Here is a 144,179-nt window from a genome sequence, read left to right as displayed (position 1 = left end):
CCACTGTGATAAGCATGTCATTTGTGTCTTTATTCAAGCCACTAATAAAAATGATGAATGGAAAAAGACCAAAAATCTATCCTTGGCACTGACGCACTCCTCTGGTGCATTCCAAATTGACCTCAAACAATTCTGAATCCACTTAACTTTATCATTTCATATGCTTCCCTTAATTTTGTCTATAAAGACATGGTTTGCTGAAATCCATATCTACATAAATGGGATGCAAGCCCACTGCTTTGGACCTTTCAGTCATAAGACTAAACCATTAAAGGATCCAACCAGAAAATATGTTGAATTCTTCACCTGCATTAGGCAGGTTTTTCCATTTCCCCTATTTCTTTGTGTGTATGATTTGGAAGGGGAGGGGGAAGGGAGAGAGGGGGAAGAGTTATGGTACTGTACTATTCCATTATATTAATAAATCATGATTTGTTGAGCCATTCTCCAGTTATTAAAATATGGATTGTTTCTTATTCTTTGCTAATCAATTATCTTTTATAGCTAACATTTGCGGCCTCTTATCTGTTCTCATTCTCTTTCTCCTTTAAGCAGTACTGAACACTATAGACTAAAAACATAACTAAACCTAAAAAAGTATTTCCTAAACTCACACCAATCGCACACCCCAAACCCCCACTAACCCCCAAACTCAAACCACTGTACACAGGAGAAGGCTTAGAAGCAAACGCCACAAAACCAATAACCTACAAAAAAGAAAACAAATAAACTATCATCATCTCCATTATTTCAGTATGAATTCTAACCATAACCTATGGCATGAAAAACCACTGTTGTCCTTCAACTACAAAAACTAATGACCAACCTACGTAAAACACACCCCTTTTAGTGGTTCTAAAGGCCTTCGGAATAAAATGCAAAGTGCTTAGCCTGGCCCTTAAGGACCTCCCACAATCTCATTCCAACTCATCTTTATAGTTGCATTTCACAGTACTCCCTTTGTTGCACAATACATTTCAGCTAAATTTCACTTAGCTGTTCTTCAAATTCACTATGGTCATTTCCCACTTTGATGAACTTCTGCAAGATGGCTAGTATGTATTCCTTTCTCCTCTTTGCTTGTCAAAATACTTATTTTCCTTTAAGATTCAATCTGAATGCCACCTCCTCCATGAAGCCACCCACTAAAAGTGACTTCCCCAGATAAAAGTCACTGGAAATCAATCAGAGGAATTCTCTGTATTCTGTTAGCAAGGTGCCAGTGTACATGTGAGGTGCCTTTTAGATGCATAAAAACTAAGAATCATATTCTGTAATCTCATTAGATTCATTGCTAGGCAGTCAGTAAGCCTTCATTAAGCACCAACTATCTGCCAGTGCCTAACGTTTGACTGCACTGAGGATACAAAGGCTGGGGAACTTATTAAATTGATTAGAGTCACCCTTGATCAATTTCTCTTGCATATGAAAATCCTTAGCATTTATGACACTGAGTCATTCTTCTTTCCCTCTTAGTCATCTTCACTGCTTAATTGTCCTATTTCACACATCATATGTATACCATAATACCAGTTCATGATAGAGGAAGCAATAATTATTCAACTTAAAGCATATTAGGACATGAGAAGTCAGGTTATTTGACTTCTCAGCCCAGCTCAATCACAACAACAAAATGACCCCCTAAACAATGTAATGGGAAATTAGCCAATGAGCCCAGTTCTTATGTGCATGCATAGACTACCTGGCTCATGCAAACCCAAAATGGACTTTGGAGCTGGTGTGGATATTTTCTGTTTCTGGTCTGCTAATCACATTATGAGGAGTCAGACTGGTGATTGGCTGCATATCCAAACCGGAGGTGCATTCAAAGAAGCACTAGTTAGGTAGGGCCAATCTTTCGGTGAGGGCTCTTCCCAAACTTGCTGGCATTGGAGGAGGATGAGCTGCTTTGGACACTCAAGTGGGCATGTGCCTCAGGTCCTCTCTCACCCAGAGATGGAATAAAGCCAAAGTGCATATCTCTGCTGTTGCTTCTGTTTCTATTCTTTATAGCTATCCATTCTTTACAGCTTCCAGGTGAAGGAAATTGGAGATTGATATAACCCTGTGATATTCAAAAGGTCAATTGAGACAGCCATCAGGAGATTTGGGATTTAAGTCTATGAAAGCGGTTGGCCTGGAGTCAGGAAGGTCTGAATTCAAATTCTGCTTCAGACACTAACTGTATGACCCTGGGCAAGTCACTTAATCTGTTTGCCTCAGTTTTTTTTTCAATTATAAAATGGGGACCTACCTCACAGAGTTTTGGGGAACTTAATAAATACCTTTTTCTTTTCTTTCTTCCAGCCAGCCCAGGATTGAGACCCAAGGAAGAACCTTTAGGACCTATCCAGGCTGTAACTGAAACACAACTCATCCACCAGCTATCTTGGATTTGGATGTGAATTTGATGGGACTGATGTTAAGTCTGAGCCCACCCTCCCCTGGGTTATGGTGGTATAAGATAGAGCATATGCGGGGAAAATGTTTATATTTCTGTTCTTGCTATATTTTTGAAGTAAATATCCCTTTATAGAAGCTAATCAATGTTAACTGGCGAAATGAAAGTGAGGCCCTTATCACTGATGGCTAACAATCGTAAGGAACACACTGGAATGGAGGCTTGAGCCTATAGCATTAGAGAAAGAAGCCACTGACTATCGAGGGGTACCCACAAAAGCCCTAAGGGAGAAATGTAGCTGGTTCATGCTGGCATCACTACAAACAAAATGCCTGGTTCTCAATATATGTAAGAGATGTACTCCAATTGATGCATTTTAAATGATGAGAAGAAAAGTAACATCCAAATATCAGTGTTGCACAGAGAATCTACAAGTAGCTTGATTTAAGAGGCTGAAGCTATTTTTTTTCCCATAAGTTCAAGGACTCACATGCACATTCATAAGAAACATGGTCTCCAAAGCTCTTTGTTATTACATTTCCTTCAATATTTTCTTTATTCTAGACGGCATCTCTGCCTGTGATTCAAGGCCATTCCCCACAACAGCTTTTGTTCTTGTATCCTGGCAAACACTGCACATGGGTCTTCATGGTCATTGACCTATCTTCAGAAGACGAAAAAAGTAAGTATTTGAGATTTGTCATTCATTGTGCTGTGACTCTAATTTCCCCCTCTGTGTGATAAATACAAATTAAGCCTAGCTAAATGAATGCTGGGAAACAAGTAAAATGGAGATGACATTATCAAGAATACATGGGGAAGTATTAATAAGGTTAGCGCTTCCATAAAGAAAAGGCAAATTGTAAGCAAGCTGATCAAGACCATGGATCACCACTAGTCAGGATTATGGTAGAGGAAATTCACTGCCAAACACAGGTTGCAACTAGACGTTGCACCTATGAAGGTACCTTTCTACTCTAAGATTCTGGGACTGGTCTAGTCACCAGAAGAGCTGAGCAAGTGTCCACCTCTCCAAGGCTCAGTGACATTATCTAAAACAGAGTCTTAAGGAGGTCTATGGGGGCAACCAGGTGGCACAGTGGATAGACACCTAACACTCACTAGCTGTGTGACTCTGGGCAAAGTCACTTATCCCCAACTACCTTAGATATACAGAAAAAAAAGTCCTGTTCCTCATTCCTTGCACAGACCTCAGTAGATCACTGGATATAGTGCTCCATTTTGGCCACAAGGTGTCTCCTGCCAACCACCAGAATAGTCTACACTGCTGTACTTTATAGAAGTAACCCTTGGAAAGTAGCAGTGAAAATTACCCATTCAGTTCAACAAAATCAAACAAGAAACTGTGCTAGGCCTCAGGAATACAAAGACATCATCATCATCATCATCATCATCATCATAACAACAACAACAACAACAACAATAATAATAATAATAATAATAATGACAATAATAATAAGTAAATAATAAAAACAGTTACTGCCCTCAAGGAACTTACCTTCAAGTTTTACTTCTTTTTTGTGAGAATTTAGATGAGTTAAAGAATATGCCTCTAAAAACATTTATACAGAGGAATGAGTTTCTGCCTATGTGAGACCAATCAGGCAAAAGTCCTTATGCCTCTATCTGAACTGTTTATAACGTAAACCTCACAGAGCAGGAAACACACCTTCTTCTAGCTCTGTATTCTATCAAACGACCAAATAAATTTCTTTCCAAATTATGTCCAATTTGGAGGTTCATTCTTGTGACTAACAATTATGATGTCAGTGGTGGGGTTTTTTTGAGGGTTGTCCCAGAGACTTTCTGAGACCACAGAAGCTGAAAACAAAGTAGTTTTTCCACGGGATGATCCCTACAATTCTACCCAGCTATTCAACCTATATGGTACAGCTTCACTTAATAAAAGTAAAACTTTTTTTTCTTTCATTTCAAGATAGAATTATTTTACTACAGAAACAGTTTTCCAGCATGGTGATGGCACCAAAAACTAAAAAGTTTAAAGAATTGAGGGAATAATTAAAAAAAACAACTATTTAGGATGGAAAGTTAGGAATGGAAAAGCTTGATGATATTAAAACATGGATAATCTAGACTCTACAGACCACTACCAGACAGAATTTGGAATCACAGTATTTCATGGGTGGAAAGAGTTGTGAGAATCAAATGAAATAATACTTGTAAAGACCTCAGCATAGTGCCTAGCACGTGGTAGCTGCCTAATAAATGCTTGTTTCTTTCCTTCTTAGAAATCACCTCGATAGAATCCTTAAATAGCAAAGCTGTATAGGAAGTCTTTTTACAAGAAAGGAGATCACACTAAAAAAAAAAATCAGTTGCTCATGGGTAGGCCAAGCTAAAATAATAAAAATGACAATTCTATCTAAATTAATTTACTTGTTCAGTACCATACCAATTAAACTACCAAAATATTTTATAGAGCTAGAAAAAAATAACAAAATTCATTGGGAAGAACAAAAAGTCTAAAATATCAACGGAATTAGTGAAAAGAAATGCAAGGGAAGGTAGCCAAGCCATTCCAGATCTAAAACTGTATTATAAAGCAGCAATTATCAAAACTACTTGGTACTGGCTAAGAAATAGAGTGGTGGAATAGGTTAAGTACAGGAGACATAGTAGTCAATGGCTACAGTATACTATACTGTAGTAGTCTACTGTTTGATAAACCCGAAGATTCCAGCTTCTAGGATGAGAACTCACTAATTGACAAAAACTGCTGGGAAAACTGGTAAATAATATGGTAGAAACTAAGCATAGATCAACATCTTACACCATGTACCAAGATAAGGTCAGAATAGGTAGATGATTTAGACATAAAGGGTGATACCATAAGCAAATTGGGAGAGCAAGGAATAGTTTACCTGTCAGATCCATGGAGAAGGGAAGAATTTATGACCAAATAAGAGACAGAGAATATTATGAAATGTAAAATGGATAATTTTTATTACATTAGATTAAAAAAGTTTTGCACAGACAAAACCAATACAACCAAGATTAGAAGGGAAACAGAAAGCTGGGAAACAATTTTTACAGCCAGTGTCTCTGATAAAGGCCTCATTTCTAAAATGTATAGAGAACTGAGTCAAATTTATAAGAATACAAATTATTCCCCAATTGATAAATGGTCAAAGGATATGAACAGGCAGTTTTTAGATGAGGAAATTAAAGCTATCTATAGTCATATGAAAAATGCTCTAAATCACTATTGATTAGAGAAATGCTAGTTAAAACAACGCTGAGGTTCTACCCCACACCTATCAGATTGGCTATTACAAAAAAAAGGAAAATGATAAATGTTGGAGAAGATGTAGGAAAATTGGAACACTAATGTCTTGTTAGTGGAGTGTTGAACTGATTTAACCATTCTGGAGAGCAATTTGGAGCTATGCCTAAAAGACTATAAGACTGGGCATGCCCTTTGATCCAGCAATACCGCTACTAGGTCTGCATCCCAAATAAATCATAAAAAAAGGGGAAAAGATTCAAGTGTACAAAAATATCTGTAGCAGCTCTTTTTGTAGTGGCAAAGAATTGGAAATTGTGGGGATGTCCATCAGTTGGGGAATGGCTAAACAAGTTGTGGTATGTGAATGTAATGGAGTACTATTGTTCTATAAGAAATGTTAAACAGGCAGATTTCAGAAAAATCTAGAAAGATTTATATGAACTGATGTTGAATAAAGTGAGCAGAACCAGGAGAACATTGTACACAGTAACAGCAACGTAGTGTCATGACCGACTTTGCTAGACTTAGCTCTTCTCAGCAATACAATGATCGAAGACAGTTCCAAAAGATTCATGATGGAAAACACTATCCATATCCAGAAAAAGAACTATGGAGTCTGAATGCAAATCAAAGCATGCTATTTTCTTTTTTGTTTGTTTTGTCTTTTTCATGGTTTTTCCCTTTTGTTCTGATTCTTCTTTCACCACATGACTAACATGGAAATATGTTTAATATGTTTGTATGCTGTCTTGGGGATGGAGTAGGGGAAGGGGGAATTTTGGAACTCAAAATCTTATAAAAGTGAATGTTAAAAACTAAAAATGAATTAACTAATTTTTAAAAAGAAAGGAGATCATAGTAATAGGGAAGTTTGGAAGTGGGGAGGGTTTCAGAGTTCAGTTTTAGATATGGTGAGTTTAAAATGTCCGTGAAACATCTAACTTAAAATATCTAATAGGCAATTGTAGATGAAAATCTTGAGGTATGCAGAGAGGTTAAAGCTGAAAAGAAGATCTGAGAATCATAAGCATATAGATGATAATTGAATTCATCGGAATTGATAAGATCACCAGGTAAGATAGTATAGAGGGAGAAAAGAAGGGGGCCCAGGACAGAGCCTTGGGAGACACCCACTATCAGTGAGCATAACTTGGAAAAAGATCCAGCAAAGGAAACTGAGAAGGAGCAATCAGACAAGTAGGAGGAAAACCAGGATAGAGTAGTGCCACCGGAATGTAGAGAGAAGATGATATGAAGAAGAGAGTGATGGACAGTGTCAAAAGCTGCAGAGAGGTCAAGAAGAATGATGATTGAAAAAGAACACTAAATTTGACAAGAAATCATTGGTAACTTCAGAGAGACCAGTTCTGACTAAATGATGAATTTGGAAACCAGATTGTAGAGAATTTAAAAAAAAAAAGTAAGAGGAAAGGAAGTGGAGGTATATATTATAAATGCCCTTTTCAAGGAGTTTAGCCACAAAAGGGAGGAAAGACATAGAATTGTGGAGATATACGGGTCAAGCGAGGATGTTTTTGAGGATGGGGGTGCTATGGGTAGGTTTGTAGGCAGTAGAGAAGTAACCAATAAAAAAGGAGAGATTGTAGATAGGTAAAAGCATGGGGATGATAGAGGTGACAATCTGCTGGATAAGGAGAGATGGAATGAGATCACTTGTACACATAGACGGGTTTGCCTTAGTAAGGAAAAGGGTGAAGGAAAACAGTGGTAAAAGGCATCTGGACAATATGAGATGAGGAGAAAGGAAGAAGAGGGAGCTCTTGGTGGGTGGCCTCAATTTTTTCAGTAAAATTGAGTGCAAGGCACTCAACTGAGAGGGTGGGAGAAGGGGAAGCCATAGAAATTTTGAGGAGGGATTACAAGGTTTAGAAAAGCAACTGGGATGAGTGGGATAGTGAGTTAATTAGGGAGATGTAAAAGGATTGCCTTGCAGGAATGAGGGCCTAGTTGAGGATTATGTGATATAAATTTATAATGAATCCAGTCAACATGGTTAAATTTAACAATTGCAATGATAAATGATAAATTGCAATGATAAATTCTGGAAGTGGTCAGGAAAAAGACCTTCAAACATAAAAGAAAGAAAATTTGAATAGCATAAGACAATTATGTACCCATCAGAAACTGCACAAGGGAATGGAATAATATATTCCAAAGAGCAAAGGAGCTGAATATGTAACCCAAAATGGCATAGCTGTAGATGTTTTCTGGTGATGTCACCACACTGCCATCACTTGAATTCCAGCTATTTAGCCTCTTCAGTATCAACTGCTGTTTTCTACACCCTCGGACTGGATTGTAGTAGCTAGAAAGTCTCTCCCTGACTAGGAAAACAAAAAGCTCTTTATTGCACAGCCAAGGGCTATGAACTTTCATACCCAGAAACTATTGGAATGCTCCAGGCCAAAATTAAGTCTATTCTTTTAACTACCTTTATTTGATATTGTCAGAAATCTGTAGTCCCAGATTGTTACCTGACATAGGGTTAGGAAATTCCCTGTAATTCCTATTACATCTTGATTGTGAGCTTGAATCTCCAAAACCGGTGTAGACTGGAATGACCTTGAGAAAAGGTACAGTGTATTCAGTGATCCCAAACTGTTCCCCAAGACAATTGACCTTAAAAAAAAAATACCAGTGTTCTCCTAGTGATAATACATGATTGTAAATCATGAACTAACATAGTTTCTAAAGAATCAAGAAACACTGAAAATGAACTATTATGTTGCAAAATAACAAGCCACAAGCTCCCAAATACTTTTAAACATGCATAGCAACTATTTTCAAGTGTGCTTTGTGTTTTTGAAATCATCAAGTTCTAGAGGAGGAAAGGACAGATATTATTTTATCTAATCTTTACTTGAAACATTAATCCCTCTGCAACATTGTCAATGGCATGTAAAGGCAAAGACATAATCTATCTGCAATTCAATCAATATTTATTAAGTGCCTACTGTGTGCAAAGGTCTGTGCTAGGTATTCGCAATTCAAAGACAAAAATGAAATGTTCTGAGAATCTGGTAGTATAATTAGGAAAACCTGATTTCAAGTCCAGTTTCTGACAGATACTAACTATGTGAATCATTTAATCTCTCAGTAACTTCAAGCAAGGGGGCAGGTAGGTGGCACAACGGATAGAGCACAGAGCCTGAAGTCAGGAAGACTCCCCTTCCTGAGTTCATATCTGTCCTCAGACACTTACTAGCTGTGTGACCCTGGGCAAGTCACTGAACACTGCTTGCCTCAGTTTCCTCACCTGAAAAATGAGCTGGAGAAGGAAATGGCAAACCACTCCAGCATTTTTGTCAAGGAAACCCCAAATGGGCTCAAGAAGAGTTGGACACAACTGAATTACAATAACAACCCCATGCAATTCTCTAATGTCATGATAAAACTCTGCAATGAAGGGAATCCGAGGCACAAAGGTCCAAGCCTACTCTACTTATTAGCAAGGCTAGCAACTGCCAATAATATAGGTCAGTGGCCTTCAGTGACCAAAGATACACCTTACAATCAGAGCAACTTTTTATACAGTTTGGTGGTTCCATAAGGTCCGGCGATGTTAACTAAACTAAAACTGTGATTGGTCTATAAGAAAGGCAAAGCGTGGCTATACAGAACACTGGCCGGCAAGAGGGGTCTCTAGAATTCATAGCAATGGGGGAAAACACAGAGTTGAGTAGCGCCCTCTGCAAATTCCCTGACAAATACCACTTTGCACCAAAGAGACCCAGGGCTAGGTCAAACGTCTCCTGACTAGGTGGACTCATCTACTACTCATCTTCCTTATCTCCCTCAAGAGACAGGACCAGCTTGCAGCCTTAAGATTTGGGTACATAAGCTCTTACAAACTCTACTACTAAGGCCTACACTATTTAATTAAAATCTGATCTACAGATATTAGTTTCCGTGATTAACTAAAACTCAATAATCAATTTCACACTAAGACTACAAATTGTAGAGCTGTTATAGAAATATTGGAAGATAGAGATTCCTCATCAGGGAGTTCCTTACCAATAAAATCACAGGTCAAAAGAAACAAAAAAGAAACAGTACCTATCATCAAAGACTTTACATTCTACTGGGAGATATAACATGTGCACTGGCAGGTAAATATGAAGTAATTTCAGGAGAAAGAAGGCAATAACAATTAGCACCAGAAAAGGCATAATTTTTTTTAGCTTTGAAATCAGCTATAGAGTCTATGAGGCAGTGCTTTCAGAAGTGGTATGAAACTACTTATTACATTTGTATTTATTTGTATAATATGACTATCATAAATACCCAAATTAACTACAAAGGACATACGAAGGAAGATGCTATCTGCATCCAGAGAAGGTACTGATAAATAGAAGTTTGCATAGAATGATTTTACATATATACATGTATTTGTGTCACATAATAGCCATCTTGGAGGGGAAAAATTTACATGATAACTTAGTTATATATTTAAAAGAAATAGCAAGTTGTACGTAATAAATTTGCACTTTCATGTGCAATTATCTTTTTTATTATACTATGTTATGGAAATGCTTGTTTTATTCCATAAATTTAAAATAAAGTTAGAATGAAAAAAAAGTCATGTGGTGGGTGCAAAGGAAAGAATCCTGGTATTTTGAGTCAGACGACCTAAGTTTGAATCCCAGTTCTGCTGATGACAAGTTAATTGGGCAAGACACTTTGTCTGTGGGCTTCAGTTTCCTCATCTGTAAAAACGGTCGGGTTGTTGCTTCATTCCAGCCAGGATGTGCTGGTAAATGTTTAACAGACTCTCCAGCTAGTAATGAGCTGGCTGTAGCACACCCCTGCTTCCAGCTCTAAATCTATGAGTCTTTAGATAGGAAGGAAGTACATTCCAGGAATGAGGGAACATCCTGGACAAAGGTACAGAGATATGCCTTGTCATTCTCTCTTATAGTCACTGTCAAAAACTCCTGGTTTTTGGTCACTGTTGCTGAGCTATATGGTACAACTTTCTATATAGCAAAATTTTGGCCTTTTTTTTTTTTATTGATAATAAAGATTCCCCCCCAAAACAAAACAAAACAGAATAGTGTCTTGACATTAAATACTAAGGGACACTAGAGGGCACTATTGAGTTTTTAAAATTTTTCTTGTTAGCTGAATTGTAGCTAACAGGTTCCCAAACTTATTTGGCCTACCTCCTTCTTTTCAAAAAAAAAATTATTCAACACGACCCTGCCACCAGAAATCTCCTTTCTTTAACTCTCTGAAGGTTTTTTTTGAAATTTGTGTCACTTCAAAAAATATATAATTTTTTTAAGTGATACATCTTAAATTTAATAATTTATTGTAAATTTGGGGACGAGGGGCTCCTGCACTGAAATTTTGATGACATAATATTGCATCTTGTAACCATATAGTATCATACTGTAAACAAGTCATTACATGCACATGTTCCTGCTGATGCATAGTGGACATCCCAACAATGCCCAACACGCTCACCTGCCAACACTTGTTCCTTAAGACCTGTTGGCAGACTTGACCACTCATAGGTTATAACTTGCATTTTGTGTGTTTATTTGGAAAATAATGTAATCGCTACTAGAGGAGGAAAAGAAAAATGACAGTCTTTGTCTTCAAGGCTTTGCAATTTGTTGAGGGTATGTGTGACAGAAATGTGTGTGTATATATATGTATATTTATGTATATATGTGTGTATGTATATGTATATATGTATGTATAAAGACATACACAGGTGTATATGTATATGTGTGTGTAAATATATATAAAACAAATTCACATAAGAAAAGTGCTTTGAAGAGATCAGAGAGACATAAGACACTGGGAAAGAGGAAGGCATATAACATCTGGTCACCTTATAGAACATGAAACCTTAAAAACTTCAGCTTTCTCTGGCAATCTTTGATTAGAGGAATCAGAGGAGGCCTCATGAAAAAGATTGTAGCTGTCAAATTATGAGAAATTTACTCAAATATTACTCACAAATACAGACGTTTGTTTTTCTTTTATCATCAATTTCTTTTCACCGAATTCTGCCGAGATTTGCCACATCCTGGGCTTCTGGTCATTTAGCATCCATTTCCTTGAATCCTAACAAATTCTCCATTTTATGTGTATTAGTTCCTCACTCTGATACATATTGGCCATGTGACCCTGGGCAAGCCATTTAATGTTTAAGTTCTCACAGGCATCTCTAAGTCTATAAGTTATAGAACAGTTACTTATTGATAAAGGGAGTTTACCAAATCAGGAGTTTCCTTCACCAATGAAATAACAGATCTGGAGATATGCACACATATGTGTATATCTGTATGCACATACACATTTGCATTATCAGTCATAGTTTTTTTTTAACATATTCCTACTTTAGTACAATAAGTATTATAACAATTGGGGTATAGTGGATAAAGTGCTGGGCCTGGAGTCAGAAAGACCTAAGTTCAAATCAAGTCTCAGACTAATTATATAACCTTGGACAAGTCACTTAACCTATTTGCTTGCCTCAGTTTCCTCAACTGCAAAATGGGGATGATAATAGCACCTACCCCCCCCCAAGTTGTTGAGGTAATACTTATAAAGCACTTAGTACAATGCCTGGCCCAATAGTTAGCACTATATAAATGCTAGTTATTATTATTATTATTATTATTATTAATAAATACTTTCATGTGTGTGTTTTCCACTGCTATTCCCAAGTATCAGGAATAACATAAAGCTTCAGGATTCATAACCTAAAATCTGATCATCAGAGAAAGCTGAGGTTTTTAAGGCCTCACATTCTAAAAGGTGACCAGATGTTGTAAGGATCAGTCTATAACAGGAAGCTCCCCACCCACTCAAAATGTCAAGCTGAGTCCTGAGCAGGCTTCCCTTTCCCATTTCCTTTTTCCCCTCTCTCTAATTTTTTTCTTCAGAGTCTATTCAAAAAGCTGTGCCAAAACCATCTTCCTCTATTGTTGTGCTGATGACATCATCCTATTCAATATCGTGCCCCTCCCCCTTGCCTTCAAATTGGCCCTTATTTTTAGGGATTGTCATGGTTAGTGCCACTTCCACCACCACCACCACCACCACTACCCCAACTTCAATTGTTTCTCTTTTGTTTCCCATTTCTTTTCAATGCGTTCTACCATGATTTGACAAGTCCTGAGCTTCCACTCATTCAGCATCTATTTGCCTTAAATTCCAACTAACTAGGGAATCTTCCTATTGTGTTAATCAAGCTGATTCCATGGTCTCTGAAACCAATCTTGTTGCTTTACTAAATTTTTCATTCATTCCTTCAATGAGCATGCATTAAACAACTTCTTTATAAGCAATATAAAATTAAGTTAAATGAGCATTTATTAAAGGCCTCCTATATGTAAGGCACTAGACTGGACAATAATGATACAAAGATAATTCAAAAAACATTCATTCCCTTCAAGGAATTAAGGTCTTGTCCTGAAGGCACTTGATAAGAAAACATTCAAGGTTAATCCTTCAGAAGAAGGAAAAAAGTGGAAAACAATACAAAATAACCTTAGCATGATAATAACAATAGCTGACATTTATAAATCACTTCAAGGTTTACAAAGTACTTTACCTAGGATATCTTATGATGGGGGTACCACGTTTCAGATAGATTAGTTATAATTACAATTCTGTCCACTCACTCCTATGTGGGCTATAAACAATTAAAAGATTTCCATTTTCTATCTATTTTAACATTAATGGAGACAGACACAAAACTACTCTTATTTACCCATTTATTAACTGACACATTCCTTTTAACAAAACTAAAACTTTCAAAAGCAGCTTGGGGGTTCATAAGACTTCTAGTCTCTGAAAGTTGTTAGCACACAGAAAGTATGTGAAGGAAATACTGCCACACCAGAAAATACAGACAAAGGCTAGAGAAACACAGGAAAGACAGATAAGTTTATTTTTACAGAATTAAGCCAAACACTAAGATAATCCTTTAAAAAAAAAAAGAGGGAGAAAAAAAGATCACAGCTAGTAAGTGTCTGAGGACAGATTTGAATTCAGGAAAAGGAGTCTTCCTGATTCTGAGCCCAGGACTCTATCAACCACCTGACTATCTATTTTGCAGCTTGGTGGCCCAGAGGATAGAGTGCCTGGCCTGAAGTTAGGAAGACCAAAGTTCTAATTGGGCCTCAGACACTTACTAGCTATGTGACCCTGGCCAAGTCACTTAACCCTATTTACCTCAGTTTCCTCATCTGTAAATTGAGCTGGAGAAGGAAATGGCAAACCAATCCGGTATCTTTGCCAAGAAAACCCCAAATGGAGTCATAAAGAGTCAGACTCGACTGAAAGGACTGAACAATGACCCAGAGTTGCTGTGAGGATCAAATAAAATAATGTATGTAATATGATATGTAAACATAAAGTGATATATAAATGTCATGTTATTTTTAAAATAAATTTTACATTAATATTAGGAATATTCTCTCTTCTCATCTCTGTATCCTGGCTTTCCTGGGTTCCTTCAAATCTCAGCTAAAATCCTTGTCTTCTACAAGAAAACTTTCCTGATCCCTCTTAGTTCTAGTACCTTCTCTCTATTAATTATCTCCAATTTATCCTATTTTTTGCATGTTGTGTCCCCCACTAAGTTGTGAGCTCCTTAAGAGCAGAGGCTACCTTTTGCCTTTCTTTAGATTCCCAGCACTTAGCACAATACCTGACACACATATGTAAGTACTTAATAAATACTTTTAACTGAAGTCTGGCCAAAGAAAACCTAAGAATATCATTTTAAACACAAATTCCAGATATGGACTTATGGCATTGTATATCAGTAGTGGAAAAGGTTCTATTCAGAACTGAATTTGTGATTTCAACTATTATATTTTATAGATAGCCCTATGACCTGGGGAAAATTTCTTAACCTCTTTGATTGTCAGCTGTTAAGGAGGGTAATAATACTTCACAGGTTTATTGTGAAAATCAGATGAGATGACATGTGAAATTGTTCTTAAAATTGTAAACCACCTTATAAAGTATTATTATTATTATTATTCTAATTGCATATACAAGATAATTGTTAATAATACAAACAAGATAACTGTTAACTCTTAATACAAGATAATTGGAGAAAAGAAAGAGCACTAAGAATTTGGGAGCATCAGGAAAGACTTCCCACAGGAGGTGGCACCTGGAACAAGTCTTGAAGGAAGCTAAGAACTTAACTGAAGAATGAGAGCAGCATGGGGAAACAACCTGGTAAGAGATGGAATGCTGACTTCTGATAACAGTTTGACTGGAATGTTAAGTGTATGAAGGGGAGTAATATGAAATAAGTCTGCAAAGGCAGGTCAAGGCCAAGTTGTAGGGGACTGTAACTGATGGACTGAGGAGCTTCTACTTTATCTTAGATGCAACTAAAGATTTTTTCAACAGAGTCAGACCTATACTGTTCTGTGGAATATGGATTAGTGAAAGGAGAGACTGGAATTTAGAAGACCAATTAGGGAACTTATTACAATAATCCAGGTGAGAAGTATTAGGATAGTAGCCATATGAGTGAAAAAAAGTGATGGATGCCAGAGATGTTGTGATGATAGGATCCATAACACCTGGCAGCTCTTTGGATATGCACAGTGTGTTGGGCAGGCCTAATTCATGACAGCACCCTCCCTGATAGTTTGAGTTCCGTGTTGGAATGAAATAAGACACACATAGGTCGTTTGACAGTTAACAAAAGGATGTTGACTTAGAAAACACAGAAAGCATATTCAATAAAGACACATTAGCACTTAGCTTTGGTATTATTCTGAGGAGAAACACCCAGCCCCCTTATCTCCATATGGAAAAGCATCTGGTCATCAAGGCAAGGTGTGGTGACTCACTTGATCCTGGGATATCTGCCCAGGCCCAAGAGTCCACATGATTGGTCTTTTTATGCCCTTTGGTGACTAGGAAGCCAAATCAATGCAGATAGTGTGTGAAAAGGGAATTGGAAAGTTTTTGCAAATGGTTTTCTACAGCATGAGAAGCAAGATAGAATAGCAGATTGAGGACTCTCCTGGAAGTCAGAAACACCTGGTTTTAAATTTAGTTTCTAGTACATACTGGAAGTGTGACCCTAGATAAGTCCTTTCAATGCCCTACACAATTCTCTAAGACTATAAATTATCCACAAGTGACTGATATGGATTGATGGAGGTAGTTTTTACACAAGAAATCCTCTTTATAGTAATGAAATCACAGATCTTGGGTGGAGGGGAGAGAAAGTCTGTCCTAAACTGCATCTTTATAGATACACATTTGATTGAAAGATATAGAGAACGTAAGACCTCGCTGTGCTTGTTTGTTAATATAGATAAAGAAATTTGAGGGGCAGCTAGGTGGTGCAGTGAATAGAGCATTGGCCCTGGAGTCAGGAGGGCCTGAGTTCAAATCTGGCCTCAGACACTTGACACTTACTATCTGTGTGACCCTGGGCAAGTCACTTAACCCCACTGCCTAGCCAAAAAAAGAAAAAAAGAAATTCGATTCAATTCACCAAACCCTCCAACCCTCCCTTGAAGATTCTCTTCTAATGTGACTTCTCCCTTGCATAAGTCAAAATTATACAAGATTCCCTTGAAGATGTAACAACAAACAAATTTGTTTGATATCCCTTTAATTATGTATATGAAGCAAAGCCTGAAAAGAGAGAGGTGTGTTTGCCAAAGATATTTGCTGCTGTTATGGTGGAGCTCTAGTACAAAGTCCAAGTCCAAGCCAGATGGCAAGGTCTTTCAGATACTCCTCTTTGTGAACAGCATTGTGCTTCTTGGATCAAAAATGGGAACTTTGCAGAACTTCCTAAATGTAATCCAGAAGCATTCAAAGCTGTTTGGCCTAACTGCTCACACAGTAAAAAACAAGTGAATCAAGGGTGGTAGAGTAGAGTGCACACTGGTACTGGAGCCAAAGGATTTAAGTTCATATTCTGCCTCCAATATAACCTGTGTGAATTGGGCAAGTCACTTAACCTCTTTGGGCCTCAGTTTCCTCATCTGTAAAAAGAGAGGGTTGAACTAGATGACCCCCTGAGACCCCTTACAGCCCTAAAACCTATGATTCTATAAATGCCTATTGTCTGGACTACGATATGCTGTTAGATGGACAACCCAAAGGGTTGGCCCATGTGTTTGTGTGTGTGTGTGTGTGTGTGTGTGTGTGGTGTGTGTGTGTGTGAGAGAGAGAGAGACAGAGAGAGAGAGAGAGAGAGAGAGAGAGAGAGAGAGAGAGAGAGAGAGAGAGAGAGAGAAGTAGAACTGGACAGGGAGATGAGAGTCAATTGTTTTGTCTTTGGGAAAATGTCCAAGTTCCTTTCTGGGAAAAAAAAAGGCTCATCATTTTAATATAAATATTATTCTAATGATACATTATGACTGCAAGTCATGGAATGTCAGTCTCTGTAATATTAAAGCTGTGGATCACTCAAAGGACGATGGAGTAGTATATTGTGAACATGACTAAGCTGCAGCACATAACCAAGGAAGAATTACTTGAAAGAAGAGAGATAAAAAACATCATCAGAGAGATATATGATACTTAAAGAAGGTGGCCGGGGCAGTTAGGTGGTTCAGTGGATAGAGCACTGACCCTGGATTCAGGAAGACCTGAGTTCAAATCTGGCCTCAGACATTTGACACTTACTAGCTGTGTGACCCTGGGCAAGTCACTTCACCCCATTGCCTCACCAAAAAAAAAAAAGAAGGTGGGCCAGTCACAGCAAGAGTGAGGAAGAGGTGTTTGATGTCCATGTGTTCCATCTACTGATGGAATATACACCATGATCTATGCAACACTAAGAAATCTAATGAAAGGCTCTTGGCATGTTAGGTGGCTGTCCTGTGGAGGACTTATAGGAGTACAGGGACTAGTCACACTGGATGAGAAGGCAGGAGAAGGATTGTCTGTAGGAAACATTATTGTAGGATGTACCCACATCAGTGAGATCACAGATCAATTAAAATATCAAAGTAATGGTGGTGGACAATTAGTAGTGCTGAATTGGTAGTTGATTGAATATTTAAAATAGTGCTTACCTTCTTTATTATATGATTTTCAGACGTATAGCACTAAAAAGGAGAGAGGAAAATACAGATAACTTTTGGGTAGATAAGAAATCATTGAGTACTTTCTTTTTGATAAAGGTGAGGCAGTAAATTCAGTCACAGACTTGTGGTCTATTTACACTATATTCCAATTAACCCTGAAGTTCTCTACACACACAAAAATATATATCATAAAGTACAGTTTAGAAAAAAACCACATAATCTCATAAACTAAGCGTGTAGCACATAGTCTGAACTTACTCTTCCAACTCACCATGCAGTGGCAGATTGGGTAGGGGGTGAGGGAGCACGGAGAAAATTCTTTGATTAGGGTTTTAAGGGACCTTGAGAGGTTAGGATGTGTCTTTCTAATGCTATAGATCATGAGCCCCCATCAATGTGCTTCTCCAATTATTATCAGTTTTTATCAATTAGTCAACAAGATTCAATTAACTTTTAGAGAAGAATATTTTACTAAGGTTTTATAGTAATGCTCCCCCAAAAAAACCCACCAATAATAATTCCAGCACATATGGAATCCCAAGGGAACTGTTCTTTTCTCTAAGTTGCCACACACTCAAATACCTGGTTTCTGAACTTCCCTTTTATTTTACAGACAAGCCATGGGGTATGATCCAGTCTCCTCAGCTAATAACAATGTACCCACTGTGTAGCAGCATCTCACTTTGTCAGTTCATCAAGCAGTTCTTGCACCTGGCTTAAGACCTTCATTGATTAATTCAATAGTAGTGTTCTCACCTGCTCGATTCAAGTTAGCACTTTAAGTGGAAGTGGGATGACTGGATCAACAGAGAAGGTAAAGGCATTGTTAGTGCCTTTAAGTGGAGCGAGGGTGAATAGTTGATTCATTTGACACTCCATCTTTATAGGTGGCATTTCATAGACCAAAAGAATTCTCAAAAAAGTTTATTTTCCTTCACTGTTGTGCACTTGGAGCTTGGGGCTTTGAGTACTCAACATAACATATTTATGAGTCAAAAAGATAGAACACAGTGGATAGAGTGCTAGATCTGAATTTAGCCTGATTTCAAATCTGGCTTCAGATACCAGCTTTGTGACCCTGGACAAGTCACTTAACCTGTTTACCTCAGTTTCCTCATCAGTAAAATGAGGATAAGAACAGTATGTACCTCCCAAGGTTGTTGTGAGGATCAAATGAGATATTTGTACAGTATTTGCACGGTGCCTGGCACACAGTAAGCGCTATATAAATGTTAGCTATTATTATCATTATTATTACTACCTACTTCACAGAGTTGTTGTGAGGATCAAATGAAATAACATATAAAGCAAACTTTAAAGTACTACATAAATGCTAGCTATTTCACATCTCAAAATAAAACGCCAATGTACCATCAAAAACAGAATTTTCTGGCTTTAGAAATATTAAAGAATATAAAATACAAAATCTCTGGTAATACCACTGCACATACACACATACTCACACACAAAGTGTGCCCTAGGGAAACTACCTCTCTTCTCCATACTTAGTTCCAGCTCTGAATAACATGGGTTCTGCAGCTTCGTTGGTCTGAAAAATGGAGTTAAGAACATATGGTTTTAGTCGATATACTCATTTTATGTGTAGCACCCCTACAGATATCTGACATTGTTTGGATCTATAGTCTATTACTAATGAACCCCATTTTCTCTCTAAATCTAGACCAGCCAGAGTTACCCTCATGACTTCAGAGTAATGCAAAAGAACATTTACTTAAAATAGAAAGGCACGGTAAATAACTAGAAAATTGCAATCAACAGCAAACACTCACCACCCATTTCCCAAAACTACCTCCTCCCACCACACGCTGCAGGAGTTGCATACAAAAAGCCACTGACTACTGGGTGTTAAAAATAAGCCTCCGGAGCGATCTCTTTGCTTAGTCACTTCAGCACATCAGCCTAGAAAGCCTGGGATATGTTGGCTTCTCTGAATAGTATCAACATAAGTATCTGGGTTCTTGGCACAGCAGCAACCAGATCTCAGAAACACATGATGAGAGCGCTCCTTCTCACTGTCATCACAGTCCATACAAGATGCCAGATACACACCTGGAAGGGATCTCAGGGGCTATATAATCCAACCCCACAATATAAGCCATAATTTTAAAAACTGAGGCCCAGAGAACTTAACTGACTTGTTCAAAGTCAAAAAGGTCATAAGTATCAGAGGTAGAATTTGAACCCAGGTCATCTGACACCAAAGCCTGGTTTCCTTTTACTGTTCGAGTCTGGCTCCTTACCTTTTCTCCTTTCTTTCATTTCTTTCTGGCCCCAGTTTGAATGTCCCTGCCTCCCTTCTCTCTTAAAACATTCACCCAACCTCTCACTTGGCCTGTTATGATAGCTTCCCTCCAATTAGAGTTGGTGCTGGGCCATATTCATCACCTGCTACCTTTTGCACAAGCTTGTAGGGGATGAAGTCTCCCGTCTATCTGTAAAGACACTAAAGCCATTGTGAAACTGTGTTAACATCAGAAAGAAAAGGACAGACCAGAAGAAGGACTTTTGTCACTCTGGGCTCACTCCTTATTTCAAATTCCTTTTCACAATTCTTATATGTATTCAGGAAAATGACAAAATTCAGTGAAAACTATTAGGCTTTCTTTATCCAAATTCAGGTTCATCCGAGGTTGGATTCATAGATTAAGGACTGAAAGAGACTTAGAGATCTAGGATTTCCTAATTTTTCAGATAAGCAGCAGAGAGACAAAGTAATTTTCCCAAAGTCACAATACTGACTTTAAGGTAAAGAGCTGACACTTGAACCCATGTTCTTTCATTTCAGATTCTGTCCTCTACACCATGCTGCCTTAGAATAACCTTTAGTTGAACAACATGATTTATAGTAAGGTAATTGATGTTTCTAAGAAAAAAATAGTGGATGGATGACACTTTAATGCATGAGTTCCTATATTTTTTGGTTGTAAATTTAACCCAAACTCAAGCCTATTCACATAAGACTCTCCTCATTGGTGTAGATCAATTACTTTGATGTTCCTTACCTATGTTGGAGGAGTGGAGTTATTGAGAACTTGGAGGAGAACTGTTTCTTCTTTTAGCTTATGGCTTTAAGAGAACAGGTAAATGGCTCCAGATTCTCTTCAGGTAGATGCTAACATGTAGAGGAACTGGTGCCTTGATTATGACCTTATTCCCAGCTTATCACACAAGAGATTGCAGGGAATTTCCCCTTCAATGAGGGCTAGAACTCCAACTTTTAGTGAGTCCTACTCTTACTGAGATAGTTCATTCACTCCATGTATCTTCTGGTATACTCCAACCTGTATAATTTCTCTGGTTTTTATTTGCTATCAGATTGGAAAATTGGGTTTATTTGCTATTTGCTAAGCCCCAGGTTACATAAGGAATAGTTGCACCTCACCTGATCTTTGCAATCTAATACAGCAGTGGAGGAGAGGAGTGTGTTGTTTGTAATGTGTGACCCAGAAGAATGGAAGAAAAACCTTGTTGAGTACTACATTCTATGATTTGTCCCACCATATTGGTATTTACTCCTTTTCTGTTATTTACCACCAACAGATCCAATATCATGCTACAGCTAGAGCTGTCTTGACAATCCTGAAATCACAGTACAATATACTTAAGCATAGGCCCAGCTGTGAATGGGTCTAATTCTTTTGTAGGTTAGAAGAAGAGGCATCCTAGGGCTAATTAAAGATACTAGTACTTGTAGTGCAGTATTTCAATAGGTCTTTTCCTAGCCTGGAGAGAGATGACACATCACAAAACTTGGAGTATACTAGGTGGAGTTAAGTTGGCATGGAAAAATCTTTTTATTGGGCTGGTAAGAGAGATATGAAGAGATTGAGGAGAAGCAAAAGACATAGGAATGGACAGGTTTGTGGTACGTGTTCTGAGACAACGGACTGAACATAATAGGTTAGCTGGACTATGAGCAAGCCTCCAAGTCTAGGCAAGTAGAGAATCGTTTATTAAGCACTTACTATGTGCCAGGCTCTGTGCTAAGTAGTGGGGTTACAAAGGCCAAAATCCCTATCCTCAAGGAGCTCACATTCTAATGGGGGAGACACCATGTATATTGCATATGGTATTGTATATACATACAATAAAAATACAGGGTATACTTGAGGAAATCTCAGAGACGAGGCTCCAGTTTTAGGGGGAAGACCAAGAATGGCAGACTGGAGATTGGGTGGAAAGTGAAATGAGCAGTATGGCTATGGCACTAGGCCATTGCCAGTCTTCCTGACTTTTGTCCTGCCACTGGGCTTTGATGACTCTGGAGGATAGAGTGAGGCTGCTGACTTAGTGAAACTCTGCCTCACTTAAATCCAATTCACCAGCAAGTTGAGACATCACCTTCATGATGTCATTGGTCTACTTTGAGAAGGAAGGACAAACAACAACAATGGCTGTTGCTCGTCAATATTTGGCAATCCCAGGCAGGGATTCACCAATAGCAAGCAATCCTCAAGGCAGAGTCATCCTTAATGGGGCCGGGTAGCTGGTATAAAAATGGAGCAGAAGGTGGAACTGCTATGGTTTATTGAGTAGGGGAGGAGAGCGGTCACACCTGCATGTAAGGAAGATCATATTGGCAACTGAGTCGAAGATAGACTATTAGAGTGGGAAGATATTTGAGACAGGGAGACCAATCAGGAGATTATTGTAATAACCCAAGTTTGAAGTGATAAGGGCCTGCACCAGGGTGGCAGCAGTATCAAAGGAGCCAAAGGGACATATACAAGAGACGTTGGGAAGATAGAAAATGGTAGATTTTGACAACAGGTTGGATATGGGGGGGAAGGATCAGTGAAAGTGAGGAGTTATGATACTTAAGTGACTGGGAGGATGGTAGTATGCTTCACAGTAATAAGAAAGTTCAGAAGAAGCGAAGGACTGGGGGGGGGAGATATGTTCCATTTTGGATATGCTGAGTTTTAGACACTCACTGGAAATACAGTTCAAGATGTCCACTAAGCAGTTAGACTTATGAGACTGAATGCCAGGAGAGATGTTAGTGCTGAATAAATAGATTTGGGAATTACTTGCATGGAGATAGTAATCTAATCTATGAGAGCAGAGAAGATCATTAAGTGAAATAGTACGGAAGAATAAAAGAAGGCCCAGTGTAGAGCTGCACAGTTACTACAAAGGAGACGGAGGAAGAGCAGTCAGACTGGTAGGAGGGGAAGTAGGATAGGAAGCAATGTCATGAAAACCTAAAGGGGAGAATATTCAAAAGAAGGGAGTGATTGACAGTGTCAAAATCTGCAGAGAGGTCAAGAAAGGTGATGATTGAGGAAATCGGATTTGGCAATTAAATCAATGAGAACTTTGGAGAGGGCAATTTCAGATGAATGATGAGGTCAGAAGTCAGACTTCAGAGAGTTAAGAATAGATTAAGAGGAAAGGAAGTGCAGGTACAAATTGTGGTGACTTTTTCAAGGAGTCTAGCCACTAAAGGGAGAGAGATATAGGACAATAGCTAGCAGGGATGGACAGATCGAGTGAGGGTTTTTTGAAGATGGGGGGATACATGAGTCTGTTTGTGAGGAGGCAGCAAAGGAGGTTGCAAGTAGACAGGGAGAGAGTTCAGTTTGCCTTGGAAAGGAGAAGAGCTCTTTATGTGTGGCATGATGGCCTGGGAAAGAATTGAGGGTAAAAGGATTGAAGATTGTAGTCAGAATTAAGGAGTCTTAAGGCAGAAGAAAAGATAGAATGATAAAAGATTATGAACACAGAAGGGAACTTCAGAGTTCATGAACAAAGAGGTGGCATACTTTTGGGTTGTTAGCAAGATAAAGTATATGCCCATCTCTGTAAGTAGCTGAGTGGAGGAGTAGGTCACGGGAAATAAGAAAATTGAGGAACTGAGAAGTTAGGGTATTCAAAGAAGTATCAATATGTATGCTGGAGTTCAGAAGTTGAAAAGGACAAAAAGACTATGTTCTAGGCATTGAAGTCAGTGAAGAAGGAGAGTATTGCTTATGGTAAGTAGGTCACAGCTACTAGAATCTTGATTGGGTGCTAAATATGGGCTGAATGGACCTCAGAGGAAAATTTGTGAATGATGGTAGGAGAGAGAAATTCTGGAAGTGGCAGTAGGGAGCAAGGAGTATCCTAATTCCCCCATCGTAACCAGTGAGTTGGGATGCGGGGGGGGGGGAGGTGGAGGAAATAATAGAAGGAGATTATGAGTGAAAATTCAACTAGTACAGTGAAGGGTGGCCAGGGATGCTATGTCATCAGAAAGGAACCAAGTTTCAGAGAGTGCCAGAAGATGGAAGGAATAAGAAAGGAAAAGCTTTAAAATGAAAGCAATTTTGGTACCTATGGAGCAGGCATCCTAGAGAGCACAGGAAAAGGAGTGGGTAGATTTGGGAGTGGGACATTGGAGGGGTAAGAGGTGGGCTGAGAGGAATGGGAACAAGGGAGCAGGCAGTAAGATAGACAGGAAATAGACCTGTACAAGAATAACCAGGGGTTCTGAATCTCTAGGATAGGAAGGTGGCATGAAAGTATGCTACCTATTGAGGAATGAGATCAAGAAGATTATCAGTGACTGAAGAGAAGTCCACTGAGTGATGCAGATGATTAGATTATTCAAGGCCTTTCCTCAATGTCCAACCAGAAGCCTGGATCTGGGGCTAACACAGCGCATCCTGGAAGACAGGTGGGTTACCTAAATCTCTGACTGATGCAGGGCTCCCTGAGAAGTCCTGGCAGGAAGAGAGAGGCCGCTGGACAGTGGGCCAGATCTGGGGCAACACAAATGCTTCCTGAGAAATCCCAAGAGTGAAGACACTAGCCACAAGCATTTAAGAATTAAAGAAGCTCCAGAAAAAAATTTTCTTTTTCCAACTTCCCCATCCACATAACTGGCTGCTTACCTGGAATCCATTTATGATTTGTCCTCTTGCTATGTTTTCAATTGGTCCTTTATTTTGATTTTGCTCTCTATCACATAAAAAAAAACCTATGATGGACTACAAGAGTTATGTATTGTATTTTTGTACATTGGCAGAGTAATTCGCAAATTAATAGATACAATACCAACACCTACCTTGCAGGGTTGTTGTAAGAATCAAATGAGATAATAAATGTAAAGTGATTAGCACAGCAGTAGGTACTATATAAAAGCCTATTTCCTCCCCACTCCCTGAAATAGCTAAAGCTTATACAAGACTGAAAATAAGGCAGTGATCCCAGGCTCTAGCCAATCTTTAGGGAATCTCTCCCTAACTTGGGGGCTAAAGAGCTATGTTATTATTTACTAATAATTTGATAAACCTCCCATCTGGTAAAACTTTAAACTAAACCTGGGGCTCTTCTTTTCGTCCCTAGACTAATCAAGTCATTCATTGTTCATAATTAGAACAGTTCACATTGAAAATGGGGACCTAAAGCTAGCTAGGCAATTTAACTAAACAGGCTCAAGGAATGCCTTGTTTTTTAGATGAATAGCACACAGCACTTGGCATGTAGTAACTACCTAATTAGTATTTTTTTGACTCTTTGACTGACCGCTTCAAAAGAAGTAGTACAGAAAAATTTAATAGAACATTAGTCTTTAGAGTAACGTAAAGAAATTGGTTATTGTAGACAGTAAACAAAGGATTTTCTATTTCAAAGTTTTCAAATGAAATTTATATCCAAATAATAGCTCCTTGAGTTATAAAAAAACTTTTAACATTAATCAATCAATCAATATTAAGTACCTACTATGTGCAAGGCACTGTGCTAGGTTACTGAATATACAAATATATAAACCACATCTTGAAGTCCATGTATTTTTTTGCTAATTTTTTAAATTTTAAACTTAAATACAAAAATGAGAAAAGAAAGAAAAAAACATTGCCAGGTTTTTTGACACAGCAGACCATAGGAGAGGATTCAATATAAAACACTAAATTTCATTTCAAGAAAACCTATATAATAAACACCACACATTGTTTTCAAAGCTGCCCAGCTTTTCTTCACTTCCATGTTGGTTTTCTTTTGTTCTCCGCTTTCACTTTTCACTTGATTCTTTTCCCCCTCCCTCCCACTCCTAACTTAAAGAAGGCTATAATTAAGCATGGACATATACATATACATAGATATCTATAAACATACACATATATACACATACACATACACATATATGTAAGACCATACTATGCTTATTTCCTCCTATCATCTGTTTCTCTGAAGGTAGATAGCATCTTCCTTCATAAGTCCAAGTCTTTTCATGTTTTTCTAAATCAACCAGCTCACTATTTCCTATACCCAGCAATATTCCAACCCAATCATATCCCATCTGAGAGATTGTCTATGAAAGTTTTTTCCTCAATTTTCTGCATTACTTCTGTTCTATGTACTTCTGTACATAGGTTTTATTTATACAAGAAAATTTTAATTTAAAATAATCAAAATTATCCTTTTTATACTTCACCAATGTTCTCACCTTATAATATAGTTTAAGGTCTGATACTGCTGAATCTACTTCCTTTACAACCTTTTCCCCTGGTTTCTTTGAAATTCCTGACCTTTTATTCTTTCAAATGGCCTTTGTTACTATTTTTTCTAACTCAGTAAAATAAGTTTTACTAAGTCCACGTGTTTAAAAAAAAATCCATACCTGGTTTCCTCCTAGGTTTCTTCCATTCTCATTAATTATTCCCCTTTTGGATCAACTAAATTATAACAGGAGACTCCGCAGGTCATATAGTATGTGCCTTGATTGAGTCATATATCCTTGCATACAGGGTTTGTTCAGTCAACCAAGTATTAATCAAGGCTCACCATGTGCCTAGTTCTATGCTGGGTGCTAGAAATACAAAGACAGAACTGAAATGGTCCCCTAAACTCAAGGGGCTTACTTTGTGAGGTGTGTGTATGGGGGGGGACAGGGATTTATCAACATGTGTTTCTATATTACATATATATATATATATATATACATACACACACACAATGTATATAAAGTAAATGTAGGAAGGAGGGAGGCATTAGAGGGAGTGATTAGGAAAGACCTCAAGCGGAAGGCAGGCTTGAGCTGAGATTTGGATGAAGCTAGGGATGTTAAGGGTTGAAGATGGTCTGCATTTGAGGTGTGAGGGCAGCCTGAGCAAAGACATGGGGACAGGCCACTGAAGTTTGTGTATGGAGAACAGCACAAGCATGATGCTTGTCACATATTTCAGACACCTACCTATATAGAATATTTTAGAAAGCAAAGTTGATTAAAAACAAATATTCTTCTCCTTAAAGTCAACTAATATGAGAAAATAATGAATTACCAGCAGATACTTTTGTCTTTTTGTTGTGCGTATTGTTTCTAGAGAAAAAAATGAGATTCTAGGAAATCCATGCTCTTGAAAGTCCTATTTTAACCTCATTTTTCAGAAAACCCAGTTAGGCTGGACCATAGAATGTATGAAGGAGAGTTAGGTGTAAAAAGCCTGGACAGGGAGTATAGAACCAAGTTGTGAAGGTTGCCTCCTTTATTCAATAAACCAGGACAAAATGCTTTTCCAGATACATGAAAAAGATTTGGTGCTCAGATAAACCTGAAGCGGTGGCATGTCATGCAGCCTCTATAACAGGGGTCCTTAACTTTCTTTTTGTCATGGATCCCTTTGGCAGTTACTGAAGCCTATGGAACCTTTCTCAGAACAATGTTTTAATGCATAAAATAAAATACACAATATTACAAAAAGAACTAATTATATTGAAATATCGTTTTCAAAATATTTTTAAAAAAGCCAAATATACAGACTCATTGAAATCTATATCCAGGGGGTCCATGGATTCCAAGTTAAGAACTCCAGCTCTAGAATGAAATTAAAATAATTATGTTCATAAATTCCCCAAATAACAAAATAGTGACGTATTCTTTTTAGAAAAGTATTCAGTTTATTTAAATTATTTGGACAATTTTATTATAAAAGTTTAAAAGGAAAAAAATCCATTTTAATGTGACATTTGATGAGATTCAATATCTAATTAGTTTGAAATCTCCTCCTTAAAAAAATTAGCAAAACTAAAAAGTCCAAAAGTTTGGTATGTGCTGCTTGTTCCTAAGCATTAATGCCATTGAGAATCTATTTTACATTTACATTAACCTTAGGCTGGTGAAAAACAAATCCTGTTTCTCCATGTTAACATAAAAAAAAAACCATGGAGGCTGTGGAGTTTTTGTCGTTTTGGAGTTTAGAGTTGTTCTTTTTTCCAAATAGAATATGATACGGCTCTTGCTTGGTCATCACGAACCTTTTAAAAACTGTGGTTACCATGGCAGGCTCCACTATGAACTCTCTGACTTTTGAGGATTAAAATGTGAACCTTAACATTGAATTAACTTAGTTTGTTTTGTATTTCATAAGATGATTATTTATGCTGTGTGTGAGGCAATTTCTCAGACATCTCAGTTCTTTTGTGTAAAGATAATTTATGTAAGGGTGTATCAATGGGAGTCTGGATATACGGGAAAACTGAAATCTCCAGAAAGTTAGCTTTAATGTAAGCTAGCTGGTTTTCTCCATTGTGTTTTGTTTTGAGTGGGGGGGGGCAGTTATCTCACTTCTTTCTATAAATGTTTTTCACCCTTTTTTAAGAATATGAGACTGAGCTGAACAGCATGGAGAGTGTGAGTTGTGTAGAATTTCATATTACTGATTTATAAAACTTTAATGTAATTTCCCTATAAGGGTTATTCATCAGTCTAAACTGTTCTGGAATAAAAGAAACATAAGCTACATTTATGCATAGTGACTGAAAAAAAACCGTATTTTTTCCCTTCTATTTTAACAGCCATGCAACCATAGTATCATCTGAACTGTAATTCACTAGTTAACACAACCTAAAACATATCAAACTTAGTTTTTGACCCAGTGTTTTTTAATCATATCAATATGTCCAGAGTACAAATCTTACCATAGAATACTGTCACAGTATCAAGAATTTGCCAAAAATGTTTATTGACCATGGAACAAACAAATAAAGGTCATACTTATAGTTAAAATCAACTGACAGTTTATATACAAAGGAGACTGATTAAATACAAAGTGATGAAGATTAGATGGCAGTAATGTGACAGTCATGACATTATATAATCTGGTAGCTCTGATTTTAACAGAATGTGATACAATGTGAACAATAATGACCCATGGAGCTAAAAATGCAAGATAGTGGGTTTTCTGAAAAATGAGGTTAAAACAGGACTTTTAAGAACACCGATTTCCTAGAATCTCATTTTTTTTCTCTAGAAACAATATGCACTTTAAGAAATACAACAAAAAGGCAAAAATATCTTCTGGTAATTCATTATTTTCTGGTATTACTTGACTTTAAGAAGAAGAATATTTGTTTTTACCAACTTTGTTTTCTGAAGTATTCTATGTAGGTAGGTCTCTGAAATATGTGGCAAGAATCAATCTCCTATATAGGTAACTAAAGAAGAAAAATCAAAGACACTATGTTTTCATTTTTAAAAATTTATCTACAGTTAATTTGGGTCAGCTAGGTGATGCAGTGGATAAAGTGCCAGGCCTGAAGTCAGGAAGACTCATCTTCTTGAGTTCAGACACTTGCTAGCTATGTGACCCTGGGCAAGTCACTTAACCCTGCTTGCCGCAGTTTCCTCATCTGTAAAATGAATTGAAGAAGTTTGAAACGGCAAACTGTTCCAGTATCTTTACCAAGAAAACCCCAAATAGAGTCATGAGGTCATATGTGACTAAGAAAAATTACTCTGAACAAGTTAATTTTATGAAGAAGCCTAGACATTACATAAAAACGTTGGATACATTTCCTTTCGATGAAAAGGGGAGGCAGTGTGTTGCAGTAGAGAGGGAATTAAATCTGAAGTTGAAGGAGGATCTACATTCAAGTTCAGGCTTCACTCCTTTCTCCCTGTCTTTTGGGCAAGTCATTTAACCTCAACTGGCCTCACTTTCCTCATCTATAAAATAAGAGAATTAGATTAAAATGCTTCTAAGTTCCCTTTCAGTTCTAAAACTGTGAACTTATGAAAAGAAATGGAATTATATTGATCAATATACCTTCCTAAAATTAAATAAATCATTCTGTGTTGTATAGAGAAATGTCACTCAAAGTAAATCTCATAAATTCAAACTCAAAGATTTATTTTTCACCTAATGAAATATGATTGTCTTTTAAAAGTCATACAATTTATCACCAAGTAAGAATGCTGGTATTTGACACTTCAACTGATTTTTCTCCTCCTGAATTTTCCCCTCATCCGTTGTCTTTAACAGCTGTTTGATTTCACATTTCATCCACAGACATCATTAAATGTTTTGAATTGTCATAGTAAAAGAAACTTACTATTCACTAAATGATCAAAGCGATACTTCACTATTCTTTTCAGAAGTTTTAATATTGAATCTTGTGGAAATAGAGTACTTTATTGTCATCAAATCAAATAACATTCCTTATTTATACTCTTTACCGCTGAATAAATGAATTGCCTGTTATCTCCTCAAATTGGTGGTGTTATAGCTTGCCTTTTTATCCAAATTCCTTAAGTCGAGACTATGTTTAACCCTATGCCAGAACTAGGTAATCTATAAGTTGTAAACAGCATGATTCACCCACACTGTGACTTTTTCACCCCTCTTTCTTTTCTTCTTATCCAATCTTAATTTTCTCTTTCTTTTCCTCTCAGATTTTCCACTCCCTTCTGCCATGTGTGCCTTCAACATAAATAAGTGTGCACCAAGTTCCTCTCTGATGGCTCAGCACAACTAGAGGTTACACTCCATTTTAGAAGGTTGTGCAAGCAGAAATTAAGCTCCGGTAGATGCTAACCAACATGTTAAAATTTTGAGTCTGGATCCAGTGATGGATTATATATCTGTTGTATATCATGTATATCTAAGAGGACCAACCTACCTACCTTAAGCTTATCACCAGGACAAATTAAAGACACTTGATTTTTTGGTGAAAGGAACTCCGAAAGCCCATTTCTTTTTGCAAGCTTTAAAGTGCTATATAAATGCTATGATTATTACTACTAAGTTATGCTGTTGATCTTCAAGACCCCGTTTTGGTTTTCTTGGCAAAGAAACTACAGCAGTTTGCCATTTGCCTCTCCAGTTCATTTCACAGATGAAGAGCTGAGGCAAACAGGGTTAAGTGACTTGTCCAGGGTCACACAGTGTCTGAGGCCAAATTTGAACTCAGGTCTTCCTGATTCCAGGTCCAGTACTTTATACACTGAGCTATTTAGTTGTCTTCATTTACTAGGATAATCTTTATCAGTGAAGAAACAAGCAACCACAATGATGAAATCACAGATTCCTGAAAATGGACTTTCATCGTGCATAGTAAAAAGAATACTAGGTTTGAGTACTAACTTACACCACTAACTAGTTGGAAAAAATAACTTTATGAATCATATTCATCTTTAAAATAAAAATCATTACCACTCTTTTCATCTCTCATTTGAGAAACTTTAAATGAGAAAATAGAATATTCCCTTAGATTTATAAGGGATTTTGGAAGTCATCTGGTCTAACCTCTTCATTTTACAAATAAGGAACCTAAAGGAGAGTGGGCACTAGAATGCAGTTCATACAGGCTCTCCTGAACCTGTTAACATTTTAGTGGGAACATTCACACCTCAGAAATTGGCAAATGCAACAAATCACGTCTTGATATATTGTTTTGCTGATTGTCTAGACTTAAGAAAATGATGGAGAAAATATTAATAATGCAGATCAAACTTTAAAAGTGTATTCTATGTAAATTTCCCCCCCAGATTGCTGATTGTTATACATTTACCAGCCCAAGGTTGCTTAATTCTCAATCCAGTGTTCAAAGAAAGGTTGTATAAATGCAAGGTATTTGATCTGTTCAAATTGTTTAGCTCCCTAGTGATATTCATGGATAAGAATATTTAAATTTTTGTCCCAAATGGGATGTCTTATTTCAATTCCAATAAATGATGATGTGATAAATGATGATGATGATGATAATAACTTTTAATATTTCTTTCAATACTTCAGGGGAGCCATGGTCTTACTGATGTAGATCTCCCTCCAATAGCACAAATAACCACACAGCAATCCCTTTTTATGAAAGGAGAATTAACATTTATCACAAATAATAATGGTAACTTAGAGTAGTCATTCAAAAAGAGAAAACATGTTTTTAAAGGTAGAGAAGTTATAGGTGGCTGGTACTCATAATTATGAAGTACATGTGAGTAAGGAAAGCTATATACAGCGGTTTTATTAAGTGTCATATATTAAAATCAAGGAAAAGTCAATACCATGCTTTTTGAAGTTTGATTCTATGCTATATTTTTTAAAAGAAGCAGAAAAAGTAGAGAGAAAGCTGCTACCAAGGACCTACGATCCATCAGCTATATTCCTTATATTTGCATACCTTATACAGTACAGGTGATAAGAAGTAACAATTTGGTCCCCAAAGAATCAATAGCATAGATCTCAAAGGTGACATCAAACAAGAGAGAGGATGGAAGGAGGAAGGACTGTCTCCTGCAGTATTGTGAGGCAAATGAGAAGCCAGCATGGCAAGAAGGCCAGCCTGAGTGCTTGGTTCTGTCTTAATTTTAATCAGCTATTTTGACTTTGGACAGGTTACTTTACCTCTGAGTACACATTTATTCATCTGGAAATTTGATTGACCACATGATTTCGAATTCTTTCAGGCTCCAATATTCTGTTCTTTGGCTATCTTAAAAACCATTCTGCTGTGTGTGTTGTGATGTATACCTGTCATTGCTGTTACTGGGGAGGGTGAGGCTTGGTAGATTACTTGAGCTTGTGACTTATGAGCTACAGAGGGCTTAGACAATTAGATGTCTAGACAAGTCTGGCACCAACAAGGTGAGCTCTGGAGGGGAAGACCCACCTACATCAGAAATGGAGCAGGGTAAAGCTCCCAAGATGATCAGCAATGAGTTGGGTCCTGTCCGTGAATAGCTGCTACACTTGGAACAGGCATGTAGCCTGGGTAAAATGGGGACACCTAATCTCCAAAATACAAACAACAACAATAACAATAACAAAAAACAAACAAAAACCCACCACCATTCCATTCAAATATGATTACAGCAAGGGTGTGCTGATAGAAGTTTAAGTGGCTGGTAGAAGGGGAATATATATGCAGCACACACTTTTAAGTTTAATCTTAATTTAATTAACTTATTAATCTTAATATTAACATTTTCTCCACTACTTTCTTAACTCTAGACAATCAACAAAACAATAAATAAAGTCCTGATTTGTGGCATTTGCTCAGATGTGTAAATGCTCCCATAAAAAATATAACCATCAGCTCTAGAAAGACAGTCCAGCACACTCTGGGATCTTTTAAGTCGACTGTAGGGAACTGAAAGCTTGCTAGTCAAGTTTATAGATGAAAGTAAGCAATCATATGCAACATATTTCAAGGAAATTTATTAGAGGTACTTTTTGGAGCACAGCGGCCCCAACTAGAGAGGGAAATTTTTTTCTGATTGTGTAGATAGCACAGTAATTGAGAGTGTTGTTGGGTTTTTTTTTTGTTGTTGTTGTTTTCTGATGAACTGTTTGCAATCAACCAGAAGCAAAAGGAGCATGCTAAGGTGTGGAGTCGAGAGGGTTAGAGGGCAACCCAAGCTATGTAGAAGGATAGACTTTTCTCTTTGAGTAAAAGGGACACACAGTAGTAGAAAAGCCCAGTAAGAAACTCCCAGAGGAGAGGCTAAAGGAGCAATTAACACCTCTCCAGCTGAAACTGTAAACAAATAAGTGAAAGATTTAACACCCTATCCCTTGTAAGCAGGTGCGGCAGCTACTTGGAAGCAAAAAGATAGGGAACAAGTTTAAACTTTCCTGAAAGAAAAAAAAATGAAAGGAAAAAAATGAAAGTACGTAAGCACATATTATTAAGAGTTTACATTATGTTCCAGGCATTTGCCTGCTGTGAAGTTCACAGAGAATGTCCTTAGGGTTCTAGAATATAGGTGCTTGGTGAGCAAATGTTTAGAGATTAGCAGGAGCCAGGCCCTTTTAACTCTTATAATCAACAGAGCCTGGACACCACAGCTTGAGAGAGTAAGGGCAAAAACAAAGAATAAGCGATGAGTCTTCACCTGGAAGCACAATCTCAGTTTCTACTTAGTTGTTGATTTTACAGAAGGCAATTAGCCTAGATCTGTATTTACTACTGCTAACGGCTCCTCCCATCCTAATGGTGTGAGTAGCATCTTTTCTGTTTGCTGAGAGGTTATTGCAAAGTCACTACTCCAGGGGATTCCATAGCTGAGGATGCTCGTGTATGACTTTGTACTCTAAGGAGCTTCATCCTCTACAGTGTCTGAATCTAAGTGCCGGAAGGAGTTGAGTGCTGGATTTGAATTCAAGAAGCCTTGAGTTCAAATCCTGCCTCAGACACTGACCAGCTTTGTGACCCTGGGCAAATTACTTGACTTTCCTCAGCCTCAGTTTCCTCATCTATAAAATGGGGAGGGTAATAGTATATACTTCCTAGGACTGTTGTGAGGATCAAATGATATGATACATGTACAGTGCTTTGTAAACTTCAAAGGTCATGTAAATGCTGGCTATTATTTTTAACATTCCTTTTTTATTATTACAAATTTGTTGAATATCAATAAATATGAACATTTCCTTATACAAAGAAAAACAGAAAATGAAGACCATATGAAACCATGAATGTCCATTAAGTACAAGTCATTTTTAAAATATAATTCAAATTTAATATGGTGGTTCCAACACTGCCCTGCTTATCTGAGTCCCTTCTAAATTTCTTTCTACTTCCTGTTATTTGCTTAATAATTCCTTGACATTCTTTTATTTCTTTTCTTCCATTTTTTGTTTCACTCTCACTACTACTTGCCAACCCCAACTCTCCCCACTTAAAAAAGTACTCTTTCATAATTATACACACATTGGCAAATCCACATATTGACTGTTTCCGAAAATGGATGATTCATTCTACCCCTTTATTCTCTCATTTATGATCCTCCATCAGTCTTCTAGAGGTATGATTGGTCTTTCCAAGTCTTTCTGAATTTCTTAAGATGTAATGATATTCATACGCCACAATAAGATGTAATAAAATTTATGTAACCATAATTTGTTTCCCAATTCCCCAATTAATGGTTACCCACTTTTCCCCCTCAGTGCTTTTCTTTTCTTTTCTTTTTGGTGAGGCAGTTAGGGTTAAGTGACTTGCCTAGCATCACACAGCTAGTAAGTATCATGTGTCTGAGGCTGGATTTGAACTCAAGTCTTCCTGAATCCAGGGCCAGTGCTTTAGCTACTGTGCCACCTAGCTACCCCAACCCCCAGTACTTTTCTATAACAAAATGTTACTGCTATAAATTTTTCTGTACATGTGAATTTCCCCCCTTTTTCTTTATTCTCTGTAAGATATAAGCCCAAAGTAGTATTGCTGGGTCAAACAAAGTATGCACAGTTCAGTGACTTGTATGTATAATTCCAAATCGCTTTTCAGAACTGTTGGAACACTTCATAATTCCACCAACAGTGCATTATTGTGCCTGTCTTCCCCCATGCCCGCCAACAATTGTCATTTTCCTCTTTTGTTATCTTTGCCAATTTGATGGGGGAGGTTTAAGTACAGAATAGTTTTAATTTACATTTCCCTTATTAGTTGTGATGTGGGACATTATTTTTCATACCATTGTTGATAGCTTGCCTTTCTTCTTTTGAGAACTGTTCATATCTTTTAATCATTTATCTATTGGGGAATAACTTTTGTTCTCACACATTTGTATTAATTCAATATATATCTTAGATATCAGACCTTTGTCAGAGAAATTTGCGATGAAGATTATCTTTTTCCCTTCTAACTCTAATTGCATTGACTTTGTGCCAGACTTTTCAATTTTATATAAGCAAAATTGTCCTTTTTTTCTCTCTCTCCTGTGATCTACTCTATTATGTTTGGTCTCTCAGGCACCTTTTTTTTTAAAATAAATCTTTGGATCTCCCTCTGGGTCAGGGACATTGGAATCTTGAGGTATCACTTTGCTTCTCCCTGGCCCTAACTTATGAAGAAGTTATAAAGAATCCATTACCCTACTTATTTGTGGATATCATCACGTGAACTATCATGTTATGATCATTGAAAACATTACTGTGTTTTATCTCTCTTGCTGAAGTAATGACTTCAAAAACTGAAATAATATTCATATTATCACCAGCCTTGCATATTGAACAGAACATTGAAGGTGGACTCAGGAAGACCTGAGTACAAATGCCAGCTCTGACACTCTGCCGAATGACCATGGGTCTATCTGAACCTCAATTTCCTCATTTATAAAATGAGAAGTGTGGAATGGATGGCCTCTTAAGTGATGTTAGAGCTCTAAATCTAAGATCCTATAATCTTGGAAGATTCTCTAATAAGGTATTATCTGTTATGTTGAAGACTTATTAAAGTCTGTTTCTTTCTTTAGGATCTCTTATAGTTCAGTCATTCAGTTGGATCCAACAATGCTGTCCATGGAGTTTTCCTTCTCCAGCGTATTAAGGCAAGCAGAGGTTAAGTGACTTGCACAGCTAGTTAAGTGTCTGAGGCTGAATTTGAAATCAGGTCTTCCTGACTCCAGACGTTGGGCTCTATCCACAGAGCCACCTAGATGCCTCTATTTCATCTCAAATGAACAAAATTTAGATCTGTAAAAAAAAAAAATATGGTGGTTGTTTATTCTGTACAAAGAAAAGCCTTTTTACTTGATAACTGTGGAATGCAAAGTTGGATTGATCAGACCTAAAATTCTGCTTGTGAACCTGCTCCACTGGTTAGGTTGTATACATCAGTTAAATGCATATAGAATTTCCATTCCATCTTCTTTGAAATAGATATAACCTCAGTCTTAAATGCAGTAAGATCTTATTTTAACACAGAATAATAGTATATGAATTTTACATACTAAATTATCTTTTAAAAGATGTCACAATTGTATACATTTAAATATATGCTAATGCAGTTGTTAACATATAAAGTTAACATTAATGAATACTACTTTGCAAAATCAGTTGCATAAAACAAATCTATTGTATTTATGTGTTGTTTTACAGAAATTTCACGATGGTGATAATTTTATACTATTTAAAAATTGTAAGTAATTGGTAAAAAGGCATGATTTTGCCACAGGATATGGTCCCCTCCACAAACCTCCCTACTCTGCTCCAAATTTACTTTTTTTCCCCCCTTAGGCAAGCAATCAGGGTTAAGTGACTTGCCCAGGGTCACACAGCTAGTGTCAAGTGTTTGAGGCTGGATTTGAACTCCTGACTCCAAGACTGGAGCTCTATCCATTGCACCACCTAGCTGCCCCTCCAAATTTACTTTTAAACGATATCCCCTCCTTGAAACCTTTTTTTCCTCTTGTTTCTACGAACTTGTATTTTACTTGGCCTCCTGCTTCACCGATAGATCTTCTCTCTCCTTTGCTGAATATTTTTTGCTTTTCTTCCATCTTCTAAGTCCAGGGATTCCACAAGGCTTTGCCATCAATACTCCACTTTTCCCTATACATACTATACTGATCTCCAGGAGATCATTTACTTATAGCTCCAACTATCAAGTCTATACAAATGACTCTTAAAATGATATATATTTATTGTCTATCTCAATTATAGTTTTATATATGTTTATGTAATTTTAAGTCATTTGTATAGAGGTAATGATATATGATATATGTGTGTGTGTGTTTTCCCACTCTCTTACATGTCCTATATCTTTGTTAAAGGACATTTCATACTATCACCTCTAAATATCCCAAATGGAACTCATCATCTTCTTCCCATAAAGGAAATTTTATCCAACTATATCATTTATGTCAGTGGTACTATTCTTCCAGTATCCTAGGTAAAAAAATAAAATAAAAAAACAACCAAACAAAAACACACACACAAAAAACCTGATTCTCCCATTTCCTCGATCTTTTCTATTTTATTTTTCACTGTTTTTTCTTTCATTGAAAATACCTGGGAGTCTCCCCTCTATCATCCATTCCACTGCTATCCCTATTTGTATAGGCCTTAGTAAGCACATTTCTAGTTTTACCTTTGATTCTTAGACTCTTCTTCCACCCCCAATACATTCTGCATGACAATGTTATGCAAATCTTCCTAAAATATTGCTTTCATCCTGTCATTTTCCTTATTCAAGAAGCTAAAATGGCATCTAAACTCCCCTGATAAGCTTCCATGGTCTTTCATAATCTGATTCTACTCTACCTAGTCAAACTTTTCTCTACTCTTTAAAATGCACCTTCTACTCCAATTAGGCGATTTTCTTTATATCTTTTGTAAATGCCATGCTTAATTCATGCCTTTGTCATTTGCTTTGCTTCTCCCTTTCCTGAAATGTTCTCTTTCTTCTTTCATCTTCTTTTCAAATCCTGTGTCCTTCAAAACAGCGATCACACCCTATCCTCTCTCCATGAAGCTTTCTCTACTACTTCGGCTATACCCGATTTCCCCTTTTTGTAAACTCATTTTTGAGGGAGCTAGGCAGTGCTGGATTTGGACTACGGAAGACCTGAGTGAAAAATCCTTCCTCAAGTGGCAACTAGGTGGTGCAGTGGATAGAGCACCGGCCCCAGATTCAGGAGGACCTGAGTTCAAATTTGAATTCACACACATAACACTTACTAGCTGTGTGGCCCTGGGCAAGTCACTTAACCCCATTGCCTAGCCAAAATTTAAAAAAAAAGAAAAGAAAAAAAGAAAAATCCTTCCTCAGACACTTACTTGCTGTGTGAACCTAAGCAAAACACTTAACCACTGGCTGCCTCAGTTTTCTTATCTGTAAAATTAGATAATAACAGCAGCTATCTCCTAGAGTTGTTGTAAGGATAAAATGAGATAATATTTGTGAAGTGCTTTGTAAATGTTAAAGCACTATACAAATGCTAATTATTATGTTATTTTGCACTTAGTCTGTACCATGCAATTGAATACTTGGTGTTAGAAGTGACCTTAGAGATCATAATTTAGTCCAGCTCCTTCATTTTACATGTGTAGATACTGAAAAGTTCAGTGCCAAAAGTCATACTTGTAGTAATATCCGATAATAAGAGGATTTTATCTCTTAATTCCAAATCCCTGGCTTGTTCCATTGCAACTTAATTGTTGATTCTGTGTTTGCTTTGTCTCCTTATTAGAAGACCATTGTTTAAAATAATTTTGCTATGTTGAATTATGTTTTCATTCAGCTTTAGAGTCGAAAGGGACCTCAGAACACATCTAGTCTAACCATCTTCATTTACAGATGAGGAACGTGAATCCCAGGGAAGTGGAGTGTCCAAAGTCACACAGGTTGTAAACCATAGGCGGTATTCATATTTCAGGTTCACGTTGCAAGAATCGGATTCAGGGTCAATTATTCATTCATTGTAAAGGAGGGATATGTGATCAGGGTAAAGAATAGAAAGAGAAACTAAAACCTGGCTAAAATAATGGCTTAATTATATTACTTACAAATTGGGATTGCTCATAGTATGAATTTCAATACTTGAATTGAATTAAAGGTTGTTAGAGCTGGGGAAGAAATCCAATAGCTACCAATTAGTGGAGGGTTTCTTTTTTCTCTCTTTCCATTGGGGTTTTTTTCTTCTGTCTTTCCTTTGGACAAAGACTATCAACTTTCAGAAATGAAAAACCACTTCCTAGTAGGAACTATCAAAGACATTTTGGGTGGGGGTGGGGGTGAGGGATTTGGACCTGTTTAGAGTTGTCAATGACAGTGACAGTGACTTGTCCATGGTCAGTGGGGTCTTCCTGATATCAACCCCAGCTCAAATCTTTGTCAGTATCACTAACCCTCAGTTTCCTCATCTGTAAAATAAGCTGGAGAAGGAAATGACAGACCACTCCAGTATCTTTGCCAAGAAAACCCCAAATAGATTCACAAAGAGTTGGACATGACTGAAAAAAGACTGAACTGAACAAATTACTATCTGACACACTCTGGAAAGAGCATTTGACTGAGAATTAGAAGACATAAGTTTGAGTTTATACTCTGAGCAGCCATGGGAAAGTTAGTTACTTAACCTCAGATTCTCAGTTTCCTCTTCTGTAAAATGAGGATAATACTTCCTACAGTATTCACCACGTAGCACAGTGGCCCTGTGTAAAGAGCCACGGGTTGTTATTAGAAGACCTGAGATCACATGCCACCTTTGCCACTTACTTTTGCCCTGTGTGACCTCCAACCTGTCATTTAATTTCTCTAGGCCTTAATTTTGTTATCTGAAAAAAGGAGGGTGTGGAAATACTTGTTTCTAAATCTATGATTCTGTGACCCTATACACATACGTTAATATTACTAACTGTGTGACTTATCATGAGTTAGAGTTTCAACTACAGCTGGGTGGCACAGTGGATTGAGAGCACTGGATTTGAAGTCTGGAAAACATGAGATAAAATCCAGCCTCAGGCATTTACAAGCTGTGTGATCCTGGGCAAGTTTCTTAACCTGTGAATGACTCAGTTTCCTCATCTGTAAAATGGGAACCATAATAGTTCCTACCCAACAGGTTTATTGCAAGGATTGAATGAGAAAACAATTTGTAAATCGCTTTTGTTAAAGTGCTACATAAATGCCAGCTATTATGATAACCACGATGATTAATATAATCTCTTCTTGTTAGATTTCCTGTAGTGAACTTCTAAGAATGAAAAAAAGCATCATAGAGAATCATTACTCCAGCTCAACTCCAAAACGTTTTTACTTTTAGAAAGTCAACTTTGAAAAGCTTAACTAAATGAAAACATTTTGCATTTGCTGAAATGAAATTTTTCTTACTCCTTAGTATTTAGAGTATACACAAACAAAAGCATATTACTTTAATGTTATTATGAAAGGGAAAGAGACAGAAGCATATCTCTTTGTTTTGTATATGTGAAATGACCTGTCAAGGCCTGTTATACCAAATTCAAAAGAAACTTTCTGTTACTGTTATACTAGAATTCTTTTGTTTAGAATATAGATGGAGAATCAGCCAGTGATTTCATTGGTATCTGGAACTCCCAGGTGGTGAAATTCCCTCTGCCAATCAACGCAGGGTATCACCTTCTCGGCAATTTATAGTCTTAGACTACCTAGGGCAGTCAGAGGTCAAGTGACTTGCCCAATCTTGAATAGGCAGAATGTCTCAGAGACAGGACTTAGGAAGCAGGATGTGAACCCGGATCCTTCTGGCTTCCCTTGCTAACTAGCTATGCACTATGCCATGTTGCCTCCGTACTGAATATTAATGAAAATAAGTGAACTCTTAGTTGAGACTTGAAAAAATGTATTTTGTTATATTTGTTGTAGTAGGATTTGACTTGTTTTCTGCTTAGAGTTTGGATACTGTATGGGGTGAAGGAAAGGGAAAAAAGGATTTATGGGAGTCGAGGTGAGAGTCGGGGTAAAAGCAAGAAGAGACACTAATAGTTTTGACAAAAAAAAATTAGGTCTTTGACTTTTCTGGAACTGCAAGGTAGACCTCTCCATTTCCCAACACCTTGTTGTACTTGGAAAACACTGTTTTAAATTACTACGCTTAAGAATAATTTTTAAGCCTTATGGTAGAAAAGCAAAGATTTCCATGAACAAAAATAAAATTATGCTTTCCTAAACATGACTTCCTGCTCTGGTCCAATTAGAAGTTAAGTCAAAAATGTCACTGCTCTCTCCTGGAGAGACTAGATCAAATACAATCTTTTTTTTAAAAAGCTAAAAGAAGAAATCCACACCAATCAAAGTGAAAAGAGGGTAGATAGAACCCTTAAGTCGTAAATGTATAATTCAGGTGTTTATTTTTAATATTTGGAGGGAAAAAGCTTGTCTTGATAACTCCCTTTGTTTCTATGCATGCCTAACATCTAATCAATCAGTTGAACCCATTTCTTTTTCAATCTCTGAGTTTTCTTTCGAAGCTCCTAGAATGCAGTCATGAATACAAGTGGATATTTAGTACAGAGTTACTTCTTAACTTCACTTTTAACCAGCACACACAAAGGAAACCAGCAATCCCGCATGATTCTTGATAACTCTGTCCAAGAGGAAATACAAAGAGGAAGTCAATCGGAGCGCCCGACAGGACCGGCGTAATTTCACCAGAACAAGACATAATATTCATAGAAGGTCGGAGCTGGAAGAGACCCAGCGCGGGTTCTTAACCTTTTTTGTGTGTTACAGACCTATGTCTGGAGAAGCCTATGAATCCTTTCTCAACAGTATTTTCGAATGCATAAAATATAAAGAACTACAAAGGAAACTAATTGCATTGAAAGTTTTAAAAATGTGTATTTTTAAAAACAAGTTCACAAACTCCGAGATCCTGTCCTAGAGTTTAACGGATTCCATCTCCCTCATTCGACAGGGGAAGAAACTGAGGCACTGAGAGTTTCTGTGACTTGACCAAGGTCCCACAAGTTATAGTAAACGCCTACACCGGCACTCGAACTCAGCTCTAACTCCTAGCTTCTAAGCGAGTTTCTCCGGGCTACGAAAGCGATTAGGAGCTAGAGAAGCATGGGGAGAATCGTGTGACCTTGGGCTCAAGCCCTTGCACCCTTCGGTGGGGCTTGATCCCTGCTCAGGCCCCTTCCAGTGCAAAGCCCTGAGATCCCTACTCTAACCTTGGACGACCTCGGGGTGACTCAGGACAGCTCCAGGAGCCTGTGCTTCCCGGGAGCGCCTGGGGAGAATTTGGAACTTCCCGGGCAGGCGGCGCGCACACACGCCATCGGGCGAGCCTCGCGCGAGCGCGAGACCCCGGGGGAAGGCCGGGCCGGTGGACGGGGTGGGAGAGGGGCGGGCTAAGGCGTTCTCTCCGGACTGGTCTGCGCGCCGCGGGGGGGCGCGCGGGCGGACTCTAGGGAAACGTTGGCCGAGAAGGCGGACGATAACGCCCATCTGCCTCATCCGGCTGGGCTGAGAATTTTAGTCTCGCGGACAAAGGATGGAAAAGCTTTGGGCTGAAGCGCAGGATGTTCAGGATGCGTTGACTTCAATAAACAAACTCTCTCCACCCATCCACCCCCGCCGCGACGTAAAGCTTCGGCCCCGAAGACCCACAAGTCACCCAACAAGGGCGAGGGAGGGGCTAATCAGTTCGCCCCATTTATTTCCCCCCAGCTGCTTAAATAGCTCGGTCCGTCTATGGGTGCGCGAGTAGGGGGCGGAGAAAGGAAGGGGGGCTGGAAAGGCGCCTCCTTTACTCGGGCTCCCTACTCATCCCCGTGGGAATCGGCCCCGGACCCCGCCGCCATGTTTGATCGGGATGTGTGACACGGTTTTGGCTGAGGCCGAGCCGAGGGGATCGCAGGGTGGAGCTGCCCAACGGCCCCCACCTCTGGGGAGGGAGGCGAGAGGCGTGTGACCCCGGCCGCCGAGAGGGCACGAGTGGGGGGGGTGTACCCCTGCCGCTGCTGGGGGCCGGAAGGTGGGGAGTAGAGAGCAGGGTGGGGAGGCGCGAGTTCCGGTGTCCTCGGGGCTTGCTCCCTCCCTCGCGCGCGCAGGTAGCCGCAACGGCTGAGGAGGAGGAGGGGCGGGAGGAGAGTAAGAGAGGCGGAGCCGAGGGAGAGGGCGGGCGGTTGAGGGGAGGAGAGAAGAGGTGGAGAGTGAGGGCCAGGGGTGGGGGGAGCCCGGGAATTCCCTCCTCCGTGGAGTAAGGAGTCTAGGGCTGGGTGCTGCTGCCGCCGACAGGCGCTCACGGAGGTGGAGGAGGCGGTGAGGGCGGCGGAGGGAGGGAGGACCCGCTGCCCGCCGGATCCCGCGGATCTCGCCTCCACCTCGGTTTCCCCTCCCCTCCACCTTCCAGCCGAAGCTGCTGCCACCGCAGCCGACACTCATGTGAGCGGGCCGAGAGCAGGTAAGGACCCGGCAGGGCCCCCCTCCGCTCCCCGGGAGAGAAGTCGCTCGAGCTCCGAGAGCGCTAGGCCCGGCAGTCCTCGGAGGCCGCCTCATTCCCTCTACCCCTTTAAGCGCCCCCCTCCTTGCTTCGGGCTTCGCGTCTGGAAGTTGGGGAGAAACTTCTCTCTCAGCAGTGCCCCTTCCCGGGTCTGGGCTGGGGGGGAGGGGCCGCACTGCGCTCTGGCCGCTCCCCCGCCGCTCTCCCCTCCCCCAGCGGGTGTGTCTCGCTTCCTTCCAGGTAGACCGGGTCCCCCTCCCTCCCCGGCGCCCGCCGGTTGGGGCGGGGAGGCTCGTCTCCGGCAGTTAATGCCCTCGGAAAGGTGTAACCCTTCAGCCCTCATGGATACCCCGTGCTGCCAACCTGGCGGCGGGGGGAGGGCGCTTACGAGGCGCCCCCTTCCCACCCGGGGTCTCCAGCCGCTCTTCTGCCCGTCTTCCTGCGATCGGGGACCTGTCTCTTGGCTGATGCCTGGTGACAACTGCGCTGGGCTTGGGGCGAGCCTCTCCCCTTACTGGGGTTGATTGAAAACCGCAACATGCAAAAGTTTTCCTTTGTTTTGGGCTGGGGGGTTGTCATTCGGGAACCAGTTTTCACCGCGTTGTGGCCACTTTACTGAACTGTTGGTACTTGCGTTCTCAGTTCCCCTGGGCAGTTGAAAACTTAGCACGTTTTGTTTTCTTTTTGTTCGTCGTATCCAGGGTGTGCTTTATGGGAGTGGGGTCGGGTGATGTTTTGAGACGATATTCAGAGATTATGTGTGCTTTTTCTTTCTTTTTAAGTTTTGGCCCTTTTATATTTTAGCTGCTTTGGTTGTGTAGTGATCAGAACGTAGCACAGCGTGGTTCTTAGTTGAATGATCTTTTATGAATAATTAATGCAGAAAAACCCCTTTCCACCTTAGTTAATGAATTCAGGAAATGAGAAGGTAGGATTGTAACCCTTAATGTAATTCCAAGCCCTTATGCTATATGCATTGATTTGGCTGAATGCCATGGTTTGGGTTCATGCATGATGGCTGGGACTGGACCCGGTATTATTTATCTATCTCATGTTATGCACAGCCCGGTTCATTGACTATAATAGGGGTTTAATGTTCGCTCAATGAAGGTTTGTATAAATAGTCATAGAAAGGCGTATGCATTGTGACAGCAATGCTGATATATCTGTAGGCATTGAAATGTGTTAAATTGTCATTAACGTGTGAAATGTGTGCATTTATGTTTGCAGACATCTCTCTAAATTGATATTCGCTAAAGTGGAACAAAAATAATTATTTTAGATTGATTCCTTAAGTATTAGAAATATTACCTGAAACATACATAATATTCAAAGAAAGTTCATACACCTGTCATATTAAAGATTCAAGAAAAAGTAAATGTTTTTGAAGTTTATTGGATTTTTGACCATTAGAAAAACCTGGTTTTTCAAAGGGATTCAAGTTTGAGTTTACCAAAAACAGCCTGGAAAAAAGTTATCTTTGGATTGAATCTATACCTGTGAAATTTTAGCCCACTTTTACCCCGGGAAAAGAGAAGTTGGACTTAAAACAGAAGTGAATCTTTGGCCACAATTACCATCATGTTATAACACAGCTTTAATTTTGCACAGTGTTTTTTTTTTTTAAATTTTTTTGCTGACTTCATAAACCACAAATGGACTCCTTTCTGCTCAACAGTAGACAATTCCTGAAGTGAAATTACAGCTTTGGCTTCTCTTTTTGGGATAGGTGGAATTTGTCTTATGGCAGAAATATATACTGGTGTAAGATTGAAAGGAATTTGTCAGTTATAAAGCAGAATGAACACTGTAATTCGATTAAGTCTCCCCCATATTTGTAATATTCAGAGGATTCATTCTGAAATAATTTAACACTAGTCAATTTTAACATTCACATCTCATGGAAAAAAAGATTTGATTGTGTACTCTTTCAAAATTTTGGTAATTTTTAAGCATTAATATTTCATTAATGTACATCGTTTATTACATAATATAAAAAGTTAACTTAGAACTCATACTGACATCTGTTCAGGTGATTTGTTCACATGTTGGTACTGCTAGTGGTAAGGGAAAAAGTTGGTCGATTTCTCTTTCTGCAGTAGAAGGACCAATATATGAAATATGTAAGTAAAATTGGAGATCATTCAAATCTAATAGTTTTCTTAAAAGTGAAATTCTTTCTTATAGACTTAAAGCTGCTTAGGTCATCTAGTTTAACCTTCCTGACATCCCATTTTACAGAGGAGCAAACTACCCAAAGTCAAACGATAGCAGTGGAAGAGTTAGGATTCCATCCCAGTTCCTCTAATTTCAAATCTAATGCCCTTCTGGTCATGAATGTACCAGCAGGTTCCCAGAATTTTGTCCTATGTACCTAATCCTCCTCAACAAGTTACTTAAAAGGCCAGGATGGTTGGCTTTCTGCAAATAAATGTATATCTGCCTCTACAACTTATATTTGAGAACAGAGCTGGTGTTTTATTTTCTTATTCATTTTTGTATCCCCTCATTGTAGCCATCTAAATACCTTATATGTAGTAGGTATTCAGTCAGTATTTATTGAATGAATAATATCCATAGTTTTAAATTATACTTTCATTTTCACAGCAAAATGTGTCATTTTTTTAATTAAATTTTTCTTGATGTCTATGCTATCAGATTATGGAATTTTCCTTTTTCTGTTTTTCACTTTTAACAGCTGTTTTGTTTTTCATGAAAGTAATCGTAACCATTATCTGTTCCCTTTAGTCCTAATTTTAAATTTGTGTATATATCAACATAAGTCTCATATACTAATTTTTAAAAGAGAGTTGTATCACAAAAGCAAACATAATTATAGAGTGCTGCAACTCCAAAAAATTGGGGGGAAATTATATTTGGTTATTGACATACAAGCAGCTTCTGGAAAACGATCTCATTTTACTTATATATGTATATGACGTACTTTTCTTAATTCTCAGCATAAAAGGCTGAGGTGGGGGTATATGTATGTGTGTGCTTGTGTTTTTGCAAGCCTGTCTGAGTTGTAAAGGTGGTATGGTTGTCAAATTGTCATGTCTTGGGAATGTAAAATAATTTTATACGAAAGAGGGTGCTGTTTGGAGCTTTAAGATTTTCACAATAGAAAATGTAAATAAATGGTTTACTTAATCTAGTACACTTGACTACATTTACATGAATGACTTCATTTCATATCAATTCACACTGAAAAATCTTAACCTATTCATAATTTGAACATATTTCAAATCTTCAGAATAGCCAGATTAGTTTTGTTTTTATACCTAGTGCTTTCCCCCCTCATTTATAACGTGTTTGTTTTATCCCTCTTAGCATGGAGGGAGGGACCATGTATATTTTACTTCATTTGTATATTGTGCAGCATAATTTTCCTTGGAATGTTTAATAAATGTTTTTCAGCATTACAAGTAGCCTTCATTTGTGTAAACTTTGAAATTTTGAGGTTCCAGAATTTATAAATAGGAAAAAAATATTGTATAATAATTTCAGCCCTGAAAATAAATTGTGGTTGTTTGAATTGTAGAATTCCATTGTCCATAGTGCCATTTGCCTCTATCTGTGCATGGATCCACTTGGATCTGAGGGGCTGAGTAAGCAGTACTATGCTTCTACCCCTTCCCTATTTTTTTCTCTTCAGAAAGTTTTTTTTTAAAGTCTTTGTCTTTCTGTTAATTTGTCTATGTCATTTTTGTGGTGTGTATATCAGTTTCGAAGTATATATTATTTATCCCTTTTCTCCCTCTCAACTGCTCTAGGTTTGGGGGCCCTGGGTTCAGCTGTAGCTTCTGGGTGACTGTGACATTATCTACCTTCTGATACAGCTCAGAAGGAGATTTAGCCAGAGGAGCTTTAAAAGTAGCAGAAAGGAAAAGGAAATAACCAGTGTTTGGGCTAGTATTTATATAACTTTTGTATGCCAAAAAATCTTTGGTTATAAGGTTAGTGCTGCTGCTTTGGGAGATCAAATTTTTTTTTGAAAAATAGTTCTTTTTTATTTTGAACCTGACAGACTGAACATATCAATATACAAAGAATAAAAAAGAGGATTGTATATGAAACTGAACTTTTGTTATGAAGTTTTTTTAAGTGTATATTAAATTTGTGGTCATGAGATGAATGATGTCCTGGTTCTTTTCACTTTGCATGCAAATCTTCCCAGGTTTCTCTGAATTCATCAACAGAGACATAATATTCCATTGCATTCATTTACCATAACTTATTTATCCATTTCCCACTTGATGGGCATCCATTTTTGTTTCCAGGGCTTTGCTAATATAAAAAGTGCTGCTGCTGCAAGTATTTTTGTGCATTTTTTTTTCAAAAACTCTGTGTTTGACTTTTTGAGGTATATGCCTTGTTGTGATATCATTAGGTCAAAGGGTGTACACAACTTAAGTCACTTTTTTGGTACAGATACCAAATTACTTTCCAAAATAGTTGGACCAATTCACAGTTCCCCAGCCAGTGTATCTCTTTTTCCACTGTCTACTTCCATTGTCCTTGCAGCTATTGCCCTTTTCTTTTGTTATTTTTGCCTAACCTGTGGAGTGTGAGGTGTAGAACCTCAAGGTCATTTTTATTTGCATTTCTCTTATTAATGATTTGGGGCAGTAATTTTCTTTTGAGAACTATATATTCTTTGGCCATTTATCTTTTTGGAAATGGCTCTTATTATATATTTGTATCAATTCCCTATATATCTTTGACATTAAACCTTTATTAGAGACATTTAGCTATGGACTTATTAGCAGCATATCCTGGTCTGAGGTTGGATGTGACAGTGTGGTTCCCCAAAAAATCATGCTATTTATTATAGGGGTGAGATACATGCTTATAGAGTGCATGTGAGGCACAAGTAAATTGTGTTCTGAGGCCCAGGACTTAAATGACTTAACTTAAATGACTCATTAACCATTCCTAATACTCTTTCCCCCCCACTCTATATCTACACCCTCATTCAAACCCCTCATTCCTTTCTGGTTAGATATATGCTTCAAGCTAGATTTGAAACTGTAATTTCTTTATTTTCTGCCTCTCCTTCTTGGGAACACTCTTCTCTCTTACTGAAATGATCAATTTTTGGGTTTCTTTGAGGAAGACCGGTGGTCTCCAGAGCCACGTGGGTACACAAGAAAAATCTGTTGAAGTGCAGAAAAATGCTATTAGAATGTCTATTTTTATTTATTTTTGTTAAAAGTTATATTAAGCTTTACTAATTTTTAACATATAGATTGACACTGACCCTTTCACTCCTTTATTAACATGTTTCAGTACTGTGATGTATTGCAATTTACATGTGCCCAGTTAAGGGGATTTGTGGATTATGTTATTTAGTTTTAACATAATTAATGCTGAAAAAAATGGATACATGGCTTAAAAAAAGATAGCTGCAAAGAAACTGTGGATTGAGAATGATACTAATAATGATGTAAAACTGTTCGTGAAAATCAGTCCAAAAAGTTTAAGATATTTAAAAACTAAATTTTTAATTTCATCAACAAAAATTCGTATCTTCACTCTTGAATTGGCAAGTCCCATCTCTAACATGGACTGGCTGTGTAACCCTGGACCAGTCATTTAACCAACCTCTCAGTGCTTCAACTAATTCTCCAAGACAGTACCAATTCTTTAAGATATAAGTTGCAATTGACAGAGCAAATTCCTTACCAAGGAGCTCCCAAAGAAACAGGTCCTGCCAAAAAAAAAATCTCTATACTTTTAAAAAAATGTAAAAAGAACTTTCTCATCTGTACAGAAATCTTCCAGATGAACAGTTTAAGTGGCCTTTGAACTCATGTGTTAAAAATATAAATATATAACACCTTCCAATTGTAGTTTGTAAGTAACTACAATTGATTGACTTTAGGAACTGTGGTAAGACACCAGCTGAATTGAAACAGACCTTTGTGTGACTGATGGGTAAGACCAAAAAATGATTATCCTGGCTTAATAAATGCAACCAGTGATGTACTTCTTAATTTTGGAGCTGCATATCTTTATTAGGTGTTTTTTTGAAACATTGATATGGCTTTTAGATTCAAAATCCCATTGAACACATTTTGTAAACTGACAGTCATTAAAAACTACTATTGAAACAAATTGAACTTACAATTGGGCCTTTGAATCCTATTTCACAAAGTGTTAAACCAAGATTTTTAAAAAATCATAAATGTTTAATGATACTGCTCTCGCTAAAACATATATATATGTGCCTATAGAACATGTAACTACAAAAATTACAAAAAAAACCCCTTTTAATAAGGGTAAAAATGCTTTTTATACTGGTAATAAAATGTTTTAAAATACTATTTCAGTTTTAGCCCATCCTTCATTAATTTCTTTGTATATGTTTCATAATGTATGTGATATATTGATATAGTAGTGTATGTATATAATTTATAAATAAATGAACATGTAGCAAGTGTGTGCTTGCATATTTTTTATTGTGACTTAGAGAGCTGTAGCTATGTGGACTCTGCAAAGTCTAGAGGTCAGAACTCTAGTAGCCAGCTCTTTAGATTTTCCCAACCTCAGCCAAGAAGTGGAATTCTCCAGGAGACACAGTTCCATTTCCTGTCCTGTTGTAAATTCCACTGCTTGCCCTCATTCATCTCTCCTTCTGTATCCAAATGTTCAAATTATGACCATAAACTTTCCCTTCTCTTTAGTCTCACACAAAGTCCTAGGGAGAGGTAAAAAAGAAAGACTTATATGAATTTCTTATAAATAAAGAAATCATGGTAATAGTATCTTTTGCCAAAATTCTATTTCATTTTGTAGTATTATCAGATGAGGAAAAACTTGTATAATTTAAGTATCCCAATATATAGTAAAAATAATTATTGGCTAGTAGAATGTAAGCTTCTTAAGGACAGTAATTATTTTGGGTTTTTGCATTCTTTTTTTTGTTTGTTTTTTGCATTCTTGTTAGTATAATATTGACAGGGGGTGATATTTAATCTGTTAGAGCTGAAAGGATGAGAACATTTGAGAACATCACACTGTCAGTGTAGTACACTGACATATGTACAGTGCATTGATATTGATGCTATAGACATATTTTAAGCATTGCCTTTTTAGTGGTATTTATGATTTAAAACTTTCTTTTCATATATCTTTTCAGGCTAAGTCTGGTAACATTTAAATTTTAGGAGACTAGACAAGTATTGTTTTATAGGCTAAGTAAAATTGAAGTGTATTGCCTAATTTTGTATGAAAACTAAATTCTACGTCCTAGAATGAATTTGCAAAACATATTCAAACTTTTTTTGGGGTTATGACTCTAAAAGTCATTTTGTTGGTATATAGAAATCCAACCTTAAAAATCAGTGTTGTTCAAGTGAAATGAATCTTTTCTCAGGACTGCTTCTGCCCCTTCTCCCTTCAGGCTTTTTTGTTCTGATAAAACATGCAAAGCAAAAGCATTGAAATACGAACTTTATTCTGTAATATAAAGGTCTGTTGGTACATTAATAATGACAAGCCCATGTTCTTTTAAGAAAAAAATATTTTTAAGGTGGGAGAGGAAAGCTTTTATGATTTTCTTGATGGAGTAATGTGTGGTTCTTCACAGGATCTGTCTGGTAGGAGGATTAAAGGGGAGTGGAAGGGACTAAGACAAGACAGGAAGTACTGGGAGAAAGGATTGATGACTGAAATCTCAGAATAAGATTCACTTTGTACCAGTATACATAACAATTTGCTTAATATGTCTGCTGTTTTATAGCTACTTTATGGAGACTGCTTTTTAGAAAAAACTTCAGCATTGCTCTCATCTTATGCATTAGAAATTTTTATTGGGTAGGAATATGATGGATGCTTTTACTATGCAAATAGATTCTTATAAATATTCTTGTAAGAACTTTATTTCTTATTTTTTCAGGAAAGGCATAGTATTTTTGAAGAGAAACCCAAATTTTAATATCATTTTCCCTTCATGATCATGTAGCATAAATAGAAATACTTAAAAGTAGGAAAGAGGCAATATGATGTGAAGACTTGGGTTCCCTTTGTAACCCTGTTTCTGGATGGCCTCACTTTGTAAAATGTTCTAAAATTCCTTCCAGCTTTGAAATTCTATGGCTTTCCAAGGGTCATTTTTTTTTTCTAAACCACACTCGTAAGTGTTTAGCGAAGATCTTCAGAAATTTCAGATTCTGTGCAAATTAGCTAGCATTGAATTTTTTAGGCAGGTGTGTTGTCTTTTGTGGAGGCTAGTCTAAATTCTCTAGGCTAATAAACATTTTGACAGATTATATAGTATAATGGAAAGATTACTAGGTTATTTGTGGGGCTGTGAATTGATTTCAACCATTCTAAAAAGCAGTTTAGAAATAGGCAAAGAAAGTAACTAAAATGTCCATACTATTGACCCTGAGATTTCATTGCTACGAATATACAGCAAGAACACCAAAATATTTTATATACCTTATCCAAAATATTTTGTAGTAGCAAAGGACTGGAAACAAATTCAGGTGCCCATTAATTGTGGAATCGCTAAACAAATTGTGGTACATGAATATAGTAGAATACTGTGCTCTAAGAAATGATGAATTATGATAAATCTAGAAAAGCATGAGAATGTACATAAACTAACACAATTTGAAGTAAATACTGTCAGGGAAGCTATATACAATGACTCCAAAAATTTAAATGAAAAGCACAAAATGATGCATTGAAATTATTATTACAAAGTTTGGTCACAAAGAAGAGATTTGAAGATGCACCTCTGTTTCTTTGAAAAGGAACAGAGTGATGGGCATGGAACACTACATAAAATGTCAGTGTTTTTTGATAAGTAGTTTTGCTGAGTTGGCTTTTTAATCTTTTTTTTTATTCTATTGAGAAATGGTTCTCTGGGAGGGAGTGGAGGTGAAGGTACAATGGAAGGTAAAAATAAAAAAGATTAAATTTATTTCAGAAGTTTGAAAAAAGGATAAATTTGTTTACATTCAGTTCTGAGAGATTATCATTATAAACTTTGTATATGTGTTGGTTTAATGTTTCTATAAACATTAAAGCTATTTCTTTTTTCTCCCTCAGCAAAATGAGAAATCAGCTTTAGCATATGGAAGCATTTCTACACTGCAGATTATTCTGGTAGGGGTGGAGCAGAGGACCCAAATATTTACAAATACTGTCAAATGAATATGCATTTTCAAATACCACTAAGGTGGCCAAAAATCCTTTGATGCAAGAATTGCCCACAGTAGAAACTGTTTCATTAATTTAATTTTAGAGAGATCATGATGAAGAAAGAATGAGTAGTTTTTTTACGTTGTGTTCTTGTCCAGAAGTTTGTCTCCCATTGCTTCAGTGATAACAGTATCATCATTAAGGATTTCTTATCCAACCTTCCTTAATTAACTAGATGTTGGAAGTAGCTACATATTTGTAGACAGAGTAAACGTAAAAATGTGTAAAATTGACCAAGTTTTTCCAAAAGCAGTGTCTTTTCTTGGAATGTATATTGGCAGATATTTAAGAATAATTAAAAATGTTGCAATGGCAGTGTGGAGTAGTGGAAAGAGAACTAGCTTCGAAGACAGAAAGACCAGGGGTAAGTGTCCTATACTGACTGTGTGATTCTGGACAAGTCATTTAAACTAAGACTATAAGTCGCAGAGAACATGCCGACCTGCATGGGTCAATAGAGTTTCAAAACCTTAAGCCCCATATACTAATGAAATCACAGATCTAATCTCTATCCCCCAAAATGTTATACCATTGGACTCACAGATATTTCTCTCAGAGAGCATGTCTCTTTTAAGGTTAGAAATTGGAATTGGTCATGGAATCCCTGAATATTTATTTCTTGCTTACCATGTATCTGATATTGTGCTACATGCTGTCGAGGTTACAGAAAGTATAAGGACCTGTATATCCTTTGTACTTATAGATGCATGGACAGATGTCCAGAAGAAGAAATCAAACTTCATTATTACAACTTAACCAGTTGTTGACAGAAGCAATAAAATAACAAATGAGAGCAGCTACAGCAGATACTTTTTTAATATTTCAGAAGATCTTCAATTTTGTGTTGGCTACTTTCACTATTGATGCAGATTATAACTTTTCTAAGCCTTACTAGATGGTTTCTTGAGTTTTGTAGCACCCCAGAAATGGACATCTGGTGACCAGCCTTCTGGCTATAAGTCTCTTAAAACTTGGCTAGCCTGGTGCTCTTATAGTCACATAATCCATTGTCAGGCCTGTATTTGAAACCTCCTTCAGTAGTATCTATCAAAGCATGCTTCATTGGCATAGTCTCTGTGAACTCATATTACTTCCATGCTGTGCTGTGAGGAGGCATCATCAGAGTAACATTATAGAGTGTAAAACAAAACCACCAGTCAGATTCTGTGAGTTGGAAGGGACTGTAGTGGCATTCTAGTCTAACTCATACTTGAAAGAAATCTCCATTGTATTATACCTGATAAGTGGTTATCCAGACCCTCCCTGAATGCCTCCAAGAAGGGGAAACTCATAACCTCCTTAGACATCTTTTTGACACCTCTAATTATTAGGAAATTTTTCCTGTCATAAAGCCTAAATTGAATTCTTTGCAACTTCCACTCAGTGCTTCTTGTTCAACCCTCTGGGGCCAAACAGAACAAGTCTGATCCTTTCTCCCTACAACAGCCCTTCAAATACTTGAAGACAGATAACATGTTCTCCCAGCATCTTCTGGTCTTCAAGCTTAATACCCTTAGTTCCTCCAACCAATCTTCAATATGTCATGAACTCTTAACCGTTATGTTTCTCTTTCTCTGGCCGTTCTCCACCTTCTCTGAATATACCCTGAGCCTTCTATGTAATATGCAGTATCCATCATAGCATCTTTTGTAAAATGCATAGAGCCCTATAAGACATTAAAAAATATGGTAAATTCTCATAAAGCCCTCAATCTGGCCCTCTGCTGCTTTTCCAGTTTTCTTATACCTTACTTCCTACTACTTGCTGTGCCATACAATGACATTGGACTCCTTGCTGTTCCCCACACAAAATACTTTCATCTCCTGACTCTGGGCATTTTCACTGGCCATCCCCCATACCCAGAGAGTTTTCCTTCTTCTCTACCTCATGGCTTCCCAGGCTTCCTTCAAGTCCCAACCAAACTCACCCTCTTTCTAGAAGCCTTTCCCAATCCTCCTTAATTTTGGTGCCTTCCTTCTGTTGATTATCTCCAATTTATCTTATATATAACTTGTCTGTGCAGAGTTGTTTGCAAGTTGTCTCCACCATTAGACTGTAAGCTCCTTGACAACAGGGACTCATCTTTTACTTTTCTTATATCTTCAACAACTGCCACAGTACATGGCACATAGTAGGTAGGCACTTGGTAAATATTTGTTGAATGACAAATATGTTCCCTGACAAACGTCAGAAATTTTTGCATGAATTTAAAGAAGTGAATTTTCCAGATAACTGAGTAAACTCTTCAAGTGCCAACATTATGTTCAACATTTTGAAGCAAAGTACTTTGAACACAATGTCCTTTTTCTTGATTAATTTTCAGAAGCATTGTGAATATCAATTACAGACCATACAGAATTCAGGAGCTATGGAAATGTTGAGGCTATTCCTATACCAAATGGAGTCCCTAGACTCCAAGATTTTTTAGTTCTTGGGTTTGTTTTTCATTCTGACACTTCATGCTTTTTGTTTGAGTGTCTGCCTTTAGCAGTTGCTTTTCTCCTCCATGATTTTTTTTTACATTATACTTATAATCTCATGAGAGCTGTAAAGTTACATAACAGCTTATTGAAATTGTGTATAAAATAAAAGCAGGCTCTCCATAAGGGAGAGCCTGTACTCTATACTCTCAGCGTATGATTTTGCCTTATACTTTGCCCCCAAAATTTTTTGCCCTTTGCCAAGAACTTTCGCTTCTTCCCTCTTCTTCATTTCACATCATTCTGACTTTTTTTGCCTTAGACACCCTCACTGTGGTGTTGAAGAGGTGACCTTGACAAAGCCAGCCTCAGTTCATGCGATCCTTGATCTCATTCTTTCCCAGAATCTCTTAACAGATAGCCCTTCTCATCTTCATTGTCTCCCAATCTTCTGGCTTCTTCCATGCTGCCTACAAACACACCTATCCCCTGTGCTAAACAATACCTCAGTTGATCCGGTTATCTCTTTCCAGTAACTATCATCATCTTTCTCTTTTTCCCTTCCTGGGTAAGCCCTTTAGAAACCTGTCTACACTAGGTGTCTTTACTTCTTTTCCTTTTTACGCTAGATGTCTATTACTTTTCCTCTTATGAACTGTCTGTAATCTGGCTTCTGATCCCATCATTCAACTGAAACTTCCCTCTCTAAAACTGCCAGTGATCTTCATTTGCTAATTCTAATGGCTTCTCGGTCTCAGCAGCATTAGATACTTGTTGATCACCTTCTCCTGGATACTCTCTCTTCTCTCAATTTTAGTGATATTCTTCTCTACAGAGTTTATTCTGTCCTGGTTCCCTCCACGTTCTTGTCCATCTGACCATTCATCCTCAATCCCATTTCCTGGTTATTCACCCGTCTGGCTCTTCCTAACCATGGATATCTCTCCAGGCTCTGTTCTGGTTCTTCCTCTATAGTCTCTTGCTTGGTTATCTCAACACCTCCCATGGGTTCAACTATTATCTCTGCAGACCATTTCCCAAATCAGTCTGTTCAGCCTAGTCTCTCTCCTGAGCTCCCATCTCACAATTGACTTTTAGATATCTCACATTCGATGTTTCACAGGCATCTCAAGCTTCATATACCCAGAACAGAACTCATTCTCTTTTTCCTGAACCTGCCCCTCTTCTCAACTTACCTATTACCTAGGCTTATATCCTGCATCCATCTTTACTCCTCACTCTAATCTCACATATCCATTCCTTGCCAAATCTTGTCTTTTCTACCCTCATAACATTTGTTTTATAGATCAGCTACACCCCTAATTCAGGCTCTCATCACCTGTCACCTTTTGGTTGGTCTCCTTGTCTCAGTTCTTTCCCCATGGCCTTCCATCCTCTGTATAATTGCCAAGATGATTTTTCTAAAGTCTGTTTAACCATGTCATCCCCTATTCAGTGACCTCTAGTGGTTTCCTATTGCCTCCAAGATCAAATATAAAATCCTCTATTTGGCATTTAAAGCTTTTCATAATTTGGCCCTTTCCTACTTTTATAGACTGAAACTTTCCTTCATGCACTCTGCATTCCAGCAACACAGTTCTATAACCAATCTCCCATCTCTTTGCCTTTGTACTAGGTGTCCCTGATGCCTGGAATGCTCTACTGACCCCCACATCCTCTTAGTTTCCCAAGCTTCCTTCAAGCTGAGATCCCAGCTACTCTGGAAGGCCTTTCCCAGTTCCCCCAGCTATTAATGGCTTCCTCTTTCTGAGTGCCTTTTTTTTAGTCTTATGTAATTCATATATACCTAGTTGTTTACTTGTTGTTTTCCCATTAAAATGTAAACTCCTTGAGGGCTAGGACTGTGCTTTTGTCTTTTATATCCCCAGTGCTTAAACACAGTGCCTGATTTTCATAAATTATTATTGATTTTTGAGAGAAGTACTTTGTAAACCCTGATTGTTTTACATCAGAGTTATCAAACACTGCTAGCACTCAGAGGCTTGAACCATATTATAATTGGGAAATATTTAACAGTAAATAAAAATACAATAGAACATAGGTAATGTTAATATGTGGTTTTTCAAAGTCGGTATTCAGCCCACAAGGGTCTTTATGTACCGTTTAGTGGCCTGTTTTCTTTTTGAGTTTGGCACTATTGTTCCATATAAATGTGATCCGTTTTCATTATTTTTACCAGGTCCATGGGTGAGGTATTTCAACTTACCTAGTAAGTGAATATTAATTAAGTTTGATTCTTCTAAGGCATCTCCTATGTACAACACACTGTTAGGTATGTGCTGGATAAGTTAGAAAGTTTAGGTTCAATTCAATAAACATGTTTAAAGCACCTACTAAGTCCAAGGCACTGTGCTAAAGCCCTGGAGATACAAATTTTAAAAAGACAGTTTTTTGCCCTCTAGGAGCTTACTATCTAATAGGGGAAGACCAACACATAAAAGGAAACTGTCAGGAATAGGGGGAGACAGGGACCCCAGGAGATACCCTGCGCAGAGGCATCTTGTTCCATGGAGCCAACCAGAGCTTCAGATAAACAGTGGAGTGAGCTGGAGTCCAAAATCCTGCCTTCTATAAAGGAAATAATATGAAACATTTGTTAACCCAGCTCCTTTGTGCAAGGTGGTGCACTTGGTACTGATTGTTTAAAGACACACAAAAATCAAGAATTCCTGCCCCTAGGGAGCTTACATTCCATGGGTGAGGTGACACATAAAGCACCGTCTACAGATAAGTAAAATCTGATGAGTAATATGACTAGTTAGAGTTAATGACTGGGAATATTTCAGCGAAGAGGTGAAACTTAAACTGAACTTTTAATGAGAAATATTTTAACAGGTCCATTTGAGGAAGGAGCACATTCCACACAGGGAATTAAGAAAATTCATCAAGGAAACAACTGATAGTTTAGTTTCATTGGAAGATATTTGGTGTGCACCTTTTTAGTACATAGTTTAAGGTGGATTCAAGGTAGGATTTTAATTGTATTCCCTGACAGGGAATGGGTTTGTTAAGGAAATTCTACTATATTATTAACTCCTGGAAGACCAGATAACTTTTCTTATTTATCTTTGTTTAACTCACTGCACATAGCTTTTCTGATAGTAGACATTTAATAGTTGTTTGTTGAGTTCATTATTGATTCAAATAGTGATCATATATTTAGAGCTGGAAAGAACCTCAGAGATCCATCTAGTTAAATCCCTTTGTTTTGAGAAATGAGGTTGAGGTTCAGTGAAGTTAAGCAAGTTGCCCAGTGTCATATAGGTAAAGTAGCAGAGCCAGGTTTTAAAATGGCTTTTAAACTCCAAATGCAATGTTTTTTTCACTGAACCATGTTGCCATCGATTTATACGTTTGGATTTTTATGCCAGAGACTTTTATTTCTTTCTGTGTACCTTGCCAACAATTGGCCATAAGCTATTAACCTGGTTCATTGGCTTTATATAATACTAACACTTTAGCTTTCCTTTTACATAAATTAATATTGGATATATCTATATAGCTATTATAAAATGTCTATTCATTTATACCTTTTCCTTAAAATTAAAACTTTATCATAATAACTAAGCAAGAAGGAAAGGGGTAGAGAAATAAGCAATAATAATAACTAACACTTATATAGCAGTTAGCATGTGACAGGCATTGTGCTAAGCGTGCTTTACAATTAACTGTTTCATTTGATCCTCACAATAACCCTGGGAGCTAGATGCTAAAGTGACTTGCCCAGGGTCACACAATTATTGGCTGAGGCAGGTTTTGAAATGAAGTCTTCTGATTTCAGGCCCAGTGCTCTTTCCACTACACCACCTGCTGCCAGCATGAACATATTAAGGACTATTATATTGAAAAACAAACTTATATGGAGTGAAATTTAAAGAAATGCAAACATCTTAATTCTGGGGCCATCTTGCTAATTACTTCCTATTTATCCTGTAAATAGCTTGCTTCGTATAATTTTGTTTCCGTTTAGATTGTAAGCTTTCTGTAAGCAGAGACTGTCTTTGTATCCCTAGCATTTAACAATGCCAGGGACAGGGTAGGCACTTAATAAATGTTTGTTGATTGATTGATCTAGATGCCCTAGGTGTTACTGTTGTTCATTTGCTTCAGTAGTGTCCAACTCTTTATGAACCCTTTTGGGGTTTTCTTAGCAAAGATACTGGAGTGGGTTGTCATTTCCTTCTCCAGCTCATTTTGTAGATGAGCAAACTGAGTCAAATAGGGTTAAGTGACTTGCCCAGAATTAGCACGTGTCTGAGACCAGATTTGACTCCAGGCCAGGTGTCTTAGTATCAGTTATTACTGATTTGTTTTAATCTAATGTTGATCTACTCTTCTGTGGGTGTGAGTGTGCGTGTATGTGTGTGCATGTATGTGTGTGTGTGTGTGTGTGTGTGTGTGTAATATCCTATGTGTAGGCTAAACGTATACTAATGAATATGTGTGTATATACATACATTTATTATATATGTATTACATATTTGCGTGAGTGTATCCTAATGAGGATTATTGGAGAATATTTTTTACAACTCTACTGCATCTTAGAGGCCTGTTGGAGATGGAGAAGGTATAGCAGGTCTTTGGTCTTCACTTCAAGTTTTCTGTCCCTCTCTGCACCTTGAGTAGAACTGTTGTTTCCTTCACCTTGAATTATCTTCAAAAGCCTTCTGGCTTGTTTGAAAAATTTCAGATCTATGTTGTGGAGGCTTTAAGGCAGCTTGTAATCAAAAGCCATTACAGAGTTTCTTCTATAGACTTTAACAACCTCAGGAAAGGATTTCTAACTGCCTGGTTATAGATAAAGAAAAGGTTTCTATTTGTCCATCCAAATTACAGTTTCTTCTCCTTGGCTTATGGCCAGACAAAAAGCAGAACAAACCACAAGTAGTGTGGTGATACTGATTTGAAATGCCATGATTGTCTTTTGTAGCCTTTTGGTAACCATAACCCTTTTTTCTCCAGGTACAGATAGCTTTTATTTAAATTAAAAAAAAACCTACAACCACATCTTTTGTTTTTTTCATCACTTTTATTTCCCATCTATGCCTCTTCTTTCCCTTACTTCCCCACCCCACCTCCCAAAGTCATCCCATATAACAAAGAATGAAATAGGAGGGGAAAAGTAGTTCAGCAAATCATCACAATCATTTAAGTCTGACAAATACACAATGTGCCACAGCTATAGTCTCCTATCTCTGCAAAGAAGGAAGAGGTGAATTTTTATATCTCTTCTTTAAAGTCAGGCTTGATCATTATAATTACATAGCCTTCAGTTTCAGTTTTGTGTTATTGATGTGCTTTCAATGTACTTTGGTGTGTTTTTTGTATCTTATTTTCCTGGTTCTTAGCATTAGTTCATAAGTCTTCCCATACCTGCTTCTGTTTACCGTAGTCATTGTTAAGGTGAAACAATAGTCTGTCACCTTAATATACTACAGTTTATCTCCAGTAGATAGGCATCTGCTTTGTTTACAGTTCTTTGCAATTATAAAAATCACTACTAAAAATATTTTGATGTATAAGGAATCTCTCATTGTTATTGACGTTCTTAGTGTATGTACCCAGCAGTGGAATTTCTGGGTTGAGGGTATCCGCATTTTTATCATTTTCTTTGCCTAATTCTAAACTGCTTTATAGAATGCTCGGAACTAATTTTATAGCTCTACCAACAATGCATTTCATTGCCTGTCTTTCCACAACTCTTCCAATATTCTTATCTTTTGTCATCTTTTTCAATTTCCTGGGCCTGAGGTAAAATGCAGTTTTTAAAAATATGTATTTCTCATTTGGAATAGTCTTTCATGTGGTTGTGAACAGTTTGCAATTTTTCTTTTGAAAACTTTATTCATATCTGACCACTTATGGTTATTATATTTATGTTAGTTACCTATATATCCAGGAGATCAGTGATACAAAGGATTTGTTTTTGTTTGTTTTCCCAGTCAATTGCTTGCATTCTTACCGTGGTGTTAATTTGACAGTGCAGTAGTTTTTCAATTTTATGTAATAGTTTTTTTTATTTTCTCATTTGTGACCATATTTTATCTCATGTTTAGTAACTACCACACTTGTAAGAATAGGTATGGAATTATTCACTGGCAGATACATCTTGCTTTTGGAGAAGTGGAATTCTAAGCGTGTGATTTAGTTGGTGTAGGCCAGGGAATTCCCAGGAAGGAAGCTCTCAAATGAATACAGATCTACTAATGTTCTGCAACTCTTGAGTCTTAGAGAGTTGTCTTTGGCCTTAGGAGGTTAAATGACTTGTCTAGAGGTTTGCAAAGCCAGTTGGGGGTGGGAAGTGGGGGTGAGGGTGAGGTTACTACATTTTTTTTGTCTTTTGGAGCTTTATTTGGATAGAGAGACTTTTAGTCCTCCTAGACAAAGTAAGGCTAGAGTCCCATGGGAATTATACAAGAGATATTAAATGTTATTTCTACCTGTGCAAATCAGCAACTGTTCTGTTCTGCAATTCAGTCTTAGAGAGTAACCTGGGGCACTGGGAAATAAAATGGCTTATCCAGAGGGTCAGAAAGCTACTGTGTGTGTAAAAAGATGTGGGACTTAAATCCATAGTTTGACTTTTTTTTTAAATAACTTTTGCTTTTTTATAATTTTTTTACTAGGATAGAGAGATACTTGGGCTACCCAGACAGAATAAAAGCTAGTCAGGCTGCTAGAGTCCCATGAAGATTTTGCAAAAGACGTCAAGTGTTGTTTCTTCCCAAAAATTTTAACAGAAAAAACCCACATAGACATTAGCACTCTATTTCCCAACACCCAGATAGTCCATCTTAGGACAAATCAGTGTGCTCTGAGCAATAGCTGTATTTTGTCAGATGCAGAAGCCTGTCTCCTTGGACCCCTTGGTCAGGAGTTCCTCAGTATCATTTTCAATATTGATGATTTCAGGACATCTGCTATACCCCACCTCCACTTGATCACTGGTATATAATCTAGACTCACCAGGAAATCTTCAAAATTCCAGATGTCATTTTTATACACAGAAGACCAGATGAATTTATATCAGGAAGGTGGTGTCAACCCTAGGGGGCTTCTTGTTGGAAACCAAATGGGGATGAGCCTTCTTCTCTGCCTCATACATCTCAAACACTTAAAATTGAGCTTAAATCCATTTTCCAATCAGAGGAATTTCGTGTAGTGTTCACCATCCTTCTGGTGGCAGAATTGGTTTCAGGGACAGCTGAGCACAATTTTCCACCCTCCTTGTGGTTCAGTGGCAGCTTTCATTTGCTTATCATGATGCCCTTCTCCTTCCTCCCTTCCTTTTTTCCTCCCTCTTTTCCTTTCCTTAAGCTGTGCCTTCTCTTTCTCTCTCTCTCTATCTCCTCACCCTTCTGTGCAGTAGAAGGAAGGAAAAAAGGAAATAAGCATTGTTTATATAGTGCCTACTCTGTTTCAGGTACTCTGTTAAGTCTTTACAGATATTACCTCATTTGATAATAGAAGTACCTGGGTGGGGTCCAGGATATATTATTGTAGTTGTGGTTAGAATACCTTAGTAATAAATTATTTTGTCTGGGTTACCATTATAATAAATTATGTACCTATATATGAAAAATCTGAGAATTGGGGTGGTTTTTTTTTTAGCATTGCAAAAGAACTTAACGAAGTTAAAAGTTAACTCCAAACTGTGGTATATAAAAAGTTCAAGAGATAGTCTCTGGGTAATTAATCATTTTATTAATCATGCTAGCAATAATAAAATGGTTCAGTGATACTCTCAATGTCGAAGACCCCTCATGAAACCCACTCAATACTTATATGCCTTTAGCAAAGTGGTTGTTCCTGAGGGTGGCAATCAACTTTGATTGGTTAACTAGTAATGAGAGAATGAATATCAAGAGAGGTAGGCTTATTCTAATGAGGGTCTGGGGGACCTGACTCTGATCTCTCCCTCTTAGTCAAAGAGACGTATCTATACACATATCACCCCTCTATGGTAATCTAGACAAAAGGGAGAATGCACTTTTTCCCAGACCTGTCTGAGTGAAACACAATGGGCTGGAACCTAAACTAAAATTTCTTTACCTTTTGAACAGATGTTTGAGTTTTCCCTCTCATTGGCAGTCCTGCACTTAGTAGGCTGCCTGAATAACCTGCTTTTACTGATTATTATTATTTTTGTTTGTTTGGCTAGGCAGTGGGGGTAAGTGACTTGCCCAGGGTCACGCAGCTAGTAAGTGTTATGTGTCTGAGGTCAGATTTGAACTCAGGTCCTCCTGAATCCAGGGCCAGTGGTCTGCGTCATCTAGCTGCCCCTGGGACTGATTTCTGAATGAGGAAGTGGAAAAGGGGAAAAATCTTAGTCCTAATTCAACAATTGGTTATCAATGTAAGAGAAATCTCAATACAATATTTAAAATATTTTAGTTATACACAATTTTCTGTGTAAATTCTGTCATATTACAGTGACAGATATCTGAAATCTGTCTTATTTTGTACTTGTTCACTTAACAGTATTTTTTATTTTTCATGTTTAGCTTGAACACTTCTTCAGAGTATCTCTCTTAATGTTCTGTATGTGCACATTTTTCAGTTCTTTACTCTGTCCTAAGGGGGAAAAAAATAAAACTTCAAAGAAGTTGTAGAAGAGAAGTGGCTGTGCTTCTTAGATTACTAAAAGGTCAATTAAGAATCTCAGTGGATTCTTAACTAATATTTAGTTGAAATCCAGGAGACCTTAGTAACAAATTGGTTTTTTGATTTTGTTTTTAAAGATACTCTAAAGTCTAAACTGAGTGTTTGATAAATAAGTATACAAGTCAACTGGTGTAAATACAAAGTATATCAGGGATTGTTTGCTCAAATGATCCTGTCATCCTTGATCTCATCAAAATGGACTTCTTCAGCAATGCGGAAGAACCCATCCTTGCTTCTCCTATGTGATTCTTGTTTCATGTTCATTCATAATTTCCTGAGTAGGGGAGCACTAGACATTCTGGATTCTTCTCTTTCTCTCCAAGCCCAAAATATGAGTAGTAGCTAACTACTCCAATTATTTAAAACTTCAGACTCCTTCCGAAAAACTCTTAACTGCCTGTTAGACATCTCAGACTGGATGTCCCATAGAACATCTTAAACTAAATTAAACTAAACTAATTTTAGTTTAAACCAAACTCATTATCCCCCCCCCCAATCCTTTTCCCTTCTTAACTTCCTTATTACTGCCAATAGTACTACCATTCTCCCAGTTACTTACCTAGGATTACAACCTAAGTATAATCCTCAATTCCTCACTCCCCATATCTAATCTGTTGCCAAGTCCTAACAATTTTACCTTTATAACATCTTTGATATGCACCCTCTTCTCTCTTCTGATACCGCTACCAACCCAGTGCAGGCCCTCATCATCTCACTCCTGGACTATTGCAGTAGCCTGTTGATTGATCTCCCTGCCATAAGTCTTTACCTACTCCAGTCTATCCTCAGCCCTGCTTTCAAATTGAGCTTCCTAAAGCACAAGTCTGAACGTCCTTGCCCTATTCAATCAATTTCTGTGACTCTCTGTCACTTCTTAGGATGGAATATAAAATCTGGCATTCAAAACCCTTCATAACTTACTCCTCCCTTCATTTCAGTAACACTGGCTTCCTTGCTGTCCCTGAAACAAGGCACACTCCCATCTCCTGACATTTTCACACTACCATTGTGTCCTTTAGGTTTCTGGGCCTTTCTATCCCCTTTGAAACTGAACCTTCCGTTAGGTGTTATTATCCCCAATTAGACTGTGAACTCCTTGAGAGCAGGGAGTATCTTGGTTTTTCTGTTTGTTTTAAATACTTAAGCACAGTGCTTGGCACTAGTAAATGCTTTATAAATATGTTTTCGTTTATTTATTCGTTCAGTTCCCAAAATAAACAAATAACTATAGAAAGCAAACTACATTAGAATTCTGACAATAGATCAATTTCTTTGTTTGAAGAAATACAATTTAAACATTTTAGCTTTAAAAGGGAGAAGAGTGTTGTATCTGACTGTAATTATTTTAGTTCATCGAAATAGTAGTATTTTTGTTATTGTTTTAGATAGTTTTTATCAAGCATCTATAACATTAAAAAGAAGAGAACCAATCTGTTTTGTTGTCATTAATATCAAGGGATATATAAAAAGATGTGTTATTTTCTAAAAGTGAAGGGTAAATTAAAGTCAAAATTCTCTTTCTCCAGGGGAAACTAACACATTCAGAATAAAAAATAATAATGAATGTTTATTCTTTAGCTTCATCCTTAATGAAAATTGTTTTTCACATCTGAATAAACTTCATGTGGACATGGAAATAAGATGGAAAAATCAATTATGACCCTTTCCGTAGGAGATTCAGCAGTTTAAAAGAATGTACAGGTATTAAGAAGCTTTTCTTAAAGAAAGCTAAAATTCTTGGTTCTTAAAGAAAACCTTTGCCAAAATTTGAAGTAAAATTAATTGATAATTACAAAAAGTCTAGGATATTAAAACCTGTATATTATGATGACATCTTTAGAATTTCTATATGGTGTCACCAACATGAAATGATTTCTTATGATTACAAAAAAGGACTTAAAATAAGCGTTGTTAAACATATGCAATATTTATCAAATTAAATGTGCCTTAAATAAGACTAATTATATAGGTCTTTATAAAAAGTATCGGGAAATGGGAATGGAAAATGCAGCGACTGGAGCAAGGCCACTAAGGTTAACAAACTGATTTTAGGATAAGTGTTTCTCCTTAAATGTTGTAATTTTTTTCTTACTATGAAAAGTTACTAGATTTTATTTCCTTATTGCTTTGTAGTGCTTAGAAGTATGCAGTTTCATAAGTTGTGGTTTTCCTTAATTGAAAGCACTAACTTCTTGCTTCTCTTACAGGTTGAGAAGCATTGCTTGCTTTTTTGCCTTTCTACCATCCAGTTAGCATTTTTCTTCAGTATTCTCAGGAGAGAAAACAAGTTACTTAAATAAGTTGTGCTGTATACATTCTTTTATATTAGCATCTACCCATGCAATTATACTGGCATTGATTTTGGATGAGACTAGAGCTAAGAAAACTTTGTTCAAAAAATTGTTTATGAACTATTTTTAATACATTTCACTTCCTTTGTCTTTTCCTTTAGGAAATGGGAGTAGGGATGAAAATAAGAATATGCTTAGGGTGCTTCAGCTTATTAAGATAAGAAAGCTAAATTGTGGTGTGATGTATAAAACACTAGTCTTGAAATCAAAAACCCTGAATTAGATTCTGGATTCTGCCACTTAATATATGTAGATGCCTGCACCATGGTGGTTGCAGTGTCAGGAGGGAGTATATGTGAGAGATAAGATATAAATTAGACAGACCTTGCAACAGATCGGATTTGAGAGGTGTGAAGGAGGTGTCTGAGATAATAGTTAAGTTTTGAGCCTGTCAGTAACAGTGAAGTTAGGAAGAGGGAAAGATTTTAAGGCTTTAACATTGTTTTCTAAAAAATCTACAGGGGGCAGCTAGGTGGTGCAGTGCATAGAGCCTCGGTCATGAAGTCAGTAGGACCTGAGTTCAAAAGCAGCCTCAGACCAAACACTTCACACTTACTAACTGTGTGACCCTAGGCAAGCCACTTAACCCCAATTGCCTAAAAAAAAAATCTACATAAACAAAACCAGAAATTACCTGTTTTATCTTATAGCCTTTGGAAAAAATGTTGGCTAAGCCTCAAACATTTTTCCATTGCTTTGTCTCCAAAAAAACATTAAAAGTTCATTATTTTTTAAAATTTGATATAGGGTGGGGAAGAAGGAGTTCCACTCATCTATGTGCTCAGACATGCTTTGCAATCTTTTGGGATATTTTTTTTCCATAAATATTTCTTGAATACCTGTTCTGTACTTGGTGGCTTCTGCTAGAAATATGGCATCCAGAGCTAAGACTTTGAGCAGGATCATGTTTCCCTTCTAATTTTCACTACAATAGATTTATTATGTTGTATATCCATTTGGAGCTTATCTTGAGGTGTGCTATGAGGAGCTGGTGTAAACCTAATTTCTGCCAGGCTACTGTCCAGTTTCCCCAGCAGTTCTGGTGTCTCTGGCTTTATTAAACACTTTACTACTCTGTTTGTGTCTTTGTGTTGTGTGCCTAATTTTTTCCACTGATCTGCCTACCCCTTTTTTGGACCAATACCAAGTCATTTTAGAGATTGCTATTCTGTAGTACAATTTGAGATCTGGTACTTATATGTCAGAGACCGGTCCCCTTCCTTTATACTTTTTCTCCATTATTACCCTTGAGATTCTTAACTTTTAGTTCTTCTATATGAATTTTATTATAACTTTTTCTAGGTCTATAATTTATTCTTTGAGGAGTTTGATTGTACATTATTGAATAAGTGAATGAATTTAGGTAGTATTGACATTTTTATTACATTGGCTTGACCTACTCATGAACAATTCATGTTTCTCCAATTATTTAAGTTTATTGTTATATCTGCTAAGAATGTTTGATAGTTGAGATTCATATAATCCTTGGGTTTTTGTTTTTGTTTTAGATTCCTTTTTATGAGGGTTGGCTTTCTGGGAGACTGGAGAGGGAAGAATATTGGGGGAATCAGGATGTGATACTAAGAAGGCTAAATTGACTTTGCGTTATCTTTTATTGATCGTATTTATAGTCAATGGATTTTGTCCTGTAACTGCCTAAGTCGTGGTTCTTTGTCTCTGAACTTGGTTCAGAAATTCAGCCAGCTTGTCATAGTTAAGTTTAGAAACCCAATTCTTCTAATCACTATTCTATTCTTGCATCAAGGAATTATGCTGTCCTTGGGGAAAGCAGGTAGACATCAGGGAGTCTGGTCTAGTCTAGTATCTTTACACCACCAAGCAATCCTTCAAGGATGTCTGGTTTGCTGTCCAAAGAAATCTGGTCTGCTGTCTCTAACCTTCCAGGTAGACTCAAATAGTAAACTTTTCTTAGTCACAGAAAGGGGGTTGTTGCTGGCTCCTCATTCCCAACTTCCAGCCAATCATATTGTTTTCCATGCTTCATCCATGTTGTCCTTAACCCCCTGATGTCACCAGTCCTATAACCAATTGTATTATTCCCTCACCTACTCTGTTTCATTCTTTGTTCTAATCTTATAAAAAAGGAGCTGAGTCTCCACTGCAGGATCTTTGACTAAACTGAGGTAGCCCTTGACCCATTAATCATATTGGCAAATAGTGCCCCCATTAATAAAATATTATCTTGCTCATAGAGAATGTGCCTCAGCCTACCTTTTATTGAATTTCACTGATGACAGTATAAAGTAATATAGGTAAAAGGTTTATTGAAAAAATAGCCATTTTAATAGACTGCAAGCTCAATGTGACATAACAGTGTGCTCTGGTAACCAAGAAATGTTTGTTTATTTATTTTTGGTTTTCAGTGTTTGCTTTTATAAGATTTTGAGTTATAAATTCCCCCCCCCTTCCACTCCCTCCGCCCCAAGACAGCTTGCAATCTGATATAGGCTATACATGTATGATCATATTAAACATATTTCCACATTAGTCATGTTGTAAAGAATTCAGAGCCAAAGGGAAAAGCCATGAGAAAGAAAACATAAAAAACAACAAATAAAAGAGAAAATAGTATGCTTCAATCTGCATTCAGACTCCATAGTGCTTTCTCTGAACATGGATAGCATTTTTCATCATGAGTCTTTTTGGAATTATCTTAGATCCTTGCATTGCTGAGAAGAGTTAAATCTAACAACGTCGGTCATTGCACAATGTCACTATGTGCATTGTTCTGGTTCTGTTCACTTCACTCAGCATCAGTTCATACAAGCCTTTCCAGGTGTTTTTGAAGTCCATCTGCTCACCATTTCTTATGGAACGATAGTACACCATTACATTCATATACCACAACTTGTTCAGCCATTCCCCAATTGATAGGCACCCCCTCAATTTCCAATTCTTTGCCACCACAAAAAGAGCTGCTATAAATATTTTTGTACATGTGGGTCCTTTTCCCATTTTTATGATCTTTTTGGGATACAGACCTAGAAGTGGTATTTCTGGGTCAAAGAGTGTGCACAGTTTTATAGCCCTTTGGGCATAGTTCCAAATTGCTCTCCAGAATGGTGCAACCATGAAATCTAATATGAATTTAAGCTGCCCTAAGAGTTTTGGGGAATAAGAAAGTGATGGTTCAACTATATGCTTGTCAGTTTAGTATAATTCAATGAATATTAAGCAAATCGTGTGTAATATCAGCACTATATTAAAAAACAAAGATCACTGCCCTCAAGGACTTTGCATAGTGATCATCTGGAGAATGCTTCAGTGATCAAAGACTCTGAACTGAACTCATACCATATAAGTATAGGTTGATGGAAAAGACTTAAGGAGTTGGATTAACCAGTATTGGATACAGGTAACAAGATAGGTAGAAGGAGAACCAAGGAAGAATACCATTCAGTTAATGTGGCAATGCATTGTGTGGGCCTCAGGGAATTTCTCAGGTTCCCTTAAAGGCAGCTAGATGACTTAGTGAGTAGATAGTGTTGGGCCTGGAGTCTAGAAGACCTGAGTCTCAGGCACTCACTAGCTGTGTTACCCCAGGTAAGTCACGTAATCTCTGTTTTTCTTAGTTTCCTCCTCTGTAAAATGAGTATAATAATACCATTACCTAAATCAGAATTTTTTGTGAGGATCAAATGAGATATTATTTGTAACGTGCTTAATGCGCTTTCTTCCTTGATACTCTTCTCACCAGGTTTTCAGAATACCACTCTCTCCTAGTTTTCTTCTCACTTATTAGCTGCACCTTCTCAATCTCCTTTTCTGGATCTTCATCTGAACCATGCCCTCTAATCATAGGTTCCCACAGGGTTCTGTCCTGGGTCCTCTTCTCTCCTCTCTCTGTACTACTTTACTTGGTAATCTCATCAGCTCTCATGGATTTAATTACCATCTTTATGCTGATGATTCTCAGATCTACCTATTCCACCTTAACTTCTGCTGACCTCCAGTCTCATCTCTAAATTGCCTTTCAGACTTCTCTAACTGGATGTTTAGTAGACATCTTAAACTCAACATTTACAAAACTGAGCTCATTCTTTCCACCTAAAATTTCCTCCTCTCCTTCCTTCCCTGTTACTACTGTAATATTCTAATGGGTCTGCCTGTCTCAAGTCTCTCCCTACTCCAGTCCATCCTCCATTCAGCCACCAGATTTTCCTAAAATACAGGTCCACCTATGTCATTCTCCTACTCAGGAGACTGCTGTGACTCCTCATCATTTTGAAGATCAAATACAAAGTCCCCTATTTGACATTCAGAGTCCTTCATAACTTAGCCTCCTCCTTTCTAGTCTTCCTTATTCTCTTCCACATTCTCTTTGATCTAGTGACACTGGCCCACCTGCCTGTCTGCCATGCCTAGAATATTGTCCCTCCTCATCCCTGCCTCATGGCTTCCTTTAAATTCCAACCAAAATACCATCTTCTACTGGAAGCCTTTCCCAACCTACCCTAATTTTAGTGTCTTCTGTATGTTAATTATTTATTATTTATCTTGTATATAGCTTGCTTGTACATATTCATTTGTTTGTCTCTCCCATTAGATTGTAAGCTCTCTTTTTTTCTCTCTTTTTGTTTCCCCTGGTACATAGTAGGTGCTTAATACATTTTTTGAAATGTTTTTTATTTTATTCTGAACTTAAGAAATAAAGCAACCATTTCCATAACATAGTAGAATAGAAAAAGAGATGATTGCACATGAAACTGCATATCTGTTATGTGCAACTTGCTATTTCTTTTAAATATGTGATAAAGTTATCGTGTAATTTTATGTTTTTTTCCTTTTTTTTCCCTTCTCTCCCCTTCCCCCTGCCCTAGAGATGGCTACCATTAGGGGTGTGTGTGTGTGTGTGTGTGTGTGTGTGTGTGTGTTTAAAATCATTCCTGTACATCTTTTTATGATTTCTTTCTTTGGATGCAGATAATGTCTTCCATTAGAAGTCCTTTGTAGTTAATTTGGTACTTAATAATAGTCAAAATGACTTAGTCATGCAGAGTTCTTCTTAAAACAATATTGCTGTTGCTATATAAAACATTTTATTGGTTCTGCTTATTTCACTCTTTATTTCATTCAAGTTTATCCATGTTTTTCTAAGATCATTGAGCTTATCATTTTTTATAGTATAGTAGTAGTCCATCACAATAATATACCACAATTTGTTCAGCCATTCCCCAGTTGATGGATATCCCCACAATTTCCAGTTCTTTGACAGCAGAAAGAGAGTTGCTGCAAATATTTTAGAACATGTAGGCTCTTTTCCTTTTTTCCCTAATCACCTTTGGAAACAGACTTAATAGTGGTATTGCTGGGTCAAAGGGTATATAGGAAGTTTAATAACTCTTCAGGCATAATTTCAGATTGCTCTCCAAAATGGTTGGATCAGTTCACAGTTCCACCAGCAGTGAATTAGAGTCCTAATTTTTGCACATCCATTTCAACATTTGTTGCTTTCCCCTTCAATTATTTTAGCCATCTGGTAGATGTAAAATGATATCTCAAGATTGTTTTAACTTGTATTTCTCCAGTTGATAATGATTTAGAGCATTTTTTTGAAATAATTAAAAATTGTTTTGCTTCTTCATTGGAAAACTGCCTCTCATAGCCTTTGACCATTTATCAATTGAAGAATGACTAATTCTTATAGATTTGACAGAGTTCTGTGACATTTAAAAAGTTTTAAAGATAAAATTTCTGGGTAATGAGTCATTTTATTGGTAATGCTAAAATTTTATTAATTAAAAGTCAGTGGCACTCTCAAATGCTAAAGACCCCACATGGAACCATTCAACGCTTATATACCCTTGGAAGAATGAGTGTCCCTGAGAGGGGCAGTCTACTCTGACTGGTTAACAAATAATGAGAAAATGAATATTATAGTGAGATGTGGGCTCATTCTAATGAGAGTTTTGGGAGTATGTGATTTAGATCACCCAAATTTTGGTCAAAGAGACTTATCAATTTCCACATCACCTGTTTCACAAAAGGGACCTGTCTGAGTAAACACAGTGAGTAAGAATCCACCCATTAGCCTTAGAATTTCTGTTACTGTCTTTGATCAGATCTTAGTCTGAGTAAGCCAAGATTTTCTGCACTGGTTGATTTCTGGATGAGGAAATAGAAAAGAGGAAAAACCTAAGTCCTAATTCAGTAATTAGTTCTTAATACAAGTGAGAAATAATCCTTTCTCTCATTTGCCCATTTGATTCTATTCAGTGAATCATTGAGTGACATGACAACTGTTTCATCAAGAGTTCTTAACTGTGGGGCTTATAAAATGAAAAAATGTAAAGGGAAAAGGGAAAGAGATGGATCACATTGATGGAATTAAAAGGGGCGGTCCCCTTCATTCAGTAGACCTTACAGATAAAAAATGCATAGGGAAAAAGAAAAAAAAAATTTAATTGAAAAAATTGACCTTTTTGGGAGGGGAGGGCGAGGCAGTCAGAGTTAAGTGACTTGCCCAGGGTCACACAGCTATTACATGTCAGCTGTCTAAAGCCAGATTTGAACTCAGGTCCTCCTGACTCCAGGGCCGAAACCTTATCCCCTGCACCCCCCTAGCTGTCCCCAAAATTGTCCATTTCATAGAAGTCTCATCTCTTGCAGTTGAATGGTTCTCTGGAAACATCTGATGCAGCCCTCAAATTTGAATGTGGTCTTCAGAGCTGTTTCCAGCTGACTGACTTCTTATACTCAGGTCACTTGTAGAGATCCTCTTCTGCTAAAAAATTTCCTACAAAATTGGTCTTAGCACATTTAAATTTTCTTTGCCAATAACTAGGTTAAATATAGAAAGTTAGCTCAAACTTTATGTCTCTATTATTAGAAAATCAAATTTGGAGCCTTTTAGACCTGAAAATTTATAATTTTAGGTTAGCCAATTTTCGTGTTGATGCATCCAAGAAACTCAAATACAAACCGAAAATTAGAACCCATTTTTTATACTTGGCATTGTTCATTTCTGTATATATATATCTATATCTATATATATATTTGAGATATGAGACCTTTATCTGAGAAACTAACTGTCCATAAGAATTTTTTCCCCAATTCTCTGCTTTCCTTCTGATCTTGGCTACATTTTTTTTATTCGTACAAAACCTTTTTTAATTTAATGTAAACAAAATGATCCATTTTATACCTCACACTGTTCTCTATCTCTTTGTTTATTCATAAGTTGTGTGTCACTCTGTATGTCTTGATAGGTAACGATCCATGTTTTTTCAGATTTTCTTGTTATATCTAAGTCATGTATCCATTTTGACCTTATATTGGTAAAATGTGTAAGATTTTGGTCCATGCCCAATTTCTGCCAGACTGTTTCCAGCTTTCCTAACAATTTTTACCAAATAGTGAATTCTTATTCCAAAGTCTTAAGTCTTGACACTTGCCAAATACAAGGTTTATTTGCTGCTCCAAATTGTCTATCTACTCTGTTTCACTGATCTGCCTTTCTGTTTCTTAGCCAGTACCAGATAGTTTTGATAATTATTGCCTTATAACATAGTTTAGGATCTGGTACGGGTAAACCTCTTTCCTTTACATTTTTTCCTTATTTCTTTTGATATTCTTGACCTTTAGGTTTTACAAATGAATTTTATTTTTTTCTAACTCAATAAAATTTTTTTTTGGTTATTTAATTGGGATGGCATTGAATATATAAATTAGTTTAGGTAAAATTTTCATTTTTATTGTATTGGCTCTGCCTACCCACGAATACTTAATATTTCTCCAGTTATTTAAGTTTGATTTTATTTGTCTAAAAATTTTTTTTATAATTTTATTCAAATAGTTCCTGGTTTTGTTTTGCCAGGTGTACTCCCAGGTATTTTATACTGTCTAGAGTTATTTTAAATGGGGTGTCTCTTAATTGTGTCTTCTTGCAGGGTTTTGTTTGTGATATATAGGAATGCTGATGATTTATGTGAATTTACTTTATATATTACTACTTTACTAAAATTATTACTTCAGTTAGCTTTTTAGTTGAGTCTTTGGGGTTTTCCACATATATCATCTGCAGAAAGAGATAGTTTTATTATCTCATTTCCTATTCTGATTTCTTCTATTATTGCTATTGCTATGGTTTCTAATACAGTATTGCATAATATTGGTGACAGTGGGCATCCTTGTTAAACAAAACCTGAACTTACTGGGAAGACCTCTAGCTTATCCCCATTACAAATAAATAAATGTTTAATGATTGACACAGTGCCTTGTATATAGTAGGTGCTTAAATAAATTCCATCATCATCATCATTATTATCATTATCATTAAAAATGCATTCTGAGTTCCAGCTACCTTGTGTAACTATATTATATATCACCTGGACCAGCCTTTCCATTGGCCCTCCTGGCATCCTTTTTTTTTTTTAAAGGCAATTGGGGTTAATGACTTGCCCAGGGTCACACAGCTAGTAAGTATCAAGTGTTTGGTCTGAGGCTGTATTTAAACTCAGGTCCTCCTGGCTTTGGGGCCTGTGCTCTATCTACCATCCTTTCTTATCTTGAAAAGGCCTCTAACCTCTTTGGTTTATTTAGTAGGCTCCTGGGACAATGATAACCTAGTTGACTTCATTCCTCAATGATTAGCACACTCCCACCTTGTAGCTCCTCTCTTCACTACAGTGAGTCTGAACTTTGGCTGTTATCCACTGACTTCTCCCGTGTTCCCATCCCCTCCATACAGCTCACCACGACCCCCCCACATTCCCTTCAAGATCTCACCTCTTCCCACTGTGTTCTCTGGAGTGCTTCCTCCACAGATAACAAACTTGTTTTGATCTTAAACTTTATACTTTCTTACTCTTTACATATTCCCTACTCAGAACCGGCTCTCTCGTGATGACAGCTTTTTTTTGCCAGCTTTCCAGCACTGGTTTTATTTTTGCTTGTAATCCCTGAAGAATAACTGGTCTTGGTAGCATAGTGCTTGGCACATAGTAGGCATTTAACAAATTCTCCAGCTACACCTATCAGTCAGTAACATCTCTTTTGAGGTTTATTCGATCAAACCAGTCTTTTTCTTCTTAACTCTTGCCCTTCTTAATTCCTGCTTCTCTAATAGGGAATTTCAACATATATATGGTTAGTCCCTCAAACACTTTTAACTAACTTCCCAAATCCTCAACTTTAATAATTTGCCTTGAACCTATTCCTCTACTTGCTACATACAGAGATGGTCATGCCCTTTATCTTATCATCACCCATAAGTGTCCCACTTCTCTGTACCTGACCTTTGCATTTCCTTTATCTGATTATAATTTCTGGTCTTTCTACCCTTTCCCTTACAACCCCTAATCTCATTCTTTGTCCTCACCATGACCTTCAATCCCTCCACCCCTTAGTTTTTCTCCCAAGCTAACACCCCTGTAGTGGCTACATTCTCTTCCTTTCCCCATTTTAACCCTTGATAAACTACTGCCTTCTTCTGTCTAGTCCCATGATGTCTTTTTATCCTGTTGCTAATCTTGCCCTCCCAAGACCTACTCTTGGATTACTGTCATTATCCACTGCCCTCATTCCTGTTAATGTGGTGTTGAATCAGGCCTGCACAACATACAGCCCGAGGGTCACTTGCAGCTCAGCAAAGGATTTTGGGTGGCCCACGAAAAATATAGAGGATGTAAAAAAAAATAAAGATGTAGTGCTTTGTCCATGCCCTGCTTTTGTGCCTGTCATGTAACTTAGCGGGTGGGTTGCCACTGCACACTATCTCCTGTTTGTTACATGACCCATGGCATCTACCCATTGTTAGTCTGTCTCTAGTCTGAGAAAAGTGAGAGTCATATCTTTTTGCTGTTTTTTTGGTCATTACTGGCATTGAACAGGGACAAAGTGAGTGCAACCACAGGCCAATACGGCTAATGCCCTGTATGCAATGAGCAACAACAGTGAGAGGGCTCCTTCCTCTCCCTCGCTGCAAGGCCACCCTCCAAGTTACACGAATGTCTGGTGCTCTCTCCAAAGTCAGACACTCTGGGCAGCTAGGTGGCACAATGGATAAAGCACCGGCCTGAAGTCAGACCAAACACTTGACACTTACTAGCTGTGTGACCCTGGGCAAGTCACTTAACCCTAATTGCCCCCAAAAAAGTTAGACACTTAATTCAGAATTTCTTTGTATGTGAGCAGTTGCTGTGGAGATTGTTTTTTGGTTCTAACATTAAAATTTTGGGAGTGGTTTTGTAAAATGGATGATAAAAAGAAACAGAAGATTGAATCAGAACATAGAGTATTTATTCCAGAGTGGACAAAGAGATACTTGTTTACTTACATGAGAGACAAAATATTGTGCTTTGTTTGCTGAGAAGTAATAGCCTTTCCAAAGGAATACAATCTTCATTACCATTTTAAATCAAAAAAATGCAAAATATGGGAGGGAGGGGCAAATTATGAAGAAATCTAAATGTCAAATAAGACCATAAGACCATATAGTTGATTCTAGAGGCAACAGAGAGACCCAGGGATTGTTGAGTAGAGGAGTAACATGGGTAGACCAACAATTTAGGAAAACGATTTTTGTAACTGTGTAGGAGACAGACTAGAGCTGAGAGAGATTTAAAGAAGGCAGTCCAATTGGAAATCAACAACAATAGTTCAGGTGTGAGGTGATGAAGGCCCGAACCAAGACAGCAGTTGTATGAGTGGATGGAAGACATATACAAAAGATGTTAAGTAGAAATGACAAGATTTGTCAGTAGATTAGATATATGGGGTGACTGGAAGTGAAAATTTGAGAAAAACACTGATGGATAATACTAGCTTAAAGAGGCTTTTCTTTGCTAGCTTGGGAATATAACCATCATTTATAATGTTGAAATTCATAAGGCTCTTTCCAACAGAAACAAACAACTTACATACAGAGAAAATGTTGGAATAAAAGCCATTCATAATTTGGAGAATGCCTGTAGTTCAATGTTAGAATTTAAAGAAAACATGCCTTGAAGTGAACTGTCAAGAAAACTTCCTGAAGAAACTGGAAGCAAGCAATCTGGTGTTGTGACAAACACTTAAATACAGGCTAAAATGAGGAAAAAAAATGCTAGAAATAGTTAAAGCAAGTTATATAACCAGAATATTCTATGTAATTGCAATGTAAAAATTTTGTAAAAGAATAATTTCTATCTTAGGTTTAAAACATTAAAGATGCTGCTGGGTTCTTAAGAATAGGGACAGCTAGGTGGTGCAGTGGATAGAGCTGCAGTCTTGGAGTCAGGAGGACCTGAGTTCAAATATGACATCAGATACTTGACACTTACTAGCTGTGTGACCCTGGGCAAGTCACTTAACCTCACTGCCTAGCCAAAAAGCTAAATAAATAAATAATAGAAAGAAAGCTTATTAAAGAGACCATTTAGAAATCCACGCAGAAGATATTTAACAGGTTATTTTTATTATTAAAAACTTTGTTATTCATAACTTGGAAAACATCATTAAACACGAGCATTTCCACACAAAAATTACAGTATAAGAAGACTGCATAAGGAACTCCACATTTCTATTACATACAGCTTGCATATCTTTTCAAACTTATGTAATAAATTCTTTTTTTTTTTTGGCAAGTGGAATTAAGTGACTTGCCCAGGGTCACAGAGCTAGTAAGTGTCAAGTGTTTGGTCTGAGGCTGAATTTGAACTCAGGTCGTCCTGACTTCAGAGGTGGTGGTCTATCCATTGTGCCACCTAGCTGCCCCTCTATTAATTTTTAAAAAATAATTCCACAATGATCTTATTTCCTTTTTTAGAACTGCTATGATCACTACTGTCCCTCTCTCTCCCAAATCCTTACCCTCAGTTAAAAGTAAACAAAAATCCCTTGCAACAAATAAGCATGGTGGGGTGATTCTTCATTATTTCTCCTGAGTCATGGTTGGTCATTGCATGGTTCAGAGTTGTTAAGTCTTTCGAACTTGCTTATCTTTATAATGTTGTAGTTACTGTATAAATTGATCTCCTGGTTCTCCTCACTTCACATTAGTTCATGTAATTCTCCCCAGAGTTCTCTGAATCACACTCTTTCTTGACAAAGTGTTATTTAAGCACATAGTCTTCTAAACCACTAAGGAATCTTTGAAAGAGGAATGACTAGCCACATATAAAAAGTGTGAAGAGCCTATCAGGTTTTCCATGACTCTTACACGTACAAGTAAAGACCCTGAACTGGATTACAAGATCTTTATTAGCAGTCACAGTTTGCTTCCTTTCGTATTTCTTCACATCTAGTAGTTGGCACATAAAGGACACTTAAAAATGTTGACTACACATCATATGGATGATAAATTTTTTCACTTCTAACATATGTCATTTGATAACCTGTTACTTCATTTGGTGTTTTCTTGGAAAAGATACTGGAGTGGTTTGCCATTTTCTTCTCCAGCTCATTTTACAGATAAGGAACTGAGGCAAACAGGGTTAAGTGACTTGCCCAGGGTCACACAGCTAGTAAGTGTCTGAGGACAGGTTTGAACTCAGGAAGATGAGTCTTCCTGACTCTAGGCCTGGTACTCTATCCACTATGACACCTAGTTCTCCCTATTTCTGTCTACTCTACTATATCTTCTCTATTGTCCTTTGAGTCACTGTAATTTTGGCTCTTTGGAGATTGTGGTGTTCCAAGAATAAATCACATAGCACCACTGGTAGAATAACGTTAAAAAGATGACATTTTGTTTCAGGGAGAAACTTGGGATTGTTGAGTATTCTACTATTCAGTTTGGGGTCCAGTTCTATGATTATCTGTACAGGCTTCCCAAGATATGAGGCAGCAGACCAAGGGCAGTCCATCAAACTGCATATTTTTTCCAGTATGGATCATTGGCCCAAAATCTTTTTAAAAAGAATCATGGAACTCACTGAAGAGGCTTTGTACTATAATGGGGATAAATTCAATCAGCAGGAGCATTTGGAAGGCTGCATGATGTACAGAGAAATCAATTCTCTCCGAAGCTGTGATGAATAGTGTCTGATAGTAATAAACATCCCACATTTGACACTGATAATAAAATTTCAACTCCAATACCATCCTGAATATGTACTTCATTTATTCCCTGTGCAGTGTAGCTGTGGTCTTCAAATACAAAATTATTGAAACTCTCAGATCCTATCAGAAATTCTTTACTTAAAATATGACTGGTTAATTCCTAGAAAGTTTATTTCTTGGTTTTAAAACCATATGGAAACCCAGATGGTATCAATTTATAAAATATAGTAATCAGTATGGCTGAAGTATGTTAATCACCTACAAATAAATTAAGCTGCATTCTAAATGCTAGGGGAAATTCACTATTAAAAGAAAATTTGGCAGTTCAAATTTTCTTTAAATAAAGAATCATCCTGTAACATGATAATCATCCTATGATTTATCTATTGGTTAAAAACAAGTTTAGATTTTGTACAACAGTATTTCTTAATATAAGCCACATCTGCAGTGGTTATTGCAACCATCACTGAAGTTCCCCAAGTACAGAATGGGTACATTACCAAAAAAAGTTTGCTAGGAAGTGAAATTCTGAAAAGTGAATTCTATCCAAGCCATCTGCCTATAACTGCCAAAGGGAACAAAGGTCAGACTTGATAACGCACACTTGCTTGAGTTCTTAACCACGTATGAGCTACTTGCTTGTATATTCTACCAGCCTCATAATCATTTTTACAGCTAGAAGAAAGGCATGATGGTGCTATAAAATGGGAGAAAAAAACAATGTGGCTGAGACAAGTAGGTAATAGCTTACACTTAGAAACAAAGATTTGCAGTTGCATCTTACCCAGCATAAAAAGATACGTCTGACAAAAAAAAAGTTAATCTCAAAAATGGGAAACTCAAAATTATTTAATAGTTTCTAAAGAGAAAGATGTCCCTTCCTCCTCCTTTCCAAAATTAATTCCTCTAATTTTAGTCTTAATCACACTCCTTGCCTGAGGAACCTTGGTTTCTACAATTATCCCTTCTTTCTCTAGTTATCTCTAGTCTTTCCTTCATTAGACTTCATCTCTCTTACTGTAAAAAACAACAAAGCACCCTTTACCTGACCTTCCTGTTTCTCTTGGTTATGATCCAATGACTCTTCCTTATGGCCTATACTACTTGAATGTACTACTTGAATGAGTCCTTTCCCTTTCTCTTCTGCCTCAATCTATTCCGTCCGTTTAAACCACAATCCAGCTTCTTTCACAAGACTTTTCTAGGGTCACTGATGACTTTCTTATTGCCAAACCCAAAAAGATCTTTTTTTTTTTTTGTTCTTCCTCAAAACTCTTTTCCCTCAGGTTCATGAACTGTATGTGTGCCCTGGTAATCCATTATACACTCAGTTCCCCTTCCTATTCCCTAAATGTGAGCATTCTGCCCTTTCCCCCTCTCTATACTTAAGAATTCGTTCTCTCTCACACATGGTTCTAGGCATTACCTTATGCTGACTCTCGAATCTACATCAGTTTTATCTCTTTAACTAAGCTCCAGAATATTTTTACTTGGAAAATCTATTATTACTTCAGATTCGATAAGCCCACACCTGAAATCATTTAGTCATACCTCTGAACTAGGTCCCCTTCCCAATTTCATTTTTATTTTTAATTTACAATTTATGATAAACAACATTAAACATCAAAAAAGCCAACTAAATTTGCTTTGCAATTGCTAATGTTAGGTAAATTAATTTCTGCATGTGAAATATCTCCTAACAACTCTGCCAGTCATTCTAAGTCTCCATCAGCTTTTTTGCTTGTCCATTTATTCCCATTCATTTAGCATCTTAAATAATCAGTGTGCACTCTGTTCTTCTGGTTCTGCTTCCTCCCACCCCACTCTTCTGTATTATTTAAAAAAGATAATGCAACCATTATCAAAATTCCCCAGAGTAAAAACCTTGAAATCATCTTTTGCCTCTTCATGGGGTAACAGAACACCCAGTGGTGGCAGGTTTTCTCTAGTGCCTGGCTATTATTTAATATATGTTCTCCCTTTCACAATCAAACTAAAAAAAGTTATTTATTCTCCTTGTCCCCACTTCTTCCTTTCTTATTCAGTTCTCAACCCCTTGAAATCCGGATTTTGACCTTATCGTTCAACCAAAGTTGCTCTTTCCACAGGTACCAATGGTCTTTTGATTGTCAAAATAGTTTTCTCAGTTCTCATCATTCTTGAGAGCTCCCTGCAACACAACACTGCTGACCATCCTCCCCCTGCATATTCTCTACCCCAAGGCCCCTGGGCCCTGTTCTCTCTCCACATTTCTCTTGGTGACCTCAACAACTCCCATGGATTCATTATTATCATTAAGCAGATGACTCCCAGATTAATATATCCAGCTCAAGTCTCTTTGCAGAGTTCAGTCCCACTGATCTTCAACTATTCAGTTGTCTCAAAGGGGGTATCTCACAAAATCTCAAACTCAGCATGGCCAAAACAAACTCATTATTTTTCCCCTCACAAACTCATCTTTCTTCCAAATTTCCTTATTTGTCATTAACATCACTGACCTTCCAGGCACCCCAGTTCGCAACATTGAGCTAATTCTCAATTATTTATTCTCCTGTGCTTCAAAAATCTAATCAGTTGCCAAATCTTACTGATTCTCCTTTTACAATATCTCTCCCATCTGGATTTTTGCTCTCCATTCATACTTCTCAGGGGCACTATTACAAAAGTTTCCTAATTGGTCTCCTAACCTCGAGGTTCTCTCTTCTCCAGTCCACCATCTATAAAGCTGCAAAGTCATTTTCCCAAAGCATAGGTCGTACCACACTGCTCCCCCAATCAAGAAAATCTTGTGGTTCCTGATTACTAGAATCTAGAATCAATTACAGACTCCTCAGTTTGGCATTTAAAGTCCTCACAACCTACCTGGTCACTTTCCCCATTTAAATACACATTACTTCCTTTGACAAACTCTACAATTCAAACAAACTGACCTTTTTGCTATTTCTCACACATATTTCTTCTCCCATTTCCATGCTCTTGCAGATATGGTCCACCATGCCTGGAATTCAGTCCTTTTTCATCTCAACCTCTTAGAATCCCTAGTTTCCTGTAAACTCAGCTCCTTCAAAAGGGTCTTCCTTCTTCTCCCAGCTGTCTCACCCAAAACTATTTTGGACAGTGGTGTGCAAATTACTTGAGACAAAGAATGTTTTTTTTCTTTTTAAATTACTTTTAGTTTTCAACATTCACTTTTAAAAGATTGTGAGTTCTAAATTTTTCCCTCTCCCTCCCCTATCCCCTCCCCAAGATGGCATGCGATCTGATATAGGCTATACATGTACAATCATATTAAACATATTTCCACATTAGTCATGCTGTAAAAGAAAAATCAGAGCAAAAGGAAAAAACCACAAGAAAGAAAAAACAAAACCAAAAAAGAGAAAATAGTATGCTTCAATCTGTATTCCGACTCCATAGCTCTTTCTCTGGCTATGGATAGCATTTTCCATTACGAGTGACAAAGAATATTTCTGATGAGACAACAGTGGTCATGTATGTGTGCTTTTATTTGGCTGATACAGATATGTCACTGTTATAAACCCTTTGCAATCTGGATTCTAACCTTATCATTCAATTGAAACGGCTCTCTCCAAAGTTACCAATGGTCTTTTACGTATCCAAACTAATGAGCCTTTTCTTAGTCCTCAAACTTCTGGACCTTTCTGCCTCATCTGACCGCTTATTCCTCTGTAGAGCTTCATGATTCTGCTCTCTCTTGGTTCTCTTGGAAATCTTGTCTGATTTCTCCTTCATCTGCTTCCTTCATCCGTGTCACACCCATAAACTGTGAGATGGCTCCCCAGGCTTTGTTCTACTGGGTAGGGAACCTGTGGCCTTCTAGGTCCTTGGGTGACTGACTGGCATTTTGACTGAGTACAAGTTTAACAGAACAAATTCTTTTATTAAGGGGATTTGTTCTGTAACTTAAAGTCTGTCTTCTTTTCTCTCTATGATCTCTCAGTGGATTCATTTATCATCTTTATGTGATGATTTACAAATCTGCTTATTCTGTCCTAACCTCTCAGGTGATCTCCAGTCCTGAACTTTAACTGCCAATTAGGCATCTCAAACTTTATGTCCAGTAGACATCTTAAACTAAACATGTTCAAAATTGAACTCATCTTTCCCCTTAAACTCTCGTCACTTCCTAACTTCCGTATTATTATTGAGGGTATCACAATTCTCTCAGTCACCCAGACTTGCAACTTAGGTGTAAATCTCACCTCCTTACTCTCTCTCACCTTCTATATCCAATCAGTTGCCAAACTCTGTTATTTTACCTCCATACCTTGTTTTCACATATGCCCCCTTCTCTCCTCTGATACTGTAACCACCCTGGTATAGGACCTCATCACCACATACTGCAATAGTCTGCTGGTTGATCTCCCCACCCCAAGTTTCGATATAGCCCATCCTCCACTCAACTGTCAAACAGAGCTTCCTAAAGCACAGGTCTGAAGCTATCAGTCCCGTCCCCCCCCCACACACACACATTAAATTAACTCCAGTGCTTCCCTATTGTCTCAAGGATCAAATATAATATCCTCTATTTGGCTTTTGAAGTCTTTCATAATCTGGCTTCTGTCTTTTTATTCTTCTTACATCTTATTCCCTTATTTGTACTCTGCAATCTAGTAACACTGGCCTGCTTACTGTTTCTAGGCCATGGCACTCTATCTCCTGGGCATTCTTACTGGCTGTCCCCTGTGCTTGGACCACTCTTCCCTCATTTCTGTTTCTTAGCTTTCCTGGCTTCTTATAATTCCCATCTTCTGCAAGAAGACTTTCCTCATCTTCCTTAATCTTAACGCCTTTCTGAAGTTACCTGAACTACCCCCAGTGGAAGTTAAGGGACTGGTCCCAAGGCACACAGCTAGCAAGTGTCTGAGAGGCAGGATTTGAATTCGAGTCTTCTTGACTCAAGCCTCAGTATTCTATCCACTGGTCCACCTAGCTGCCTCTAATTTTCATTAAAATCACAGTATTCAGTTTGGGGTTTTCCTCCCTTCTATTTAGCTTGTAATCCATTGTGCACATTGTTTTCTGTCTCTTTACTTCATCCTACAATCAGTTTGTTTAAGTCTTCCTATGCTTCTCTGAATTCTTCATATTCATAATTTCTTACAGCATAACAAGTGTCATTATATTCATGTACCACAATTTGTCTAGCCATTCTCTAATCAGGTTATATTCTCTGTTTTCAGGTCTTTGCCACTACATAAAAGTGCTACTATACCACAGTTTATTTTTGGGAGAAGGAGAAGGGGAAGAGAGAGAGAGAGAGAGAGAGAGAGAGAGAGAGAGAGAGAGAGAGAGAGAGAGAGACAGAGAGAGAGAGAGAGAGACAGAGACAGAGACAGAGACAGAGACAGAATATGTGTGTACAGGCAGTCCCGCATTTCACATGCACCCAATTCACATTTACTCAGAATTGCCTCTCACCTCTTTTCTCTCCTTACTGGAACAAAGGAACACTGCTGACCACCTAATCACATCTTGATATTTTTTCCCTCTTATCTTTCCAGACATTGCTCTCTCCTGATTCTTTTCCTAACTAATAACCCACACTGTCTGTTTGTCTGTCTCTCTCTCTCTCTCACCAATTTCCACCATCTTCTTACTTGATAAATATGGATGTCCCTGAAGGCTCTGCCCTAAGTCATCTTCTCTGCAATTTCTCCACTGACAATCTCATCCATATCCCCTAAATCTTTGATTATCATTTCTACATAATGACTCACAAATCTATTCAGTCCCATGTTTCCAACTTCCTCACTTGCTGAAACAGTACCTGGATGTGCTACCACAACTGAAAACCAACAGGTTCAATATAAACCTGAACTCATGATCTTTTTACCTAAATTTGCTGATCTTACTGATTTCTCACTTTCTATTGATGTTACCATCATCTTTCTACATGTATATTCTAAATTTTATTGATTCTACTTCAATAATACTTTAAAAAAATATTTCTCTGTCCCACTTCTCAAGTTTCCTAAGCCTTAGAACTGTAATTGGGAAATCCTTGCTCTCACTACCTAGCAGAAACATAGATGCCTCCTTAAAAGGGTAAAAAGTCGAGTGGACTATAAAGAATGGTATCAATCATTCAACAAGTATTTATTTAGGTGCTTTCTAATTACTAGGTACTGTGTTAGGCACTAGGAATATAAGTACAAAGACTGAAGAAATTTCTAATCAAAAGAAATTTATAGTCTAAAGGAGAAAAAAACAAGTACACATAAAAGTGTGTGCAGCACAAATATGAAGTTACCAAGTCAAGGCAAATGAAGTCAATATGTTATCAAAAGACCATTGTGTGCCAAGTACTGTGAACAAGCACAAAGAAAAGCAAATAATAATCTCTACTCTCATGGAACTCAGTCCAATGGGAGGGGCAAAATGCAAAAATTAAGTAAATGTAGAAAACCTTAAACTCAACATGTCCAAAATAGAACTTCATAATCTATTGTCAGCTATAGAAAGGTTAAATCAGAGAGCTTTTCAGAGGCAAGGCACTTGCATTAGGGAGAATTAGGGAAGACTTCTTGCAGGAGGTGGGACTTTAGCTGAGATTTAAAGAAAGCCAGGAGGCAAAGATGAGAAGGGACGAGCGTTCCAGGTATTCCAGACACGTTCACTGACACATCAGTAAAAATGCTCAGGAGGTGAAGTATCATGTGTAAGAAACAGCAAGGTGGTAAGTGTCACTGGATCACAGAGTACAGGTGTAAGAAGAAGCGAAAGATAAGACTGGAAATGTGGGGGGCAAGGGAAGAGAAGGGAGAGCAACTTATGGAGGGCTTTAAAAGATAAGAGAATTTAGGGGCAGCTAGGTAGCTCAGTGGATAAAGCACTGGCTCTGAAGTCAGGAGGACCTGAGTTCAAATCCGGCCTCAGACCAAACACTTGACACTTACTAGCTGTGTGACCCTGGGCAAGTCACTTAATCCCAACTGCCTAACCAAAAAACAAACAAACAAAAAAAGGTAAGATAATTTTACAACTGAATGAATAAAGGGCTGCTGTGTTCAGGATGGACTCTAGAGTAGGGAGAAACTTGAGACAAGTAGATCAACCTGTAGACTACTGAAATAACCCAAACATGAAATGAAAAGCACCTTCACCAGAACAGTTGTAGTGTCATAGGACAGAAAGGGTCATATATCAGAGATGTTGTGAAGATAAAAACCTCAGGTTATGGCAACAGATTGGCTATGGGAGATGAGAGAGGAAGGAGTCAATAACGACATTGTGAGCCTGGGTTTTGGGAATATGATGGTGCCTTTGACATTATTAGGTACATTAGATAGAAAGGAAAGCTGCAGAGAAAAGATACAAAGTTCTGTTTTGGACATGTAAAGTTTACGATGTTCTACAGGATATCCTATTAGAGATGACTAATAAGTAGCTGGAGATTCAAGACTGGAGGTTAGGAGAAAGGCTGGGCTGGATTAAGTAGATCTGAGAATTATCTGCATAGAGATGAAGATTGAAACATTGGGAACTGATGAACATCAAGCAAAAAGGGGGGAAGAGTCTTGGGAGATACTCATGGTTAGCAGGAACAAACTGGATGATTATTCAGCAAAGAGGATTGAGGAGTAGTCTGACATTTTTGAGGAGAACCAGGAAAAACTGTCACAAAAACCTAGAAGAAAGAGAGTATCCAAAAGAGGAGTATTGACATGTCAAGGCTGCAAGGGAGATCAAAAAGAAAAGCATCATTAAATGATGCAATTAAAAGATCTTTAGTAACTTTGGAAAGAGCATATTCAATTGAATGATGATATCAGAAGCCAGACTGCAAGGAAAGCAAGTGAAGAGACCTATTATAGATGGCCTTTTCAAGGAGTTTAGCTTCAAAAGGGAAGAACAGCTCCCAGGGATGTATAGACCAAATGAGTGTGCTTTTAATAAAGGAGAAAACATGGGCATGTTTATAAGCAACAAGGAAGCAGACAGTAGACAAGAAGAAATAAAAGATTAGTGAGAGAGTAGGAAATCTGCAAGAAAAGATGGGATGGAATGAGGTAACTTGTGCAAGTAGAAGGAGAAGGGCTACCTCTTCAAGTGAAAGAGAAGCAGAAGGCATCTTAGTGATATGACATGAAGAGGGGAGAAGAGGGAGCTCTCAGCAAATGGCTTCATTTTTTCAGTGAAATATGAAGGAAGATTCTTAGCTGAGAAGGTGGAGATACAGGGAGCAATAGGAAGTTTGAGAAAGGATGAAAAGGTCTGGAAAAGCCACTTGGTGAGGACAGTGAATCCATTAGGGTGGTATAAAATGATTATCCTGCCAAAGAGAGGGCCCAACTAAATTATGTAACAAGTTGTAATGGACCCAGGCAGCACAATTTTGTGATTTTTCTCAAGCTCTATTCAGCACAGACCTGCACAACTCGGTAGCAGATAGGAGCCAGAATTAAAATAGGCTAACTTCTTCACCGCAAATAGGTTTTTAGTGGCTCACTTTCCGAATAAAGGTATAATTAATATAATTAATGATTAAACTATTTTGCAAATAAACCATTATTTAAAAATTTAATTAAATTCATTGTTTTTTATTTATCATGAAATTACATTAATGTTAAAAAAATTACTTTGCTAAACAATATGAGTTTTAATACATTTTTCAGGTTTTCTTACTGTTTACATTTAGTTAATAGAAAGTATTGCACTTCTTGTCAGTTGTCAGTTTATCATAATCTAGAATCATGTTTGAAATAAATTTTTTTAGATACCTGAAAACTAACCTCAGCACCTGCCTCATTTTCTGAATTTACTTTCTTTTCTTTTTTTCCATTGCTGGCTCTTTTGATATTTTACTTTAAAAAAACAACTATTTATTTTTAGTTTTCAACATTCACTTCCCTAAGATTTTGAGTTTTGAATTTTCTCACTGACCTTCTTCTCCCCTCTCACTAAGACAGTGTGCAATCTGATATAGGCTCTACTTATACATTCATATTAAACATATTTTCCTATTAGTCATGACATAAAGAAGAATTAGAATTAATGGGAGGAACCACGAGAAAGAAGAAACAAAACAAAACAACAAAAGAAAGGGAGAGCAAATAGTATGCTTCCATCTGCATTCAGACTCCAAAGTTCTTTGTCTAGACGTGGATAGCATTTTCCATTTTGAGTCTTTTGGAGCTGTCTTATATCCTTGCATTGCTGAGAAGAGCTAAGTCTATCAAGGTCAGTCGTCGCACAATGTGGCTGTTATTGTCTACAATATTCTTCTGTTTCTGCTCATTTCACTCAGCATCAATTCATGTAAGTCCAGGTTTTTCTGTAGTCTGCCTGTTCATCATTTCTTGTAGCACAACAGTATTCTATTTCATTCATATACCACAACTTTTTCAGCCATTCCTCAATTGATGGGTATCCCCCTCAATTTCCAATTCTTTGCCACAACAGAAAAGGCTGCTATAAATATTTTTGTACATGTGGGTCCTTTTCCTGTTTTTATGATCTCTTTGGGATACAGATCTAGAAGTGGTGTTGCTGGGCAAAAGGGTATATGCAGAATTTTATAGCCCTTTGGGCACAGTTCCAAATAGCTCTCCAGAATGACTGAATCAGTTCACAACTCCACCAGCAATGCATTAGTGTCCCAATTTTCCCACATCTCTTCCAACATTTATCATTTTCCTGTTTTGTCATGTTAGCCAATCTGACAGGTGTGATGTGGTACATGAGTTTACTTTTTCGAAAAACCGTTTTTCCTCACTGAGATTTTTCAACAATTTGGACATTTTAATTTTTCATTATTCGGAAAGTGAGCCACTAAAAACCTGTTTTCATAACTATATAGCTCACTTGCTGTTCCTCATATAGAACACTCACTATCCTGTCATTATACCTTTGCACTGATTGTCTTCAGTGCCTGGAACGTTCCGTTTTCTTACCTCTGCCTGTTAGAATTTCTGTCTTCCTTTAAGATTTAGCTTAAAAGCCATTTTATATAAGAGACCCTTTGCAATCCTCCTTAGCTGCTAGAACCGGATTCTCAGAGGTTACCATCCTTCTACTTTCTATGTGTCATATATGACCATTTAGGTGTCACAAATGGAGTCCTGGACTTGGCATCTGGAAGACCTGGGTTCTAATTCTGTCTCAGATACTTCCTAGCTATGTGACCCTAGGCAAATGAATTCACCTTTCTCATCCACAGTTTGCTAATATGCAAAATGGGGCTAATAATAGCATCTAACTCAGTTGTTGTGAGGATCAAATTAGATAACATGTAAAATACTTTACAAACCCTTAAAATATTATGTAAATGCTAATTAGTAGTCTTTAGCAGTAGCAGTAGAAGTAGTGAGAAAAGGGATTGTTTTTGCCTTAGAAAAATACATAAAGCAAACACTTAATAAATGCTTTTTGACTAACTAATGCTAGCTATGGAGAGGAAGGGCTAGATGCAAGAGAAATTGCAAAGATAGAATCAACAGCACCTAAAATTGGAGTTTGGAAAATGACACAAGGAATAAGTCAAAGATAATTCAGAAGTTTCTAGTCTAAAAGTGATAGGGAGAGTAGCAGTGCCGTTAACAGAAAATAGGAAATCATAAAGATATGGGAGTAATATTCTTAGAAGAGTAAGTTAGAAACCTTGGGGATAGAGGAGATTGCCAAGGCACACAATGGTAAAACAATAAGGGAAAAGGGAGAAGGGATATATTCTGAATTATACTATTTTTCAGATGGAAGAGACTCTAGAGTTCCTTAAATAATTCATTATGGAACTGTCTCTATTAATTTAACTGAAGCTTTCATGAATATTATGTTTTTGGTTTGCAAAATATCTTGGGGGTGTCATGACTTGTTACTTGTTAGTGAACAGCACCTGTAGACATTATAAATATGGTAACTTTTTAAAAAATTAATTTTTTAGTTTTCAACAATCACTTCCATAAGCTTTTGAGTTTTAAATTTTTCTTCCCCTCCTTCCCCTTCTCCCTCCCCAAGATGGTGTGCAATCTTATACAGGCTGTGCATATACATTCCTATTAAACATATTTTCACATTAGTCATGTTGTAAGGAAGAATTAGAACCAAGAGGAGGAACCACAAGAAAGAGGAAACAAAACACAAGGGAAAAAAAGAGCAAATGCTTCCATCTGCATTCAACCTCCAAAGTTCTTTCTCTGGATGTGGATAGCATTTTCCATCATGAGAATTTTTGAGATGTCTTAGATCCTTGCATTGCTGAGAAGGGCTAAGTCTGTCAGAGTTATTCATTGCACAACGTGGCTGTTACTGTGTACAACATTCCTCTGGTTCTGCTCACTTCAGTCAGCATCAGTCCATACAAGTCTTTCCAGGTTTTTCTGAGGTCCTCTTGCTCATCATTTCTTATAGCACAATAGTATTCCATTACATTCATATACCACAACTTGTTCAACCATTCCCCAATTAAAGGGCATCCCCTCTATTTCCAATTCTTTGCCACCACAGAAAAAGCTGCTATAAATACTTTGGTACGTATGAGTCCTTTTCCCATTTTTATGATTCTTTGGGATACAGCCCTAGAAGTGCTATTGCTGGGTCAAAGGGTAATATGGTAACTTCTTACCAAAGGACAAGATACTCTACACAAGACACCTCTGCCCAATTTTACTTTTCTGTCTCATCTCTTATGAAACCTTTAGTAGTTTTTTTTTCTTTTCTACTTTATACTTTATATTTTTTCTTCTTACACTCACAATGTCTCCAGGGAATGAAAAAGGGAGCATAGCTGAGTTTCTTCCTCCCCTTGTATTGAATTTTCTATAACCAGACTGTAGGAGGGCTTTTGTGAATTAATCAGGGAACTGTGAATTTTGGCTGCTTAACTGATTTGTGATAGTTTTTCCTTTATAGCCTTCTCTTTTTTTTCTTTCCTTATTTTAACTGTATGCAGAGATAGATGCCTGACAACAATAGACCTGATGGAGGCCAAAAAAGAAAAAAAGGAAGTGGAATTGATTAAAGCTTAATGTTATTATGGCTATGACCTAAGCGCCATATAATCTACAAAATTTACAATTTTAAAGGATTTGTCATGGTAAAAATAGTAAATGTCATGCTTTCACAGATAAATGGAGCCTAATAATATAGTTATAATAAGTAAAGATTAAAGTATTTATGTGTGGTCAAAAAATGTAAATTGACTCGGTGTCTATTTAAAGGTAGAAGGATCACATGTATTCTTTTGTTTGATTAGTCGATAGATGTCATGGCCATTGCTGACAACAATTAAATGAAACAAAAATTTATCCAGGATGAACAAATGTTTCATAATTTAACTTTTTACTTCAGTTGGTGATTTTTCTGTCTCTTAATGATAGCTCTGCTTTGCCTAGCTTTTCCTCAGTCTTAATATACTTGACCTTCTTTGCCTTCTCAGACTCCTTTTATTGTTGACTTTTATAATTGTTTTTTCTTTTTTGTCCCCGTCATCTTTCATCATCTTTACCAATTGGATGGGTATGAGGGAAAGCCTTAGAGTTGTTTGTTTGTTTGTTTTGTTTTTGTTATGTTTTTTCTCAAGTAATTTGGAATGCTTTTCCATATGGTTCCTAATAATTCAGATTTCTTCTTTTGAAAACTGTTAATATCTTTTGTCCATTTGATATTGGGGAAATGGCTCTCAGTCTTGGGTATTTATGTCAGTTTCCTATTTTGTATACGTATATTTCCTGTATACATTTTGTAAATATCACTTTTATCAAATGAGCTTGTTATATTTTCCAGTTTTTCAATTTCTCTTGTTCTTAATTATTGATTTTGTTCATGCAAAAATACTTTAGTTTTATATAATTGAGGTTGTTTTACTTTTTATCTCCTTTATTACTTGGCCATATTTGCCAAAAGTACCTCCTTTTATCTCATAATTTTTAATAATTTAAAAAATATTTAGGTTAAGTATTTATCTCAAGATTATTATGGTACAGAATAATATACTTGTCTAAATCTGTTTTATTTCCTTTGAGATTCTTTACCTTTTGATACTACACGTGAATTTTGATATTATTTTGTCTATTTTAGCCCTTCAGCAATTTAGGACAAAATCTGTAAGTTTATTTAGTCAATGTTATCATTTTTATTATATTGGCATGGTCTAGCCATGAGCAATGACTATCTTTTCAATTGTTTGTTTTCCTGTGAATCCTGTGTGTCTCTTAATCTGAGGTTAATGCTTGCGCATTTTAAGCATTTTGTATTTATTTTTATTAGAATCTCACTTTCTCCTCCATTTTACTAGTGATATATAGAAAAGCTGATGACTTTTATAAATTGTTACTTAACTGAAATTATTTAGATGTTTTTGTTGAACCACTGGAGTTCTCTAAAGTTACCCTTCATTGTGCTAGGTGATGCATTGAATAGGACACTAGAAATGGAGGCAGGATGATCTGTGATCTGGGCGAGTCATTTAACCTCTCTCTGCCTCAGTTTCCTCAGCTGTAAAATGAAGATAATGAAAACATCTACTTTAGGTCATTGTGAGGATCAAATGAGATTGTATTTGTAAAGCCCTTGGTAAATCTTTAAGTGCCATTTATATGCTATTATTATTAAATAGAGGTCATTTCCCCCCTTTTGTCTATTCTTATTAATTTTCTTTTTATCTTATTGTTATAGGTAACATTTCTTGCACTAGATCACAAAATAGTGTAGACCAGATTCTTAGGCAGCAACACTGCAAAACTCCAGAGTCACACACAATCAGATTAAAATGTAGTTGGAAAATGTTTAACAAAATAAATAAAAATATAGTGCAACATTGATTACATTTGTGGTGTTCTAAGTAGATATGTGGGGAGCAGGGATCCATAGACAATATATATTTTTGCTTGACCCTTGATCTTAATGGAAAAGGTTTCTAGAGTTTCTCCATTGCAGATATTCTGATTGTTGGTTTTAGATAATTTGAATCATTACGGAAAGGCCCTTTTGTGCCTATAATTTTAGTGTTTTTAATATAAACGTGTGCTGTATTTTGTCAGACTTCCCGCATCTTTTGATGTAATTATGCTATTTTCTTTATTAATATAATTTGTTAGAGGCAGCTAGGTGATTCAGTGGATAGAGCACTAGGCTTTGTATCAGGAAGATCTGAGTTCAAATGTGGCGTCAGACACTTACTAGCTGTGTAACCCTGGGTAAGTCACTTAAACCCTGTTTGCTTTAATCCACTGGAGAAGGAAATGTCAAACCATTCCGGTATGTTTGCCAAGAAAACCCCGTGGACAATATGGTCCACAGGATTTACAGAGAGTCAGACATGACTGAATAACTAAATAACAATAACAGCAGCATAATTTGTTATATTTGTAGTTTGGCTAATGTTAAATCATCTGCATATTTTTGCTATAAATTCAACCTGATCCCATTGAATACTTTAAAATGTATACTACTGTAGATTCTTTGCAAATACTGTTTGTGATATTAGTTATGTTGGTCTGTAATTTATAGTCTCTCTCTCTCCCTCTTGCTCTCTCCTTCCCTCTTTTTCTCTCCCTGGTTTGGATATCAGGACACATTTGTTGCATAGAAAGGTTTGGTAATGCACTGCAGTTTTCTATTTTTGTGGAACAAACTAGATATACTATTTGGAGTGAATTGTTCCTTAAATGTTTGATACAGTTCATCCCATCTGAGCCTAATGTTTTTCTCCAGAAATTCTTTTATGGCTTACTTACTTTCTTTTTCTAGTACCAAACTGTGTACACTCTATTTCTGGTTCAGTTAGTCTCAGTACTTAATATTTTTGTTAATATTTACTTCATTTGAGATTTGAGTTTTCATTATATATAATTTGATATATAAACTATAAAATAGTTTCTGATAATTTTATCAGATTTTATTTCTCCATATATTTATTCCCATTTTTCATATTGGAAATTCAGTTCTCCTTTTTTAAAAAAATCAAATTGGCTTACTATTTTAATGCTTTTTTATTTATCTCAATAGTAATTTTGCTGTCAGTATTTCTGTGCTATTAGGGGATTATTATTAATTTATTGGTTTTCTAGATGTTTTTAGCTGATCTGATCTTTCTCTTATTTGTTGATATAATGTTAGGGATATTTTCCTTGAAAAATTGCTCCCCACAGTATCACTATTATGTCTGTTTCTTAATACGTTCTATATGCTCTAAAATATTTATAGCAGTTCTCTTTGTGGTAGCAAAGAACTGGAAGTTGAAGGGATGTCCATCAAATGGGGAATGGTAAACAAGCTGTGGTATGTAATTGTGATGGAATACTACTGTGCTGTAAGAACTGATGAGCTGATTGATTTTAGAAAAACATGTTGAGACTTGCATGAAATAATGAAGAGTAAAATGAGCAGAGCTAAGAGAGTGTTGTATACAATAACATCAGTATTATTCAAAGAACAACTGTTAAATGCCAAGTTATTGTGAGTATTATAAATACTCAAAGCACCTGCAAAGGACCTATGGAGGAAGATATTATCTACTTCCAGAGAAAACTGATAAATAAAAGTGCACATAGTATGGTTTTACATATATTTATATATCTTTGTTAAATAGTGGCCTTCTCTAGTGCGGAGTGGGGACGTAAGGAGAGAGACCGTTCAGAACTTAAAATGTAACAAAAAATCATTTTTAAAAAAATATTGCTATATAGCTGCAACCCGTATGTTTTAAATGTGGTGTCTTATTTTTTTATATAAGTTTTTATTGATTCTGTGGTCCTTAGGATTACATTATTTATTTAATTTCCATTTAGGACTGAGTTCTTTGTTTATAGAGTACTGCAATAGGGTCTAGACCTGTGGTTATGAGAAATTCCTATATGAGAAAACTCCTTTTACTAACATAGATGGGCACCTCTGCAATTTATTGTCACTGAGAGGTTACATAATATGCCCAGGGCAACAAAGCCTTTATGTATCAGAGGCAAAATTTAACCAAAATCCACCTGCCTCTGAGAGGTGGGCTCTTTATCAGCTACTCTAGTCTGAATCAACTTTGTTGGAAGCTTTTGTTATTTGTTTGCATTTTTATTGGGTTGTGGTCTGTAAAAGATATATATTATTCCTTTCTGTGTTTATTTATGAATTCCTTTCTACTTTTGTACATTTATTTATAAATTCCTTATACCTTAGCGTTTGTGTATGTGCCATGCAATCCTAAAAAATAGGTGTTATGCTCTTTAAGATTGCAATTCAGAAGTTGTCACAGGTCTTTCACATCTAATTTTTCCAACTTTTTTTCAACTTCTTAATTTACTGTTATTCTTTTTGCTTACTTTTATGTAAGTCTGAGGGGAGGCAGGTTGAATCATTTATGACTGTTGTCTAGACCTTCCTATAATTTACCAAATTTTTTTCCTTTACATAGCTGCTAAGCCATTTAGGGGTGTGTGTGTATACACACACACACACATATAATGCTGATATTTAATAATTTATGGTACTTTTAGTTTTAATATACTTTACCTTGTCTTTCAACCTTTTGTTACTGTTGTCTTGTGTGAGATCAGGGTTTCTACTGCACCTTCTTTGGGCTAAAACTCCACCTCATTTCTCTAAGAGACAAAAATATTTTCTGCTCACAATAAAGTAATGATCTACTGATCATGTAGTAACACTTGGAGTAGTTAAATGCGAATATTATTTTTACGATCATTAGAGATGTTAAGCTTTATCAGTTCAGGATTCTCCTTTTTTTTAAGTTAATTGGATTTTATGAGTTGGAATATAAATTCTTGTCACATGTGAGCTCTTAATAAATGCTTGTTCATGATTTTATTCCATTTCTTTGCTGACAAAAGGAAGTATTTGTGTTATTAGAGTAATAGGACTAACTCACTTTTTACTGAAAAATTTTCTGTGTGATTGAAGCCAAAGTAATGGCCAATTCTGTTTTATTAGCTGATCTGCTATTAACATTTTATGCTTGTCCACTGTATAGAAGGGCTTCTTTTCTATAAAAGGGCTTTTTTCTTATAAAAGTTCTGAGTAGTTGTATAAAGTTGACAAATAAATAATGCTTTTGATAGTTTTATATTTAGTTTTGTTAGTTTCTTTTCCTTTGTTTGGAATTGAATGATTATTTCTAATATGTTTTTAAATTAACATTTGTATATTGCATTTAAAACCATTATCTAAACATCAGGTCTGAAAATTGGATTGTTTTATTTCTTAATGCATATTTGGAAGGGAAGAAGAAAGGAATAAGCATTTTTGTAGTACCTGCTGTATGCTAGGTACTGTGATAAAGCACTTTACAAATATTATGTCACACCAGCCCAGCCCTGTGAGAAAGGTGCTGATATTACCCCATTTTAAAGGTGAAGAAGCTGAGCAAACAACATTTAAATGACTTGCACTGGTTAACACAGACATTAAGTGTCTGAGACTGGATTCAAACTCAGGTTTTCCTGACTCCAGACCCAGCAACATATCTACTGTGCTTCCTAGCTGCCTAGAGAAGACTGAATATTTCTGTCTAATGTTTTGTTTTTCTTTGTGGAATCTAATGGCATATTCATGTTTTGAAAACACAAGGAAAAAAGTCTTGGAAAAAAAGGTTTAATTTTGTCCTTGGATTAGAGGAAAAATTATTTAAGATTTAAATTTTACTTAAAAGTTTTAAAAGCTTAACCTTTCTTAGTGTATCACTTTCATTATGTAATTACTTGTTCCATGCTATGGATAAGGAAACTAAGGCATGGATAGTTAATTTGTTAAAGATCAGACAGTAAAATAATCATATTAATGGGTTTTCAATGTACATTTTCATCATTTCTGGGTAATGTAGGCTATTTTGTCTTCAGATCTTAATAATATAATATTTTAAGTATGTAAAGTCTTTGGATATGGATGTTGTTCAAAATTCTCCTGATATTTCTCAACTTACTGATATTTTAAAGTTAGCATTCTCAGTGGAAAATCTTTAAAACGTACTACTTTAACCTAAGATGAACTAATCGTAGGTAGGGTTTCAAACATTCACCAATTTAGGATGAATAATTCTTTTTAAAAAAACCAATAACATAGTTTACCTTCATATGGCTTCAAGGTAGTCTGGTATAGTAGGGAAAATGTTGGTTTAGGAGGAGTCAGAAAAGTGAGTCTAATCTGTTAACTTCCTGATTGCATGATTCTGTTTCTGCATTATTTAAATGCAGGTGTGTATACGTGATCTTCATCTACGTGGGTACTCCCTCCAAAGATACAGACCACCACTCATCCATTCCTGCTCTCCCTCTGTAATTCTGGGGTATCTTATTTCATCAGTTTTTCAAAAATCTGCCCAGTACGCTTGAAGCTCTCCTACAGTCCTTTGAACATTATCTGGGTATCATTGTAGCACTCAGGCTATCTATTATTGCTGGCCATCATTATAAGACCAACTCACTTCGTTTCCCAGTTGTAAATGTCTTGGATAATCAAGTTTTATGCCAAGTATAGTGGAACATAAAAATCTGACATTAGGGTCAGAAAGACTTGGGTTCAAGCCCTGTGTCTGACATGTTCTGGTATCATTTAATATTTCATTGCCCCTTTGTAGCTAAGATTCCAAGTTGTAGAGTTGGTACATTAGATTCCATTAAATTGTGAGCTCCTTGAGGGCAGGGACTGTCTTTTGCTTCTTTTTGAATCCCCAAGGCTTAGCACAGTGCCTAGCACATAGTAGATGCTTAATAAATGTTCACTGAGTGAATGATAAGGCTAAAAGACTTAAGCACTACCACCTTCAAGAAACTTGTTCCAATTTCTTCGATTGGGTTAGGCACATTCCCCTCAATTGCCATATATTTATTTTGTTACACTTTATTTTCTTAACTGTGCACATGTATCCTTCCATTTGACTGCTTTCTCTTACTAATTTTGTCTCAGCAGAAGCTTTTCAGTTAATAAATTATCTATTTTATCTTTTGTAATTACCTATGTCTCTAGTTTGGTTAAGAATACATCTCCTACGTATAACTGTGAAAGATATATGATCTGCTTCTCTTGTCATTTTTTTTTAGATATTCCATCTCCCAACTCTAGACATTTTCTCTGGCTGTATCTTGTGCCTGTAATGCTCTCTCCCTTCTATACTCTCTCTGACTGCTAACCTCCCTGGTTTCTTTTAAGAACCTACTAAAATCCCATCTTTTACTGGAAACCTTCCTCAGTCCCTCTTAATTCTAGTGCTTCCCTCTATTAATTATTTCCTATTTATCCTGTATATAGCTTGCTTTGTACTTTTTTTTTGCATGTTGTCTCACCTATCATATTGTAAATTCCTTGAGATAAGGATTGTCTCCCCCCCCCTGCCTTTTTTAAAATTTCCTGCACTTGATACATTGCCTTGCACATAGTAAGTGCTTAATAAGTGTTTATTGATTAACAGTATAAACTTTCCTGTACATATTTAAGATGTATTGTAGAATATACTCTTAAGGTTTTGGTCTAAGCCTAATTTCTGCCGACTGCTTTCTAATTTTCCCATCAAAATAAGGAGTCTCTTCCCCTCTTTGCCTCACCCCACCCCAGTATTTCCATTTTATCAGATACTGGGTTATTGAGTTCTGTTGTTTGATTGTCTTTTGTCTAGTCTGTTCTGATAATCTTTCTCTTTTTTAGCCAGTGTCAAATGGTTTTGATTATTGCTGCTTTATAATGTAGTTTGACGTCTAAAAGTACTATTCTCTCTTTCATCTCTGTTTCTGTTCACCATTTCCTTTGATGTTCTAGGTCAGATCATGGTTTGACATCATGGCCAGCAAAGCTCTGGAGTGTCAGCAGACTATATTAAATGTAATTGGGAAATGTTTAACAAAATAAATTAAAAATAAAGCACAATGTAAATGTTAATTTAGGATTTTCTGAGTCAATATGCTGCTGTAGGGGATCCATTTCCATTTGAGTTTAACATCACTGTTTTAGATCTTTTGTTTCTCCAAAGGAATTTTATTATTGTTTATCAAGTTGTGTAAAGTATCTTCTGGGCAATTTGATTGGCATTAAAAGTATAAGTTAACTTCGGCAGTGTTGTCATTTTTGTTATACCTGCACTGTCTAGCCATGAGCACTGAATATTCCTTCAGCTATTTAAATTGTTTATTTCTTTAAGGAAAACTTTGTAATTGAATATGTACAAGTCTTTTTTGTGCATTGGTATCCCCAGGTATTTTACACATTTTATAGTTATTTAGACTGGAATTTTCTATTTTTGCTTGTTGAGTTTTGTTAATGATTATATGGAAATGCTGTTGATTTTTTTATTTTTAGCCCATAAGTTTGCAGAATCCATTAATTGTCTCAGTATCTTTGCTGATTTTTTAAGATTTTCCAAGTATACCATTATGTCATCAATAAAACATGTATAGTTTTATTTCCTCTTTACTCATCTTTATGCCTTTAATGTCTTTTTCTTGTCTTACCATGGTTGTTAGCTTTTCTAGAACAATATCAAATAATAATGGGGAGACTGGACATTCTTGCTTCATTCCCATATTTGTTGGGAAAGGTTCTAGTGTATCCTCATTGCATATGCTGCTTGCTTTTTGTTTTTGAGTCAATATTCATTAATGATGTCAGCCCATAGTTTTCCTTCTGTGTTTTAATATACCTCTGCTTTCTCTTAAAAGGATTCTGGTAGAGTGCTTTCTTTCTCTATGTTTGAGAATAATTTGTGAAATATTAGTACTAATTGTTCTTCAAAAATTTGCTAAGATTCACCTGTGAATCCATCAGGACCAGTTGTTTTGGTTTTTTTCTTGATAGTTCCTTTACAGCTAGAATGTTCCTAATGTTTATGGAATGAATATTCTGATTATTCTTTTTATTCTGGTTTTGTGGTGATTTCCCTTTATCATTTAATTTTCTGATTTTTGAAATAGGATTAGCTAAAGGTTTATCAATTGTATTAATCTTTTCAAAGAACCAACTTTTAGTTTTATTTTTCATTTCCATAGGGGTTTTTTTCTACTTTATCAATTTCCCCTATAATTTCAATATCTCATCTTTTGTGCTTATTTTGGGTTTATTTGTTGGTTTTCTAATTTTTAAATGCATTTTCAGTTCATTAATCCTCTGTTTTTCAGTTTTCTTTAGTATATGTTTCCGGGGTTATGATTTTTCCCCTGAAGACTGCTCAAGGGAAATTCTTTATCCCAGATATTTTAGTATGTTGCTCTGTTGTCATCTGCAGATATTGGTTCAACTACAGTATAATTTGTCAATCATATTATTGATGAATTAAAAATACACATATTATATGACATCAAAGATTTATGTATCAGGTCAGGGAGTCAGTCCTGGGCCACAAAGTATTATTATTCCCAGTAAGGGTGGTATTACTTTAAAAATCTCTCTTAAAACTGAATATTATAGTGTGTTTTGAAATAATGTTCAACAGGTTGTCACTGTGAACTAATTCTTTGAACAAAGAATGAATCAAGTTTTGATTTTTTTTTGTTTGTTCGTTTGTTTTTTGGTGAGGCAATTGGGATTAAGTGACTTGCCCAGAGTCACACAGCTAATGAGTGTTAAGTGTCTGAGGTCAAATTTGAACTCAGGTCCTCCTCACTCCAGGGCCAGTGCTCTATCCACCGCACCACCTAGTTGCCCCTTGATTGTTTTTTGAGTGTAATTTTTTCAATAAAATCATTTGATAGTTGAATATAATATTTTTCCTTTCATATTTGATCTTCCCAGGTCAACTGCCAGAAAAGATCCAGATCCATTTATTTCGCAAATTCAGTTCCTTTTTACTTCATATTATTCATTGATAGTAATATCTTTTTGGAGTGATCATAACTTGCATTTAGCATTTTAAGGTTTGCAGAAAGAATTATATACATTATCTCATTTGATTCTCATAGTAATTTTATAAAGTAGGTGCTATTATTCTTCTCATATTGCAGATTAGGAAACTGGGGCCACATAGATAAAATGACTTGCCCAAGGTCATACAGCTAATAAGTATCTCAGACAGGATTTGAACCCGTGTAGTCTTGACTCCAATCCTTTCTGTTGCTCCATGCTGTTTCATATGTAACAATCTTTATGACTTTTAAAAATCAAGTTGATAGTTATATTTTTAATTTTTTGGTTTTTTTTCCTCAATCTTTGTAGAATCAACAATGGGGTGCATTAAAAGTAAGGAAGACAAAGGTCCAACTATGAAATATGGAACTGAAAGCAGTCCAGAGCCTATTAGTATAAATGTCAGTCATTTTGGATCAGAACTTACCTCAGTGTGCCAGCCATCTTCAGTAAAGGGATCAGCTGTTAATTTTACCAGTCATTCAATGGCACCATTTGGAGGTGCGGCAGGGATGACACCTTTTGGAGGCGCTACTTCTGCCTTTTCGTCTATGCCAAGTTCACATTCTACTGGTTTAACAGGTGAGTTTTAAGTGAACATTTTTCACTTTCTCATTTTTTTTGACCCTGGCTTTAACAAAGAGTAGCATTATATACTCAAATACCCAGTGGGATATGTTTCCCTCATTGTAGATGATAAGTTATATCTCTATCATAAAACTAAACGTTCTAGAACATATATATATGAATAATGTTCAGGACAGTTTAAGAAAATATTTGTATGGTGTTTTAGTTTAAACCAATATTCTGCTTTCTCTCTCTTTCTCTTTTCTCATTAATGAAGCAGAAAAAGTTAAGCTCCAGCTGCCTGATCAAATCTGTGTTACTATAGTGTCCTCCTACCTTGTTGAAACTATATGTGATAATGTGTAGTTTACTGTATTTATTGCTTACCCAGTTGTATATGCATAGAGGAAGAAATGCATTTAATGTTGTGACTTATTTCCACCTTTGACAAAATCCCAATACTTTTTGTTTGTTTGTTTGTTTTTGTTGTTTTTTAGGCAGTGGGGTTAACTGACTTGCCTAGGGTCACACAGTTAGTAAGTATTATGTGTCTGAGGTCGGATTTGAACTCAGGTCCTCCTGAATCCAGAGCCAGTGCTCTATCCACACAAAATCCCAATACTTTTTGAGGCAGGATAGGAAGGCATCCTTCTGTCATCAGTCTCGTCACTTATTTAGGGCAACAAGCAGGTAGCAATGTGGGTTTTTTGGTACTAGACACCTGACAGTCGGTTTTTAGGCCTGTAGATAGTGATAATCTCCATTTCTCCATGTGCATTAAAGGGGAGAAAGAAAAAGCATATAACTAGGAAAGAGATCTTTTATTACGTGCCAGTGTAGTTTTCATTTCAGTTCACTGATGACAGTTTTCAATTATTTATACATTTTTAGAGGTTTGTCAGTGTTTAATTTATATATGTATGTACACACACACATATCCAATTGGTGCTCTGTATTAACTAAGACCTATATTTTATAGCATTATAGGAGTGATATATCCCAGAATTCTTTTAGTAAAATATTTGCCTAACTTGATGTGCCAGATATATTTGATCATTAAAAATTGTTTGATGGCCTACATATATTTAGTTCTTTAGACCTGAAACTAGGTATGCTGTTGAATCTAGATAATTTGCCTTTTTTGAGTATATTTTGCTAATGTGAAATGAGCTTATTCATTTCAGTTAGTCCTTACGTCTGTATGCATATATGAGGATTATGAGTGGTATTGAAATACAGTTCATAATTCTGTCTTAGCTAGAGGACCACTTTATAACTATAGACTCTTTTCACAAAACCTGAGCCCACAGAATTTTAGGGACCCTAATGATAAGAAATACTTTAGTTATGAGATCTATAGAAAGTCAGAACACAACAATGAGAATGTATATGATAATTTTGATCTTGAAAAAAATTATAGCCACATCATTATTTGCGATCAATGTCCTTATAGACCTTTGAACTTAAAAATTGGAGAAGCCAGAAGGAAAATATTCTCAGAAATAGACACTTGTGACATTTTTGAGCCACATGTCTAGATGGTCCTACAAACTGTTTCCTGTTATTTATTTGGTATAAATTGCTGTACTTGGGAAAACAAAAGAATGAAGAAAAACTCTTGTTGTCATCTAGTACAGAAAGAATGATATATAGGAAAGTTGGAATAATTTCAGTGTTTTTCAGATAGGGATTACAGGAAATCTCAACTAAGGAGTACAGATGTCTTATACCTTTCCAATATCTTCAAGCCTGAAGAGTAATATTCTTTTATGAAAAAATATGACTTTAACCCAAAGGTTTCTCATCCTGTTACACCGTCAGTGTTTTTATTTTTCTGTCTTGTTAGATTTTCCAGTCCACAGCAGATTAGAAAAAGCAAATTAGAAGTGGCCAGAATATGTTTGTTTGGAGGGAATGACTACCTCTAGAGCCAATATTAGACTGGCAGTAGTAAGAACTTATAACCAGAAGTGTGTGTGAAGTCTTAAAAGTTTTTTTAAAAATCACTGGTTCTTGAGTCGTTTCATTTGTGTCCAACTCTTTGTGACCCCATTTTGAGGTTTTCTTGGCAAAGAACTAAAGTGGTTTGCTATTTCCTTCTCCAGATCATTTTACAGATGAAAAACTGAGGTAAACAGGGTTAAGTGGGTCACACAATTAGTCAATGTCTGAGGCTAGATTTGAACTCATGTAGATGAGTCTTCCATGTTCCAAACCCAGGGCTCTATCCTCTGTGCCACCTAGCTGCCCTAAAAAAAATCACTACAAACAGACAAATTTTTTAAAAAGCCAACAACTAAAGCCCTTTAGTGTATGTCCATTAGTGGTACACATTTTCATAGCCTTGAAGGCCTAACATAACAGTGGAATAATAAGAGCCAATAATGGCAGAATCAGAAAACAGTTACATTTTCTTCTATGTGTTTTGTTAAAGAAAGTATGGAAATGTGTAATACATTTTAGAAAGATTTCCATCCAAAATGATTAGAATAAAAATATTTTGGCGTTTAAAGTAGTAAGATTTAGCTGTCTTGAAAATTCACTTTAAGTAGAACATACAGTTCCCTTACAGTGACAAACAAGTGTGTTACTGTATGTTAATTTTTCTATCCCATCTTTGCACAGTTTCTGTTTTGGGAAGCAGAAACCAAGTAAGAAGAGAAAATCAAGACTGTTCTGGAACCTCATCTATTCTGCTTCATAAGTTTTTTTTTTTAATTCTGTTTTATAGTAATTTTATCAAAATAGTGGTAGTTGTCCTTTCTTATGTGTTAGTACCACTGCTTTTTACGTTTTAAAAATAATGCTGGAATAACAGCAGACTGACCTAGCATGCTAATTAAAATATATTAAAGACAATAAATATCTGACAGATTGAAAATTCCAGATTTTGAAGCAATATATATACCTTTTTAAAAATTTTATTTTGACCTTAAAACACTCAATATAGAGCATTCATAATATAACAAAAAAAACCCAAAAAGAGGATTCTGTATGAAACCATGAATTCTTATTTCATATTCCTTGCCTTTTTCAAAAATTTTTTAGTCTTTTATTTTCCCCCAATTACATGTAAAAACAATTTTTAACATTTATTTTTTAAAAATTCTGAGTTCCAAATTCTGTCCGTCTCACCTCTCCCTCTTCATTGAAAAGGCAAGTAATTTGATATAGGTTATACATGTGCATTCATGCAAAGCATTTCCGTATTAGTCATGTTGTGAGAGAAAACACAGACCAAAAAAAAAAACCACAAGAAAAATAAAGTTTTTAAAAAGTATGTTTCAGTCTGCATTCAGGCTTCATCAGTTCTTTCTTTGAGGATGGATAGCATTTTTTCATCATAAATCCTTCAGAATTGTCTTAGATCATTGTATTGCTGAGAATAATTAAGTCATATTACTGTGTATAGTGTTCTCTTGGTTCTGCTCACTTCACTTTTAAGTCTTTCTAGGTTTTTCTGAAATTATCCTGCTTGTCATTTCTTATAGCACAATAGTATTCCACCACAATCATATACTACAACTTGTTCAGCCATTACCCAATTGATGTGTATCCCCTCAATTTCCAATTCTTTGCCACCAGAAAAGAGCTGCTATAAATATTTTTGCACATATTGGTCCTTTTCCTCTTTTTTTTTTAATCTCTTTGAGGCACAAGACCTAGTAATGGTATTGCTGGATCAAAAGGTATGCATGGTTTTATAAGCCATTTGGGCATAGGTCCAAAGTCTCCTTGCCTTTTTTTAAAAAAGTGTATTATAAATTCTATAGGTTACTTTCAAACCATCTTGTCTTGTCTGTGCTTCCTTGTGAACTTCCTTTTTTTCTTATCTGTGCATTCAAAATAGTGGTTCAGTGATGCTTTTTTTCTTGGTATCACTATTATACTTTCCTTCCAACCCTACTTCCCCAATTAAAAGCCAAGAGAAGGAAAGGAGGGAAGAAAAAAAAACCTTGTAAGAAATAAACATATTCAAGAAAAATCCTACATAATGGACGTGCCCAAAAATGATCATCTGTTTCTGCACCTAGAGTTTTATCACCTCTGGGACAGAAGGTGGATAACATGCTTCATCCTCTGTGGACATGGTTAATCATTGGGTTAATCAGAATTCTTAAGTCTTTCAGAGTTTGTTTTTCCTTACAGTGTGCTGTCTTTGTATAAATTGTTTTCCTGGTTGTATTCACTTCATTTTGCAATGTGAAATTAACTTTTTCATTATTTCTTATGGTACATTAATATTCCATTATGTTCACATGCCCTAATTTGTTCAACTATTCCCCCAATTGATGGACAATCCCTTAGATTCTTGTTCTGCTTTTTTTCTCTCCTGTTTGTCTGTCTGTATCTTCTCCCTTTTTTGTCCTTTTAATCCCCACTTCATGATCAGAAGTTTTGTTTTGCTTGTGACTTCTCTCCACAGTATTATCCTCCCTTTCAGTTACCTGCTCTTCCCTTTCCCTGCTTTTTCCATGTAGTCTGATATATTTCTACCACCATACTCTTCATGTATGTGTTCAATCTTCCTTTGTCCATTTGAAATAAGAATAATTGATTTTATTTGTTCTCATCTGATGTTCACTCCCTCCATCTTCTTCATGATTGTGTACTTTTTATCATTTACCCCAGTTAGAAAAAATAGCAAACTCTACCCCTTCTTCCTACTTTCTATATTAGTATATTACTTTTATGCTTTATTCTTTTATCCTTTTTCAAACCTGCAGAACAGAGCCAGTTTACCCTCCAGTTCTTTTTTTTTAACTTGTTTCATACCCTTTAAGGACATTAAGATTTTAAAGGGATACATGTTTCTTCTCCCTCTATTATAATGTTAGCACTATGTCATCTTTTAGCTACTTCTAATTGCTCAAGTAAATTTGCTGTTCTGGGTTTCCCTGGACTCCTTGCTTCTCATTGGATTTCTTGATCTTATTCAGTCTATTTCAAACTTCAGAATTTTGTTAGAGTATTACATGAGAACTATGAGATCTTCTTCTCATTCAGGCAGCCTTGTCTGAAAGTCCCAGAATTCCTATCTTCAGTTAATGTTTTGACATTGAAGTAGTATATTTGTTGCATAAATATGTTCTATTACTTTTTTTTTTTGGCAATTAGGGTTAAGTGACTTGCCCAGGTCACACAACTAGTGTCAAGTGTTTGGTCTGAGTCCAGATTTGAACTCAGGTCCTCCTGACTTCAGGGCCGGTGCTCTATCCACTGTGCCACCTAGTTGCCCCTCTGTTACTCTTAAGAGCAGAATCCTGAAATGGCATTTTATTTTACAATCATAAATTGCTAACTTGTATATTAAAATGAACTCATTTTTAAGCATATTATATCTCATCATAAGTAAATGGTGTGCTTTACATAATCTCATTAATTTCTTAGCTGTGTTGCTAAAATTAGGATTACTTGGTACCAAAATATTAAGCTGTAAAAATAGGAAGATAAGGCAACACTACTATATAAAGTTCCTGATTAGGTTTTCATACCCAGAGTATTTTGAGAAAAATTTGTCCCCTTCTCAGGATAGAAATTTTACTGTTACTGACTAGTGATATCTATCAGTTTTGACTTTGATTCTCTGGTTCCATAGGATTTAGTTCCTATAGTTTCACAGAATATCTCTTTTGCTCCCCTACCTAACCCTAGCTTTGTTGAATCTGATCAGTCAGTGTGGGTACTCCCTGCCTTTGTACACACTACAACCCTCACTGAAACTGATCCTTGTTCTGTAGGATCTTCCCAACATACTGGAAGTTATGAAGGTCTATTAACATTGCTTGAGTATTATTGCAACACTCAGGCTTTTTAGCTCTTCTCCTGGGCCCTCCCTTCCTCTTCCTCCTCTTTACAAGACTGCTTCACATCCCTTTCTAACCATCCGTTTCCTGGATGATATCTTTTCATATGTAGCCAATTCTTAGTCATCACTTAGTAATATACTGAAGATTGATTATTTACCATCATTATGCATCTCTCCATTGCCTTTTGAGATCTCTGCAATTATTTATTCTTTTGGAGATTATGGTATTTACAATGATAGGCATCCATATAGCATCAGCAGGAGAATATTGATATTTTTAAATGGGAGCAGCCTGGGATTATTGAAATATAATGCAGTTTCCCCACATGTGTCTTAGGCTGTGCTCTTCCTCCTATTCAATTCTTGGCCCATGAGTCCAAAATACACATACTAATGAAACTGCAGTTTATAATCTGGACAACATTCATTCTTCAAACCCCTGATTCAACAGTTCACTTCAACGAGCATTTGTTAAGGACCTACTCTTTGCTAGGTACTGCACTAGGTGCTGTCAAAACAAAGAAACAAAACATTCCCAACTTATGAAGAACTTATAGTTCTACTGTTGGGGATACACTATACATATATATGTGGTTAAGTAAAAATTAAAAATATATAAAATGAATACAAAGTAATTTTGGGTAGGGGCATTAACAAATAATGGTTTCAGGAAAGTCATAGGATCATAGATTTAGAGTTGGAAGGGATCTCAGAGACCACTGAGTCCAACTGCCTCGTTTTACAAACAAGAATACTGAGGCTGAGAAAGTTTTAAGATACACCCACATGTTTAGTAAATTTGAAGCTGGATTAGAACTTGGTTCCCCTGACTTGAAATTCAACATGCACTGCCTCCGGCTTTTACTTGGAGGGGGCTTTGAGCTGAATCCTGAAGGGGAGCCAAAAGCTCCAAGAGTTCTTTCCAGACATGGGGGAATTATTTCCAGAAATGGAAAATGGGATATTGTATACTGTAGGCAATCAATCTAACTGGAATGGAGAGTGTGATATGCTAGGTACTGGGGATACAAATACAAAGAATGAAATAATCCCTACCTGAAAGGAACTTACATTTTAATTGAGGTGTTTAACAAACAGAAACATGTAGAAGATTTCAAAATGTATAGAGAATCCCTTTTCCATTTACACTGTATTGCAGGACATGAGGCACAGTTTGGTTCGGTTTAAAGAAAATTGGCTTAAGACAAAGAACCTGGATCACCTGCATTACTTTAAGTTGGTCACTTAACTTCTCTTGGTCTTAATTTCCTCATCTGTAAAACAAGGAGATTGGGCTAGACATTGTTCTAAAGACTCTTGTAGCTCTAAGCATTACCTTGTTTTGCCCCTTTAATATTGGTTATCCAGTGGTCATTGAACAAAGCTATCTCTGTGGCTAAGATCAGATAATTTTGTATGTTAAAATACTTCTGGGAGACACCTTAATGAAGGCAAGCCTTTAAAGATATATTTGGCCATACCTAATTAAATGTTTTTGTTCATTTGCAAAAACAACCAAAAAAAAATAGGATCTTGGAAAACATAGATGGGGGCAAGAATCGAAGTTTCAACTTTTTTATGAGAATTTTTTCTGCAGTCCTTATATACAGTTTGCCCACATGTTATATTTTTTTTTATCTGTTAGGTGGTGTTACTATATTTGTGGCCTTATATGATTATGAAGCCAGAACTACAGAAGATCTTTCTTTTAAGAAGGGTGAAAGATTTCAAATAATTAACAATACGTGAGTATTACAATGTTTCACTAGGAAGTACTGTTAAGTCAGCTTGTGATAATCAATATCAGTTTTAGTTAATAGTCTGTAAACTAGGGGTAAGGGACTTGTAGCCACTCAGAATATTTAAGGATAAAGTAATATTATAAAGCCATTAATATTAGTTAATAAGATTATAATTTCAGAGGTAGGATGGCTAATAATAACATTTTGAAGCTTTTAGCTCCAGGACACTATAGGTTTTGTATGAACAGTTCATATCTAATCATACTAGCTCAGCTAACTAGCTCAGATAACTTGGTCAAACCTCTTCTGTCTGTTTTGTATTACTTTGTCTCACTTTAAACAAAATTCATCATGTGAATTTTAAACATAGGTTTGTAATTTTTCTTCTATCATCCTCTCAAATCTCCAGTTCCTCTTCTCTTACTTACCATAAAGCCATAATATAAATTTGAAGTATATTTTAAAATACTTATGTAAGAAATAGTTTTATTTTCCTTATTAGTTTTTAGACCATATTAATTCAACTTTTTATATTTTTATTTTTCTCAAGAAAACACAAAAACTCGAGTCTCCAAAACTAAATGGTTTTACTGAGTGTGCCCCTTAATTGTTCCCTCTTCTTCTTCCAGTGTACCTGGCCTGCTTTTTTTTTTAAGTTATGACAGTTCTTCATAGTGAATACTGTAATTCATAAGCTTGATTCAAGCAAAATAACCCATTTACAACATCAGGAAAGGGTATATTTATCGTCTTCACTATTTTTTACTGAGAAGTTTTCGTGTCTTTTTAAAATTTTTAAAAATTTTTTTCCAATTACATGTAAAAACAGTTTTTAAGAGGGGCAGCTAGGTGGTGCAGTGGATAGAGCACCGGCCCTGAAGTGAGGAGGACCTGAGTTCAAATCAGGCCTCAGACCAAACACTTGACGCTTACTAGCTGGGTGACCCTGGGCAAGTCACTTAACCCCAATTGCCTAAAAATAATTAAAAATTTTTTTAAAAGATCCCTTTTTTAAAATTTTGAGTTCCAAATTCTTTCCCTTTCTTCCCTCCCCTCTCACTGAGAAATTTTATGTCTTAAAATGTTTTCAGTGTGCAAATATCTGATGATGCAGTGTTTTATGTGAGAGAACCAAACAATTTTGATTTTTAACAGTGTTTTAATTTACATATTTAATTGTATTATTGACATGAGGTGTGTTTTCTCCTCATTTTGCCCTGCTTTGAGGGAAAAAACACTATTTTGATTTACAAAACAAATAAATTAGGCAATAACTATTTGTATTGTCATAGGAGTATCAGTGTTACAGAATAAGCTTGTCTTAACATATGATTGGCTTTAAAAATATTTTTCATTTCTAAAATGACAGGTATACTTATATGTAAACTTAGTGGAATCTTTTTTAACTTGTGTTCATAATTGCAAGGCTGGTCAGAAATGCATTTAGTTATTGTATTCTTGCTTTTTGGGGGGAAATCCTGAGAATATTTTAGGTAATAATAAACAGATTCCCTATTATAATTATTCAGTGTTAATATCTTGCTTACTAGAGTGATAGGTATCTTAATCTTCTTCTGAAATGAATGAAAGATGCAGTAAAGTTTTTAATGTAATGTTAAAAAATGAATCATAAGACAATTTGGACAATTAGTAAAAATTTATCATTGCTCCTCAGATTGCTTAATTTTAAGGATTTTTTGTTTTAAATCCTTTTGGTTTTGAAAGAATTACACAAGAGAGAGCCTTTATGTTCTTATATTTTTTTGATAGTTTGATGGATCTGTGATCTGTCACCTAGGTACTTCCTTTACAAGTGCAGATCATAATTACCACTCCCCTATCCCTTCAAGCAATACATCTTGTGCAGTTCTTGTCTATATCGTCCCATTAATCACCTCTGTAGAAGATCTACCTGAAGTGTCAGGAGGCCTTTCTCCATTATCTTATTTTAATATTTTCAGGTTACCAGCGCAACACGTCCAGTTGTTATTGTTCACTCTTTTACATATTGGAGTGGCTCACCTTATTTTTCCAGTCATACAGGTCAAATCAATTCATTAAACCTTTATTAATCAACTGCCGTGTTCAGGGCATCATAGTAGTTGTCAAATTAATGAGTCATTTCTTGACCTGATGGCATTTAAATTCTACTGAAAGAATAGAATATGCAAAGAAAGAAAAAAATGCAAGGTAGTTTGAGGAGGAAGTGTACACTAACAACTGAGGAAATCAGAGAAGCTGGCTCCTTAGCAGAGCCTTGATTATTTTGTAACACCGCTTCTCAAATACAAATTCTCACTTGCTTTTTTTATGACCAAACTAAAAAATAGTATTGCTAGTTTGGAATAGCAGAATGTAAAGATTCATGATATATCAGGATTCCCTTGATTTGTGTAAGTTATTTTAGTGTGTCAAAGTCCAAATACTAATCAGGTTAACAAAAATAACAAGAACAACAAAAATTGAAGTATACCTCTTGCTAAAACTTAAAATCACATTACATATATTATGTCTTGGTTATTAACATGTCTATCTTGTAATTGCTATTGTATTTGTTACAGGGAAGGAGACTGGTGGGAAGCAAGATCTATAGCTACAGGAAAGACTGGATATATCCCTAGCAATTATGTAGCTCCTGCAGACTCCATTCAGGCAGAAGAGTAAGGCACTACTTCATATTTTATTTATACTTTTTTCAAATGTGTTTCAACATACATTCTACTATGATGTAATGACCACAAAATTTTATGCCAATATTAATACTACTGATGTATCCTATTAATAGAAGATGTTATGTGAAACTCAATAATTCAGTGATAAACACTTAGAGTAAGATTATAAAAAGTGAGTATTCAGTAAAAATGATTTTAAAAGTTACAAGAAGTCCTGGATCCTTTGACAATCCAATAGTGGAACATCCCTCTCCCCCCATATTTATCCTAGAAGCCATTTTCAAGTTCTGCAGTTTTACGCATTTAAAAAAAAGTTTGCCCTTTATCCCAGGTAGTCATTGGTAATACTAACTTAAAATGAGCTTATTATGTAAACTTTAAACTTTGTGTCTTTCTTGTAATTTCTTCCTTGTAAAATAATAGAAAAAAAATCAGCAAGTCACTTAATTTCTCAAAATCTTATTTTTCTTCTCTGTACAGTAAGAGGGATTGGATTGCATCACCTCAAAGGTCCTTTCCAGCTCTACATTTTTTATAATAGCTCTAAATTTTTGATTCTCTCTATCTTTCCTTTGGCACTTACAAATAATGTGTTCATTTTAGGCAAGGCATTATAGTGCAGTGGATAAAGTGCTAGACTTTGATTCTGATCCTGTGTTGGGCAGTTTACTAGCTATGAGGACACAGGCTAGTCACATAATTTCCCTAAACCTGAATTTGCCTCATTTGTAAAATGGGAGCAATAATAATGTACTAAAATACCTATCACACAGGGTTGTTGTAAAAAGCAAATGGAATCAAGCGTATAAAATGCTTTATGAACTTTGAAATGCAGTGTAGATTTCAACTATATTTGTACTATTAGAGATTTTTTCATTTTAGCTGTTATATAAATATTCTATATTCCAAATATAGAACACAGATTCATTTTATTTTATTATTTTGTTTAGTTTTAATTAATATTTCTTCCAAGGATATAGAAAGGATAACATAAATTTTGCTGTTTATATCTGTCAAAAGTGATCAGTTTACTTTATTAGGAAAATTCACAGGAGTAAATTACTCTAACTTTTCCATTCACTTGGCATAGTTATTGCTAATTTATTGTGTTAGTTTATTAATGTGTATGTCTGTAGGTAGGATGGAATAAAACCTCAGTAATTGAGATCCTTCCTAATGAAAAATTCCCAATAATTTGGATATGATATTAATGATTCTGATTGCATATTGGATATATAGATACATAGCCAGGGCATATAGTATGGATGCTACTGTCATGGATGCCACTGTATTATCTCCTGCCACATTTTCACCGTTTTTACTTGGTGCCGCTATTAACACAGATGAGTCATATTTATTCATTCTCTGCCCTTGCTGCTCACCGGTGAACTATCGGTATTTTTATAAATGAAATTTCTATTGATGATGTTCCTATTAGAGGTTTGTATGTGACAGTAGGCTCAAAGCTTTTTTTTCTTCATGGTTCAGTATGCTTTGCTGTATGAGTTACATACAGCATGCCACCTGAGAGTCAGACTTGCACATGCATTTGCAAGTGTAGGTTCCATGGAGTTTGCAGTATGCCTTACTAAACATCCCTCAGCACATCCTTTGAATAGCACTGTCCTAGAGTAGGAGGCAGCTACATGGGACAGTGGGTGGAGTGCCAGTCCTGGAGTCAGGAAGACTCATCTCCTTGAGTTCAAATCTGGCCTCAGATAGCTGTGTGACCCTGAGCAAATCACTTAACCCTGTGTGCCTCAGTTTCCTCGTCTATAAAATGAGCTAGAGAAGGAAATAGCAGTATCTTTGCCAAGAAAACCCCAAATGGGGTCACAAAGAGTAGGACATAGTCGAAACAACTGAATAACAACAAAAAACCCAGAGAGTTGGCTATAAAATAATTTTAAGTATTTTCACCTGTGCCAAAAATTTACATGAAAAAATTTTAAATCACTTTCTGTATTTAATTCTTTAGCTTTTCTTATGATATTTTCAGCTACCTGAATTCTTTTTTTCCAACCAAATACCTTACTATCATTGATTTTTTTTCCCTGTTGCGTCTTTGTAATTTTCCTATCCTTGATTCCATCTTTACATCCTAACACATCATTTCCCCTCCAGATGGTATTTTGGCAAAATGGGCAGAAAAGATGCTGAGAGACTGCTTTTAAATCCTGGAAACCAGCGAGGTATTTTCTTAGTAAGAGAAAGTGAAACCACCAAAGGTATGGTCCTTGTTAAATTGATGTATTTCTATAGCTGAAATAGTAAATGCTTTCCATAATTGTATTTTAAGAAAGATACAATAAAACGATTCATTTTTCTAGGTGCTTTTTCCCTTTCTATTCGTGATTGGGATGAGATAAGGGGTGATAATGTGAAACACTACAAAATTAGGAAACTTGACAATGGTGGATACTATATCACAACCAGAGCACAATTTGATACTTTGCAGAAACTAGTCAAACACTACACAGGTAGGTGAATATTTTAAAGTTAAGTGTAGCTACTTAAATATCATAAATTTTAAAACGTAAGATTAGTAATGTGTCTTCAATATGCTTCCTCAGCTGGGTTCTCACTGAAGCAAGGCAGTCCTTTTATTATTAGTCCCTAATTGATTCCCTACCTCACTCTCCACAGAAGCTATTACAGACCTTCTCTTTCCTCTTTAAGTCTCCCACATCTTTCCCTCCTCTCCTCAGCACCTTCCCTTTTACATCACTGAAAAAATTGAGGCCGTTTGATGTTAGCTACCATTCTCTCTATCATAATCTGCCATTCTGTCCTTCTTTCTGCTGATGTCTGACAAAGAATTAGCCCTTCTCCTTGCCAAGGCCAACTCTTCTACACTTACACTTGATCCCTTGCATCTCCTCTGGCAGATTTTATACTTAATCACACCTCCTTTCAGATCTTCAACTTCTCCTTATCAGATGGTTCTTTACTGCCTTCAAACAGGCCTAAATCTTCTTTTTTGTTTGTTTGGGGTTTTTTTGTTTTTTTGGTGAGGCAATTAAGTAACTTGCCCAGAGTCACACAACTAGTAAGTGTCAAGTGTCTGAGGCTGGATTTGAACTTAGGTCCTCCTGACTCTAAGGCTGGTGCTCTATCCACTGCACCCTCTAGCTGCCCCAATCTTTTCCATTTGCAAAAAGCCTCTCTAAGCCGTACCATCCCCTCATCGTATAGCTCTCTTCCCTTTCTCAGCCAGACTCCTTGAAAAATTGTCCACCTTTGCTGTTTCTCCTTCCTTTTTTCTCACTTATTTCTCCATTCTTTGTATGTCACTCACTTCCTATATCATCACGTTACTAAATGCTTTCTTCAAAATTAGTAACAGTGACTTCAGTGTCAAATCTAATGGTCTTTTCTCAGTTTTCATGTTTTTTAACTAATCTGCTACATTTGATACTGATTGTACTGTGTTCTTGTCACTACTTTTTTCTGATTCGTTTCCTTACTTGTCTGACTCTTTCTTCTCATATTCCTTTTCTATCTCATTGTCTACATCATACCTCTTAACTGTAGATGTTTCCCCAAAATTCTGTCTTAGGATTTCTACTCTCATGATGACCTCATCAGCTCCTAGTCTGTCATGTCTTTACAAATGAATCCCAGATCTACATATATAGCCCTAGTCTGTACCTACATCTAGGTCCGTTATCAATAATTGCATTCGACACTCATGTGTCTAAAACTGAACTCATCTTTCCTTCTAAACCTTTCAGTCTTCTAAACTTCTGTTGAAGATTGAAAGATACCAGCATCCTTCCAGTCTTCCAGGTTTTTGATCTTAGCATTTTCCTGGACTCCTCACCTCATCTCTTGCATCTGACTCCTCTTCATATACACAGGTACTGCTTTAAGTCAGGTCTTAATTAGTCTCCATTCCTTAAGGCTCTCAACACCAGTGTCCCTCATATACACTGCTGCGAAAGTAATTTTCCTTCAGCACAGATCTGACCTTGAGACTCTCCTATTCATTCAACTTCACTGGCTTTCTTTTGCCTCTAGGACAAGGGTCCTTATCCTGGAATCTATGAACTTGTTTTTGTTTTTGTTTTTTAAACACTTTGCAAACTATATATTTTTTATGCTAACTATATCTCAATATAATTTTTTACCTTTGTAATCCTATGTGCGTTATGCATTTAAAAACAATATTCTGAGAAGTGATCCATTAGCTTCACCAAACTGCCGAAGGTGTCCATGACGTAAAAAAAGTTAAGAACCCCTCCTCTATAAAAAAAATAATAATTTTAAAAAACCTCCTGTTTAGCTTTTGAAAGCTATATAACCTGGTCCCAGCCTCTTTTGAGCCTTATTGGACATCACTACTCTCCTACACTTTGAGATCCAGCCACATCGGCCATCTTTCTGTACCTCATATATAGCTACATCTAGCTATAACTACACTGGCTATCTGCCATGTTGGAGTATACTACGTTCTTACTTTCAGCTTCATAGATTTCTTTCTTCCTTTAAGACATAGCTCAAGCACCATATGTATGAAACTTTTCCTGATGTCCCCAGCTGCTAGTGTCCTCCTTCCCTCTTAAGTATTTAACTACTTTCATGGATTTATTTTTATTCACTTTATATTTATGCTGTGTATGGTTTTTTATGTACTTGTCTCATCCACTAAAATGTAGGCTCATTGTGAGTAGGTACTGTTTCGTTTTTTCACTTATGTCCTCAGTGCCTAGCATGTAGTGTGCATGCACTTAAGAAATACTTGTTGATCAATTGACCCACCTTTTTTTATAGATGTTTCTGAGTAAGTTTAGCATTGTGTTGTTTGTATGTTTATATGAGTTTTGTTATTTAAAATTTTTATTAGAAAAGAAAATAAGAATTTTTTTTAGTGCTTACTGTGTTCTGGCCTCTGTGTTCATTGCTTTTATAAATATTACTTCATCTGATAAAGAAAATTTATTGGATACAACTTAATTTTTCTAAGTAACGAAATTTCAAGTGCACTTATATTTAATTCTCCAGAACATGCTGATGGCTTATGCCATAAGTTAACAACTGTGTGTCCAACTGTGAAACCTCAGACACAAGGTTTGGCAAAAGATGCTTGGGAAATTCCTCGAGAATCTTTACGTCTAGAAGTTAAGCTGGGCCAAGGATGTTTTGGTGAAGTATGGATGGGTAAGAAGCAGTGACTTTTAAAAAATCTTTTGCTCCAGACCTGTGGTTTCCTTGGTGAGGGTGATTCCTCCAAATGGAATCTCTTGCCACTGATACTGAATCACCCAGTTATATTATTTTATTTGAGATATGTAGATATGAACTAAAATATTACAATTGAAAGATAATTTTAACATTAATATTGAAAACTTTAGTGGACTAAAGGTAATGAATGATTCATAGTGATTTGGCATATGTATAAATTAAGAGCTCTAGCTAATGTCAGAACTGCCAACATCAGCAGGAGAATGTTTTTTCAGCACTAGGAAAGATAAAGGTATGAAATTCTCTGGCTAGTCATAACTAACAACAATAGCTAACATTTATATAGCACTTACCGCGTACCAGGCACTGTGCTAAATGCTCTACAGTAATTATTTCATTTAATCTGCTCAAGAACTATGGGAGGTAGGTGCTATTACTATCCTCCTTTTACAGATGAGGAAACAAAAGCAAACAGTGGTTAGGTGACTAGTCCAAGGTCACCCAGTTAGCAAGTATCTGAGTCTAGATTTGAACTCAGGTCTTCTTGACTCCAGGCCCAGTGTTTTATCCACTGTTCCACCAGCTGCCTATGGTTTGAAATATTTGCTAAAGAAGAAAATAAGAGTAACATCGTGGGAGTAGGAATGTATTGTAGCATAGAATCAGCGTCTTGGATTTCAGAATCCTGTGAAGAATCCAGATATTTGGAATGAATCAGTTTGTCAGGCAGCTATAATTTTTGTCAGTGTATCTCTTCCACTAACACAGATCACCATCCCTCTGTAACTTAATAGATGTTCTCTAAACAGTCCTGTGACCAAGATTTATTATATGAAAGCCAACTAGATGATAAGATTTTCTGAGGACTTAGTGCCCTTAGATAATAAGCATCCCTTAGTGGGCTTATTGTTGAGCCTTTTCCAGCTTGGAAGATCCTGCCAGAGCTTGTTCTCTGCTATCGTGGTCTTTGAGAACCCAGAGTGTTTCTGAGAACACCCAAGATAGGCATTGGGGTAAGATTTGAGTGGAGGAGTACAGTTTTTAATAACACATCTTAAAGACATTCTTTCCATTTCAACAGCCTTGTAAGTTGGGATAGTCAGTCTGTTATGTGATAGCCAATCTTTTGCATAATTGGTAACATCCCCATACTTATCCTTTTTTTTTTCTTCCAGATTCCAAGCATCTCAATAAGATTCATGTTCTATAAAATTTGTAGCTGTTACTTGTTTTATCTGCCTCAATTTGACTTTTGCTCTTGTTTTTACCGTGAAACTTGAAATTTGGCACAGATGGCTTCAGTTGAAAATCCTCCAAAACTAGCCAAAATAACAGAAGTTGTTGTTTCCCTAGGAACATGGAATGGAACCACAAAAGTAGCAATCAAAACACTAAAGCCTGGTACAATGATGCCGGAAGCTTTTCTTCAAGAAGCTCAGATCATGAAGAAACTAAGACATGATAAACTTGTTCCACTATATGCTGTTGTTTCTGAGGAACCAATTTATATTGTCACTGAATTTATGTCAAAAGGTATGTGTTCATGAATAGATGAGTAGACATGAAGGTATTCATGTCATTAAAAATGTTTTTTAAAGACTATTTTGGAATAATTATTCATATGTATAAGATTTTTTGTCCTGTTATATTTCTAAAAAGATATTTTCAACAAAGCAGATTTTTTTAAAATATAAGCATGTGAAATTTTGTGGTTTTTCTAATGGGAAAGTGTGAGAGATTTTTACCAGTTATTTGGAAAAGTATGGACAAAAAGTAAAAGTTTTGAATGGGGTATATCTGACTATAGGAATGGAATAAATAGAAAAATAAGGTGATTAAAAAGGCACCATAAGAAATAAAAATTAAAGCAGCAAGAGAAAAATACTCATGTTTAGAGCCTATGATAAATCAAATTGGGTCCAAAACAAGCCAAGGAATAAACCAGTGAAATGTACAGGTGGTCCTTGATTTAAGTACATCCAACTTGGAAACATCCCAATATACAAATGGCTGCCTCATCATCATGATAGTTGGAACCCTACTTCTCTTTATATATATATATGACACCCCTCCTACCCATATCTAACTCAGACCTTGCTTCTCATTTTATACTGTAATGTGGATATAGAGAAATGTCTTTAATAAGAACAGGTAGTGATAGGAGAAAGCTGAGTAAATTCCTAGAGTTGCTACCCACCTTCTCTCTCCTTCTACCCAGAAGAACTCCATTAATCCCCAAGGAATTGATCTGACTTTTCACCAGAATGACTCTGCCCTAGATTTCTGTGAGAGAGATGTCCAGACTAAGGCTTTTGGAGGAGGAGGGGAGAAGAAGAGGGAGTAGAGATAGAAGTGGGAATGAGTCAACAGAAACTGAGAAACAGAACCTAGTTTTTTTGTTGATTTTTTTTTAATTGTTTGTTTTTAGTATTTTTAAATGCATCTACCCACCCACTACCTGTTCCCTACCTCCTCTCCCTTCCCCCCATGTGAATTAAAACAAAAACCAGATAATTCAGTATGTAACTACATAGTCTGGCAAAACAAATTCCCACACTAGCCATGTGCAAAAATATATGTATCTTTTTGCATTTTAAATTCATTCCCTATCAGGTATGTGGCATATTTTTTCATTCTTTTGGACTCATGGTTTATCATTGCCTTGATTAAAGTTGTAAAGACTCTTAAAATTATTTTTTGCTATAATGTTTTTGTAATTTAATTGTTCTAACATTTCTCACTTTGCTCTGTATCAGTTCATAATGTTCTTTTCAGTTTCCTCTGAAATTACCCACTTCATCATTTCTCATGGCATTTACTACAATTCTTTTAGCCTTTCCCCAATAGGAGGACCTTCCCCTCCTTAATTTTCAATATCCGGCTATGAATTAATCAATCAGTATTTATTAAGAACCTGTTATGTGACAGACCTGTGCTGTGTTCTGGGGATAACAATGAGGCAAACAATAGTACATGCCTTAAAGGAGCTTTTAGTCTAATGGAGGAGATGACATGCAAACAAATATATATAAGTAAGCTCTATACAGGATAAATAATTAACAGAGGGAAGGCACTGGAATTAAGAGAGGTTGTTGATTAAGGCTTCATATAGGAGGTGGGATTTTAGTTGGGACCTAAGGAAGCCAGGGGGGTCAGTAGTTGGAATTTTGAGGAGGAACATTCCAGGCATGGGGACACATTCAGATAATATGTCTGGAGCTGAGAGATGGAGTGTTTTGTTCATGGATCAGCCAGGAGGCCAGTGTGTCACTGGATCGAATAGTATGTAGGTAGGGAGTAAGGTGTAAGAAAACTGGAAGGGGAAAAGGCAAGCGCAGAGCATTTTGTATTTGATTTTATAGGCAATAAGGAGCCACTGGAGTTCATTGGGTAGGAGGGTGACAGGATTGGACCTGTGCTTTAGGAAAATAATTTTGCAGCAGAATGAAGGGTATTTTGCAACGAAAAGATGAAAAGAGCTGCTATAAATATTTTTGTACATATAGATCCTTTTGTTCTTTCTTTGATTTCTTTCAGATATAGGCCTGGTAGGAAAGTTGGATGAAAGAGTATGTACAGTTTCATAACTTTCTGTGCATAGTTGCAAATTGTTTTACAGAATATCCAGACCATTTGTTTTCCCACAGACCCTCCAACATTTATCATTTTCCTCTTTTGTCATCTTTTTCAGTTTTGCAGATATGAGGTAGAACCTCAAAAGTTGCTTTAGCTTGCATTTTTCTGATTATTAGTGATTTAGAGTATTTTTTCATATGCTTATTGATAGCTTAGATTTCTTTTTTTTTTTTTGAAAACTGCTGGTTCATATCTTTCCACTACTTATCTATTGGGGCAGTAAATGGTGCTATCATAACTCCCTGTTTTATAGATGAGAAAACTGAAGCAGACACAGGTTAAGTGACTTACCCAAGGTTACACAACTTGGGTAGCATCTGAGGTCAGATTTGAATTCCAATCTTCCTAGCTCTGGGTCCAGCACTCTGGACACTGAACTACCTAGCTGCCAATATAAGGAGACCCAAGATAGTAAGAAAGTACTTAGCTGCCACTGAAGAGTTTGTCAAACTATACCACAAGGTAAGTACTTAACCTCCTATTGTCAGTGATTTCTGAAAGGTCATTGAAGTCCTAGGGCTAGAATTCAGCAAATATCCTTTTGACCTTGATTTTGATTCCAGATAATAAGATAAAACATAGTTATAGAATTCCTGTGGAAGTTTAGTTAATGTTTTACTTCATCAGATACAGCTGCAGTCACTTTAAATGTCTGCACACTCTGAAGAATCATCTTTCCCAAAACCATTCAATCTCTCTCATTATTGTCTCCCAGGATTCTCCTTTCCACCTGGTCAAACATGAACTCTAGAGATACTTCTATTAGCTGAATTTAATAAAATACTTTTTCTTCCTCTATCTGATCATTGCCCTGATATTTCAAGGAGGAGCTCTTCGTCTGCTGGATGATCTAGTGTTTTCACCTATCCAACTCTTTGTGACCCCATTTAGGGTTTTCTTAGCAAAGATATTGGAATGGTTTGCCATTTTCTTCTTCACCTCATTTGACAGATGAGGAAACTGAGGCAAACAGGGTTAAGTGACTTGCCCAGAGTCACACAGCAAGTTTAGTATCTGAGGCCAGATTTGAACTCACAAAGAGCAGCCTTCCAGACTCCTGGTCAGGAAGGGTAAAGTCTGGTGCTCTATTCATTGTGACACCTAGCTGCTTCTCTGCTGAATAGATCTCTTTAGAACCTGGTTAAGCCTTTGATAAGAATGATTAAGTATGGCTAAGGCCAGCAATGGCAAAATTTGATAGCCTCTTTCAGTCTTCATCTTTCTAGCTATCTTAATATCTTTTGATACTGTTAATTATCTGTTTGTAGATATTTTCTAAATTCAATTTAATGCAACAAGAATTTAGTTAAGCACAGTTATCCTTTCCCTGTTGCAGTTTTGATGTATCGTGGGTCAGCATAAGAAATTAAATGGGAATTTGGAGGGGAGTTTTGCAGAAGCCAAAGATGACAGAGACTTTGACCAAATGCTTAACCCAAATTTTACTCCCTAGATCACATAGTCTTCAATCCAGTGACACACTGGCCTCCTGGATGATCCATGAACAAAACACTCCATCTCTCAGCTCCAGACATATTCTTTGAATACTCAGACCCAGTTGATGTGTTAGTTCTGCTGAACTTCTTACCTTCTCTTCTTTGTTATAAAATATGGTTATTTGGGTGTGGGAAGAAAAATATATTTATTGGGACATTAAGATGGTATAAAAACAAATTACTTTAAAAAAGAAAAGTCTAAAATGTCATGTAGAACTTTTAGAATAGGTTAGGGTAGGACATTATTACAAGAAAGCTGGAAAACACTGACTTCAGTTGGAAGTCTGCTAAGTGGTATTTGTTCCTCTTCCTTTTTCTCCCTTCCCATCCCTCACTTTAGGGATTGGGGGATGTGGGAGTTCCAAGATGGAAGTAACCAGGGAAGAAGGTGGGGAAAGGTAAACATTATCTTGAAGGTTTCAAGAACTTTCTCTGAAACATCTCAAGATAGTATTTTTAAAAATTGATACTAAAATGTTATTAAGAGGTAGGATGTTAAAGCTCAAAAATATTGTTTTGTAATTTATCCTTTTTGTTTTGCTTCTCTTTTAAAAAATGTTTCTATTACAGGAAGCTTATTAGATTTCCTTAAGGAAGGAGATGGAAAGTATTTGAAGCTACCACAGCTGGTTGATATGGCTGCACAGGTACTTCTTTATGTATATCTATATGTGTGTGTGTGTGTGTGTGTGTGTGTATATATATATATAGAGAGAGAGAGAGATAGATAGATATATATATATCTATATATATATATCTATATATATCTATAAATGGCTTGAGAATACCTAAAAATTAAGACAAATCCTAGAAAGTATAGTGTTTTTTATCATCGAATTGAGCAGAGAGACCATGAATATTACCTAGTCCAACTCCTTCATTTTGTAGGTAGAAACTAAGAGAGGCAGCTGGGTAGCTTAGTGGTAGAGCACCGGCCTTGGAGTCAGGAAGACCTGAGTTCAAATCCGGCCTCAGACACTTGACACTTACTAGCTGTGTGACCCTGGGCAAGTCACTTAACTCCAATTGCCTAAAAAAAAAATTTTTTTTTTACAATACATTTGAAAACTAAGGTCCAGAGAGGTTAAGTGATTTGTCTGAGGTCACATAGCTGACTGGTATCGGAGCTAGGACCAGGAACCCAAGTTTTCTTTTTCCTAATCATTTTTGCTTTCTACTACATCATTGTCTACTTTTTAAAAAAATCTAAATAACAAAGTTTTATTATTTATATTTGGGGAACTGCTGTACTTGTAAAGAAAAATTCATAAATTTTTTGATACATTTTGTTTCGATACTAGAGATGCTTCCTAGCAAATGCCCAAACAACATATATTTTTAAAATTAATTCCCAGAGAAGATAGTTTGATTATCAGTTATTAAAAGAAAGGAAAGATGTGCCCTTTAGCTTTGGCAATGTGGTGTTTACATCGTATTTTATCAGATTCATTACATCTCCTTATTAAATTTATTTACATTTTGGTAGTCATATATTTGTGCCTCTACTTTTCTTGCTTATCCATGAAATTTTAATACATCCCATGGACATTAAATTTTCCTATTTTGAAATCTTTAATTTCATCAGATAAATTACAAGAAATAAAAAATGAACGATTGCTTTACTTATCATAGACAATGTATAAACTGTATTGGACGTTGACATTTGGACATAGTTCAAAATAGTAACTTAATAAGTCATTAAAGAGAGCAATATTGTGTAGTGGAAATGAGTACTGGTTTTACAGATGGAAGACTTGAGTTCAAGGGCAAGTTTTGCAACTTAATAACTTTTTAACTTTGAACAACTCACCTAATCTCTCTGAGCCTAGAATTCTTATTTAGAATAGAGATGATAATACCTGCCATTGAGGGTTTCTGTGAAGATCAAATGAGATTAGGTATGTGAAAGGAAATTACAATAACAGTTTATGTGTCTGTTACTGCTACAAAGCACTTTCAAACTATAAAGCAATATAACAAGCCTAAGATAGTACCATCTTATGTACTTTACTGATCTGTGATTTTTTTTGTCAGTGTGAATGTGGGCTTTCCCTTTACTACTACAGATGAGAATTCCTCCAGTCAATTAACAGGCAGTTATTAAATACCAACTATATATGCCAAGCACTATGGTTGGCTCTAGGGATACAAGAATAGACTGAGGTGGTTGCTTAGAATTCTTGTAGTCAAAAAATTCATCACCCTGTAACCAACCTGGTGATTAGCCCCTGGAAACTTATCCAGGCTTATCGTTCAATAACAGACATACAGTGTGTTATGGGGCCCGTATTCAAAGTCTTTCTAGCTTGGTAAATGGTCTGCCAGAGCTTGCACTCTGTGGGCAAATCCTTCAACAACCCATGGACAATCACTTCATGATGATGCAACAGAACAGAACTTTTATGGAGAATTATTCTGCAGTTTAGCATATATATATATATGTATTTTCATTTGCTTCTCTTTTGGCTTAACAGAAAAGACTTTGTGTTTGGAAGGTTTATTATATAGAACCATAGTAATAAATTTTGAGTCTAAAATGATTGAATAACATAGTCAATATGCATTTAGGGATGTTCCTGATCTTTGGATTTATGTGGACAAAATTGTTTTATGAGCCTGGTATCCCTCATTAAGTACTTAAATATAGAAGGGTAACTCAAGGAATTTCATATTCATTGGTGTGTTGGTGTGTTAGCTTTCTGACACATAGCCAAGCCTTTAGGCATTCTGGACCCATTCCAATACTCTTGTAGTCCTTACTAGTTAGAAGATGCATGAAGCATCTTGTTTCATACACATATTCCCAGCGCAGATTAAAGCACGTGCTTGGTATGCCCCTTCCATGGATTCATGTTGGGCTGTGTGAAATCTGCAGTTCTTTGTGGTGGTGGTGATAGTTTATCTTCATTGGCAGTGCTTATGAATGTGTATGATAATTAGATATATTAGTTTACTTAAAAGTCTTAGCCTGGAATGGACTGATGAACCTCCATACCAATACCCTTTCAAATTCCTATTCTCCACTCTCCTGGAATAATGCTGATATAGTCAAATGACTGCTAGAAATGTTAGGATCATAGAACCAGTATAGTATTTTCATAAGTCGAGAGGTGAGCAAAAACTCACTATGCCAAATCCAACCCTCATTTTTTTCCTCAATGTTAACCTGATTTCATTATCATTAAACTGGTATTTCTCCCTTTATCTGTTAAAAATGCGTGTTAACAGCAATTTGCATTTCTAACCTTGCAAAGCATGTCATTTTGACAGTTATCTAACTTGTATCTAAAGTAAAGTCTCTTAAATTGTTCTGTTTGGGTTTCTTCTCAAGATTGCTGATGGTATGGCATATATTGAAAGAATGAACTACATCCACCGAGATCTTCGAGCAGCTAACATCCTTGTAGGAGATAATCTTGTTTGTAAAATAGCAGATTTTGGATTAGCAAGGCTAATTGAAGACAATGAATACACTGCAAGGCAAGGTAAAACTGTTTTTGTTGTTCTTCAGTCATATCAGACTCTTCATGATGCCATATGGAGTTTTTTTGACAAAGATACTAGAGTGGGTTGCCATTTCTCCAGTTCATTTTACAGATGAGGAACTGAGGCAGGGTTAAGTGACTTGCCCAAGGTTATACAGTTATTAAGTGTCTGAAGCCACATTTGAACTCAGGTCTTCCTGACTCCAGGCCCAGCACTCATCCAATGAGCCATCTAGCTGCCTAAAGATAAAATATTTGTTAAATGTTTACCTTATTTTAGAATGATTTTGTATTGAACATGTAAGCAAAATACAGGTAGAAGTGATTTGTGTAGCAAAGATATTTCTATGGAGCAGTTATTTCTAAAGTCATGAGTAACCTCTCTTAAAATTTTTTTTATTGATTTCTTTTTTTTTAATATTACCTAAATATCCATCTGATTTACCCCTATCTTCTCTCTCCCAGAGAAGCATCTTTTATAACAAAGAATTACTTTTTTTTCTGAACTTAAGAAATAAAACAAACATTCCATAACAAAGTAGAATAGGAAAAAAAAGATTGCACATGAAATTGCAAATCTATTATGTACAGCGTGCTTTTCCTTTTAAATACGAAATAAAATTATGTTACTTTCCTCCTGTCCTTTCCTACTCCTCCTGCCCTAAAGATGGCTACCATTAGACACAAATATGTATGTAAATGTAAAGCAGGAATTACCTTTCATGAATAAGGAAAAAGAGGGAAAAAATTGACAAAACATCACTAAATCCAGAAAGTCTGACATTTTATTCTGTGTTCTACACCCATGAACTGACTTACTACCCTTCAGTTCTGCAGAAGAATGGGAATTGTTTTTTTATATATCTCCTTTTTGGGGCTAATTTTGTTCTTTGTAATTTTGTAACTTTTGTTATCTGTATTCATCCTCATTTTTGTTTTTTTTTTAAATAAATTTAAAGATAGCTCTTGTTTTTACATTGCTTAAATTTCTCCTATATTTCTTCCTTCCTCTCCCAGAAAGCATAAAGAATTTTTTTTAAAGTGGGAGGAAGAGAAAAAAGTAAACCAAACTGATTAATACGTTTTTAAAATCTGAAGGGAAATATATATATATATATATATATATATATATATATATATATATATATATATATATATATATATATATATATATATATATATATATATATACACACACACACACACACACACACGTGTGTGTGTGTGTGTGTGTGTGTGTGTGTGTGTGTGTGTGTGTGTAAAGTCCCGTACCTGTGGATCTCTCTGCCCTGAAAAGGAATCAGGAGGAGGGGTATCTTCTCATATCTCTGTTTTGGAGCCGTGTTGTTCTTTGTAACCTTGCAACGCTATTTTTTTAATATGTATTTCTTTATCTTATGTTTTTTGTATCACCAGTAGTTCCCTTAGTATCTCTTCACCTCCACATTCCTAGGAAAGCCACCCCTTATTTAAAAAATGAAACTTTTAAAGATAAAAAGATGATGAGGAAAAAATCAGCAAAATTGGCTAATTTCAGAAGTCTCATTAAAGGTCTCTACAGCCGTATGAGGGTGGGGACATCATCCTATGTATTTTGTAACATCCACTTTTGATTTTTTAATTTGTTCTTAATATTTAATTTGTTGTCATTGTGTATATTATTTTCTTGGCTCTGCATATTTCAGTCTGCATCATTTGATGTAGATATTTTTCTGCATTCATCATTTTTTACAATACCGTAATATTCCATTACATTTCAAGTGCCACAGTTTATTTAGCCATTCCACAATCAGTAGCGTCTACTTTGTTTTCAATTCTGTATTACAAAAAGTGCTGTTATGTGGGGGCAGCTAGGTGGCGCAGTGGATTAGCTCTGGTCTTGGAGTCAGGAGCACCTCAGTTCAAATTCGGCCTCAGGCACATGACACTTAACTAGCTGTATGACCCTGGGTAAGTCATTTAACCCCGACTACCTCACCAAAGGCCAAAAAAAAAAAGGTGCTGTTATAAATGTTTTTGTTTCTATGGAGACTTCTTATCAGTGTTCTCCTTGAGGTATAAACCTAGTAGTGGAATGTCTGAGTCACAGAGTATGGACATTTTATTTATTTTATTTGCATAATTCACAATTCCTCTCCAAAATGGTTGTACTGATTCACAATTCCACCATCAAGGAACCAGTGTGCCTGTCTTCCCACAACCCCTCCACACCATTGGCTGTTCTTATCATTGGTCATCTATGCCAATTTGTAGAGTATGAGGTAAAACCTCAAGAGCTGTTGTCATTTCCATTTCTTTTATTAGAGTGATTTAGAGGGTACTTTCTTATGGTTGTTAAGTGTTTGAATTTCTTCTTTTGAAACTGTTCATGTCCTTTGTCTTTTAGGGAATGGTTTCTGGCATATACATATATATACATATATCGATATATATGTTTATGTGTTAATTGTTTATATCTCTTAGATTCTAAACCCTTAGAGAAATTTGATACAAAGTTTTTTTCTCGTTTCCCAAAGGAAGCTTCCTTTCTTTTCCTAAGTGCCTTAATATTATTTGTACAGAAGATTTTTAGTTTTGTGTGATATTACCTATTTTGGGGGGCAGCTAGGTGGCGCAATGGATAGAGCACCGGCCCAGAAGTCAGGAGGACCTGAGTTCAAATCCGGCCTCAGACCAAACACTTGACACTTACTAGCTGGGTGACCCTGGGCAAGTCACTTAACCCCAGTTGCCTAAAAAAAAATTACTTATTTTTTTCTTTCGTAATTTCCTACCTATAACTATGAAAGGTACGTGATCTGCTTTTTTTCTGATTTTTTTCATGTTGTGACATTTAATTTTTAGGTCATATATTCATTTAGACTATATTGAGTAATATGGTGTAAGGTGTGACTGAAAGTCTTATTTTGGCCAGACTGCTTTGTAGTTTTCCCAGCAATTTTTCCTAAGTAATTTATGTTTTCTAGTCTGTCGAACATTGGTTTATTGAGTCTGTTCCATTCATCTATTACTCTTTTTTTTTTTAAACAGTACCAAATGGTTTTGATGATTGCTGTTCTATAACAGGGCTTCTTAAACTTTTTCCACTCACAATCCCTTTTCTCCCAAGAAATTTTTATGCAACTCTGGGTATATAGATATATAAAATAGATGTGCAGATCAAATATTTACTGATAATGTATCATAAAGAAATTTATTTTAAAATAATTCTTTGGTATACATATAATTTTGTCATTTATTAAATACAAAAGCAAATTTACGTGCAAGTGAGATGGATGTACGTGTTTATTTTTACATAAAGAATTAAGTCTTGGCAGAATATTTGATATTGCAGGACATAGGACATTTTCAATGTTTTTCAGAGTTGATCGATATTTTGATTTATAATTGTCAATGCTGAGAATGGTACTTTGCATAAATACATACTACGCAATGGCAGAGGTATGGTTAGGGCCATTTCAGAAATATTTGGAAATTCTGCCCTATTCCCAAACCACAATTCTTTTAACGATTTTGTATGTACAATAAAAACACTGCAATCCATAATGTACAGTATACTTGAATCTGAGCCAGTGTGTTTCTGGAAGTGTTGGTTGGCATTGCAGAGCATGATGGCATGCTCAGGGCAAAGTGCACATTATGTTTTTAGAACCAAGGCTGCAGTGAAGTTGCGCGATGCAAAACAGGAAAGTGGTGCCAGAAACACCTCAGATTCATTACATGTTTGATTTTGAATTAATTTTTGGTCATTGTGCATTTAGAAATCTTTTATTGTTGCCAAATTTTTCATGACCCCCACATTCATTTATATCGTGATCCACGGTTTAAGAAGCATTGTTCTATAATATAGTTTGAGGCCTAGAAATACTATTTCTTCTCTTCCTTCTTTTATACCTATCTCTTTTCACTATTTTCCTTGGTAGTCTTTACCTTTTGTTTTTCCAAATTAATTTTGTTATTATTTTATCAAAGTTCTGTAAATTATACTTTTCATAATTTGATTGGTATAGCATTAAAATTGTAAATTAACTTTAGTGTCAACATTTGTATATTGGCACAGCTCAACAATAAGCACTGTTGAATCTCTACAAGTATTTTATATGTTTTGGTAGATAGATTCCCCAAATATTTAGTGCATTTTATAGTTATTTGGAAAGAAATTTCTTTTCTGTTATTGCCTTTTAGATTTTGTTGGTATTATATAGAAATGCTTTTGAGTTTTGAGTTTATATAGTAGCATGTCACTTTGCTGAAGCTCTTGTCTCAGTTATTAACTTTCGTGATTCTTTAGGGTTTTTTTTTTAAGGAAACCTTCATGTCATCAATAGATAAGGATAGCTTTTGTCTCCTTTTTACCTATCTCTTTATTTTTAATTCCTATCTTTTGTTTTATTGCTATTGGTAGTATTTCCAGAACCATATCAAATAGTAGTGAGGAGAGTGGGTATTCTTGCATTTACTCCTATATTTATTGACAAAGGTTCTAGTGTATTGCCATTGCATGTGATGTTGCTTTGGTTTTTAGATTAGATACTTTTTATGATATTAAAAAAGTTTCTTTGTGATTATTCTTTGTCAGGTTTTTTTTTGTGCTTTGGTTTGTTTGAGGTTATTTTGGTTTTTGGGTTTATTTGTTTTTTTGCATAAATGAGTGTTACACTGTGTCAGATGCTTTTTCTTTATCTGAGATAATTGTCTGGTTTTGAAAGTTTTTGTTTTTAAATAGATCAGTTATGTTGTTTGTTTCCCTAATGTTGAAACATCCTTGCATCCATAGTGAGATGGATGCATCAAGTGAAAATTTTTTGAGGATGGAAGATATATAAACATTTATAGGCAACAGAGAAAAATCAATAGGCAGTATAAGACTGAAGATAGGTGAGAACGTGATGATAAGAGAGGTAGCAGTCTATTGGAGAAGATGGAATGGAAGAGGATTACTTGTGCATGTAGAGGGGTTTTAACTTTTACAGTATTTATTAAGCTTTATGTATTATTTCTTAGAGGAAGCCAGATGGCATAATGGGCTGAGTGGCAGACCCTAGTTTGAATCCTGCTTCTGTCACTAACAGGTGTGAACCTGAGCAAATCTTAGCCTCTGTTTCCCCATTTATAAAATGAGGATAATGATAGTACCTACCTCTCAGGCTTATTATGAGCATCAAATGAAACCAATAAGTGTAAAGGACTTTTCAAGCCTTAAAGTTCTATGTAAATATTGTAATTATTATTTTAAGTTACCATATGCAGTGTACAGTGTTAGTTTTTGGAGGAGTTGTCCTCATGTAGCTTGTATCTGATAGGAGCTTATGATACATATACATATGTAAGTATAGGAGGAAGGTTAATCACAAATGCTGCCGGACTCTGGAGGAAAGGGAATTGTTACTGACTGGGATAATTAGGGAAGAATGTACAGTGGAGATGGCATTGGAGCTGATTAGTAATGGGTTGATGGGATTTCAACAAGTAATTTTGGAGAAAGGCATTCCACAATTAGGAAGCAACATGAATAAAGGCATTGGAGAATGGCATGGGATGTACATTGGGAATGGAGAATGACCCAATTTAACTATGGCCTAATTTGGTGCATATGTAAAAGATAAATATGAAATACAGCTGAAAAGGTAAGAGTGGTGACCGATTGTAGATGGCTTTAAATGTCCAAGTAAGGGTCTTCAACTTTATTCAGTTGACAATATAGTGCTAGTGAAGGATTTTTTTTTAAATAAAAGCTTAATTATTGCAAGCATATAATTAGCAGAAGTGAGACTCAGACTTGATTCAGAAAACAGGGTAATAGTGCTGGTCATCTTCTTTATCACCTCCTACCCCTCAACCCTGCATAATCAGGATTTTTTTTAATGTATTTCAATTTAATTCTATTTTTTTTTAATTAACTGAAACCTATTTTCTCTCCCACTTCCTCCCTTTGAAAAACAAAAGAAAAACAAAACCGTTGTAACAAATATACATAGTCAAGGAAACGTTCTGTGATGATCGTGTCTACATATGTGTGTCTCACAAAATATATGCCTCAATCTGCTTCTTGTATCTATCACCTCTCATCAGGAGGTGGATAGCATGTTTTATCCTGAATCTTCTGGAATCAAGTTGTTGTTTATTATGTTAATCAGAGTCCATAGTCTTTCAAAGTTTTTTCTTTACATTGTTGTTACTGTACAAATTGTTCTTCTATTTTGCTCACTTTAGTTTGCATTGATTTGTACGCATTCCCAAATTTCTCTGAAAATGTCCCCTTCATAATTTCTTACAGTTAAGTAGTATTACATTACATTCATATACCAGAATTTATTTAGCCACATTGCAACCACAGAAAGAACTGTAATAAATATTTTTTGTGGATAGGGGTCCATTTCCTCTGTCTTTAATCTCTGAGGTAGAGCCTAGAAGTAGTATTTCTGGGTCAAAGACCATGCACATTTGATAACTTTTCTGGGCTTAGTTCCAGATTGCTTTCCAGAAGCTTCATTTAAAGAGGGCACATAGCCAGTCAGTCATCTCTTCATTTCTCACCAAGCTGCATTCATCTGGCCTTCTCCATCATTGCCCCTTCTGTCCTCTCTTTCCAGCTTCTTTGTTTTGAGTTATCTTCCTTATTAGAATGTAAGCTCCTTCTAGTGCAAAAGTTAATAGAAACAGCGCTAACTAAAAGTATCCCAATAGGACCAGCTATGGGAATTCAGGTAACAGGATCAAGTGGAATTAGGATCATGATTAAGAGAATTAATGATCATTCCTCTCCTTCTGATGAAGAATTTGAACTAATGTTAAAACACTTTGAGGAAAGACAACGGGAACAAAAAGTGTGGAAACATAATTCTTATTGAGAAGAAGAGGAGGGAATTGTTAGAGTCAGAAGGGCTTAAGTTTCCACAGGTAGAATAATGCAGAGATTTAAAGAACAACAGCTCCAGGAAGTAGTACATTGTACATGATTGGGCTTAGCCAATAAAAAGTAAGCTGATGGTTCCATAAAGACCCCAAAATCAAGATAAGGGTCAAGCCAGCTCAGACCAGTTAGGGTCAACCTGAGGACACCTAAAAAATGTTAGTGCGCCTGCTTAATGAGCTTCATTACTGTTATCTGACACACCCTGCATAAAATGAGAGCCTCATTAACGAGTCATGGGATATATGTCCAAGGGACAGGGAACATACTTGAGCATATCAAGGGGAAACATGTAAGGAAAGGTATAACCTGGGAAGGGATGGACCAATCCCGGCCTGAGACGTTTCGAGCTGAATTCAACTGCATAAAAGCACACTTGCCCTTGCACTCAGGGCCCACCCCCTCCTGAAGAGGGGTGGAGCCCGCTTCTGGCCAGAAACGTCTAAATCCTCTGGACTTTCTCTGTAATAAATTTTCTTGATACTAAAAAAAAAAAAAAAGAAAAAAGAATGTAAGCTCCTTGAGGGTACTGTCTGTGTACATGAGCACTTTTTTAAAAAATGTGAACTCCTTAGCATGGCATTTGGGGCCTCTCCACATGCTCCCAAATGACTTTTCTAGGCTTAATCTCCTATTCTCATAAATGTACCCTGGACATTAGCAAAATTGAAGCACTTGCCATTCCCAAAACAGGCCCTTCCCACCTTTGGACATTTATTTGTGCAATTAACCACTTTATTTGCCTAACCAACCTTCCACTGCTGGCCTGTCTTTCTGAGTTCAGCTCAGTTGTTAATTCCTTTCTGAAGTATTTCCTGGTCACATCCATTAGAAGTAACCCTCTTCTTTCAAATTATTGAAGCATTTATAGCACCTTTGTGGAATTGATCACAATACTTTGTATGATAGTTATTTGTGTGCATTTCTTATTTTCCAGGCTAGATTATGAATTCTTTGAGGGCAAGGATTCTGTCTTTCTATCCTTTTGAGTATATAACACATTGTATTACATATAACAATAGTTAATAAATATTTGTTGAATTAATTTATACTTTTTGTACAAATATATAACAATATTTGCTTATTAATTTTAAGTAAGATTTTATTCATTTTAGGTGCCAAATTTCCAATCAAGTGGACAGCTCCTGAAGCTGCATTATATGGTCGTTTTACAATTAAATCTGATGTTTGGTCATTTGGAATTCTGCAGACAGAGCTTGTAACAAAGGGCAGAGTGCCATATCCAGGTAAGCATGCTTTTAAAGTCTTGGTTGTTCCATAATTATTATTGCTATGCAGATATATAATTAAAGTTAACAGAAACTAAATTTATATATTGTTTATTTTTTATTATATACTGTATCCCTTTAGGGAATTTCCATACCAGGAATTTCCCCACACCGGTGAAATCCTAGTCCTAAACAAAATGTCAGATGAGATTGATTAGTCTTGAAGTCCTCTGTTTGACATTTAAGACCCTTTACAACCTGGCTGTTACTCAACTTCGCATACTCTATGATCCAGTCAAACTGGTCTCCTTGCTGTTCACACACATTTCTTCTCCCTTTGCACAGGCTATCTTCTGTATCTGGAATGCAGTCCTTTTTCATCTATTTCTCTCCTCTTATTAGTTCCCTTCAGAACTCTAGTCAAACACAACATCAGAACTTCTACTAATTACTGTAGTTATGCCTTCCTCCCCAAAATTGCCTTTATTTATTTCATTTTATTTTATTTTTCATGTTTTATATATATATATTTTGTATAGACTTATATGTGTACTACATGTTATCCTTCTGCAGTAGAATGCAAGCATCAACTATGTATTAGGCGTAATGCCTAATAGATAGTAAGAACTTAATAAATCCTTGTTCATTTGATTGCTTGAGTTTTCTTTTCTCTTGGAAAACTTCATTGACGTGCTATATTTTCAAAAACTTGATAGTGACTAATGAGAGAAAAACCAAGTCTTTTCCCCTCTGAACAAAGGCAACGGGTGAAACTCTATAATGTTACTGCAAAAGAACTGAAAGAACTAAATACTAAGTAAAGGCAATGTTTCAGAGTGACTAACACCCCTTTTCTATTTTCTCTTCATCCCTTACCCAAACTCCTGGTCCCTGATAAAAGTTTTCTCATATCTTTTCTCCTTTCTCTTCCTGTTTTACCTCCTTATAGAAACATAATTTTTCTGCTTCGACATCTTTTCCACAATGTCTCTTACCCATTTCAGCATCTAATCAACTCCTGTATCATCTCTTCTATTTGTATGTTTTTAATCTAGTATACCCTTTCTATGTTCCATCTAACAAGAAATGAAGTGAAAAGGGAGAAAGGCATAAGCATTTATTTATATCTCTTTATATATTTATATAGCACCAACTATATGCCTACCACTATGCTAAACACTTGTACAACCCTGAGAGGTAGGTGCTATAATTATCTCTGTTTTATAATAGAGGAAACTGAGGCAAACAGAGGTTAAGTAACTTGCCCGTTGTCTCACAGCTAGTAAGTATCTGAAACCAGATTCAAAGTCGGGCCTTCTTGATGCTAATCCTAATACTCTCATTGGATGTACATGTAATTTACCTATTCAGTACTCTACCATCCCCATCCATGAAATGAAAAATGCTATAAAATTTTACCAAGATTCTAAGTGACATTTGTCATTTTTAAAAACAGAGGCCCATACAGTCTCAGGTCTTATTAGATGCCTTCTTCTCTTTCAACTTCAAGAATGATTCTTATTGCTTTAGTTTCAACACTGAATTAGAAAATGCCACTAGCAAAACATACAGTTCAATCAATGGCATATTTACTAACAGAAAATCTCAAAAGTTATGTTTGTTTTATCCAAGTATTTATGTGAGGTTACAGAAAGATAGTCTATATATCAGACATTCCTAGCAAGTAACTAGAAAACTCTCACACTCCTCTTTGCTAATTAAAATTTAATAGTCTCATGAATTAACTGGATTCATTTTTAAATCTCTGCTCCTGCTCTATTGCCTTATCATGGTTAGGAGATGATCTGGTTTCTCAAAGATATGCTAATGGAGTGAACAAGCTTTGGCTGGTCCAGTTACACTGAAAGTCTTCAAATACAGTATCTGTTGTATTTGAATCTGGGTCTGTTGGTCACAGAATGATAAATTTTAGCTACAGCACCTCTTAAACATTATCTACTGAGTTACAGAGCTGTGGGATCTTTTTCTGTAGAGGGAATATCCACACCAACAAAATACAGATCCTTGAAGTATCCTGTTACAGACTTTCAGTAATCACACAAATGCCAATAAACTATATAAATGGTTAAACACTGGGACACTTGCCCTAAATCAGATAATGTAGTTGATAAAGTTACTATACATGTCTACTTCATGGGTTGCCAATTTTTAAGGAATTAGACTGTAATAAATTTTCTTTAGTAAGAAAATTTTAATAAATATTTTTGTCTTTGATATTTAACATCCTAGAAGTCCTTTAAATAAATGAAGTAGAGCCATTAACATAATACCCATAGAAATATTTTAATGTAAAGGTTTATATGCTTTCTGAGCCTAGTATTTAAAGTAAATCATTATTTTAGATAATATAAATAGGTAGAGATTGCAGGAACTTGTTAAAGTATTTTAAAATTTTACTATGGGATTTTAAGTATAGATATTGTATCCTATAGCTTTCTTGTTTATAACTAAAAGAAAACAAGTTAATTTCTATTCAGAAAAGAGGATAATGGGATCTTATTTTGAAGTCAATAAAGCCTACAGCATTCCTCAAAATTGTTCATCCTAACTTTGCTTAAAGACATTCCCTGAAAAGGAACTTGCTGCCCCAAGGCAGCCGATCTTATTCATGTTTTTCCTAGTTAGATAGTTATACTTTTAGAAGATAATTATTTTCAAACCTGGGAGTTTGAAAAATGACTTGAGAGAACTGGGAAATAAGAAATGATAAACTTTTTAAAAAGGTGATGGACTCAATCTACAGAATGAAAGCATTCAATTTTGAACATGACTAACCGAAATTTGTTTTGTTTAACTATGCATGTTTGGTATGGGGTTTTCTTTTTCAATGGGAGAAGTGGGCAGGAGAAAAAATAAGTGCTTGTTAACTGAAAGAAAAAATTAATTAAAAATTAAAATTTTAAAAATGGAAAGTAATACTGCTTCATGTTATAAAATGCTAAACATTTGGTCATTTTAAACAATTTTATTTCAGCTATATAAATTCTACTCCTCTACTAAAATCCTACTCTGGTGCTTTGTCATGGCATAGAGGTGACCCTGAATTCTTAAAATGCTGTGCCAGTAAGAATAGAGCAGCTAGGTAGTACAGTGGATGGAATATTGGACCTGGAGTCAGGAAGATTCATCTTCCTAAGCTCAAATCTGTCCTCTGACACTTAATAGCTGTGTGACCCTGGGCAAGTCACTATTAGCCTCAGTTTCCTCATCTGTAAAATGAGCTGGAGAAGAAAATGGCAAGCCACTCCAGTATCTTTGCCAAAAAAACACCAAATGGGGTCACAAAGAGTTAGACATGACTGAAACAACTGAATAACAACATGCCAGTTGCCAGTGAGAAGTATAAACTCTAGAATATCCTACCAAACCAAAGTATATAAGCAAGATGACTTGTTCTTTTGTCTAAGGACCAATCTAGCTAAGTATAGAGAGTTAAGTCACTAAAAAGATAGTTATCCAATGATGGCTCATGAAACTCTGTACTAAGACTAAGACATAGAGGAGCCATAACCTGTTTTCATCTCTGTAGGAAGTATCCCCTGAAATATTTCAGTATGCATTGTTTTCTGGTAGAAGTAATAGGCATCCTTTATAAATAATGGCACTTGTGATAAAAAATCAGTCAGTTAATGGCACAAGCCAACTTTAATCAAACTCATAGCCCTTGTGATCTTTTAGTGTTAAGTTTTTAAAATCGTGACTGAAAAAAAAATGGACTGCCTTGGAAGAATAATGGGTTTCCTATCATAGACTATCATCTCAATTGAGGGATGGATATGGATAAGATTCATGTTTCTGCTGTGGTTTGGATTAGAGGATCTTTTGAGTTGGAGGGGAGGACAAAAACAAGCGTTTATTAAGCACCTGCTGCCGCTAGGCACTGTGCTAAATGTTTTTACAAATATTATCTCATTTGATAGAATTGTTTGTTGTTGTTTGTCCTCCATTCTGGAAGAGAACCGGTGACATCAAGAGCATGATTTATTGACTTGCAAGTGAATTGGATTTAAGTGAGGCAGGGCTGTGCAAGTCATCAGCCTCATTCTGTCTTCCAGTATCATCTGAGTCCAATGGCAGGACATAAGTCAGATCGACTGGAGATGACCTCAGATGCAGTGGGAGACCTTGGCCTTTTTAAGTTAAGGTCTTTCCCAGATCTCAGTTTGTCTGAGGCAATACTCATTCAGTGATTTAAGGCTAGGTAAGAAAGGAAGCAAAAGATGGCCTAGTTTGCTTACTCAAAAAAATCAAACTGGGAGGGTGAACACCCTCAGGGTTTCTGGCCAGAACAGAAACAGTTGCTTTGAGCCATCAAAACCTAATAACCAAGGGAGGCTTGGGCTGGGACCTGTTATTAGCCAGTTTGTGAGAACTGGAGTGATTTAGGTTTAAAGCATGGTCTAATAGTTCCATTTGTATCAGAATGGGTTTTATCAAAGCCTGGTTTTCCAGAGCTGGAAGAGAAGAGTTAATTGTCCCAGTTTTTAAAAAGTGATAGAATAAATAAGTAGGAAAGAGAAAAGAAAAAATCTGTCCCCCAGACTCCAAGATATCTTGTGAGGTTTCAACAATCAAAACAGTATTTAGCCCTAGTATGAACCTTTAGGATACTGGCTTCCTAAAAAAAGATACTTAGCAACATTCCACCTGCCTCAATTCTACTATGTGATGCCTTAAATTTAAATGAGCAGAAAAATTAGAATATTAGTCATCATTTCTTGAAATTAGAATCATTAAGAGTTTGGCAGAATTTCATTAAATATATGTAATTTTCATGTTTATGTAATACTGTTTGTTGTTCAGTCATTTCAGTTGTGTCTGACTCTTTGTGACCCCATTTGGGGTATTCTCGGCAAAGCTACTGGAGTGGTTTGGCATTTCCTTCTGTAGCTCATTTTACAGATAAAACTGAGGCAAACAGGATGAAGTGATTTGCCCACAGCTACTAAGTGTCTGAGGCCAGATTTGAGCTCATAAAGAGGAGTCTTTCTGATTCCAGGCCTAGTGCTCTATCTACTGTGATAGTTTCAAATTATTTTCATGAACATTACTGTTTCTTTTCAAATTCACAATAATATCCTGTGAAGTAGACAGAGTGATTTTGTTTTGTTTTGTTTTGTTTTAATCATTTTGCCGATGAGGAAATTAAGGCTGAGTTTAATTGACTTACCCAAAATCACAAAGTTCAGAAGTGGCAGAACCAGAAATATAAACTGTCCTTGTGATTTCTATTCTAACGATCTTTTTGTTACACCACACTGTCTCTACTGCACTGTCTCAAGTTTGGGTTATCAGTAAGTGTTAAATTTATGACTTAACTGAAAAATATTCGTATTCTCAAAATATAAACCAAATTGTTACTTATAGTCACAGAACTTTGAAATTGTTCATATTAAATTCATGATGACTTTTAGTAGTATTAAAAAATAAAATGTCATAGCACAGGTTAACATGTTAGTAAAATTCACTTTTTTGCCTTGGTACACTGAGATTTGCTTATTTAGGAGATGTTTTTGCCCATATTTCACTTTTGTTGGATTTTTTTGGGGGGGGAGGCTAGGCAGTGGGGTTCAGTGACTTGCTAGTAAGTGTTATGTATCTGAGGTCGGATTTGAACTCAGGTCCTCCTGAATCCAGGGCCAGTGCTCTATCCACTCCACCACCTAGCTGCCCCTTGTTGGATTTTTAAAATTAGTCTTTCCCCCAAACAAATATACTTGACAGCACATTCTATCCCATCCCCCCACCTTAATCCTACTATTTGCTGCTTTAAATTTTTTTTGTACTAGGGATGGTAAATCGTGAAGTCTTGGAACAGGTAGAACGGGGATATAGAATGCCTTGTCCTCAAGGCTGTCCAGAATCTCTCCACGAGCTGATGAACCTTTGTTGGAAGAAGGACCCTGATGAAAGACCAACATTTGAATATATTCAGTCCTTCTTAGAAGACTACTTTACTGCTACAGAACCACAGTACCAGCCAGGTGACAATTTATAAGTCACAAGCCTACAATATATGCACAAATTTGCCAAAACATAAAGAACTTGTGTAGAGTTCCTCACTTATGTAAAGGAATCTAAAGAAGAAAATCTTCTCCACTCTGCATGCTTTTCATGGCAAACTGGAATTCCAGATATGGTTGCACAAAACCACTTTTCAAGTGTTAAACTCTAAAGAACCAATGATGCAATTTTCCAATTTATTTCAGGGTCCAAAGGAAGTCTAACTAAGATACTAATGACAGTATGAGTGTCAGCATGATAATGAATAGCAACAAGGCTACTATTTGTAAATCCCTTCTATTCTTTATTTCCCCCAAACTCAAAAATTTTGACATTAGGGGAAAACTACTTTGCCATTATGTATAAAACCTGGGAGAGAAACACTAATGCAAAATGACACTATAATATAATTTTAAACCAAGGAACTTTTTGGTGTGGGACCAAACACTTCCATTCCAGTTCTATAAAATTTCATCCATTCATAATTTTAAGAAATTTTATTATTTTCTATATGTAAACCCACAATGTTGATTTAATTTTTCTTTTGTTTGAGATAATCCAGGTTTCAGAGAGAAGAAAAATTAATCTAAACAGTATATAACTTGATTAAATGTTAGGCATCAGGCAATGGAATTGGAAAGCATAATGCACTGTTAATACTTATTTTAATGTAACTGGAAAATAGCATGAGAGATTTTTCTTTTTAATTATGTTTTGATTAGCTCAAATTAGAATAATGAGGTATCTAGGAAATGTGCTAGTATTTTATAAGGTTTATGATAATAGAAGTTGACAATTTGTGACTTGAAACCATACCCTACAATCTGAGAGGAGAGTTACTAATCTTTAGTTGGTAAGAAGAAAAAAAAGGCCAATCTTTAGACAGTGCATTTTTTAAAAATTAATTTGGTACTGTAAGATGTAACTATGTACTCATGATGATGAGTGCCGCAAATGTAAAATGTCACTAGTTCAGGGATTTGAATGATTGCACTTTTGCTTTTCTTGAATATAACGTTTAACAGACAGAGGAAGATGTATCTAAGAGAAAAATGGGGAAAAGAGGATTTGAAAAATTTATAGGTAGAGGGACAGTGTTTAATGTTGACCTAATATAGTGACAACATGGCTTTTCTGGCATTCAAAACATCCCACTCTGTAACTATTTTCTGTGATTTCAGAGATAGGTTATGTGATGAAGGTAATGAGACTCTGTGGCTTTATTTTTTAAAATATAAATCCAATTTTGTGTTGTCCCTTTCAAAAGAGTTAATATGGAAGGCTATATACCTTTTATTCCAACGATGCTGTCATTGCCCAAGACATTTTTGGAACCCTTTGTTTGGAATTGCCTTCAAAATTTCTTTTCTTTTGAATGTTCCCAGTGGTGACAGATCTTACTCATTTGTTAGATGGATTTGCTTTTTGGAAATTGTCCAAAGTTCAGAATTAAGTATGGCAAATATGGTAAATGATCAAGTTGGATAATAACTCTTTAAACCTTAGGTTTAAAAGAGAGAAAGATTGGACTGTAAATGAAGCTAATTTTCTTGTGCAACTTATAAGCTGGTGTTGAAGGTAATTCCACAAGAGGAGTTCTCTGTGCAGTAAATGTAGTTTTCAAAGGAAACGTCTTTGAAGGACATCATTTATGTTTTAAAAAAAAAATAGCTTCTCTTTGTGCAGTTATACCATGTATTAAGCAATAACATCATGTTTCTACAGTTTGGGGATGAAGTTTATAACTTTGTTACCTGAATAAATCATGAAAGTTTTAATTTATGCTATGGTATCTGCTGAAATTCAAGTCATTTTTTAGAAAATGTGATGAAAATCTTAATGCAAATGGGCAAAAGAATTCTGGTACTAAAAATTATGATTTTTCATGTTTACATTACCTATTTAGTATTGAATCCCTCTACCAAATGGATCTTTCTAAGAATAGTGCCATCATATTATTTTCCCTTGTCTTCTATAAACCTGTGATATCAGATTTTTAAAGGGCTTTATGTAAACTATGAAATTGTAATTTTTCTAAGCATTTAAAAAGGGTAACACAATTATATGTTTATGTACTAATGTTAAAGAAAAAAAAAGCCAGAAAATGATGCTGGTATTCATTAGGTTTTAACTGAATGGAACAGTTCCTTGTAATAGCATTTGTATAGTAAAGGATTAACACTAACTTAATATGTATTCATTTTAAATGGTTATGTATTTTTAAACTTGTTGAGAAAATCAACTTTATACATTAAAGATTTTTTTTCCAGCAACTTTTCATCTCTAAAATCTTAATGTGGAACTTACCCTAACCAAAAATGAAAGTTGGCAGAAAAAAAAATCTAGCACAAACACTTTTTAAAACTGAATAATGGTAGCCTAAAACTTAATATTTTTATAAAATATTGTAATATTGACTTGTTTTGTGGATACACTTGAAAATAAAAGTTCTCCTTGAATGCATCTGTTGCTGTTCAAGTTCTCTTTCTAACAAAAATTTTATGTGAGTATAAAAGATTTTTTTTGTTTTAAATAAAAATTATTTTGAATTTATTTTACTTAAAACATTTTATATTACTTGGAACTGAGGGACTTGTTAGTTATTTCCTGATTTAATCTGGAACACTTTAAACAACCTGCTGTTTCTTTCTCAGATGTCTAGTCACATAGTTAATTTTTCACGGTTTATCTCCACAGATATTCCCTTGTCACCAGTAATCATGTATGTGTGTGTGTGTGTTTTATAATGTAGGACAAAGTGAGAAAAAGAAAACATCTTTAAATTAGAGAAGATACATACATATAGGGATTTAAATTAGTGCAGGGTATGATATACAATAACTACTTTCTGTACATGAGGAACTTAATAGTATATTCTGAAAATAAAAAGTGTGTGTGTATGTGTGTTAATAATAGAAATGATAAAAATTACATGAAGTTGTTTTAATATGAAGTTTCAGGTGACCAATTAAAATTACTTTATTATTTTAAACTTATAAAGATAGTATTATCTTATTGTTGTACCATGTAAAGCCTTTTACTACTGAATAAGAAAAATAATGAGTTTTTTACAATATTTATTGATACATTATTCTTTTTTTAATGTTCCTATTCCTAATGATTATCTTCCCCCTTCTCCATTAGAACCTATATTTAAAACAAATAAATAGAATTCAGAAAAACAAATCAGTACATTGGCCATGTATGTTTCATTCTGCAGCCATAGTTTATCACCTTTTTGCCAACAGGCATGTATCTTCATCAGTCCTCACAAGTCATGATTAAATGCTACATTGACCAGAGTTACAAAAGCAACTTTAAAAATGTAATCACTGTTAACAAATGCTTCATCCATTTGGATTTAGCAAATGTCATCTTATTAGAATTACCTACTTCCTGTTTCACTATTTTTTTCCAGTTGTAACAAGTTTGTTGATAGTCATTATACAACTGTATCTCTGATTTCATTCGTTTGAATAGTCCTTCCAGTGATGTGGTTTGCAACTTTTACCCATAACATCATATAAATTTCACCACAGGACATCCACCCAACATACAAGGGGGCCGTTTTACATTCTCTTGACATTATAAGGATATTAATGGAATGGACTATCCTTACTTTTGCCATGTAGCTAGCCCATCTCTTTTTCTCTTCCCTCCCTTCATACAATTTTTATAACATCTTTTTCCATGTTATGGTTTTTCCATGGTTTCCAAAACCATCACTTTTCCTTGTAATTCCTTAATTTGTATTGTGTTGCAAGCCTGCTCATTCTCACATTGCATCTTTCAATAGCCCTTTAAGGGATTCTCAATTTTGATTCTTCAGAGATTTCCAGTTTCCATGACTCACATAAACATTGGAAGAGAATAAGCATACAAAAAAAAAAAAAAAACCATGAGCCTTTGTGTTAGGGAAGAGCTTAGGGTCATAAAAAGAAATGGCAACTTCCTGATAGCAAAGAATGAATGGATGTTTTCTATCGATAATATGTGTTTTATACACACACATATGCTGATAGATGAGCTTAATACATTGTCCATACAACTATATATCATAATGTAGACCAACATTTCCATGGTTGACAAATACAATGCTTTTTCAGTTATTTTAAAGGAAATATTTCATGCTGTTACCAACACAAGGCTTTTGGTATATGATACAAGTCTTTGGTCTTTCTCATTCCTTACTCTTGTGCCATATTTTCCAACATATTTCTCTGACTTTCCCTGGTTTCAGCTTTGTATCAGAGTTACCAACTATCAAAATATTTTTATCAGTTTAATTTAGAGAGTCC

The 144,179-nt window shown here is 36.2% G+C and overlaps 1 protein-coding gene across 2 annotated transcripts; it reads left to right on the top strand.

The window, feature by feature from the left end:
* The first annotated feature begins 42,677 nt into the window (after nt 1-42,677).
* Nucleotides 42,678-142,344, top strand: YES1 (YES proto-oncogene 1, Src family tyrosine kinase). 2 transcript variants are annotated; one of them, XM_078153477.1, is made up of 12 exons: nt 42,678-42,902; nt 101,434-101,706; nt 109,146-109,245; nt 111,804-111,902; nt 114,039-114,142; nt 114,245-114,394; nt 116,919-117,074; nt 118,452-118,631; nt 122,801-122,877; nt 125,562-125,715; nt 133,744-133,875; nt 139,668-142,344. In XM_078153477.1, the coding sequence occupies exons 2-12, from the start codon at nt 101,442-101,444 to the stop codon at nt 139,874-139,876; spliced, it is 1,626 nt and encodes a 541-aa protein (XP_078009603.1). In that variant the 5' UTR covers nt 42,678-42,902; nt 101,434-101,441; the 3' UTR covers nt 139,877-142,344. The 2 variants fall into 2 exon arrangements, with proteins under 2 accessions (XP_078009603.1, XP_020826340.1); XM_020970681.2 differs by lacking the exon at nt 42,678-42,902 and adding an exon at nt 43,539-43,622.
* The last annotated feature ends 1,835 nt before the right edge of the window (nt 142,345-144,179 follow it).

The sequence above is a fragment of the Phascolarctos cinereus genome, unplaced genomic scaffold, assembly GCF_003287225.1.
Source record: "Phascolarctos cinereus isolate Bilbo 61053 unplaced genomic scaffold, phaCin_HiC Scaffold_4;HRSCAF=312, whole genome shotgun sequence".
In the NCBI taxonomy this organism is placed as follows: Eukaryota; Metazoa; Chordata; class Mammalia; order Diprotodontia; family Phascolarctidae; genus Phascolarctos; species Phascolarctos cinereus.
Note: the sequence above shows the minus strand (reverse complement) of the source record. Positions and strands in the feature narration are given on the sequence as shown.

Bases quoted from the DNA above. Each gene is read 5' to 3' on its own strand.
- YES1 (XM_078153477.1), top strand. From the start codon at position 101,442: ATGGGGTGCATTAAAAGTAAGGAAGACAAAGGTCCAACTATGAAATAT. The intron at 111,903-114,038 runs GTAAGGCACTAC...TTTCCCCTCCAG, and splicing joins GACTCCATTCAGGCAGAAGA to ATGGTATTTTGGCAAAATGG. The intron at 114,143-114,244 runs GTATGGTCCTTG...TCATTTTTCTAG, and splicing joins AGAAAGTGAAACCACCAAAG to GTGCTTTTTCCCTTTCTATT.